The sequence below is a fragment of the Monodelphis domestica genome, chromosome 4, assembly GCF_027887165.1.
Source record: "Monodelphis domestica isolate mMonDom1 chromosome 4, mMonDom1.pri, whole genome shotgun sequence".
Lineage (NCBI taxonomy): Eukaryota > Metazoa > Chordata > Mammalia > Didelphimorphia > Didelphidae > Monodelphis > Monodelphis domestica.
In genome coordinates, this window is record NC_077230.1 from 58,972,628 (window position 1) to 59,116,806 (window position 144,179).

At 37.8% G+C, this 144,179-nt stretch overlaps 2 protein-coding genes, 1 non-coding gene and 1 pseudogene across 5 annotated transcripts; 3 read left to right on the top strand and 1 right to left on the bottom strand.

The window, feature by feature from the left end:
* The first annotated feature begins 15,316 nt into the window (after positions 1–15,316).
* On the top strand, positions 15,317–73,313 carry NXPE3 (neurexophilin and PC-esterase domain family member 3). 2 transcript variants are annotated; one of them, XM_007493537.3, is made up of 8 exons: positions 15,317–16,011; positions 20,540–20,672; positions 22,037–22,244; positions 27,047–27,332; positions 49,118–49,872; positions 51,667–51,740; positions 64,360–64,566; positions 71,493–73,313. In XM_007493537.3, exons 4-8 carry the CDS (start codon positions 27,240–27,242, stop codon positions 72,041–72,043), a joined length of 1,680 nt encoding a protein of 559 aa, XP_007493599.2. In that variant the 5' UTR covers positions 15,317–16,011; positions 20,540–20,672; positions 22,037–22,244; positions 27,047–27,239; the 3' UTR covers positions 72,044–73,313. The 2 variants fall into 2 exon arrangements, with proteins under 2 accessions (XP_007493599.2, XP_001370042.2); XM_001370005.4 differs by lacking the exon at positions 22,037–22,244 and having other exon boundaries at positions 15,603–16,011.
* A 24,117-nt stretch (positions 73,314–97,430) lies between these two features.
* On the bottom strand, positions 97,431–98,421 carry LOC100012575 (glyceraldehyde-3-phosphate dehydrogenase-like; annotated as a pseudogene).
* Positions 98,422–124,477: 26,056 nt separating this feature from the next.
* NFKBIZ (NFKB inhibitor zeta) lies at positions 124,478–134,665 on the top strand. Of its 2 annotated transcripts, XM_001363505.5 has the most exons (12): positions 124,478–125,118; positions 127,118–127,257; positions 127,873–127,903; positions 128,010–128,116; positions 128,216–129,012; positions 129,577–129,682; positions 130,585–130,731; positions 130,950–131,013; positions 131,661–131,830; positions 132,372–132,482; positions 132,617–132,784; positions 133,337–134,665. In XM_001363505.5, exons 1-12 carry the CDS (start codon positions 124,815–124,817, stop codon positions 133,388–133,390), a joined length of 2,199 nt encoding a protein of 732 aa, XP_001363542.2. In that variant the 5' UTR covers positions 124,478–124,814; the 3' UTR covers positions 133,391–134,665. The 2 variants fall into 2 exon arrangements, with proteins under 2 accessions (XP_001363542.2, XP_056649395.1); XM_056793417.1 differs by lacking the exon at positions 133,337–134,665 and having other exon boundaries at positions 124,566–125,118; positions 132,617–132,883.
* On the top strand, positions 126,840–126,974 carry LOC130454195 (small nucleolar RNA SNORA2/SNORA34 family). The gene has a single exon (XR_008911868.1). It is a non-coding gene; the product is annotated as a small nucleolar RNA SNORA2/SNORA34 family (small nucleolar RNA).
* Positions 134,666–144,179: the final 9,514 nt, after the last annotated feature.

The following is a 144,179-nucleotide window of genomic DNA, read 5'->3' on the forward strand; positions in this document are numbered from 1 at the left end:
GAGTGTGATGTGGTAACCAAAAAATTCAATTTAATTTTAGGTTATATGGAGTGGCCTAGTTTTCAGAATGGAAGAAGAAATAATTTCACAGTATATTGCCTTGATTAGATCACCTGAAGTATTGTGTACTTTCTGGATGTTACATTTTAGGGAAGTCCATTGGTAAGGTGGAAACAATAGAGGAATTTTTAAGCATCAGTTTAAGAAGCCAGCTATGATTAGCCTGAAGGAGACAGCATACTGCAGATGAAATAGTTATCTTTTCTATTTGAAAGGCTGTCATGTGGAAGGAAGAGAACATGAGTTTTGTTTAGCCTTTAGAGAGTAGATTAGGAGCAATGGATGGAATTTATGAAAAGTTAAATTTAGACAAGATAAAGAAAACTTAACAATAACCTATATGTAAAATGAACTACTTGAGAAGGTAGTAGGCTCCTCTCTAGCAGTTTTCAGACAACGTCTAAAAGGCCACTTGGTAAGGATTTTATAGAGGCTTTTTTTTTGTTTTTCATTTTTTGGTTTGGACAAAATGGCCCCTGATCTCTTCCACTTCAGTTCCAATTCAAACCTAAGATTCTGTAATAATGCAGGCAAAAATCACTATTAAAATCTGAATATAGTTTTTTAACAGACTAGTGCTCTTTCCCAGGTGGTATTGCTAGCAGGTAATATGTTATAAATAATTAAGATTTTGTCTTTATGATAGAATTTGGTCTAGGAATGTGGGGTATCATGAACCTGTCAAATCTTTGGATTTCCACTTCTTCCACCATCTTTCCCTTCTCTACCACAATCTCTTTTTTACCAGTTACCTAGAATACAATATTCAAGAATCCAATCCAACCCATACCTGACCCTTGTAAAAATAAAAAAAATGAAATGGCAAGCTACATAAATATAGATAGAACAACTGTTCAATATAGGTTCAAAACTGTAATATACCAGGCATGAAAGTATGGTTGATATATTAAATTCTTGATCAGATCAGTTAATGATCAATGTATAGACAGTTCTAAAGGAGAATTCTAAGGAGAAGGAGAATTCCTGAGCCTAAGCCACAAAAGCTTAGCCCTCACCTTGTCAAACCTCATTGCTCTGAAAAACGCATGTCAGGTGAATCCCCACATCCTCTGATCTTGTCATTGTCTATTCAACCAATGTCAAGACCTATGTGCTATGTTACGTATTCATTGATCACTTCTCAATCCACAATAAATGCTGGGGTTGAGGGGCGCTATTCTTCCTCTTGATTCCTGCAACCTTGGAGTTCTCCCTTCTATCTCTCTTTATCTTTCCTAGCGCCACTCTTGGCCATGTGTTTTCTATCTCGGAATTCGTACTTCCACGTGTTCTCTTGTTTCTCATATTTTCCTTTAATTTCCAAAGGAAAATATTATCAGGGCCAGCACTGCTCCTCATATCAATTAAATTGTCTGTGTGTTTTGATTTATCACCCATTTTTCTCAGACTCCTTTCTCCTTCTCAAGTTACAACCCACTAAGGAAAAACTTTATGTAGCAACCACTGGTCGGACTGCAATAAAAACTGTTCGTATGCTTTTGATAGATATAATCAAAAGTATCCTCTGATGAAGTGAAGCTCAAATGTGAACTTCCCTTCAGGGTCAGGCGCAAGGATGCTAAAGAGACTTTTATTATAAAAATAAAAATTTATTGAAATATATAAGGATAAAGAATGATTTCTAATTCTAAGGGATTCTAAATCCACTCAAATAAACTCCCTGGTTCTGCAAGGATCGGCTTCTCCTGTGATTCATAGGCTACACTAATCCTCCCTGATCTGACTAACCCAAATTTATGCTATTTAAATAAAAGTACCATTATTATCCTTATAATTCTTAACTTCACCTTCAAATTATAAAATAGCAACGGCTAGCTGGTTGAGTCTCAACAAGAATCAAGTTAGGACTCTTGAGTCTCCAAACCAAAGACCAGGTTTTTCTTTGGTCTTCTCAGAGTTTAAATCAATCTTTAAAAAACCCGCAATAGATAGTCAATAGTGTTTTCCAAGTTAGAAAAGGAAAACACTGAGCTCCTTCAGATCTTTCCCTCAGACAGAGGCAAAGATGTTACCTCCTCCAGCCCTGAGAGAGTTTCTGAGAGTGTGTCTCTGCCAACTGCCAGAGTCCAAATCCCAACTGCCAGAGTAATTGACACAGAAAAATGATTATACCTGTCAGCAATTGAAATTAACACGCTCTCTCAGCTCTGCTTCAAACTCCAGTTCTTTTCTCAAGTCAGCCTCTTCACTTCTTATCCCTAAATTAATAAAGCAATACTTATTTTCTAATATCATCCTTATACCCTCTACAAAACAGTGAATGGAACCTATTACTTTTTGAAGTAATCCATTTCACTTTAGATAGCTCTATTTACATGGAAGCTTTTTCTTATATTAAACCTATATTTGACTGATTTCCACCCATTACCCTGAGTTTTGAAACCAAAAAACCCCAAGTGATCCATTTTCTAAATGATAGTCCTTCAAATACTTGAATTCCTGTCTTTTCCCCAGGCTAAACATTCCCAGTACCTTCAAGAAATCTATATGACATGGTTTCTAATTATTTCATAATATTTATTGTCCACTTCTGTTTTTTTATTTTTTTATTTTTATTTATTTATTTTTTGAAAATTTATTTAATTAGTCAATTTAGAACACTCTTCCTTGGTTGCAAGAATCATAATCTTTCTTTCCCCTCCCACCACCACTATCCATAGTTGATGCTTAATTCCACTGGGTATCACATGTGTCCTTGATCCGAACTCATTTCCATGTTGTTGATGTTTGCACTAGGATGATCATTTAGTCTACATCCCCAATCATATCCCCATCGACCCATGTGATCAAGCAGTTTTTTTTCTTCTGTGTTTCTACTCCAGTTTTTCCTCTGAATGAATTTCCTCTTTCTCATAAATCCCAAGTTGTTCTGGATCACTGCATTGCCACTAATGAAGAAGTCCATTACATTTGATTGTAACACAATGTATCAGTCTCTGTGTATAATGTTCTCCTGGTTCTGCTCCTCTCACTCTGCTTCAATTCCTGGAGGTTTTTCCAGTTCACATGGAATTCCTCCAGTTCATTCTTCCTTTGAGCAAAATAGTATTCCATCACCAACATATACCACAATTTGTTCAATCGAAGGGCATTCCCTCATTTTCCAATTTTTTGCCACCACAAAGAGTGCAGCTATGAATAGTCTTGTATAAGTCTTTTTCCTTATTATCTCTTTGGGGTACAAACCCAACAGTGCTATGGCTGGATCAAAGGGCAGACAGTCTTTTATCGCCCTTTGAGCATAGTTCCAAATTGCCCTCTAGAATGATTGGATCAGTTCACAGCTCCACCAGCAATGCATTACTGTCCCAACTTTGCCACATCCCCTCCAACACTCATTACTTTCCATAGCTGTCATGTTAGCCAATATGCTAGGTGTGAGGTGGTACCTCAGAGTTGTTTTGATTTGCATCTCGAATTATAAGAGATTTAGAACACTTTATCTGAAAATTGTCTATTCATGTCCCTTGCCCATTTATCAATTGGGGAGTGGCTTGATTTTTTTGTACAATTGATTTAGCTCCTTATAAATTTGAGGAATTAGGGCTTTGTCAAAGGTTTTTGTTATGAATATTTTTTCCCAATTTTTTGTTTCCCTTCTAATTTTGGTGGCATTGGTTTTGTTTGTACAAAAACATTTTAATTTAATGTAATCAAAATTATTGATTTTACATCTTGTGATTTTTTTTCTAGCTCTTGCTTGGTTTTAAAGTCTTTCCTTTCCCAAAGATCTGACAAGTATACTATTTTGTGTTCAGCTAATTTGCTTATAGTTTCCTTCTTTATATTCAAATCATTCACCCATTTTGAGTTTATCTTGGTGTAGGGTGTGAGATGTTGATCCAAACCTAATCTCTCCCATACTGTCTTCCAATTTTCCCAGCAGTTTTTATCAAATAGTGGATTTTGGTCCCAAAATCTGGGATCTTTTGGCTTGTCATAGACTGTCTTGCTAAGGTCACTTACCCCAAGTCTCTTCCACTGATCCTTCTTTCTGTCTCTTAGCCAGTACCTAATTAATTTCCTTTTTTTTTTAAAACATTATTTTATTTGGTCATTTCCAAACATTATTCATTGCCTTTTCTTCTCCCCCTCCCCCCCCCCCCCCCCGCTCCACCTCTCCCATAGCCGACACGTGATTCCACTGGGTATTACATGTGTCCTTGATTCAAATTCATTTCCATGTTATTGGTATTTGCATTAGAGTGTTTATTTAGAGTCTCTCCTCAGTCATATACCCTCAACCCCTGTAGTCAAGCAGTTGCTTTTCATCGATGTTTTTACTCCCACAGTTTATCCTCTGCTTGTGGATAGTGATTTTTAGATCCCTGCAGATTGTTCAGAGACATTGCATTGACACTAATGGAGAAATCCATTACATTCGATTGTACCACAGTCTATCAGTCTTTGTGTACAATGTTCTCCTGGTTCTGCTCCTCTCACTCTGCATCACTTCCTGGAGGTCGTTCCAGTCTCCATGAAATTCCTCCACTTTATTATTCCTTTTAGCACAATAGTATTCCATCACCAACATATACCACAATTTGTTCAGCCATTCCCCAATTGAAGGGCATCCCCTCATTTTCCAATTTTTGGCCACCACAAAGAGTGCAGCTATGAATATTCTTGTACAAGTCTTTTTCCTTATTATCTCTTTGGGGTACAAACCCAGCAGTGCTATGGCTGGATCAAAGGGCAGACAGCCTTTTATTGCCCTTTGGGCATAGTTCCAAATTGCCCTCCAGAATGGTTGGATCAATTCACAACTCCATCAGCAATGTATTAATGTCCCAACTTTGCCACATCCCCTCCAGCATTCATTACTTTCCATAGCTGTCATGTTAGCCAATCTGCTAGGTGTGAGAATGTAAAAAATAGACTCGAATACAGGACTACAATCCCCACAAGCCTTTGCTCCACTTCCCCAAAATGCTTTGTAATCTCACGGGAATTCTGAGGTGGGCCAAGATCGAGGAAGGATTTAAGCTGGTGGCAAAGGTTTTTGGGGCTCTTTTTGGACTTCCGTTTTGGAGCAGAGGCGTCTCTTCCATGATGTGAGGTTATTTTGTCTAGGCCTCTAGCCTAGGCACATGTTCCTTATCCTGTGTTTTCTTTAATCCTTAATCCTTAATAAACCTCTAAAAATATAATACTCCTTGCAGAGAGAAACTAATTTCTACCTGCCTCAGTCTCCCCTAAATTATAATCTTTACAGTTTTTGGTGACCACTAGATTGGATGAGAACTTCTCAAATTTTTTAGCCTAGATAATGATTTTTTTAAAGCCACGTTTCTCCAAGATGCTCTTTAGAAAACCATCTTGATCAGCTCCTGCCTGTGGCCCTCTCCAGCTCCTGCTTCTGCTCCTGGCCTCTCACCTGGTGCCCGAGCTTCTGGCCCTGCTTGTCTGCGTTCGGGCTCCCGGCCCTACCCACCCCGGCGGTCTGTCTCTCGCCCATCTGGCCTCTGACCCAGACGGCTCATCACTCCAGTCCCAGACTCAGGAGCATGACCCCAGCCGGCTCATCACCCAGATCCTTGGAGCAGATCGCTCAGGACTCATTGTGAGCAGCTGGTAACTGTATTGGCCACATGGGCTGAGGGGAGAGACGAGAGGGAAAGGAGAACAGGGTAATTTTCCCTTAGGCTAAGCCTCCGAGTGGACAGGGGTATTGACCACAGGAGGTATCAGAGCAGGGGAGAGAGAAAAAGGGAGAGAGAGAAGAAACAGCTTTTTCAAGCAGGAACCTTAATAGCAATGGGCTGTTTAAAAGGATACCTTTTGACTCTTCTGGTAATAGCATTGACTTCACCTGCCGGTCAGGGAGAAGATTCAGCCCAAAGATTCAACTTCAACTTTGGGGAGGCAAATGGGTGGCTCAGCAAACTGATAGCCAGGCCAAAAGACATGCGGTCCTGAGTTAAAATCTGGCCTCAGATACTTCCCAGCTGTGGGGCCCTGGATGGGTCCCTTAATCCCCATTGCTTAGCCCTAACTACTCTGCCTGCGGACAATAGACATTTAAATGGATAAGAACCCAAGGAACTTAGACTGGAGGTTCTAAGGCATTTCAGACTCCAATGGTTTATAAAAAAAATCTCTGTATTGCATTTTCCTTATTGTTTTGTTTAAGATATAATTTTGTGATTTTAAGTTCATATATTACTGGATTCAATATTCTCTTACACTAAAGGTTGATTGAATTTATTTTGAATGTACTGAGTTTTGAAATTCTGTTGTTTTTCCCCTATAACTGTGCTGAACAAATATTATTGTAATTAAACCCATATGAAAAAAAATACAGCCTTTCTATTTTGACTTTGTAAATTATCACATAGATGGACGTCAGGACTGGTTATAATTGTATAACAACCTTGGAAAATTTTAATGTGCTAAATACCTCAAATGATTTTAAGGGTTTTTTAAATATGATTTTTGGAATTTTTTTTTAAACAATCTCTTGTTATTTTTGCCTGTCCCTACCACGAGGTAAGGCCCATTCTAGTAGCTGAAATGAAATGCATTTTATAAACCCCAACCTTCCCACATGTGAATGGAAGTTGGGCAGTTAATCTCAGGGCATTTGTACTCCTAAAAAGCCTCCAAAAGGAGCAACCTTTATTTATATTCTTCAGCTCACTACTTTACTTGCACTAGAATGATATATAGATTTCTTGATTATGTTCTAAACCCAAGATAAGTTTTACTTTGTTTTAAAAAATATGTTTAAATACCAAGGTTGAAAGATTTGCTATGATTGTAAAACTTGTGACAAATATCCATCAATTCATAGGTTTAAAATGCCAGTGTGTTTGTTTGCTATTGTAATTAATTGGGGTATTGAGAATTTTGGGGATTTCGATACTGATCACTGTGATATTAAGAGGAAATGGATCTCATTTTTGGTGAGAAAACCTTGCATTTTATATTTTCTTAACTGACACAGAGTGTCAATGATTATAAGCTATATTTTTGAATTTTTAAAGCTCTTTTATTATTATGTTTTTCTTGCATGTGCAATATACTATTTGTTTTTTATTTAATTTTTTCTCTCCTTTTTATATTTCAAGCACATGTCACCAATATTAAGATTTTCTTTAACTTTTTGACTTTTCAGTACTATAAGTTTGAAATACATTTGTCAGAGCATGCCCAACAAGCTTGTGACTATAAAAATGATGCCACTAATTATTTAAATAAATTATGGGACTTTGCTTAATGATTCTGTCTGATTCCAGGACAAGATATACACACAAGAGCCATTGCACAGAGCCAAAGAAAGGCCAATCCAGGATGGATTGATGCACTTCTAGGCCAATACAAAGGTCTTGAACCTAGTGTGAAGACTCAAGGTTACTATGTTTAACATGTGTTAAGACATAGGCTTTCCTTGTGTCCACACTCACTCTGAAGATACTCACAGACGAGTATCCCCGAAACCTTGGCTCCTATAATCTGGTCCCCTTTTCTGCCTCTCATAGTGTGGTACCTTTCTGTAGTCCTGGCTACTGACTGGGTAAATGCATCATTGCTTGGATCATTTTAATTGGGCCCTGATTCAAGGACCTGTTATAGATTTATTTTTCTTTTATTTGGAATTTTTACACATAAGACTTTGATAGTCTATATTTTCATTCAGAAATTTTTTTCTTTTCTTTTTGATTTTTCTGATATCTTTTAATTTCTCTTGCCAATTGATTCATATAACTCATACCTTAGCCATGCATCCTTAAGTGATTCTGTATTTGTCAATCACCCTCTTAACGGGGGAAATGTAAAAAAAAAAATCATTATTTAAATTGCAAAGTTTAAATTCCTTTTGAGAAGAATTTTAGGTAAAGAAGATACTACCTCTCTGAATCCAGAACTGAACTATTGGAGAAGCCACCATGAAGAAGCCTCCAGACCACAAGTGCACAAAAATGAACTTTGGGTGTGGTTAATGAACATTTATCTGTATGTAAACTTTTATGCCAAAGGGGACTTCCCCCAACTGGCTTTCTGTCAATGCGTCCAGTAATTATTGGTTTTGTTCTTTTTTTTTCTTATCCTCAAATTATTGTAATCTTTAAATTGATTATGTTTTTATGATCCTTTGGGGAAGGACTTCTTCCCAGAGGATAAAATGGGGGAATGTAAAAAATAGACTCGGATACAGGACTACAATCCCCACAAGCCTTTGCTCCACCTCCCCAAAATGCTTTGTAATCTCACAGGAATTCTGAGGTGGGCCAAGATCGAGGAAGGATTTAAGCTGGTGGCAAAGGTTTTTGGGGCTCTTTTTGGACTTCCGTTTTGGAGCAGAGGCGTCTCTTCCATGATGTGAGGTTATTTTGTCTAGGCCTCTAGCCTAGGCACATGTTCCTTATCCTGTATTTTATTTAATCCTTAATCCTTAACAAACCTCTAAAAAATATAATATTCCTTGCAGAGAGAAACTAATTTCTACCTGCCTCAGTCTCCCCTAAATTTTAATCTTTACAAGGTGATACCTCAGAGTTGTTTTGATTTGCATCTCTCTGGTTATAAGAGATGTAGAACACTTTTTCATGTGCTTATTAATAGTTTTGATTTCTTTGGCTGAGAACTACCTGTTCATGTCCCTTGCCCATTTATCAATTGGAGAATGGCTTGATTTTTTGTACAATTGATTTAGCTCTTTGTAAATTTGAGTAATTAAACCTTTGTCAGAAGTTTTTATGAAGATTGTTTCCCAACTTGTTGTTTCCCTTCTGATTTTAGTTACATTGGTTTTGTTTATACAAAAACTTTTTAATTTGATGTAGTCAAAATTATTTAATTTACATTTTGTAACTCTTTCTAAGTCTAGCTTGGTTTAAAAATTTTTCCCTTCCCAAAGATCGGATGTGTATACTATTCGGTGTTCACCTAATTTACTTATAGTTTCCTTCTTTATGTTCAAGTCATTCACCCATTCTGAATTTATCTTGGTGTAGGGTGTGAGGTGTTGATCCAAGCCTAATCTCTCCTACACTGTTTCCAATTTTCCCAGCAGTTTTTATCAAATAATTGATTTTTGTCCCAAAAGCTGGGGTCTTTGGGTTTGTCATAAACTGTCATGCTGAGATCATTTACGCCAAGTCTAATCCACTGATCCTCCTTTCTGTCTCTTAGCCAGTACCAAATTGTTTTGATAACCACTGCTTTATAGTATAGTTTGAGATCTGGGACTGCAAGTCCTCCTTCCTTTGCATTTTTTTTTCCATGATTTCCCTGGATATTCTTGATCTTTTGTTCTTCCAAATGAACTTAGTTATGTTTTTTTCTAATTCAGTGAAGAAGTTTTTTGGTAGTTCAATGGGTATGGCACTAAATAAGTAAATTAATTTGGGTAGGATTGTCATTTTTATTATGTTAGCTCATCCCACCCATGAGCAATCAATGTTTTTCCAGTTGTTTAGATCTAGTTTTAACTGTGTGGAAAGTGTTTTGTAGTTGTGTTCATATAGTTCCTGCGTTTGTCTCGGCAGATAGATTCCTAAGTATTTTATATTGTCTAGGGTGATTTTAAATGGAATTTCTCTTTCTAATTCTTGATGCTGAAATGGGTTAGAGATATATAGAAATGCTGATGACTTATGCGGGTTTATTTTGTATCCTGCAACTTTGCTAAAGTTGTTGATTATTTTGACTAGCTTTTTGGTTGATTCTTTAGGATTTCTTAAGTAAACCATCATATCATCCGCAAAGAGTAATAGCTTGGTCTCCTCAGTGCCAATTTTAATATCTTCAATTTCTTTTTCTTCTCTAATTGCTACTGCTAGTGTTTTTAGTACAATGTTAAATAATAGAGGTGATAATGGGCATCCTTGTTTTACTCCTGATCTTATTGGGAAGGCTTCTAGTTTATCCCCATTGCAGATGATGTTTGCTGATGGTTTTAGATATATACTGTTCATTATTTTTTTGGTTGGGGTGTATGGGGTGCTCAGGGAGGGGTAGTATCTCTGGTATGGAGGGCTTGTCATGCCATCCTAGGGCAGCTCTCCAGCCTCTGTCTCTGGGGTAAATGAGAAGCAGTTTGGCAGAAATGAAGTATAGACCAGTATCTTCTACCATTTACCAAGAATGGATACACAAACTAGACGTAAAGGGAGATATACATAAATGAGAAAAACATGATACATATAAACTATCAGATTTATGGCTAGGAGAATGAATAAACAGGAGAGAGAATTTTGTGGAATTTAAAATGGATCATTTTGATTACGTTTAATTAAATGAAGAAGACTTTGAACAAAAAAATCTTCATGTAGCCAAGATTAGAAGGAAAGCAGAGATTTGGGGAAAATTTTTTGTAGACATTTTCCAGTTAAAGGCCTTATCTCTCAAATATATAGACAACTGAGTCAAATTTATAAGAATATGAGTCATTCTTCAATCAATAAATGGTCAAAGGATATGAACCGACAGTTTCTTGGAAGAAGAAACAAAAGCTCTCTATAGTTATAATGAAAAAAGGTTCTAAATCATTATTGATTAAAGAAATGTAAGTTAAAAGAACATTGAGGTATCATCTCACACATATTACATTGGGAAAATGGCAAATGTTGAAGAGGATTTGGAAAAAATGAGACACTGATATACTTAAAAACAACAACAACAACAACAAAAAACCCTTACCTTCTATCATGGAATCAATACTGTGATTGGTTCCAAGAGAGAAGAATGGTAAGGGCTAGGATATGAGGATTAAGTAACTTGTCCAGGGTCACACAAGTAGGAATTATTTGAGGTTAAATTTGAACCTAGGACCTCCCATTTCTAGGCCTGGCTCTTAACCCTCTAACTCACCTAGTTTGTCCCCACTAATACATTATTTTGTAGAGCAATCTGGAATTATGCCCAAAGTGTTATAAAATGGCACACCTTTTTGAGTCAGAAATACCACTACTAGATCTGTTTCCTAAAGTTTTTGGAGGAAAAATGAAATGAACCTAAGTGTTTTTTTTTAAACCCTTACCTTCCATTTTCAGATCAATACTATGTATTGGTTCCCAGAATGGGAAGAGTGGTAAGGGCTAGACAATGGGGGTTAAGTGACTTGCCCAGGATCACATAACTAGGAAGTATCTGAGGTCAGATTTGAACCGAGGACCTACCCATCTCTGGATTGGGCTCTCAATTCAGTGAGCCACTCAGCTGCCCCTGAACCTACATGTTTATATATATATATATATATATATATATAAATATTATAAATATTTATAGCTGCTCTTTTTTGTGGTGGCAAAGAATTATAACTCGAGGAGATGGCTATCACCTGGGGGGAATGGTGAATAAGTTGATTATGATGGAATATTTCAGTTCTATAAGAAATGATGAATAAGTTGATTTAAAAAATGGAAAGACTTGCATGGAATAATGCAGGGTGAAATGAGCAGGACTAGGAGAACATTATATACAATAATAATTATATTATTGTTTGCAGAGTAACTGTGAATGATTGAGCTATTCTGAGTGCCATGAATATTTAAATCAATTACTAAGGACTTATGAAGAAAGATGCTGTCTACCTCCAGAAAAAAGAACCAGCATATGGAAATATTTATTGTATGGTTATATATATATATATATATACACACACACACACATATATAATGTTGATATTCTCTAATACAGGGTTGGGAATGAAGGAAGAAGACAACTTAGATATCAAAATGTGATCCAAAAAATATTTTAAAGAAAGCAAGTCATTTAGTTTAGTTCTACTTTTCCTAAAATATCCTTTTGATTTGTTAACAAATCTTTGTGTAATGAATCAACGAATGGATTAAGAATCTACTATGGAAACAAAAATAACCTCAAAAAAGAGTTCTGAGAAGACACTTCTCCAAATTATTTGTTAGAGGGTTCACAGATGTGAAATATTGAATATTATTTTCAGATATTTGGAATGTATTACTTAGTTTTTCTGATAATTTTTCTCTGCTTTCTCTTTTTTTTCTCTTTAAGAATTCTCCATTGCCTGGGATGGTTCTTTGGGGAAGCAAAGAGGAAGCAATACAGGGGGAAATTTAGGTCATACAAAAATAAGAAATATCAGGAAATATATATATATGTATATATATATATACACATATATAAATATTTGTGTGTGTGTGTGTGTGTGTGTGTGTGTCTGTGTCTGTGTACTCCCAGTATAGCACTATTAATGGTGCTATTGGGTAATACAACAGAAAGAGAAGAATAAATTTGCTTTTGGTAAGTAAATTCTTATTGTACTGTATATGCTCCTTGGACTTCATAAAATCAATTAATATTTTAACAAATTTATTGAAATTCATTTTTCTTAAAATATGCTTTATTAATGTTTTTGTTTTTATACTAGTCATTTCTAGATGTTCTCCCTACTCTCCAAGTGAGCTTTCCTATTTAACAAAGAAAATGAGTAAGCAAAAATAAGGGACAAAGTTGACTATGTATGCCATATTCTAGTTTCTACTAAAAGGAAGCACTTGCTTTCTTGTCTTCTCCAGACCAAAACTAGTCCTTGTATTCAGTCATGGACTTTGTTTTAGTGTTGGTTTTGTTTACGTTATTGTAGTCAAGGTGTATACTGCTCTCTTGGTTCTGTTCACTTAAACTTATTGGTTTAGTTTTTACAGCAGGAAGCAGTTATAAAGCACCTTGATACTTCTAAAGATATATGTATCTTAAGTACAAAAGACTAAGAAAGAGCAAATATGGGGGAGCTAGATGGCATAGGAGATAGAGTTAGGCTTCATGTCAAGAAGACTACTTGTCTCAAGTTCAAATCTGGCCTTAGACTTTTATGACTTGTGTGATGTTGGGCAAGTCATTTAACTGTTGTCCTCAGTTTTATAATCTGTAAAATGAGCTGGAGAAGGAAATGGTAAACCACCCCAGTATCTTTGCCAAGAAAACCCCAAATGGTATCATGGAGAGTAGGATATGATTGATATAATTAGGTAATATTGGAGGGGGTATATTTAATGGATACTAGATAACTAATATATCAGGCAGTTATCTTCTTTTTGCCTACCCTCCTCCCTCTATACCTCCCTTCCTCCCTATTCCAGTCTCCCTTCCTCCCCTTTGCTTCCCTTCAGCTTCCCTTCGTCTTCTTCAGCCTCCTTCTAAGTCACTCCGAGTGAGCTATGATGTTTCAAATGATATAGTCTTTATCTTTTTTTATCTCAAGTAAGGGGTTTATTGGGGAAGACAAGAAAAGGTAGAGAATGGAGGTAAGAGGGTTGGAGGTTTCCCTATTATCTACAGTGAGCCTTAGATTGGAGAATATTGAGAGAAAATGGCAATTCAGTCACTACCATGAAACAGAGCAAGTCAGAGAGAGAGATATGGATTATTGTCCTTCTTCTGCCTTCAAATCGGCCAGGTCACCTTCAACTTGTTTATCCCAAGTCCCAGAGACAAACCCAGCTTCTTCCTTCAAAGTCACCACCATCAGCCAAGAAGCCCAGAAATCAATCAGCAGTTGGCTCTTGCCTTCAACTGTTTCCTGGTAACATTCCAAATGGAATCTTCCTTTGATTGACAGTTAGGCCATCGCTTAGCTATTGCTTCTGTCCTTTTGCATGCCTTATAATTTCTCTCTTCCACACTAAACAACAACAAATATATATAAACAAATATATTATGACTTTTTGTGATGAAAAGCAATCCATGTAGCATGCTCAAAGACCTTCTTGGTTCTAGTTGACCACAGTTAAAGCTTTGGGACCCACTTTGGCTATGTAGTGATTTAGCACTGAAAGGATTTGGCATGATGCAGTTCCCTGGCTCCCACTTCACCCTGCCCAGTGGCAGTGGCAGGGATAGGATGCTGTGTCAGTTAAAAGTAAGAAACAGTCTACAAGTAGTGTGCTCTGTCTCTAGACTCCCTATGATGGGGGTGGGAGGAAGGGGTTGAGTTCTTTGCCTTTAATCTGCTATTTTCACTTGGAGCAACTCAATTAGGTGAACTTGGGTCTGGGCCTGGTTGCCTTTTTCTAAATGAATTTTCTTTCCTGAGTACGTGATCAAATCTTCGTTTTCGTTTTCCAAAATTCTTATCTTCCATCTTAGAGTCAATGCTGTGTGTTGGTTCCAAGGCAGAAGAGCAGTAAGGATTAGGCAACAGGGGTTAAGTGACTTGTGCAGACTCACATACCTAAGAAATGTCTGAGGCCATATTTGAACCCAGGACTTCCCATCTTTAGACCTGTCTTTCAATTCACTGAGCTATCTAGCTGCCCTGATCAAATATTCTTCTTGAGGTAGATATGTCTAGATTGGGAAGTGATCTTGAGGATTCAAGAGGTCTAGAAGTCCATTGACTGAAGCTGAGTAATGGAAAGGAAAGTTTCTTTTCCAGAAGAGACGACCATGGACAAGAAGAGAATATAGTCTAAGACTGGCTAGGAGATACTGAAAATTATTTGAACACTGAACAGTCAAAATATAATATTAAAATGCTTAATCGGCAGTAGTAAAAGCTCCTTTTTGTCCTAATGAGGTTTAGATATGAACCTTTCAGTCAATTATAACAGTAATCAACTCATTGAATCTTGCTTTGTCATTTTATTAATGCATGTTACTTGTCTTTTAAGTTCAGCACTTCTTTTGTGTACAGTAATAATATAATGATCCCATACCTGATTCATAGTGTAGACTGAGTACATTTCTGCATTCCTATTTGGGGAAATGCAGTATATGAGCCTACATCTAAATCTTAAATAAGTTGTCCCCAGGGCACCAATGGAAATGTATGATAAAAGGGAACCTAGCTCCCTTCTCTTTGAGAGCAAACTTTCCTAGGACTGAACATACCTGGTTCCATAGCAGAGAGACTCCTTAGAGAAAGGGAGTGGCTGCATTTTCCAGGATTCTGTGAGTCCAGGAGAAGTTTCTCAATGTTAGGTTTTGTTTTAAATTATATTATATAATAATTTAAAGACAAAAAATTTTTGGTTTTTGGAGTGCTAGTTAAAAGTATTAATAAATATTTATTAGTGTTTCTTAGGATTTATTTAGAATGTTTAATTACTTGAGGATTAAAAAAGAGATTTAGATACATTTGGCCAAAAAGTAATCTAAGCCTTACCAAAATAAAGCAAAAATTAGCAAAAAAAAAAAGTGAAGATAAAAGAAGACAGTTACTGAAGAGCACTGGCTTCACATCAAACGAAGATGCAGTTTCCCTATTTGTGAGACAGTGACCTCAAAGTTGCTCTTGGAGCTCTACCGGGTGCTTGTTTGGGGAGGCAGGTGGATGGGAAGTTAAGATTCTACTTCATGCAATAAATAAATAAGCTGTTAGTTCTTAGGGGGACGCATACAGCCAAGAGTTGTGTTTCTTTCCCAAATAAATAACGACCTTCCCGCGTGTCAAGCGCTAGTCGGCTACCCCATCCTGAAGTTTCCCGAGGGTGATGATCGGCACAGGCCGAGAGCCCAGAGAAAGGGAAATAGAAGACTACTGTTTAGGGGAAAGTCAGTGTGGTAGCAGCAGCTGCAGGAGGCAGAAGATCTAGTAGGTGTGGGGAGTTGCTGGTGAAGGAAGTCCCCTGAGGAGGGCAAGATGTTCACGTTCTCGGGTAGCAGCAGCAGCAGCAGGAGCAGCATCAACAGCAGCGAAGCTACTCAGACTTGGGCTCACAGATCCATCCACGACTGTCAGTCATCGTCCCGGGCTCCGCCTCTACCGAACCCGACCAATGCTTGACTGCAGTTTGGTGAAGAGAGACGTATTGGGGTTACATCAGCTGAGTACCGGGAAGTAGAAGGAGGCCCGAAGCTGGGGAGGGTCTAGGTGGACTCTGGCCCCAACCCGGCTGGTTTGGGGGCTCCTGAGCTTTTCCCGCAGTTATGTGAGCGGCTACGGAAGGTATGGTAGTTGGGGCCCCCCCCCTGCTGCAGCGGCGTCTGCAGCAGCTGCTCTCGGTGGTGAGTAGCGGGTCTCCGAGGGAGCGGAAGAGCTTTGCATGCACGGCCTCTTCCCCACCCCACGTTACCCCCATATGCACACTCCCTTAGTTCTCCAGTGCTGTTTCCAGCCCTTGTATGCCTGCCTCCTCGCGGCCGTTAGAGACTCGCGTTTGCCTTCTCCTCCCTCTCAGTTCTGCTTTTGGGTTCGGTTTCCCGGAGCTAGGGGCTTTAGTAGCCCCCTGGGCCCACTTCGGCTGCTGCTGCTGCCGGGCAGGCTGCGGAAGAGGGCTGACGATTAGAGTCTAGCCTCCTGGATGACACCCCAGCTGCGGCTGGCGTGGGTGGTTTCCTTTGGTATTGTAGTACAGTCTAGAGAAAAGGAGAGCTGAAGTGCTGGCTTTATCTCCTCAGCTGGAAGAAAGGAAGGGGATGGGAGCAGGGGTTTGTGGATTGAAGGCAGGCCTAAATATAGAGCATCCTCTGGGAAGCCAGGACTTTGTGACTGCACCTCAGCTGGCTAGGACCCCCTGAGATTGTTTCCTCCCCCTCCCTTTTCTTCTTTGGCAGCGGGACCCCCCTCTGTCTCTGTTTTCTCTAAGGCAAACACACCTGCTCTTACCCACACTTTTTTCTCTCTCTAAAAACAGAATTGTCCCTTGGAGGAAGCAGGGTTAGATTGTTTGTAGAGATACTGTTGATGTCAGAGGTATTTGAGGGACTGAGACTGAGAGCAAGAGTGTGTATGGGAGAACTGTGCCTTACTAGAAGATATGGATTTGGAGTTTCCTTGACACACCTTTGTCACTTTCCACACCTACACTGGTAGGACCAGCCTCTACTACATTTTGTCTTGAGACATTAGGATAAACTTGCTGCTAAAACCAGCCAGGACTCCTAGAACCCTGCCCAAGTTTAATTGCTCTTATTCCAGAAAGTGGAAGTGTATTATATTGTTATACCTACACCCCCCCCTCCCCAAGGTACTATGCGAAGATAGGCTCTAGAACTTGAGGAACCATAGGAATCATTTCATTTCAACTAATCCTTCTATCCCCTCTTAAAAAGAAGAAATTGAGGTCAAGAGAGTAACTTAAGTAATTTGCTATGAGTTACAGCATATTGTATATAATAGAGGCAGAATTGAATACCTAGTGTTATTGAGACTTACATTTCAGACTGTTCCCAGATATCATTATGACATTGTACCTATTTAATTTACTTAGTCTATATCCTCAGTATACCTGTTACTATTATTTTTTAATATTTTTAGGTTGGCTGTTAGGTGTATTCTTTTAGAATCAAAGAATCATGAATCCTCAAGGTTGGAAGGCATCTCAGATATTCTCTAGTCCAGGATTTCTTATTTTGTGTGTGTGTCATGGACTCCTCTGCTAGTTTGGTAAAACCTATGGACCCCTTCTCATAATGGATTTAAATGCATAAAATTCAGAGGAAACTAATATATTGAAATTCAGTTACCAGACTATATTTAAAAGAGAGTTCCCAAAGCCCAGGTTAAGATTGCTTGCTCTGGTACAACCTCTACCTGAAACACAAATCTCTTCAATAATATTCTATTTGCTTGGATACTTCACTGACAAGGAGCTCACTACTCTCTTGCCAGCCCATGTGATTATGAGACCTTCCTTGATTTTTAAAAAGAAATTTGTTTACCTGTAATTTTTATTGATTGGTTTTTGTTTTCTTCTCTGGGCCAACCAGGTTGTCTAATATTTTTTCCATTAAACAACTTATCCAGATTGAAATCCTATTATCCAAAGCAACCATCTGAGAGGGATGGTTTCAAAGGGAACAGCATAATTTCCCTACAGTTTTGTCCAAGCCGGTAATATAATCTCTCATTTCCTCTTTCTCATCATTTAGGGAAAGTCCTAACAAAATATGCTTTCAAATCAGATCCAAAATATAGCAACCAGACACAGAGAAGAAAAGATAAATACTGTCATAGGTCATTGGTTCCTGACTTTAGTATGTACCTAAATTAAGCTCACCAAGGAGCTACATAAAGATCTTTAAGAGTCATTTGTAAAGACTCAAAATGGTAGATGAGGATATTTAGGTATGGGTACTTTCTGGGCCACATATAGGTCAGGTGACCAGTGATTTCCCTTCCTATACCATTAAGGACCTTATCCTGCCTCCCTTAAAGTTTTACAGGGATAGGAAGTATTTTAAGACTCCACTCAGGGGTGACCTCACTGATGTTCACTCATCTTGAAGAGGCAACTTTTTTTTTTTAAACCTTTACTTTCCATCTTAGAATCGATACTGTATTTTGATTCCAAAGCAGAAGAGTGGTAGGGGCTTAGCAATGGAGATTAAGTGACTTGGTCAGGGACACACAACTAGGAAGTATCTTAGTCTACATTTGAACCCAGGACCTCCCATCTCTGGGCCTGGCTCTTGTTCCACTATGCCACCTAGCTGCTGTCATAAAGAGGCAACATCTGGAAGGAAATCTAGTACAGGAGTTCCAAGGACCTGTCTTTGGTCCCATTACATTTAACAGTTTTATCATTAACTTAAAAAACAGATCAATGGCACACAGCAACTTTTCAGATGGTAAGAGATTGGTAGGAATAATTATTATAGTTGATACCAAAATTGTTATTTAAATTTTTGTAGCAGCCTAGAATAAGGGGATTAGCACCATGGCTAGTCATAGTACTGAAATGGGAATAGTGAATTGAGTCATCTCCTTTGGAAGCTCTGGGGCAGATTGTAGTGTGTCAATTTAAGGAAGAAGAGGAAAGTCTCCTGACCATAATTAAAGAATAATTGCTATTGTGAAGCTTTCTGACAATTTTGGTTGTTTTTTTGAGAACAACTTCAGATCTAAGATTTTGGAAGGGAATGGGGAAACCTCTGAGATGAGCAGTTCTTTTTCTCCCTGTGTGTAGTCTTTGGGAATGTGGTCCCCAGAGTCATGTGTGGTGTCATGTTGTATCTTTCTCTGGATATTTAGTATATTGTTGGGGGGGGCGGTTGGGTGGTGTTGGTGATTAGACTTTTTGTCACAGGCAAAGTCCACTCCAGGGTATCCCAACTGGTGGCAAATGATCAGTCAACAAAAATAACAAACGGAAGACAGCTTAATCATAACAGCCATGGGATTGCTTTGCATTTGATAGCTGCTCCGCTTTCCCGATGTCTATCTTTATTTTTATACCCATTCTCTTGGCATGCAGATACACAAAATCAAAGAGAGATAATTGGAAAAGTGATACATTAACTTTTGACAAATCACTTGATTAACATTTTATATTTTTGTATTGTGATTACAGACAGAATAAAGGTTGCACATAAGATAAATGATTTCATCCCAGGTGGCTTAATTTTCTCATTACCCTGTGAGAAGTTTTGAACTTACAAACAATCAAGGAAAATTACGTATTGCTTTTAATAAAATGGAATAATTAATCAGCAGTTCTTAGAAGACAATTCAACAATCATATCATCGAGGCTGAGGGGTCTGGGAACACAATTCAAATTTAGACTGGTGGCTTCTAGGGAGTTCCTGAGTCACTGAGGCATACTGAAGCTTGATGTACTTGTATTTATCTATGATTGATTTGTGTGCTGGCTTCATGAGAAAGTTTTGGGCTTGGCCTGTAGCTGTGGTTTTGTTGGGAATTATGTACCTAAGTAAAAGTTAACTCCTGATAGTCTTTTTGGGATTGGGTTTAGGGGTCTGATCTTTTGGTGATGTTTTAGGGAATTAGGGTACAGATGTTTTGCTCTTGCATTATTTCTTTTGAGACTGGGGGAATAATAATCATGTCAATTCATAGATAAGGGGCATTGATGAAAGAGGTCATGCAAGGGGGATAGAGTGGGCAGTCACATCTTGCCAAGAACCACTCTGTGGTCTCCCCAGCTACCACACGTGACTCTATCAAGGTGTCATGAACTGATGGCCCCCAGCAACTTTTTATATGTAGAAAACCTTGAGAAGCCCAATTATGACTGTCTCAAAAACTCTGCTTTGGCAAAATTGGAATGTATGTGAGAGCTTCATAAAAGATGTTTAGTAATGATGATGACAATATAGTGATCCAAGACAATTCCAGAAACTCACGATGAAAAATGCCATCAGCTTTCAGAGAAAGGACTGTAGTCTGAATGCAGACCAAAACATACATGTCCTTTTTTCTTCCTTCCTTCCTTGCTTCCTTCTTTGCTTCCTTGCTTCCTTCCTTGCTTCCTTCTTTGCTTCCTTGCTTGCTTCCTTCTTTGCTTGCTTGCTTGCTTGCTTGCTTCCTTCCTTCCTTCTCCCTCCTATCTCTTCAACAAAATGACTTGATATAGAAAAATGTTTTACATGATTGCACATATAAAATCTAATATCAGGTTGCTTAAGTTTCTCATGAAGGAGGGAGGGATGGAAGAGAGAGAATTTGGGATTCAAAATTTCCTTAAAAATGAATGTTAAAATTGGGGAAAATAACATATTATTTTAAAGAAAGATAAAAAGGTAAAAAAAAGTAATGATGATGATGACAAGTTCTCTGGACTTTGTCATCAGGTTGCCTCCAGCTGTCTCACTTTGGAACTTCCTGAAGAACATGGGACCTCTTCACTCTGGAACATCCATCCTTTCCTTGAGGCCTTCTCACCCTTGAACATCTGTCTACCACACCAACCCCCTTCTCCCATTGGTGAGTTCCTCCTAGGGCCTCCATTTTGGGGAGGGGCACAGGCCAGCCAATTTTTATACCCTTCCTAGCTATGCCTTTAACTTTTAGGAGTTCAATATCAGGTCCCTGAGCAGGTGCCTACTCATTCCTTTTTCATCTGTGTGTGTGTGTGTGTGTGTGTGTGTGTGTGTGTGTGTGTGTGTGTGTTTCCCCTCATTAGAATGTAAGCTCTTTGTAGGCTATCTTTCTTTCTTTCTATTTGTATCTTCAGTGCTTCTTAGCATGGTGCCTGGCACATAGTAAGTCCTTAATAAATGTTTGTTGCTTTACCTCCTTGAGACTAAAGACTGTTTCATTCTTTGTGTTTGTGTTTACAGAGCCTACCCCATAATAAGTGCTTAAAAATGCCTGTGGATTGATTGAAATATAAAAGCTTACACTTAGTTTAAAAAAACCAGTAACAAATATATGAGAGAAAATGGGTTTTTTTGCTTTAAAAAGTTTTGATGAGTTTTTAGTAAATCAGCAATATGAAATCAATAATGATGTGGTATGCTAAAAATTGAATGTGATTTTATATTTTAATAGTTCAGTGGAATTATGAGCTCATTGATTTGGATAAACCTTTCAATAGTATAGCTCATTAGGATTTATTCTATGCAACATTTTTCCAAGTCATACCATAAATCCTCTAGGAGGGGTTCCCTGCAACATGGGTACCTCTGTCTAGGATTCTTAACATTATTTCAGTTATATGAACTTATCAGTTCAACATTCAGATAATCTCTTATTTCTTATATTGCTACATGATCCACTAACACCCTTTTCTTTCTTTTTTTTAAACCCTTATCTTTCATCTTGGAATCAATACTTTTTATTGGTTCCCAGGCAGAAGAGTGGTAAGGGCTAGGCATTGGGGGTTAAGTGACTTGCCCAGGGTCACACAGTTGGGATGTGACTGCAGTCAGATTTGAACCCAGGACCTCCCATCTCTAGGCCTGGCTCTCAATCCACTGAACTACCCAGCTGCCCCTGACCAACACCTTTTTCTAGTTGTACATCTCTGTGATATCTTTTGTGCTACTAGTTACATGTCATTTATCATTGATAATATACTGTACTAATCATATGCCTCTTTACTGACCTTTACTGATCCACAATTTTGATTCTTCCAAGATTATAGTTTCCTTGATTCACACCCATCTAAATATCACGGCAGAAATTATGGTATTTAAAAAAAGGTTTTCATTTGGGGAAAATCTTGGGATCAGTGAAGGAGCTTTTCAGTTTTTGACTAGTGGGTGGAGTATTGAGATAGGGGTTCCGTTGAGGAAACAGAGGAAATTCAGCATTGCATGTTTTAATCCTCCTATTTCTCCACCCAGCACTACAGCTGCCAAGATATGGTTTTGGCCCATGAGAACTCAAACCTACCTAGATTGAGAAATCAAACACAAAAAATGGATTCTGGGAAGTGTTATCTTCTTATGATTCTGAGAACTGTTATTTTCCTCTGGCAACAAACAGATGGACATCTGGAACAAAGACCTTGGATACCTCAGCCTCTTTATCTCATATGTGCTCTTCTTTGAGGTTGTACCTCTTCCCTGACCTTACTCAAGAATGCTAGAGGGGAGGGGAACATAGCAAAGGAGGATTTAACCCTTTGTGTTCTCTACAGTTTTCCAAATGTAATACAGAGAGGAAATATCATGTGGCGCATAGAGAATGGTCTAAGAGTCAAGAAGACATCCATTCAAGATCCACTGTTGATTGTGTAATCCTGGAAAGTCAATCAACCATTCAGTTCCCCCAAGGAGCACTCTAAGACTATAAATTAGAGCACGTGCCAGTTTTCCTTGGTAGATGGATTTTCCTTACTGGCAGTTCCCTATACCAAAAAAAAGAATCTCCTCTACCTTTCCCTCTCATACAATTCTAGGTCCAGGGGGCTTGTACAAGGCATAGTTATGGATGGATCTACTGAATGAGTTGTCTAAAGTCAAATAAGGGCAAGTCAGAAACCATTTAACCTCCTCCTATGTGCCAGGTACTATGCTAAATGCTGGAGATACAAAGAAAGGCAAAAGCAGTCTCTGTCCTCAAGGAGCTCACATTATAATGGAGGAGACAACATGCAAACAAAATACATACACACTCTCTGTCTCTGTCTCTCTCTTCTCCTCCCCCTTTGCCCCCCCCCACATCTGTCTGTCTCTATATATGTATAAATAAAAAAAAATAAATTGGACACGACCTAATAGGAAAGATATCAGCATTAAAATGGATTGGAAAAGGCTTCTTCCAGAAGGTTAAGACTTTAGTTGAGGCTTGAAGGAAACCAGGGAAGTTAGAAGGTGAAGATGAAGGGGAAGAGAATACAAGGCATAGGAGACAACTGGAGAAAATGTCTCACATCTGGAGATGGAATGTTTTCTGTGAGGAACAGTAAGAGGGTTGGCTGTTACTGTATCAAAGAGTATGTGGAAGGGAGAGTGATCTAAAAGACTGGAAAAATAGAAAGGAATTAGTTCATGAAAGGCTTTAAAAGTCAGAGGATTTTATATTTAATTTTGGAGAGAATAGGGAGCCAGTGGGGTTTTGTGAATGGGGTAGAGTGGGGTGGACAGACCTATTCTTTAGGAAAATCACTTTGATAACTGAGTGGAAGATGGAACAGAGCAGGGAAAGACTTGGGGTAGGGAGAAGACTATTGTAATAGTCCAGGGATAAGGCGATCAGGACTTGTGTTAGAGTGATGGCAGTGTCAGAAGAGAAAAGGAGACTAGCCGAATTCATTGGTAAAACCAATTTACAATTAGGTATGCTTATTTGGGATGGAAGCACACTAATAAGATTTACATTCCTTAGTGCATACAATCAAACTCTATTGACCATTCAACAACATATAGTATCAACTCTTCTAGGAAGAAACTACCAACTTGATTCTGAAAATGTCACTTAAAAATATTTCTTGTCTGCTTAGCCATTGGCTGTGTGTCTCTCAAGAAGGTGGAAAATTTTCATCTTTAGCACTGTTTTCAAGTGAATAGAGGGATGCTCAGACTTCTGAGCCTGGGGAATACAGGAGCCTGTCCTATTGTAGGCCCCAAAACTGACTTATCCCTGGGACCTCTGGTGGGTTTTAATGGTTCTGGCTAATGGTGTTTACAGGCTACTTCCAGGTTGTAATAAGTGGCTAGTTACTTAAACTTAAAATGACAAGAAACTAGCAATCAGAACTTTAGTTTCCTAATATCTTAATTAAATATTTATCCATTACTTATCACATGTAGTAGATGCATATTCATAATCATTTACAAAATTTGAGGGATACACGGTAGTTGTTACCCAGATTTGGGGGATATCCATTTCATTACTTGTTTGTCATATTTATGACACCCATATATCATTAGTAATTATTTACCAAAAGAAGTGTATACAGCATTAGTAGTTTATCAAATTTTCAGGAAAGATTATCAAATTATCCCACTTAAATGCCATTTGTCATCATAAAACTATATTATTCGAGTCCTTATCCTCATTTTATTATAGAAAATCAACTTACATAACAATTATTCAGTCACAAAATGGGAGCTTAAAATGGAGTTGCTCATTCTATGTTAACATACTTATTCCCACTATAGTATATGTAGAAGTTATTTGGAAGGTAGAATTGACAAGTCTTAGCAATAGATTGGTTATAAGAAAAGAGAGTGAAGAGTTGAGAATGGTACCTAGGTTGCAAATCTTGGTGACTATGAGGATTGTTGGAACCTCAACACTAATAGAAAAGTTACAAGGAGAGAAGGGTTTGAGAGGAAAGATAATGAGTTCAATTTTGGGCATATTGAGTTTAAGGTGTCTATAGGACATCCAGTTCAAGATGTCCATTTGGCCATTGGAGACATGAGATTGGATGCCAGGAGAGAGGTTAGGGCTGGAGACATAGATCTAAAAATCACCTGCATATAATATTTAGATAGAAGAGAGCCTAGTGCAGAACCTTCATCAAATGTACATTCAATCAATGTATATATCATAGTCTGGATAATAGTCACTCACTGTTAGTGGGTATGAATTAGATGATGCAACAAAAGAGATTAAGTGGTGATCAGATGGGTAAGAGAGCTAGGAGAAATCTGTGCCACAAAAATCTGGAGAAAAGTGTATCTGAGAGAAGAGAAGGTTCAATAGTGTCAGAGCCTGTGGGTGAATAGGGAAAAGGATTTGGAAAAGTTCATTAGTATGGCAACTAAGAGATCACTGGTAACTTTTGAAAAGAATTGTTTCATTTGAATGATGAGGTTAGAAGCCACATTTCCAAGAATTAAGGAGTGGCTGGATTGGAAGAAGCACCATTGTAGAAGTCCTGCTTAAGGAGGTTAGCCATGAAAAAGAGAGATATAGGGTAAAAAGTAGAAAGGGTAAATAGGTCAAATGAAGACTTTTGTGAGGATGTGGGAGATATGGGCATGTTTGCAGCCTTAAGATTAATGGGAGAGTGGGCTATGTGGAGGAAACAATTCTACTGGAGAAGATGGATGGAATGGAATTACCTCTGCAAGTAGAGGAGTTAGCTTTGTCAAGGAAGAAGGGCCACCTCTCCATGTGAAACACATAGGAAAGCAGAGATAGCGTCTAAGAGATGTGAAATGAAAGGCTTCAGATTTTTTAGTGAAATATTCATCAAGGTTTTGAGGTGAGAGAGTAGAAGGAGGGAGAACAATGGAAGATTTGAAGAGGGATAGAAAGGTTTGGAAAAGCCTCAATGGTGAGTGGGATACTAGATTCCATATTGAATTCTATCCTGAATTCCTTATCTAATTCTATACTGAATATTAAATCAATTAGGGAAGTATAAAAGGATTACCTTGCTACTATGAGGGCTGAAGGGAGATTTGCAACATCAATGTATGGATAATAGGCATTATTCATTTCACTTGATTTTTCCTGTGGAAATTAGGTTAAATTCTTTTGAGTGATTGTTGATATCATTAAGAAGATTATAATTTATTAGGTCTTGAGGCAATCACCACAGTGTCATCCCCTAAGATGATCTTGTGTCAGGATTTTCATTATCTCTGGAGAATCAGTCTTCCTTTTGGAGTCTGTGCTGGACATCCTCAGTGATAATAACAAGCATGTGTAGCCTTGCTTTATGCTTCAGTAGTTACTAATGAGTCATCAAAGTTAGCTCTGTTGTATCTTTCAAGAAATATTATATAATTAACACATTTTTTTGTAGAAGAGCCTTTAAAACTGAATTTTGCTTTACCTAATCAAAGACCTACTTAGCCAATAATGAAAAAAATCACAGAGAAATTTATATTCTCATCAAATTTTAGCCAGTGATGTGATTGGATTTTTTTTACATCCAGAAAAGATGTTTATTAGAGATTTTTTTTTGCTACAGCTTGCCTATTTTCTTATTATACTTTAATGAAGAATCCCCTCAATAGATTATTCTAATGGTTTTGTAGAGGGAGAAGGAGGAAACAGAAACATTTTTAGTACTAAATGCTTTACATATATGTCATTTGAACCTTACAAGAACCCTTGAAGTTAAGTACTGTTACTATCTCCATGTTACTATTGAAGAAACTGAGGCAGAAAAATTCACACAGCTGGTATTTGAGACTACCTTTAATATCCACTTCACCATCTAGCTGCCTGCACTCTCAGAGGACCATAAAATTGCTAAGTGCCCATGGCTACTTACTATCTCTAATTTCTTAATATTTGAGCTATTTAGATCTACATTCAGGCTCTCTCTCTCTCTCTCTCTCTCTCTCTCTCTTTAAACCCTTACCTTCCATCTTGGAGTCAATATTGTGTATTGGCTCCAAGACAGAAGAGTGGTAAGAGCTAGGCAATGGGGATTAAATGACTTGCCCAGGGTCATACAGCTAGGAAGTGTCTGAGGTCAGATTTGGACCTAGGACCTCCCATCTCTGGGCCAGACTCTCAATCCACTGAGCCACCCAGATGCCCCCTCAGGCTGTCTCTTAATGCTTGTCTATTTTAACTTTCATGACTCATCATTCTGTGTGAAATCAACTTTTGCTTATTTATAATGTGAATCTTTAACATTGGCATTTACCCAAGTTTTCATTTTACCTGTTTGCTATGTGTATATATATTTCTCTGTGAAATGTTCATGATTTAATAGCTCTGTAACTACAGAAAAGCCATCATTTCTCCAATTTCTGTGTCTATTGAATATATTCAATTGGTATCTTCACTTCCCATCCACCTGTGCTGCCTTCCTTACAGGAATGTAAAGATCAGATAGGATGATATTTGGGATAGCAATAGGCAAATATAAGGTAATATTGTTAGTATTGCCTCAACTTTAATCTTCTATTGATCTTTCTTTTTCATTTCTCCTTTAGGAGCTCTTTGAATGAAATTTACCATTTAAAACTACTATATTTCCCCTTTAATACAAGGAACTCTAAATGTGCTAACAGAGAGAAGCAACATTACCTGGAAGTTCATTTGTAATCCCCAGTAACTATGACTTTAACCTCTGTGGAGCAAAGGCAGCATGGTATCCACCATGACTGATGGAGACACAAATAGACAATGTGGACGAATTTCTGCAAACCATGGTTTTTCTGCTGTCTCCTGGCAGCATTGACCATTGTGCTTCTAGTCCTCAATGTTAGTCAATTAGAGGTGAGTTCCATTTCATTCCACCAGAACAGAGATAGAAGGGCTCTTGGGATATAGACTGTGGATTGGGTGGGCAGGGATAGAGAGGTAAGGGAGAATGAGAACTTACTTTGGCTGCATTTTTTTCCTCAGGATTTATTTTTATCATATCAGCAGAGGTGTTCTTAGGCACCTCTCTTCATTTAGTACTGTGTTAGGTGTTCTGTGTCATATGATTCTTGGGTCGGTAGGTATTTGGGACCCAAGACTGACAAAATTGTAATATTAAAAATTAATATTATATTAAATGTAATATGCTAAATGTAATATTTACAAATGTGTCTGGAAATATAATATTAGTTTTTAAAAGATTATTGTGTTTGCTGTTTATAAAATCGTTAACCCTTAAGTCACGAGGATGATAGTAGTTTTTAATAGAATAATTTTAATATAAATATGGTCTAAGAAAGAAATAAGGAGGGAAGGAAATAAAAAAGATATTTCCTAGCCTATCACCCTAATCTTACCAGCCCATGAGAGTGTCTTCCACCCTGAGCCACCAACACCGGATCACAGAAAGACCCCTAGCCAAAGATCTCCCAAGAGCCCCCTCCTCCTCCCTGGTCTCATTTTTATAGTTCTTTTTCTCCACATCATTTCCTTTACCTGTGTGCTGGTCTACTGCATCTCAGGAACCAATCAAAATCTCTCTGTTTGGAGTGTGCCAGCTAAGCTAATGGGCTGGTTTGGACAAGCAGAAAGTTTACAACCCTGGGAGAAAGGGGTTCCTTATACACAAAATTGATTTGTACAGTGATGCATACAGAGGTTAGAGGGACATAGCAACACTGAAAGTAGTCCAAATAATTACCGTATCAACATTCTGTAAAAGTGAAATGGTAGTGTGATAAGTGAGGGCTATAGAAATTCCAAGAGTGACAGAAAGTTTTCCCCAGTTGGTGGAGTTAGAGCATTGATCAAGGAACTTTTCTTGGTAGGGTTGGAACTGATTGTTTCCTTCTATTTAATTCCAAACTTTTTGCTTAAAGGTTGGCTTGTGATAAAGCCCATTATCTTCTTTGTAGGATTTTATTTTGTTTTTCAGGAGATTTGTTGTGCTTACATTTGGATATAAGCAGAGTGTAGCCATGTCATCAGGTATACCTTAATAGTGCCTGAATTCTTTGACAGAAAAATAGTTTCAATTTCAGCTGTTCTTACCCAGTTCTAGTTCTTTAGTATGGTTCTTTTCTCATTGCTTCTCCTTTTCTGGAAGATAGTAGCCACTGTAAAAAAAACAAAACCAACCAACATCTGTGCTCTGCATGTTAGTTAGCCAATATCGGTCAGAGAGCAGGTTATTAACATTCAGTCGATTCTGTTTGGAGAGGAATTCCGAAGAGCAGAGTTTGCTGTTAACTGGAATTCTCTTCCCCTTCAGCAATTTCAACTCATTTATAGTGATCCTAAGAAAACAAAGCAACAACAACCACAACAAAACATTCCAAAGCAAAGTGAAAAAAAGGTACATAGTTTTAACTGAATAAAAAATCGCTAGGCAGAACAGTAGCAATATATATTCAGAGTGCATCCTTGGAGAAAATATCTTCCAGAAACCAATCATTCCTTATTTAATCACTCTCCTTTCAGTTTAGTCAAAGGTGAAGAAAGAGGTACTTTTCCTTATTGAATTAACCAAAGTATTTCTAGTCTTTATTTGGTCAATTCAAATTCTTAGTGTCAAGGAATTATCCTTCCCTGGAACTGCTTGTCTTCCTTCAAGAACAATAGATTATGTCTCTGATTCAAGTGAGATGGAAAACTCTATACTAAAACTGCTGCAGCTGGCCTCAGATGAACACGGTGTGACCTCACTTAATGTGTGTTTGCCTGTTTCCTCAATTATGATAGTAATACATTTTTTAATATTTTAAGGAAAGTTGTTACGAGGATTAAACGAGATAATTGTATGTATTTACTCCACTGCGTGGCATGTAGCAGGTGCTATGTAAGTCTTAGCTACTATTATTAACAAAAATAATAAATTTCTTAATATTTTATAATTGATGGCTGTAGGGCTATATGCTTCCATATTTTCAACCTCAGTAATGAGATTGTTAAAGTATTGGACTTAGAGTGAGGAAGACTTAGGTTTCGGTTCTGCCTCATACACTTTCTAACATTTTTATCTTGGATGAATCCCTCTATACTTCAATTTTCTCATCTGTAAAATGGGGATAATAATAGTTGTATTTTTAACTCAAATGAGTCAAGTGCTTTGCAAGTCTTAAATTGCTATAAAAGTGATTATTATTATTATTACAGTCTGCAAGCCTCTCTAATCAAATTAAAGTGGTGTCCTATTTCTCTGTTCATTGTCTCTCACTATTACCACTTGACTCTTCGAACAGAGATGTCAAACATGCAGCCTGCTAGCCTCACACAACCTATGATACTCTTGAGTGAGACTTGAACCAGATTATAATGTAATTCCTATCTGATTATATGTTGTTTTATTAATGAAAAAATAAATATAGAAACATGTGTGGTTTTCCAGATCAATATACAGGCTTCATAATCCTTAGGTGTGGTTTAATGGTCCCTGTTTCTTTTTAAGTGTGGCCCCACTGACTTAGAGCATATTTATCATTCTTATTGGTTTCAGTTCCAGAGTGGGCCACCAGAATTCCAGTGCTAGAGAGGGAAAAGCACTGCACTTAGAATAAGCAATGTATGTGGTCTTGGATAAATTGCTTCAGCTTCTAAATCTCAGTTACTTTATCTGTTAAAAAAAAAATAATATTATTGTTGTTCATTTGCTTTTCAGTTGTGTTCTATTCTTCATGACCCCATTTGGGTTTTGGTGATTTTGTTTGTTTTGTTTTGTTTTTTGGCAAAGGTACTGCATTAGCTTGTCATTTCCTTCTCGGACTCATTTTATGGATGAGGAAATTGAGGCAAAAAGGTTTAAGCGAGTTGTCTAGTGTCATAAAGCTAGTAAGTGTCGGAGACCAGATCTTTATTCAGGAATAAGTCTTCCTGACTCTAGGCCTGACATTCTATCAACTGTGCCCCTCAGCAGCCCCCCCAGAATATCTCATAGCATTATTGTGAAGGTCACTTGAGAAAACTAATACAAATTGCTTATAATTGTCAATATTTACATTTTGACAGATCCATGATCTCATTGATATATGCTGTCCCTCCATTCTGTAAACTTTAGTGTTTATAAAGCATTTTTCCTACTAGCCAATCAACTTACAAAAGACATGGATAAGCATTATTACCCCTATTTTATGGGTGAAGCAAGAATGGAGTGTTAAACAAAAAACAAAAAACTCCAGACAAAACAAATAGAAACATCACAAAAACAACCTCCCTAATTTGTTTTTTTTCAATATGGAAATTTACAAATCCCAAAGTGACTTCTAAAAAGTAAAAATGCAGTCATTTAGGCCCAGCTGTAAATAAATTTCAGAAGAAATGTGAAGAGGCGGGTGAGAAATATGTTAAATATGAATTTGACTTCTATTGTCCATTTTAACATTGACTAATTATGGGAAAGTAACTTCATGAAAATTATGGGAAAGTAAATTCATGAAAATGAGCCTTTTTAACTTCAGTCCTGGCACTCAGTACATTAGCTGCCTCTCAAAATAACAACAGCTTATCTTTATTTTAATTGTTTTCCTGGATGTTACTGTATGTTCTGCTGTGGCTTTAAACTGGTAATTTCCTTTATCATATTGTTTTCAGGATTGCTGAACTGTATCCAATTCCTTATTTTCTCTTGTGTTTTGGGTGGTAGATTTAATTTGTTCCTTTAATTCTTTAGGTGTAGCTTTTATTCACTTTTATGTCTCTTCTTTGTTTTATTTTATTTTTTAATTTATTTAATTAGATGATTTAGAATATTTTTTCCATGGTTATAAGACTCATGTTTTCCCCTCCTCCCCCACTCCCTCCCATATCTGATGTGCAATTCCACTGGGTTTAATATGTGTCATTGATCAAGACTTATTTCCATATTATTATTATTTGCACTAGGATGTTCCTTTAGAGTCTGTATCCACAATCACATCCCCCTCGACCCATGTGATCAAGCAGTTGTTTTTCTTTGGTGTTTCTACTCCCACAGTTTTTCCTCTGAATGTGGATAGTGTTCTTTCTTGTAGATCCCTCTGATTTGTCCTGGATCATTACATTGCTGCTAGTAGAGAAGTCCATTACATTAGATTGTACCACAGTGTATCAGTCTCTGTGTACAATGTTTTCCTGGTTCTGCTCCTCTCACTCTGTATCAATTCCTGGAGGTTGTTCCAGTCCCCGTGGAATTCCTCCAGTTCATTATTCCTTTGAGCACAATAGTATTCCATCACCATCAGACACCACACTTTGTTCAGCCATTCCCCAATTGAAGGGCATCCCCTCATTTTCCAATTTTTTTGCCACCACAAAGAATGCGGCTATGAATATTTTTGTACATGTCTTTTTCCTTATTATCTCTTTGGGGTACAGACCCAGCAGTGCTATGGCTGGATCAAAGGGCAGACAGTCTTTTATCGCCCTTTGGGCATAGTTTCAAATTGCTTTCCAGTATGATTGGATGAATTCACAACTCCACCAGCAATGCATTAATGTCCTGACTTTGCCACATCCCCTCCAGCATTCATTCCTTCCCTTTGCTGGCATGTTAGCCAATCTGCTGGGTGTGAGGTGATACCTTAGAGTTGTTTTGATTTGCATCTCTCTGATTATAAGAGATTTAGAACACTTTTTCATGTGCTTATTAATGGTTTTGATTTCTTTAACTGAAAATTATCTATTCCAGTCCCTTGCCCATTTATCAGTTGGGGAATAGCTTGATTTTTGGTCAAATTGACTTAGCTCCTCATAAATTTGAGAAATGAGACCTTTGTCAGAGGTTTTTATTATAAAGATTGTTTCCCAATTTGTTGCTTCCCTTTATGTCTCTTATTATCTTTTTCCTCAAACTTTTTCTTTCCTTATTATATTACTTAATATTCTTTGATTACCTTAAAGTTCTTTGGTGTGTTCATTGTTTTAGATGGTTTTTAAGTTTATTTGTAGGATTTGGAGTAGTTTTGCTTTGAGGGGGCATTTCTCTGCCTCTTCTGGAGGGCATGTTAAGGAGAGAGATTTCTCATAATCTCTCACTCTGCTATCTTTCTGGAAGTTTCTCCATCTTTATTCTATAGGCACATATGGTGAGGTGCAGAAATTCTTTACCTCTTTTTTTTAGAATGTATGTGGTAAAGTCAAATGGCTCTTAAAGTGCTTTACTATTTAGTTAAAAAGTGCTCTGTTGGGCAGCTGGGTAGCTAAGTGGATTGAGAGCCAAGCCTCGAGACAGGAGGTCCTAGGTTCAAATCTGGCCTCAGACACTTCCCAGCTGTATGAACCTGGGCAAGTCACTTGACCCCCATTGCCTAGCCTTTACCACTCTTCTGTCTTGGAGCCAATACACAGTATTGACTCCAAGATGGAAGGTAAGGGGTTAAAAAAAAAGTGCTCTGTTAATCAAAGATATAGTTATCACTTGGCTTTGTTATTTGGTAATTATATGTCCAAATTTAGAGTTTTCTTGGCAAAGATATTGGAGTAGTTTGCCATTTGCTTCTCTAGCTCATTTTATAGATGAGGAATCTGAGGCCAACAGGCTTAAGTGACTTACACAGGATCACACAGCTTTTAACTCAGGAAGATGAGTCTTACTGAGTCTAGGACCAGTGCTCTATCCACTGTGCCACTAAGCTGCCAATGGGCATTGTGGCATAGCATAATTAAAGTCCTTGCAGACAAGAGACCTAGGTGGTTCAATCTATCTCAGATACTTTAAGAACTTTGACTATGGGCAAGTCCCAACTTTCTGAACCTTTCTTTCCTCACCTCTAAAAAGAAAATAATGATATACTTTACCACTTTTCTCATAGGATTATTGAGAAAAGCTTTTTGTTAAACCAGAAGGAACCTTCCAAATGTGAGTTATAATTGTATTTTGTTTAAATATGATTCAGTGGAGTCCTCAACAGTTTATATGTCAGAATGTGGAGTTGGAATGGAATATGAGGGAACTAGTTAGATTTTTGTAAAAGGTTTTTTAAATTATTCACAATTCTTGACTCCCCCAGCTCTTAGTTTCAGTAAAATTTGGCTAATACTTGGGTAGGCTTTAGAAATGTCTACTAGCCTTCTACATTCTAAATTTGTTTGTGGCTATAAAAATCAGATCCCCTTCCTATTCCTTTCTGACATTTCTCACTGTCCTCATTTGCGGCTTAGCAGATTAATGTATTATTTTTCAAATTAAAATGAGGAAAGAGTTTGGCTATAGGCTCTCATTTTTAGGGAATTTTTTTAAATTTAAAAAAACACACAAAAAAAAACACTTCTTCCTATGTTCTGTTCAATTTTGTTCACAGTTATCTAGTTTAATGTGTGACCCTAACTGAAGATATCTCACATTTCAACTGAATGGAGTTTTTGTTTATTGTGGTCAGAGCAGTTAGTATGGGTACTCTCCTAATTTTTCCTTTCCTCTTCTTCATCCCATAGTGCAGTAGAAAAAGTATTGGATTTGGAATCAGAAGACCTGGTTTCAAATCCCAGTCTTGCTGGGTCCTCTGCCCTTAAAATGAGGAGTTGGGCTAGATGGTCTCTGAGGTCTTTTCCAGTTGTAGCTCCATGATCTTTGTTAACTGGGAAAAAACACAAAACTATTAAATAGAAAAAAAAACCCTACTCTTTAATTAAGGAAAGGGATTCAGTGCTTTCCTCAAAGCCTCCACACAGGGTTGTGCATTATGCATCCACGCAGAGTCTCAAGACCCTGGTTGCTCTGGTCAATTGAGAGAGGTTGATTGACCACTCCTAAGAGCCATTAAAGTTGGGAAGCTTAAATCCCTTTCTAAGTGAACATAGGGACTAAGGATGAGAGGGATAGTTGATTGGCTTTAGTTGTAGTCTCTGGAACCGAGAATGACTATTGTCTTTGTGCATTATCATCTATTGGCCTTACAATGGTAACAAAGGAAAATGAGGAATCCCAGACAGGAATAACAGTATGATTGTCGGTAAAGGACTTTGGCCTAAGAGAAGAAACCATTGGGACAAAAAATGATTCTTAATACTTGATGGGATTAGCCTTCCTCATTTTAACTACTTTAAGGTCTCTTGTTATTCTGAGAGGAGTGAAGTTGGACTTTCCTTCTGGGAGAAACTCCTGTGACAAGGTCAAACTTGAGACTTTCACCTTCAAGCTAACTAAACTGAGGGTCATTGAATCTTACTAGGCTACAAGATTGAGGGCTTCTAGATTCCACGTTGACATCTTCTAGATCAGGAATATCCAATATGCAACTCATGGCCACACCTGGACCACAACACTTCTGAATGAAGCCTTAACTAGATTAAATAAGGAAGTGTTAGATAAAATAAATGAAAATACAATAAAATCTACTGTTAATTATCCTTATGTATGGTTTAGTGACCTCTGTTTTTATTTGAGTTTGATCAAGGGTTCTTCTCCTGTTCTCCCATTAATTTATTTTCAAAAATATCTGTTTAGTGAAGTTTCATGCTTTAACCTTAAAAACTACACTTGCTAGGTTAAAATCGACTGACTGACGCAATGGTGTGTTGTCTGGCACCTCAATCTTGGGACAAGGGTTTGAGTACCAAGAACTTGGACAAAGTCTCTGCATCTGTCACTATTGTTGGGTACCTTTTGGTGTGTACTTCTATATCTCATACTCTTCAAATCCTTATGTGAGCAGTGACAATTTGGAGGATCTTGAAATCAAGATCACTCGATTTAGTCACTTAAACTGAGAGGCTGATAGAATGCAAGTATTGAAGTGGAATCTAGAAACCCCCAAACTTGTAGCATAGTAAGATCTGATTAACCCCAAGTTTAGTCAGCCTGAAAGATGGAGACCCCAAAGCTTGTCCCTGTTCCCATGAAAATACACCCTGAAGGGAATCTCAGACTAGCAGTTTCAGACTGAACAATAGATCTTAAGATTTTGAATGGACTTAGCAGGGTAGAGTTAACAGATTTTAATCAAATGCTAAAATATTCTTTATCCCAGTAGCTTCTCCCATTGTATCAGAGACCCTTTTCCAAGAAGACCCGCACCTGGACAGTGACTTTCTTTTTAGTATCCCTTGTAAATAATCCATTCCCTTACCCCTAGTCTCTAGCTATGATTCCTGTCCCCAAGCTTGATTATATCCTATCTGTAAAGTTTGAACACTTCCATTTCCTTGTAGCTAAGGTAATGTCAATCAATCATCTTTCCCTCCGCTTCCTAAAAGGTATATAAGTTCCCCAAATTCTTTTGTTCCTTGGAGCTGTCATCTAGCTCAGTGGAGTTCAGTGCTGAACCCCTATCCATGATTAAAGAGTGGTTTTCCTGACTATTTAATAGTTCTGTGTTTTTTTCCAGTTTAACACAAGGACAGCTTTATTAGAGAGGTGGTGGGGAAGGGAAAGGACACTACCCTCAAGCTGAGTGCTTGAGACAAAATGCCCCTGTCTGTGTGCAAGAACAGACTTTTTGTAATAATATGGACACAAGATCCCCCCTACCCTCAGTCATCCAACCCCATATGGGGGTGCGGGGGGAGGCAGGAGCTGTGACACAATTTCCAGTGTATGATTTTCAAAATTACATCCCCCCAACCCCCCATCCACCTTATGAAAAATCATGATCTGTCAGGTGGTCTTCAGACTGGGACAAATGAAGATACAAATGAAGGAACAGAGACATGATAGCTGAACTCCCTGTTCCTTCCTCCTGCTTGTCTTTTACTCTTTAGAGCTGGCATCCTTCCTGGATCTTTTGGGGGCTGCCTTTGTCCTCATTCCCAGACTGAAGCATGGTTAAAAAAATAGGTCAAAAAAGAATGGGAGGGGGCAGTTTCATTCAAATATTGGGGTTACAAGCCATATATATATTCCTCTGAGAATTACACACTGTAGGATTTAAATTAATGTTCAATACTCCAAGTGTTGTATTTTATGCAGTTTATTAACAATCATTAGAAGTAAAGGAATAAAAAGGTAATTATCTAACAAAATAAGACCACGTGACCAAGCTCTCCTTGCTTGTTTCAAAGGCTGGCTCCATCAAAACAATGGCAGGAAGAGAAGAGAGCAAGAGGCAGGGCTACACAAAATTTATATCCTCCCTAACTCAGCACATAAAGTGAGAAGAGTGGGGTGCTGGGAATGTAGTTTTTAGGGTAACAGATTCTAATTACACAACACTTAATCTCATCTTCCCCCACAGATATGAGATTTCAAGCTTAATAAATAATCATTATTTATAATATAACATTAATATATAATATAATAAATTAATAATGCTTTAAAATTATACTTAAGACTTTTGGGATACCTTATCTTTTAGTAACTGTTTTTAATATTACAGGTTTCTTTTTAACCCTGTGCATGTTATTTTATGGTAGGTGGCACAGTGGATATAATTTTGAGCCTGGAGTCAGGAATACTGATCTTCCTGAGTTTAAACCCTGACTAAGACACTTACTAACTGTGTGACCTTGGGCAAGTCACTTAACCCTATTTGCTTCAGTTTCCTAATTTGTAAAAATAACTGGAGAAGGAAATGAAAATCCCAAATGGGGACACAAAAGTTGGATGTGACTGAATAGCAACATTTTATTTTATGTATTAAAAAACACTAACAAGGTGTCTAGAGGCGTCACTAGACTGCCATGACCCACCTAAAAGTTTTAAACTCCCTGTTTTAGATCTATGTCCTATGAACTAGAAGCTAATAATTTATAGATATTTTACAAATAAAGCCCTCTTGATTTAATTTACCATCATTGGGGATTTTTCTCTGGCCCCAATGGAACCCAATGGTCAAATGAAACTTCTTATGAGACTTAAGTGGGAAAAAGGATAGTGCCATAGAGAACCTTTAGGACTGATGAGAAGATAACAAGAGTAGGGCAAGCCTCCTCAGTTCCAGGAGGTTTTGGCCTGTGGTTGGCTACTTTGAATAGTCCATTATTTAAAATAAAATGAATGGCCAGTATGGGGAAATCAAGGGACAAGCTTAATGGGATGGGAAAAAAACAACAACCTTTCTCCATAGTGTGCAAGCCCCATGGCTGGAGTCTATCTGCATATAAGGAATGGGAGGAAATTGCCACCTAGGAAGTCCTCAGCCTTTTCCTAGACATGAGGCATCTTCAAACCCATCAGGCTGGACACCAGGGAAAGACTTTGTTACTTAGAATATCACAGGGCTAGAACTGGAGGGGACCTCAGAGATCGTCTACCAATACCCCCCTTTTTTTGGTGAGAAGACTGAAATTCAGTAGGGTCAAGTAGTTATTCAACAGCAAAGCTGAAATTTTAACCCAGGTCCTCTGACCATGAAATAAGTGAGAGAAAAAGAGAAACTGGCAAAAAATTTAGGATTGTGCCTTACGTACTGGCTTTATCAGAGCAAACATAAGCTCCATCCAATCAATATCATTTCTGTTGAAACTCACAATTAGAGCCCTATATTAAACAGGATGGGTCAGGTAGGTGTTGTAGTAAGAGCGCTGGAATGAGGAAAACTCATCTTCATGAGTTCAAATCTGGCCTCAGACACTTACTAGTTGTGTGACCCTGGTTGGGTTACTGAACCCTCTTTGCTTCAGTTTCTTTATCTAAAGAATGAGCTGGAGAAGGAATAGCAAACCACTCTAGTATCTTTGTCGAGAAAACCCCAAGTGAGATTATGAAGAGATAGACAAGACTGAAACAAATTAAACAACAATTACGCCGAATGCCTGCATATAAAATTAAACAGAACATGAGTTATTAAAAAATGACTTAAACCCCTCCCCTCCAAACTCCACTTCCTTAAAAGAAGAGACTATGGTCAAAGCTTGGGAATCCTGCACCACTTTAAGGAAAAACACATTTACCTGCTAAGCCACAAGTGAGGACAATGAGAGATGTAAGAGAAGAAAGATGTAAGGGGTCTGGTTTTTCAGCCATAAACAAACTAATCCAAACTATTGCTAAACTGTTTGAAACAGCAAACACATTCCTCAATTTAATCTTTCATTTGGGAATTCACAGAACAAATTACGAATACTTCCCAATTTATCTACAAGGGGCAGTAGAGGACAGCCTGGTATATGTCCTCATATAGGAGAATAAATATGACTATAACTAGAAATTATGGATGCCTGAGAAAATTCTGGTAGAACTTGGGCAGTTTTGAAGACTTGGCGTACTACTGAGGCCAGACACCTACATTTGTATTAGAATGCCTCTGATTCCCTGCTTAGTACTTTGATAGCCAACCTGTTTCTACCTTGACTTGTTTTTGAATGGAACTCTACCATGAGAGCAACTTGGTACACTAACCTTGAAACCAAGAAATCTAGATAGAATCCCACCTCAGATATTCAGTTAGGAATATACTCATGGGCAGGTCACTTAAGCTGATCTCATATGTAAAAAATATCTTCTCAGATGGAAATAATAACATTTTCACTACTAGCATTTCAAAGTTTTCTTTCTTTCTTTTTTTTTTTAAAGGAAATCACCTTGCAAAACTAAAGTGTTCTCTAGGGGCAGCTAGGTGGTACAATGGATAGAGCACTGGTCTTGGAGTCAGGAAAATTCATCTTCCTGAGTTCAAATCTGATTTCAGACACTTACTGACTATACAACACTAGGCAAATCACTTAACCCTATTGACCTCAGTTTTCTCCTTTGTCAATTGAGCTGGAGAAGGAAATGACAAACCACTCATGAAAACCCCAGTGGAGTTATGAAGAGTCAGACATGACTAAAATGACTAAACAATAATTCCTTCTCTAGATCCAGTCTAGATCTAGTACTCTAAATTACCATGCCATATATACCAGTGTAAGGTTAAATTTAATGGTTGGACTTAAATTATATGAAATTATGTGGTCACCAATATTTATTATATTTTGAGTCAGAAATTTATTCACAAATATTTATAAACAGAGAGTAAATAATAAAGAGAAATGTGAGGGGAATAGCAACCTAAAGCTCTCATCCAGGAAGGCTAGTAGTGAGTAACCATGTGGCCTCCTCCAAGATGGAAGCTAGTCTCTTAGGAAACTAGGAAAGGAGTCAGCCTTTCACTCACCCAGTGAAGTAATCCATGAGTCAGAGTCTAAATTGAAGTCAAGCTCCAACCCCTCTATCCAAGCTTCAGTCTCCCAACCTCCCTTGAAGACTCTCCCCAGTTAAGAAGGCTATCTCCAGAAGACAGTCTCTTCAGACAATATTTTCCAAGACCCTCTTTCCAGACTGAGTTTAGGGCTTGCTTTTATGGTGACTCCTTGTCTCTGCCCCTCTTCACAGGGGCCAATCACAGTTCCCAAAATTGTCTGGCACATCCCAGGGGGTTCACAAGTAACTGAATGATTGAGTTTCTGAGGGTGTGAATTTTTAAAACAACAAGTTTCTGACTGATTGAGTTTTAAAAGGGGGTGGAGCTCTTCCAGGTATCTTGCTGGCTTCTCACCTAGCACTAAGTAGGGTGTGAATTCATTAAATGGTTTGAAAGCTCCTTCACCTAGTTCAAGCTTGTGTTGATTCAATCAAAAGGCAGATAAAAGAGTTAATCCAGTCTTCCCAATCTAGTGAGGTACTTAAGTTATTGTTAACCAAAGTGTTAGCTCCAATTAGGCAAAGAGAATAAAGGATTCCCTTTCACAAGTGTAAACTCAAAGAGAACAAAGAATTCACTTTTACACCAGTACTCTAAAATACCATATGTTATGGTATCCAATTTATATCTAGTACTCTAAGTTACCATACTGTTATTGTAAAACCTCAGTAAAGTAGAATCCTATTATTTTAGAACTTTCAGTTAATCAAATTTGTTCATTTGCATTCACAAATAAAATAAGAAATAAAAACATAAATAACAAGTAAGATAAGGACTTATTCTAAATCTCAGAACATTTTTCCCCCAATTTTCCTATACTTTCATATAGCAATATAATGAAAATTTACACAGAGAATGATGCCTATGAAACATTGTATGGTCCTCAATCAACAACAACAATAAAAGACCAACTAAAATAACCAAGATATGATAAAGATCTCAGGAGGTCACCCTTGGAAAAGGAAAAATATATTCATAGGCAAACCTACTTCCCCAACAATCTGTGATTGTGTCCTGTAACAGGAAGTTGCCCCAATGTATACGGCTTAACCTAGGTCCAGAAGCTCATTTTCAAAACTCTTTTGTCAATTATATTTAAATATAATTGGTTCCCTTCATAATATTATAAATTATTTTATTCATTTAAAAGTAGCATTCTGTATGGAAATGTTTTACATGATAATACATGTATAACCCAGATCAAATTGCTTGTCAGCTTCAGGAGTGGGGGGATGGGAAGGAGGGAGATAATTTGGATCATATAACTTTGGAAAACTTATGTGGAAATCTTTGCAAGTAACAGCAACAACAAATAAAAATACTATTTTTTTGATGGGATCCTTAGGCTTTACCAGATTGCCCAAAAAATTCATAACACACAAAAAGGCTAAGAAGCTTAGAGCTAGGGTTTTGGGAGAGAATGGAACTGCTGGCCAGATTAAGGAGAGATAAGGTGGTTAAGAAAGGCTTTAGTAAATTTTCTTTATAGGAATAAAGCTTATGGTACTGAACAGATGTCCTCATCAGTAGATTCAGATGGCTTGCACCTAAGGGAATTCCATAAGAAGAGCTGAACTGCTTGAAGGACCATTTACAACCCCATAGCTAGATTGTTTTGGAAATGTCCAGAGAAACAGATGTTCCATATGTGCCACATCATTCTTTTTTTTTCTTTTTTGTTTTGTTAAATTCCTCCCTTTTTTTAAAAGCCAGAAAGGAACATGGAAATGTTTTGTTAATCATAATGTCAGTGTTTTCTAAGCCTCTGGAATGAGCATTAAATAAAATCTGTAATCTTCCTAAAAACAATTGAAATGAGCATTGGGTAGGAGGTAGTGGATAAATATAAAAAAAAATAAATCCTGTTTGAAAAATCTGATAAGATAAAAATGGATAGAAAAGATTTTTGATAGGACTTTGGCAGGAGAGTACTTTTACTTTCGAGAATGAGGTTAGCTTGACCCGCATCTGAATGGTGTCATGCAATGATAACTCCTGGGATTTCAATTGTTAAGGCAACTGGTAAATAGAATAGTTCCGCGCCATCTTTTACCTATTCATCCTCCTCACCCCACCCATTTTTCATGCTCAGCCAATAAAGACTCTTTAAAGGAACTTTGTCCAAGTAGATTCTGTAAGCCAGTGTGTTGTTATTGTTGAGTCATTTTTCTTTCAGGCATGTCCAACTCTTTATGTCCCTAATCGGGTTTTTCTTGGCAAGATATTGGAGTAGTTTTCCATTTCTTTCTCTAGCCCAATTTTATAGGTGAGGAAATTGAGGCAGAGTTAAATGACTTGTTCCGGATCACACGTCTTTGTAAATGTCTGAAGTCAGGTTTGAACATAGGAAGATGAGGTCTTCCTGACTCCAGGCCCAGCACTCTACTCTAACTGCCCATCTGTCAATGAATATGACCTAGCAAAACAAAAATCATAGAGTTCTGTTAAAAGAATTAGAGACTATCAGAACGTAAGGAGAACTTGGAGCTCATTTAGCCCCTTATGCAGCTGAAGCACAGATCTACTACACACACATGTGTGTGACATATGATCATTTAATTTCTGCTTAAATACTTCCTATGATCGGGTTACTTACTCTCTTCTCAGACAACCCATTCCATTTTTAGACATTTCTACTGACTGAGACATTGGTCCTTATACCAGTTCCGAGGATGGTTTACATTCTAGTTCATACAGTTAATTAGACTCAAAATGGGGGCATGGGGGCCCAGTTCTTCCTAACTCCAGACCCAGTGCTCAACAAGGTGATAGGGAATGAAATGTTACAACTTGATATATTAACTTGATAGTCCTTAACTATCTACTAGTTCTATTTTGGCTTTTTAGTTTTCCAGGGGACCATCTCAAGTCTGCCCTGAAAGGAAGAAAACCTTTATGGCATCCTTAGTTTGGATTCTCCAGGGAGCCTCTGGGAATCAGGACAGTGTGAGACTGCCCCATTGGACAATAGGCAGTTACTTGATATCTTTGGGATTATACTTGAATTTTAAAACTTTCCAGGCTTTAAGTAGCCAAGACTGCATAGGTCAACAAGTTAGGCTTTCTCCAGGTGTGAGTAACCACCTTGGAGTCATTATTTCAAGAGGAGGAGATGAATATGGCATTCCTGGGTCTCATCATCATCATCATCATCATCATCATCATCATCATCATCATCATCATATCTGATATATGTGTTACTATCCTTAGAACTACTCTGTGGGGTTAGTGCTATCTTGATCTCTGCTTTACAGTTGAGAAAACTGAAATTGAGAGATATTAAGTGATTTGACCAGGGTCACACAGTTAGTAAGGGTCTGAACTCTGATCTTTCTGACTGTTAAGTTCAGGGCTCATCTCTACCACCTACTGACCAGATATAAGGGGAATTTGCTTGTTTTTAGGGAAAGTAGATGGTTGCTTTTGTAGTATATTGAATTGCCAGAGCAAAACTATTTCCTGGGTTATCTGAAACCCATTATATGTCCGTGTTTTTAAACTGGATTATGGTTTCACTTTATTTGGGTTCATATCATATTCACTGGTTAAAACATTAGCAGGAATTATTTTAGTTTGGATGTTTTGAAAAGGGAATTACCTTCCCTTTGTTTTCTTTGATGCAATCAATCAGTGACCTATAATTTAATGAATCAGGGACTTGGAATTCCTCTCCCTTTTAATTTAATCAATCAGGGACCTGGAGGTCCTTTGAGATGTGCAAGGATACACACACCTACAGTGAAAGGAAGTTGAAACCAAAGAGACAGGAAATTGATCCCACAGGCAAATTAAGGAACTATGATTGGTTCCTGAGATGTGACATGGGAGAGCTAGTGGGTGGAGAAAACGGCTTATAAAGGTGTGACCAGAGTTCTGAAGACACATTCTTGAATTCTTGAATTGGTGACACTCTTGCTGGAGACACTACTGAGCTGGTGACTTTTGCTGAAGGGAGACGCTTACTCTGGGGACTCTTGCTGAAGAGACTCTCACGGACTTTTGCCTAGAGATTGGAACCTGAAGGCTCACAAAGCTTAGCTAAACTCCTCCCTACCTCTTTCTTACATTTCCCTCTCTTTACTATCTCTACTTTGATTAAACTAAATTGCTAAAGCTACTAACAGACTCATAATTAAATTTAAATTTGTTACAATTTGGTGACCTTTTAAACTATTAACTGTTAAGTAGGAATATTTTGGTCCCCTTCTCCCCTCCCCCATTCCTTCTCCTCTACTTTCTAGACAGCATGGTACAGATTTGACTTGGCATCAAAAACATCTGGATTGACTCCTGTCAAGTTACTTAATTTCCCAAGTCTCAGTTTCTTCATCTATAAAATGAGGGGATTGAATTTAATGACCTCTGAGTTCCCTCCCAGTTCAAAATCTATGATTAATCCTGTGCCCCATTTCATTCTAGTCCACATGCTCTGTCCTCTCTCTGATCTCTATACCTACTCTTCTTGGCCTTTTCTCCTTTTCAGTCCCATAGATTTAGGCAGCCTCTGTCAGAGAGTTGAATTTGCCCTGTCATAAAAATAAGTATATATTTCAAATTTTGCAAAGCCTTTGATGTTGTTCCCTCCAGACAGTATGACTATAATTCAAGCCATAGACCCTGGAAAATGATTTACATCTAAAAGTGAGCTGAAAACTGAGATCCTTTCCAAAGTTGTAGATTTTATCTTAAAAAGTAGAAGCAAAAGTCAGTGGAAAAATGCCCTTAGACTCAATTCTGTTTTTCCTTTTGAGTTACTTTCAATTGAAATAATAAAGCTAACTATTCCTTCAAGGAGTTAGCCCTATTGCAACTTGCAACTTTCTGTATCATATTTGGAATATAGTTCTTTTCCTTCACATCAAAGAATTCTCTTCCTTAAAAACACCTTCTTGAAAATTTGCCTGATCTCCTCTACTGTGAGTGTCCTTTTGTCTCATGCTAACTTACATTTAAGTATTTTTTTTTTAAACCCTTACCTTCCGACTTGGAGTCAATACTGTGTATTGGCTCCAAGGCAGAAGAGTGGTAAGGGCTAGGCAATGGGGGTCAAGTGACTTGCCCAGGGTCACACAGCTAGGAAGTGGCTGAGGCCAGATTTGAACCTAGGACCTCCCATCTCTAGGCCTGGCTCTCAATCCACTGAGCTACCCAGCTGCTCCCACATTTAAGTATTTTGAATCACTTTTATTTATTCTCTTTACATTTATTTTGAATACACTTATATATTCTAGTCACCCCCATTAGAATGCAATGTTGTTAGGAATTGTTTCAATCATTATGTTAATGTTCTCAGAACCTTCATAGTGCTAGGTAAGTAATAGGTGCTTAATTAATCTTTGTCAGTTAATTGATTTAAGTGAACTAATTGTGCGTACAAAATAAGTAATTAAATAATAGCTTAAGGAATTGTGGAAATCTCTATTGGAATTACCTCTGCTTCTTATGCAATTTGAGAACTATTTTGGCATAAAGACAGCAGGGTATTTGACCAAATGGCCTGACATTTTGAGAAAACCTTGGCCTTTGGGGGAAAGTACATTGACAGCAGAAGGATGAAATTTGGAACTTTCATTCATATCTGGAGCATGATGGGGTTTGTTAGACTGCTTGATGCCTTTTGGAAAACTAAAGAATGATTTATTATGCCCAAAAGACACTCATCATAAATGATCAAAACATCAAAATCTATTGAAAGAATTAAGAGAGAGAAAATTGAGTATGGGATTTAAAGTACTTTGAAAAAAATGTACTAAAAAAAAAGAGAATTTCAAAGGAAGATTACTAATAGCTAATATCTTCAACAAAATCAGGTAACAGTGTTTCCTGGGGCATCAGACCATGGAATTGTAGATTTTTGAATTACAATGTACTTTAGCAGTCATTGAATCTAACTTTCTGTTTATACAGATGAGGATTCTGAGGCAGAGAGTGGTTAAATAACTTTCCCAGAATCACATTAGCTACTAAACAAGTGAGGTAGGTTTTGAACTCAGATCTTTCTGATTCCAAGTCCAATTTCCTATCCATACTGTTTCTCCTTTGACTATGATCACTTAGCTTCTAGATGTATTTATGAAAGATAATTAATGGCAATAATACTCATATTGGAATATAAAGAGCTTGGTATTAGATGGGGCTCTTCCACACTAGTTATGTGATAGGGCAGGGACATCTCACCTAGACTAGACTAGGATTAACTAGTTATTTACTTCTGATATCAGAGATAGGGAAATAGTGGCCAGGGGATGGCTTCCTACTGTTAATCAAAGGACATGGAAGTTTATAATATGGAAGGTTGTAATTAGAGAAGAAATAACTTTTCACAAGAAAAGGATTTTTTTGTTGTTGTTCAACTCTTTGTGACCCATCTGTGGTTTTTTTGGCAAAGATAATGCAATTGTTTGCAATGTCCTTCTCCAGCTCATTTTACAAATGAGGAAACTGAGGCAAAAAGGGTTTGGAGTTGTCTAGTGTCATAAAGCTAGTAAGTGAGGCCAGATCTGAACTCAGGAAGATGACTCCTCCTGACTTCAGACCTGGCACTTTATCCATTTTGCTGCCTACTTGCCCTAGAAAAGTGTAAGGAAAGATACGCCAGGAAAAAAAGAACCAGGGTTACTTCTGGTTTTCACTTGGTCTAAATAAGATCCACATTCCCTTTATGGGACAGAGAAGCCTTAACTAGCTAAAAACTAAAATAGATATCTATAAAACATGAAATTATAGATCACTACTGAAAGTGACCACAGAATGTATAATTACAGAAAGAACACAGGATTTGAATGAGATGAACTGGGTTTAAATACCACTTTTGTTATTTATTACCTGTATGACCTTAAAAAAGTCATTTAACCTCAGCCTCCTTATTTGTCAAATAAGGTTAGGTTAAAGACCTTCCAAGTTCTCTTCCAGCGCCAACATTTTCTTATTCTTCAAATGTCCAATATGAGTGGTAGCAGGCATTCCACAATCTCCTTTTTCCTAAGATTAATTAATAGTAATGCATTAGATATCACCCCCCCCCCAAACAAAACAAAACAAAACAACAAAACAACTGGACCTCTTATAGGCATTTTAGGTGAAAGATTTATATGATTTGAAGAGAAACCAGAGTATTCCTATAGACATTTTAAACCTAGGAACACCAATCCTCTTTGCAAACACAACAATGTTTTCCAAAAAAGTTATTGATATTAATTGCAATAACATTAGAGGTGATTTACTTGATTAAATATAAGGAAGTTTTTCTGGAAAATGAGGGGGTGTCCATCAATTGAGGAATGGCTGAACAAATTGGGGTATCTAATGGTGATGGAATACTATTGTGCCGAAAGGAATAATGAACTGGAGGAATTCCATGGGAACTGGAACAACCTCCAGGAATTGATGCAGATTGAAAGGAGCAGAACTGGAAAACATTATACACAGAGATTACTACATTATGGTACAATTTAATGTAATAGACTTTTTTCTATCAACAATGCAATGATCCAGGACAACTCTTTTTTTTTTATTTTATTTAGTCAATTTAGAACATTATTTTTTGGTTACAAGAATCATATTCTTTCCCTCCCTCCTCTCCCCCCACCCCTTCCCGTAGCCAATGTGCAATTCCACTGGGTTTTACATGTGTCCTTGATCAGAACTTATTTCCATGTTGTTGATGTTTTCACTAAGATGATTATTTACAGTCTACATCCCCAGTCATATCCCCCTTGACCCATGCAATCAAGCAGTTGTTTTTCTTTGGTGTTTCTACTTCCATGGTTTTTCCTCTTATAATAATAAATTGTTGAGTTATAAAATAAAATACTTAGATGGAAAAACTGTTCCAATATAGGTTCAAAACCTTTCAAAACTGTTTAACTTGCCAATCAGGTTCAAACTGTTTGGATACTTTTGATAGAGTTAATCAAAAGTATACTCAGTGATGAAGTGAAGCTCAAATGTGAACTTCCCTTCAGGGCCAGGTGCAAGGATGCTAAAGAGACTCTTATTATAAACATAAAATGTTTATTGAAATATAGATGGATAAATAAAGGATTTCTAATTCTATGGGATTCTAAATCCACCACTTCTCCTGTGTTTCACAGGCTACACTAATCTGCTCTGATCTGACTAACCCAAATTTATACTATCTAAATAAAAATGACCATTAATAGCCTTATAAATCTTAACTTACCCTTCAAATTATAAAATAGCAAAGGCTAGCTGGTTGAGTCTCAATAAGAATCCAGTTAGGACTCTGAGTATTAACAGACTCAGAGTCCAAACCAAAGACCAAAGGTTTTTCTTTGGTCTTCTCAGAGTTAAACAATTTATAAAAACCACTATATATATATATTCCCAAGTTGGAAAAGGAAAACACTGAGCTCCTTCAGATCTTTCCCTCAGAATGAGAGAGAGGCAAAGATGTTACCTCCTCCAGCCCTGAGAGAGAGTCTCTGAGAATGTCTCTGCCAACTGCCAGAGAGCAACTCCCAACTGCCAGAGAATAATTGACACAGAAAAGCAGTTATAACTGTCACATCTGAAATTAACATGCTCTCTCAGCTCTGCTTCAAACTCCAGTTCTTTTCTCAAGCAGCCACTTTACTTCTTATCTCTAAACTAATAAAACAATACTTATTTTCTTTTTTTTTTTTTAACCCTTACCTTCTGTCTTGGAGTCAATACTGTGTATTGGCTCCAAGGCAGAAGAGTGGTAAGGGCTAGGCAATGGGGGTCAAGTGACTTGCCCAGGGTCACACAGCTAGAAAGTGGCTGAGGCCAGATTTGAACCTAGGACCTCCCATCTCTAGGACTGGCTCTCAATCCACTGAGCTACCCAGCTGCCCCCTTATTTTCTAATATCATACTTACACTCTGAATGTGGATAGTGTTCTTTCTCGTAGATCCCTCCAAGTTGTTCAGAATCACTGCATTGCCACTAATGGAGAAGTCATTACATTCGATTGTACCACAGCGTATCAGTCTCTGTGTACAATGTTCTCCTGGTTCCGCTCCTTTTACTCTGTATCAATTCCTGGAGGTTGTTCCAGTTCACATGGAATTCCTCCACTTTATTATTTCTTTGAGCACAATAGTATTCCATCACCATCAGACACCACAATTTCTTCAGCCATTCCCCAATTGAAGGGCATCCCCTCATTTTCCAATTTTTTGATACCACAAAGAGTGCAGCTATGAATATTCTTTTTCTTTATTATCTCTTTGGGGTATAAAACTAGCAGTGCTATGGCCGATTCAGGACAATTCTGAGGAGCTTATGAGAAAGAACGCTATCCACATCCAGAGGAAGAACTGTGGGAGTAGAAACACAGAAGAAAAACAACTACTTGATCACATGGGTTGATGGGGATATGATTGGGGATGTAGATTCTAAACGATCACCCTAGTACAAATATTAATAATATGGAAATAGGTCTTGATCAATGACACATGTAAAACCCAGTGGAACTGCTCTTTGGCTCTTGGAGGGGTGAAGGAGAAGGGGAGGGAAAGAACATGAATCATGAAACCATGGAAAAAACTAAATTAATTCATTAAATGAAAAATGAAAAAAAATATAAGGAAGTTATTGTTTCTTTGTATTCTTCTCCTCAGCACTTGGATCATGAAAGTGTTTCAGCTACCTTCATCGATACCAGCGGGCAGGATATTCCCCTTGAAGCAACAGGAGTTAGCAGAAAGCCTTACTGTGGTTATGAACACCAAATCTTGTCCAAGAGGGAGCGTTTGGAAGAGGCCTCCTTACTGGAAGCCTTGCAGAGTCACGAGTCTTATACTGATTTGGTTCCTTTTGTGAAGAGCACTGACCCCTCCTCTAGTTATTTTGTGATATTAAACTCTGGAGCATTCTTCAAGGTGGGGAGCCAGCTCGAGGTGTTGGTGCAAGTACAAGATTTCCAGGGGAGGCCCAAGAAGTATGGCGGAGATTATTTGCAGGCCAGAATCCACTCACCCAAATTGCAAGCTGGTGCAGTGGGGAGAGTTGTAGACTACCAAAATGGGTTCTACAAAGTTTTTTTTACTTTGCTTTGGCCAGGCAAGGTGACTGTCTCTATAGTTCTGGTTCACCCTAGTGAAGCAATCCAGGTCCTTCAGCATCTACAGGAGGAGAGGCCAGATAGAGTCTATTTTAAAAGTCTCTTCCGGTCAGGGAGGATTTCAGAGATCACCATATGCAATGTATGTCTACCAGGAAACCTGCCTGTGTGTAACTTCACAGACCTCTATACTGGAGAGCCCTGGTTTTGCTTCCAACCCAAAAAACTCCCTTGTAGCAGCAGAATCAACCATTACAAAGGAGGGTACCTCAAGGGCCTTTTAACTACAGCAGAGAGTGCTTTCTTCCAAAGGTATGTGCTCTAAGACGGAGCATTCACTTCTGTTGTGGGCTATTTCTTTACACAAGCTGCCCTTTGTTATGAGTAACAATTATTAGTATATTACTATATTGGTATATTCATATAACATATAATTAATATGAATAATTATCATTAATAGTTTTCCTGCTATGGTTAAATTTTCCTTAAATTTCACCGCATACAGCTGAAAATAATAGGGAAGAAAGGAAGCACATCCAGACTTCTAGCCATGACTTTATATACGTATATGTGTATGTAGGCAGCCACTTCGGGGCATGGAGTCAGGAAGACCTATCTTCCTGAGTTCAAATCTGGCCTCAGACCCTTAATTAGCTGTGTGACCCTGGGCAAGTCACTTACACTCTTTGCCTTGGTTTCTTCATTGGTAAAATGAGTTGGAGAAGGAAATGGCAAAGTATTCTGGGCTCTTTGCCAAGAAAACCCCAAATGGGATCACAAAGATATGACTGAAAAGCTACTGAACAATACTAAATATGTATATATACATACACATATATGCATATCTGTCTATATATAGCTATACAAATATGTACTCTGTATATGTATATCTACCTATTATCTCTCTATTTCCACTTTCATTTGAAGTGGATTCTGGTAAATCCATTTGCTCTCTTTTTGCCCCTATTTATCTACTGATTTACTAAAATAGTTCATCCACAGAGAAGATCAACATTGATTTTTGCTGAGAATAGGTCAATATTCTTTCATATCCCTTAATTGCTTAGTGGTAGGGAGGAAAAGGAATATGACTTTGGTGGTAGTTGGAGAAAGTTAGTCATTAAAATAAAATTATGCTTATTTTTAAAAATTTAGAAAAAAATTAGAAAAGCTTCTGAGCTTCTTTTTTAATTGAAATTTCTTTTCTCCTAATTAGTAAGCATTTATTTTCTTTCCCTTACACTTCACTTTTACTGAAAAAAAAAAGAGAACAAACCTTGTAACATACTCAAAACAAATTTCTGCTAGCTTCTACAATATGTTGTGTTTCATTCTGTGATGCTGTAAAGTTGATAAAGGAGAGCTAGTCATACGATCATGGATTTGAAACCAAATGGGAATTTAGAGTTCATCTAGTTCTTTCCCTCTTCCCATTATGTAGGTGAGAAACTGAGGTCCTGAGAACTTAAGAGGCTTGTTTGAAGTTATACAGATAACAAGTTACAGAGGTGGAATTTGAACCCAAGTCTTCTGATTCTAAAACTTGTTCTTTTGACTGTATCTCTATATTTAAATTCAAAAAACATTTTTGCAATTTGATACTCAAAAATTTACTTAAATATTTTTAAAAGACTGATTGGCCTTATACACTGTGCAGTGGAAAGGCCTGTGGAAAACCTTAGTTTGCTACATTAAAGTAACTACATCATCATAACGGTTATTGCTAGAAACAAATGGACTTAATAACTTAATCTTGGGTTCGAATCCCATGTGTGCAAAGTCCTTTCTCTTTATCTGACTATGGGCAAATTTTCAAAAATAAAAACCTAAAATCTTAAAAAAATAGAAAATATTTTTATTTAGAATTTTAAATAAATTTAAAGTAAAAATCTAAAAATTCTAAAAACTAGGTGATTATTGAGAATAGTGTATTTCTGAGAGCTATGTTTATCATTTCATTTGTAAATAAATTAAATTATGCGAATTCATATCTATTACTTCCTTACCTTTGCAAATGAAGATAACCAACTTGGGGGAAAAAAACCAACCAACTGAGAAACAAGTGTTTGCTACTCTAAGCTTATGTTATTTCTCTTCCTTTTCAAGTGATGTCAACATCAAGATGCCAATTCACTCTAGTGGACCTGATTGGGTGACTGTGATTCCCCATGGAGCAAAAGGTAAAAAGGAATGAATCCAGTGACATTTTTTTAAATGATTGAAACGAACACAGAAAATAGAGTATGCATTTTTATTTAATTTAACTTCAGACTCTTTATTCATTGCTGCTTTATACATATGTATATATATGTGTGTGTGTGTGTGTATATACATATGTTTCTCTTATCTATTAATTTAATGTTTGTTCCCTGGACATAGGTAAAGATACAAGTGGAAATGTTGAAAGAACATTTAGGATTAAACAGAACAAAACAGTTTTCATCTTTTATGCATACTTGTAGGTTTTGTCATCTGTGTTTATATGGAAGGAAACTTAATTTCTTCTCTTCCACATAAACCTCCAAAGGTGCTTATGAAATGTGTAGGAGAATATTTGGAAATTTTTCAAGGAAAAGTGGTATGTAAAATGAGAGTATTACTAATAAAAGAAAGTCAAAATGCACCAACAACTGGAATCTATTAATGCAAAATAATTATTATTAGTTGTAAAGATTTAGAAGAGGAATGTGCGAATATTATCCAGGGAACTTCAATATGTAGAAGAAGTGGAAGACTTCATTTCATGAGAAGACAAATGAGTATCACATGTAACAGGGATCCTCAACCATTTCCTAATGAGCAGCAACTTTTGTATGCTCTGTTGAAAAAAAAAGGAATTATTCAAGTAAAACTTAACATTAATGAGAAAGGCTCAGTACTAGCTTCTTTTGGGAAAGGATCTGGGAAATCAAGATATAATCTGACTTGGATGAGAGTTTAATTAAGATCTTGAAGAGGTTAGTGATTGGCATGTCCTTAATTAGGCTCCGTGATAAAGCAAAATTCTCTCTTCTTACTCTAGGCAGCTTTCCCCAAAGGGTTCAATCTAATCACTCCCCTCATTAAGATGCTTTCTTATTCTTACTTCTTATTATCCTTCTAACATGACCTGATTAATGACAGAGCCTCCAAATGCCTTCTTTAACAGGGTTCTTCTGTGTTCCCCCTAACTAACAGGATCCCTGACTATCCTTTCTGTAATAGGACCTTCCCTGTCTCAGACTCATTCACTAATTGGGTTTCTTATCTTCCTGCTTATAGAACTTCCATCTCTCTCTCTCTCTCTCTCTCTCTCTCTCTCTCTCTCTCTCTCTGTCTGTCTGTCTTTCTCTCTGTCTCTCTGTCTCTGTCTCTGTCTTTCTCTTTCTCTTTCTCATACACACACAGAGTAGGTAATGAAACCCTTTTGCTTTTTACATTGTCTCACTTTTTTTTTTGATAGGAACCATCTCCATCCCCTCTCTTACCACCTCCTCCCAGCCATACCTAGCTTGAAGTGATGTTTGGAAAACTCTACTCCTTTCTACTTCCCAATAAAGCTCCAGAATAAGATGGCCTTGCCTGCCAGTCATGCATACTTACTAGTATCTCCACCATAAACTCCATAGAATAAAAGGGTCAAATTGGATGTTCCCTAATCAGAATTCTTCTTGCTCTGATTTCCTGTTATTATATGAAACAGCTCTCTGCCTTCTTTAGTTTGAAAGAAACTGGTATTTCTTCTCAATGCTGACAGGTGGCTTTGTGAGGAAAGCCCCTGCAAGGAGTCTAAATTTTGGAATAATTTAGTGTTTGAGTCTACCATTGTTGTTTTTGTTGTAGTTGTTCAGGCTCTCAGTCATATTCAACTCTGTGACCCATATTATGTCAGGTCTTTCTATTCTCCATTATCTCCTAAAGTCCATTCAAGATCATGTTCCTTGCTTCCTTGACACCATCTACCCATCTCATCCCTTTTGCCTTCAATCTTTCCCAAGGTCAGGATCTTTTCCAATGTGTCTGGTCTCATTGTGTGGCCAAAGTATTTAAACCTCAGCGTAGGAATTTGATCTTCCAGTGAAGAGTTTGAATAAATTTCTTTAAATATTAAGTCGATCTTCTTGCTCTCCAAGGGACTCTGAAAAATCTCCACCATCACAATTTGAAAGCACCAATTCATATAGTTCTCAGCTTTCCTTACAATTCAACGCTAACAGCCATATATTGCTCCTGGAAAAACTATAGCTTTGACTATATGAACCTTTGTCATCAAGATGATGTCTCTGCTTTTTAGTATGCTGTCCAAATTTGACATAGCTTTCCTTCCAAGGGGTAAGGGGTTTTTAATTTCATGGCTACAGTCACTGTTGGCAGTGTTTTTTGGGCCCAAGAATATAAAATATGATACTGCCTCACTTTTTCCTCCTTCTATATGCCAGGAAATGACGTAACTTAGGTGCCAAGATCTTAATTTTTTTTATGTTAACTTTCAAGTCAACTTTTATACTCTCCTCTTTCACCCTCATTGAGAATCCTTAATTCTTTTTCACTATCTATCATCAGAATAGTATCATCTTAGATTGTGCTGGCAATCTTGATTTCTGCTTTTGACTCATCCAGCCTGGTGTGGCACATGATGTACTCTGCATATAAGTTAAATAAATAAGATGTTAATATACAGTCTTGTTGTACTTCTTTTCTAATCTTAAACTAATCAGTTCCATGTTTGGTTCTAGTTGATATATCTTGATCCACAAACAGATTCCTCAGGAGCCAAGTAAGATGCTCTGGCAGTCCCATCTCTTTTGGTAACTTGTCACATTTTGTTGGGATCCACACAGTTAGTGTAGTCAATGACACAGAGGAAGATGCTTTTCTGGAATTCTTTTGCTTTCACCAAAACCAGAAGTTCTGGCAATTTCTAGATTCTCTGCCCCTTTGAAAACCAGCGTGCTCTTCTGGTAATTCTTGGTTCACAATGACTGAAGCTTAGCTGGCAAAATCTTAAATGTAACCTTGCTGGCATGTGAAATGAGTGTAATTGTGCAGTCATTTGAACATTCTGTAGCATTGCCCCACTTTAGAACTGGGACATAAGCTGATCTTTAAGTGCTCCAGCTGGAACCCTCTCACCTTCACTAGATTTATTGTTAGCAGTTCTTCCCAAGTCCTACTTAACTTCATTCTCCAGGATGTCTGACTCCAGATCAGTAACTATACCATCAGGGTTATTGGGGATGTTAAGATCTTTCTTGTATAGTTCTGCATATTTTTGTCACCTCTTTTAAAACCTTCTACTTCTGTCAAGTTATCATTATTTGTGTATTATAATGTCTGTTTTTACACCAATTTTCTTGAAGAGATCTCTTGTTTTTTCCCATCCTATTGTTTTCTTCTATTTCTTTGCATTGTTCATTTAAGAAAATCCTTTTTATCTCTCCTTGCTATTCTCTGGAATTCTGTATTCAGTTGGGTATATCTTTCCCTTTCTCTTTAACTTTTCCTTTTTCTTCTTTCCTTGGCTATTTGTAAGGCTTCATCAGACATACATTTTGTTTTCTTGTTCTTTTCCTTTGGGATTTTTTTTTGTTATTGTTGTTGCCTCCTGTGAACCCCTGTGCATAGTTTCCTAATTCCTTCTATCTTTTGACACTTTTGCTTTATATTCATAAGAGCTGTTATTTAGGTCACACCTATATAATCTGATGATTTTCCCTACTTTCTTTAACCTGTCTTTGCAATAAGAAGCTCATGATCTGAGCCACAGTCAGATCAGTCTTGTCTTAACTCACTACATCTTTGGCTACAAAGTATACAATTAATCTGATTTTGATCTTGACCATCTGGTGATTGGTCCATATGTGGAGTCTCCTTTTAGGTTGTTGAAAAAGTGTGTTTGCTATGACCAGGAAGTTATCTTCACAAAATTTTGCCCTGCTTCATTTGGTACTCCAAGGCCAAACTTGCCTGTTGTTCCAATTATCTTTTGATCTCCTGCTCCAGCATTCCAATCTCCTTTGATGAATGTGACACCTGTTTTTTGTGTTATTTCTAGAAAATGGTAGAGGTCTTCATAGAACTTATCAACATTGGCCTCTTTGGCATCACTGGTTAGAGCCTAGACTTGTATTACTGTGATGCTGAATGGATTGCCTTCGATTTGAATAGCTCTTATTCTGTCATTTTTGAGATCATGACCCAGAAATGCTTTTTTCACCTTTTTTAATGAGTATGAGGGCTACTCCATTTCTTCTTAGAGATTTTTGCCCACAGAAGTATATTTAACGAACACTGGAATCAAATTCTCTTCTTCCCATCCATTTAAGTCCATTGACATCTGAGATGTCAATATCTGATCTTTCCATCTCTTGTTTGACCCTATCCTGCCTTCCTTGATTCTTAAATACTCTGTATTGGCTCCAAGGCAGAAGAGTGGTAAGGGCTAGGCAATGTGGGTTAAGTGACTTGCCCAGGGTCACATAGCTGGGAAGTGTCTGAGGCTAGATTTGAACCCAGGACCTCCCATCTCTAGGCCTGGCTCTCAATCCACTGAGTTGCCTCCTACCATATATTATTTAATAGGAAGTAGTAAGAAGGACAGACATGACCTCAATAACTAATGACGATGATAGTGGGAGTTTTGATGAAGGAACTGAGCCTGGATGAGCATTAATAGCATAGTTTTGAGAATGAGAAGTTGGTAGTAAATATAAATAGAGTTGGCAGGTAGAAGAAAAGAGCTTGGTTGAGATTAGCTGGATGACATTTATTCGGTAACCACCAGGGAGCACTGTTGCTCAAACTAATATATACTTATGGAAGCCACTACACTATCTAAAATATTGAGCATCGGATAACAGATTTATTTCTAGCTGGATCATTTGCATTGGGGCTTCGTCTTAGGGCACACCTAATGTTCTCCTCAAGGTGGGTCAGGATGACTAGGCACAGTCTAGAATTGTTCCAAGAAGGGTCTCCGAAGAAAGGATCAGAGGATCCTGGAATAGTGTAACTAACTAGAAGAGAGCTGAGAGCGAACCTTTCTGTTCTGTAGCTGGAGAAATTCAGATGTTTCAAGTAGTGGTAGAGTTGGGACTCGCTACCAGCTATGTGGTACAGGGCATAGAATGCCAAGCTTAAAGTCAGGAAGACCTGAGTTAAAAACTGGCCACGAAGACTATCTGAGTGATACTGGACAAGTCATTTAACCATTTTGCCTTGGTTTTCTCATTTGTTAAATGGGTTGGAGAAGGAAGGGGTCAAGTACTACAGTATTTTTGCCAAGAAAACTCCAAATGGGGTTGTGAAAAGTCGGACACAACCAAAATGACTGAACCACAAGTGGGTAGAGTGCTGGGTCCTCCACTCAGAAATCTCTGAGTTCATATCTAGCCTCTGAAAGTACCAGCTATTTGACCCTAGTCTGCCTCAACTTTAAACTGGGCATCATAATAAAACCTATTATTATGAGGGTCAAATGAAAGAATATTTGTAAAGTGCTTACTTAGCCCAGTGCCTGGCACATAGTAGATGCTCATTAATAAATACTTTCCCCCTTCCTGCAAGACCAATACTCTAGCAATGCTGCCATTCAAAGGTCTCTGTGGAGTTCCTGATCTTCAACTTGGGGTGGGGTGGGAGGGCTGCACTTAATTTGATTTAGTTTGAATTTATAAAGCACTTGATATATGCTACGTGCAAGGTATTATGCTAGGCATTAAGGTAGGGATTCCCAAAAGATGTGCCAAAGAAAACCTCTCCTCCTCAGGAGACTTTCATATTCCTTAGCCTCCAGCCCAGCCCACTACAAAGCTGCCAGAGGCTTTTCCTGGCCTGGGGTAGGAATGTTCACAGTTGCAGCTTTATCCCCAGAGGTGCTCCTCTGCCAATTTAATATTAGACATGCCACAATTCTTCAAAGCTGTGCCATGTGCAAAATTTGAGAACCTCTGTGCTAGGGACATAAAGACAAAATGAAAGACAGCCCTTGTCCTCAGGGAGCTTACGTTTGATTGAGAGGATGCAACTTTATAAAATACATTATAATTTGGGGGGAGGGGAGAGGATACTATATCTGTAAGAGAACTCAGAATGGATCAGTACTACAATAACTAGATTTTCACCAGGAAATGATTCAATAATTTGACATCATTTAATATGAACAATTGGCAGTTATATTATCAATAATAATAACTGGGGCCAGAATCATTTGAGTTTGGATCCTCAGGGTCTCTGACAACTGTCTGGGACTACAAGTGGCAAAGAAAGTGTTCTGCATCACTAAAGAGAGTTCCTCTAAACATTCAAATCTATACTTGTTAATTTATTGTTTGATTCAGTGTTTCAGTCTTCTAGGTAGCTTAACACTGAGCAAAGAAAAAGGAGGAATGACAATCATATACTAAATATGTGCCGTACTGCTTTCTAGTTTTCCCAGCCTTCATGGTGAATAGTAAGTCTTTCCAATTAGTCTGTATTCTGGGATTATCAAACTTGAAGTTAATTTTTTTCCCTGGATCTTATCTAGTTTGTTTCACTGATCGACTCTTCAACTTTTTGTTGTTTAAACATTTTTCAGTCATGTCTGACTTTTCACAACCCCATTTGGGGTTTTCTTGGCACTGATACTGAAGTAATTTGCCATTTCCCTCTCTAGCTCATTTTATAGATGAGGGAACCAAAGCAAATAGGGTTAAGTGACTTGCCCAGGTCACCCAATTGTGTTTGTACCACAAAAAAGCAAGTGTTTGAGGCCAGATTTGAACTTAGGAAGTTGAATCTACTTGACTCCATGCTCAGTGACATCCTAATTCTTTTCCATAGGTTTTCTCCCTGCAGTCTTCCTCTGGATTCCAGGATTTTTTCTCTTGAATCCATTGTCTTCCTTTACAATGCTATTCTGTTTTAGTTATTCTGTTCCTTTGAGATATGTTTCTTTCCAGAGCCATATTCCAGGTATGGGTCCAATCTCATTAACTTTCAATGAACTATGAGGTTAAACTTGCCTTTTTGAATTACATCTTAGTTCACCTTTTTACTTTTGTTTATTTGTAGATAGACAACTGAAGTCATTGATTTTAGTTTTAGCTCTTTTCTTGGATTTTATCTTTTGGTATTTGCTGAGTTTCTTAACTGCTATTCTTCTATCAGTGTTATTGCTATTCTCTGATATCTGCCTTGGCAGATAGATAAATAAATAATACATTTTCAACTTAAAGTTCTTTCTCTTAGATGTGTAAAACTATAGGTAAATACATTTTTCACTCGCCTGTTTTAATTATTTGTGTAAAGTGCTTTACAAACCCTTAAAGTATTACATAAATGCTAGTTATTATTTATAAAACCTTCTCATTTTACAGATGAGAAAACAGAAGTTGAGAGAGGGTAAGTTAATTTACCAAAAACCTATTTATACTATGTGTACTGACATGACATGACATGACACGACACGACATGATATGATACGATACAATATGACATAATGTGATATGGTATGATACAATACAATATAATACAATATGATATGATATAATACGATACAATATGATATAATACAATACAATATAATATAATATAACATAACATGACACAATACGATATGATACGATATGATATAATGTGATATGATATGATACAATACAATATGATATGATATAATATAATCCGATACAATATGATACAATACAGTACAATACAACATAACATAACAACATAACATAACATAACATAACACAACACAACATAACATAACATAACATAACACAATACAATACAATATTATATATATGTATATACTAATCCTTTATACCCAAATCCCATTCTCAGACCCTGTCATCTTAGCCAGTCATATACTTTCTAAATCTGTCTTACTCTTAGGAAGTCCTTTGCCTATTAGAAGTGATAAGCATACAACATCAGTGCCCTTTAGGTCTGTAGTTTCCAGCCCAGGGTTCCTAGTTCCTTTTGGCATTATTCTTTCTTCCTCTTGCATCACGAGAAGTGGGTATTGCCCAGCAGGTTTAGCAAGTCTTGGGAGATTCTCTGTCATGTATTAGTTACATGCCCTGCAAAGATAGCTTCCCTCCCTATTATTAGACTCTGTATCCCTCCGTGGGTACCCTCCACCATCCCCATGTATATCTTGCCCTTCTTTTCTGGCTCATCTCTTCCCTGATGTATCTGTGGATCATATCAGGATGGTTTGAATCTTAAGTAACTGTTTCCTCTTTAGAGGACTCAGTTCCTTGCTCTGCCAGAAAAGCCTGATATGACTTACCTGCAAATGGTATTGTCCCTTTTCTCTCCTTCTTCTTTGTTAAATCTTCCACCTCGAATACCTCATGACATAATCAAGATTTCTCTCTGCCTATTCACTTTGTTTTTCTTCTTTGTTTTTACTTTATATATGCCTGTTCTTTCCCAAGGAACTGAGAAGTGGATCTGCTCAACTGTTTTTGATGGGCGATTGGCCACTCTCTGCCCAGGCTCAGTGCAAGGATATTGTCATCCATAGGGCTTAGGAGCTGATGGCATGTGGGCCATCCATGAAAAGGGGTCACAGTTATGATATTCCAGGATCCTTTGATCCTGCCTTCTTGGACCCATCTTGGAATAGCTCTAGACTGTGGGCAGCTAAGTATCCTAACTCGCCTTGAGTTAACTTAAAAGTGCTCTAAGGTTAAGGCCAAGTGTGAATGAGATAGAAGGATGAAGGGAGGAAGGGAAGGGAGGAAGGAGTTCTCTACTAGGAGTGCTTCATTTTGTTCCTGAACTAATAAGTGTATTAATTTAAGTGGGTTAATCAAGAATCTCCAGTGCTTGTTTGTTTGGTTTTTAACACTTACCTTCTGACTTTATTGTTTTCTACTATATTTTATTGCAAATTAAAGTATTTTTGCAAATTACATTATATAAATGTATGTATATATGTCTACATGGACACATGTGTATGTCTATATGTACATACATATGGAAATTCTTAAAGCATACTAAACTTCTCTCTGCTTCAACTCTTTAAAAAATATTAAGAAATTGGAGGTAGCTGGGTGGCTCAGTGGATTGAGAGCCAGGCCCAAAGATTGGAAGTCCTAGGTTCAAATCTGGCCTCAGACACTTCCTAGCTGTGTGACCCTGGGCAAGTCACTTGACCCCATTGCCTAGTCTTTACAGCTCTTCTGCCTTAGAACCAGTATTGGTTGTAAGACAGAAGGAAGGTAGTAAGGGTTTAAAAAATATATTAAGAAGTCACATTTCCTCAGCATTTCTTTAAAATCTTTACTCCCACCATAAGAGACCTTTTTTTCAATACTTAAATCAGTATCTTCATTGGAAGTTCTTTTAACATTCTTTTCAAGCTCCTTTCTAAAAAGAAACTAAGACAGAAATCAGGGAAGAGTTCTATTCTCTTTGAAGACAGAATTAAGGTAGTAATAGCATAAGGACTGGACTAGCCTGATGGCTCAGTGAATAGTGTTGAGCCTGGAATGAAGAAGACCCAAGTTCCAATCCAACCTTAGACATTTAACTAGTTGTATGACCCTGTGTAAGTCATTTAACCTCTGTTTGCTTTAATTTACTGGATGAGGAAATAGCAAATCACTTTAGTACCTTTGCCAAGAAAATCCCAGAAACAGTGTGGTCTATGGGGTCATAAAGAAGTGGAATGCGACTGAACAATAAAACAGCAAGGCCTGGGGCAGCTAGGTGGTTCAGTGGATAGAGTCAGGCCTAGAGAGAGGAGGTACTGGGTTCAAATTTGACTTCAGACACTTCCTAGCTATGATTTTGGGCAAGGCACTTATTAATCCCAATTGCCTGTCCCTTACCTGGAACTAATACTTAGTATAGATTCTAAGTCAGAAGGTAAGGGTTAAAAAGCAAACAAGCACTAGAGAGTCTTGATTAATCAGTTATAACCTTATGAGGGGTGGGACCTGACTTAGGCTCTTACCTTATTAGTTCAGGAACAAAATGGGGCACTCCTAGATCATAGCACTGAAAAGACAGAATAAAAATATTCCCCCATCTGATCAGTGGGGCAGGGTGCTTCTTAGGACATCTCTAAATCTAAAGGACTCCCTTTCATTGCAGTGTAAACGTTTTTATGTTTGTTTTGTTTAAACCCTTACTTTCCATCTTAGAATCAATCCTGTGTATTGGTTCCAGGCAGAAGAGTGGTCAGGGCTAGGCAATGGGGGTTAAGTGACTTGTCCAGGGTCACACAGCTGGGAAGTGTCTGAGGTCAGATTTGAACCCAGGACCTCCCATTTCTAGGCCTGACTCTCAATCCACTGAGCCACCCAGCTGCCCCCTATTTTATGTTTTTAAGTGACTGGTAAACATCTACTTAATCCAGTGGGTACCAAGAAGTTATGTGAAGGGAGCTGTAGCTTGTACCTTGGCCTTTGGGCCAATCAAATTCCAGATTGGAGGGGAGTGGGATAGAAACCAGCTTAACCCATGTTGGCAAGGGAAGTGAGGTGGACCCATGGTAAGCAGTGGTCCCAGCACTACTTGCTTCCCTTTCTCCATGTCTTGCCCAGTTCATAGAGATGATTCTCCAGGTTGCACCTAAAGTTGTCATTCTTGTGACAAAACTGTTGCTTGGATCTTGTCCTCCCGCTTAATCTTGAGGGTGAGATTTATCTTTGTTCTTGCACCCTATAAATGGTAACTCAAAAATGGTCTGGGTAGAGAGCTTTTAAAAATAAACAAAAGAACATTCCAAAGGCAAGTGGTCCTCTGCCCCTTTTGCTTTCTCTCTCTCTAGGAACAGGCACTTAGAATTAATTTCTTAAATTTTATTTTGTATAAAAGTCTGCATTCTCTTCCTCCCCTTGATCTACTGTTGAGAAAGCAAGAAAAGCAAAACTCATTAGAAATATGTATAATTAAGCAAAACAAATTGGTATATTGGCCATGTCCAAAAAAAGTCTCACTCTGCGCTTTGAATTAATTTAGCTAATAAATTTGCCTCTAGGAAATATGTGCTTAGAATTTAGAATACTGTTTTTTTCTTCCACAAAATATTTGTATCTATATTTCAGTTATATCATGTGTTCAATAGGCTTTTGTGGAATAGCTTGGGAACTGAACCATTACTTAAAATATTGCTTTAGGAATTCCCTCCCTGAGTTCCAAAGAGCTGATTTACAAAGGAGCTAATGAATCACAACTTACTTGTAGTTTGCCTGAAATCCTCAATTGCACCCAAAATATGAGTCTTGTGTCAGATGGCCAGAGGGGGGCAGTGTAAGCATATGTTTTCACTTCTCTGGTATTGAGCACACATCCCTCGAGAATGAATGTTATGTATGCACCGAGGAGTTTCCCCTTGGGTAAGATTTAGAACTCTCATGGTTCAACCAAGTTATTTTGTTCCCAGAGAACTCTGTCGCTCTCTGTTGCCTGATTTACATTCTCCTGTTTATACTTACTTCCTCTGATTCAGTTTTGCTACCATTTGAATAAACAAATTTCCTTGATAAAAAAAAAAAACAAACCCAAAACTATAGCTATATCTGTAATGAATGTTATGTACCGTAATGGATTTGACTTGCTTGACGTTTGATAGTAAATAGAATTATCATTGAATTGAAATAGTAATTGTTTCCTACGTGACATGCAGCATTCTTAATAACAATATATCACACAAAAGCAAGCCTCACTCCAGAATAAGGCCAATAGTTGCATGGATGAAACTTTAGAGGACTGATGTGTAAACTTAGATTCTGAGCCCGTGAAAAGTTGTCAGATATCTAAGGAGGCTGTTTAAATATGTACCCTGACCAAAGAAGGAATATTTAACTAAAGTTCTTTGGAAAGAATGAGAAATAGAGGAGTTCTAAGTAGTACAGATGACACCAAAAGCTCTAGATAATAGTTTAGCAATTGTACATTTGTTTCTATGAAAGAAGACATATTTATATTTTATTTGCAGATTCATAAATATTTGGGTTTTAAATACTATAGAGTGGGTGGATATTTAGAGTGTCTTTAAATGTGGAACTCAGATTCTAGAAGGAAGGGATGTAGAAGAGAATTCAAAGTCGTCTCAGACACTTACTAGCTGTGTGACCCCGAGCAAATCATGCAACTCTCTTTGCCTCGGTTTCCTTATCTATAAAATGAGCTGGAGAAGGAAATGGCAAACTACTCCAGGATCTTTGCTAATAGAACCCCAAGTGGAGTCACAAAGAGTCAGACACAATGGAAACAACTAACCAACAATATAGCATAGATTATTTGGAGACAGAATTAGAAGTACAGAGACAAGACAAGAGGCTATTGATTTAATCCAGATGAGAAACTACATATGTATAAAATGTTGGACGATGGATGGACTATAAGAGACATCATTTATGCCTTTGCCACTGATTTGCTATGGATTAGCTGTATCATTTCTCTACGATTCAACTTATCTATTTATGAAATAACTGGATAAGCTGGCATCTGCCTCTGGTGAGAAATCAAGCAATGCCTGTCAAGTGTTTTGAATCTAAAGCTTATATTTCCATAATTGCTTCTTTTGATCTTCCATTTCCTTCAGTCATAATGAGAATGTATGCACTCAGAGGAAAAAGTCAGCTGCTTTTATCTTCCTTTCTCTCAAGTGCATTAACATACTCACTTCTCACCTGTCACTTCTCTTAAGAACAATACTTTTATGCAGCGCAGAGCCTTCTGTGTCACTGGACCAACTAAGAGGAAGTTTTCTTAGGTGTTAACAGTAGGGATAAAAAGTTACATGTATGTTGGAATGTTTATATCATCACACTAGGAATTGTTTTGTTTTTCAAGACTTTTCTTTTGTCTTTCCAGAAACAAATGACCCTGAACCTTCTCAAAGCATGGAAAACTTCCCTTCTGGTTATTATTACAAAAACCAATGGATGTCTAGAAAGTTCAAGATGCACCAGTTTAATGAACCTGAAAACATTACAGAATGCTTACAAGGAAAAATGATTTACTTATTTGGTGATTCTACCATAAGACAATGGTTTGATTATCTGATCACATTTGTTCCAGGTTGGTACCTTGGTTTTTCTGATGAATGCTTCCAAGATATAGGGAATATTTATATATATACCCAAGGACTTGGGGCTGGGTGGGGAGGCTAGAAAGGCAAAGACTTTCTCTCATCACTCAAGAGGTAGTAAACTGTGGGTGCAGAATGCTGTGTATGCTGTCACAAGAGATTAATGTCTTAGTTGGTTTTCCTTAACTGTCTTTGATATAGGAGAGGGTTCTTGGAGTGGGAGGGACAATGCAGGATATTGGGAAATGTGATATTTAAAAAAGTCATTAATAAATTAAAAAAAATTCTTACCTTCTATCTTGAAATAAATACTGTGTGTTGATTTCAAGGCAGAAGAATAGTAAGGGCTAGGCAGTGGGAGTTAAGTGACTTGTCCAGAGTCACACAGCTAGGAAATGTCTGAGGCCAGATTTGAAAACAGGAATTCCCATTTCTAGCCCTGACTATCAATCCACTGAGCCACCTAATAAAAAAATTTTTTTTAACTCAGAAAGTAGTTGGGAGAGCTCTAGTTTCAATCCAAGAAAAATGTTTGGCAGCTGATATTACTAGGAGAAAAAACAGTATTGTGCAGAGAACTGTGAATTATGAGTCAGGGAGACCAGGTTTCTTAATTCTAGCCTGTCATTAGATCTATGACCTTGAAAAAGTCCAGTTTTCTCCTCTTTAAAATAAGGGGTCTGGATGAAGTGATTGTAATAATAATAATAATTCCTCAGTGTTTTTGGTTATCAATCTTATATTAATACTTTACACATGATAACTGTGGTGGGGATGGAGGGAAGGGAAAATGTAGACATTAGTATACTGCTTTTGGTAAAGTGCCCTCAGACCCTGAGCTTTTAAATAGTCTTTTTACTAAAATCATTCCAATACCCTCACGTAGAAGCAATTTTTGAGGTGGCTTTAAAAAAAAAAGTCCAAAGGATAAGAAAAAATAAAAATCATTGGTAAGAAAGTTTTTAAAAAGCAGTCAATAAGGAGGGTCCTTGAGGTCTCTGGAGCTCCTCACCAAACTCCCCCAAGCCCCTTTTATACCCTTTATACCTCTATTGTCCAAAGAGTCCACAGTGGGTGCTAGATCAATCCAGCAGGCAGCCAAACTATAACCAGTTGCCCCAGGTGTGCAGTCACAACTTTCTTGCTTGCAGCATTCCTGTTTGGTATTGTAAGTGTGTGGAAGGATTTTCTGCCCCACAATAACTATCCTGTGTGGTAGCTGGGACATGTATTAATTATTATTACTCTCATTTCTACCAGTGTTGAAACCAAAGCTTAGAAATGTTGCATGATTTGTTCATGGTTATAGCTTGCAAATGGCAGAATTAGGATGTGAGTTCAAACTGTAGGGCTCCACATCCTGTGCACTCTCTTCTGCACTCTACTGCCTCTCAGATGATCTCTGGGTCCAAGTTTCTGTGATTCAATTATGTAAAAATGTTGGCACATTCCTTGGTTTCTCTTAGACCTCTGGTTAGTTCAATTCTTAGTCAGAAAAGCTCTGCTGTTAGATTGTAAGTTTCTTGGGGACAGGAATTCTCTTTTATTAACCTCCAGTGCTTAGCACAGTGCCATTGATAATGATATCAAATAATTGATAATATTTATTGATTTATTGACAGAATTCCATAGTGGCCATGGACAAAGGTGCCATGTTTCCCCTTTTCCCCTGACCTGATGCTTCAGGTCCGCTAGGGAGAGAGCTTGCAACATACTAGAGAAATCTTCCTGCCTTCTTCATTCTCCTAAAGGGATCTAGAGCATCTATTCAGGACCAGGACTAAGACTCCTAACTTTTATCTGCCAGTGACATATCTATTCCTTCTTGCCTCATGGATGAGTAGAAATGATGAGCCTTCCATTAAGTGAGATGATAAATGGATTAGGAGAGTTGAGTGTGTATAGAGAATGAATCTGGGGATAGGTTGGGGGTATTTTTAAAAAGTAATTTCCAAAATTTGTTATAAACCTCTTTTTAGTCTGATATGTTTGGCCATTTCATCTTGCATTAGAATACTTATTGAAAGAGGCATGCTCTCTTTGCGTGGGAAAAACTAGATTGCTATTAAGAATTGATTTAAAATTGATTTAAAATTTATTTTTTAATTTAAAATTTAAAATAAAAAAATTTATTTAAAATTTATTTAAAATGATTAAAATTTATTTAAAATTAAAATTTATTTAAAAATATAAAAAATTATATTAAAAATATATATTTATATAAAAAAGAATTTTTTAAAAGGAGAAGTCGATGCTACCACAAAAGGTGAAAGAAACAGGTTTTCTTTTTTCCCCCTCTTTAAACAGTGATACCGCCTTGTCTAGCTTCTTAGAGCACAACACTGAGAGTTCAGAGCTGGGGAGAACACTTTGCCATGGTGTTGGTCTCCTTCCTCTTCTTCCTCCTCCACTTTCGTTTAATCAATCACTAATCATTTTCCCCCTTCAATTCTCTCTGCAACATTTCTTACACCTGTTTCTCACTCCACTGGTACCACCGTACCTCATTCTCATTTGGGTTGGTTTTGGTTTGGGGGGGTTTTTGAAGCCCTTACTTTCTTAGTAACAACTCTAAGACAAGAAGGGCCAGGGAGAGGCAAATGAGGTGAAGTGACATGCCCAGGGTAGCTGAGAAGTGTCTGAGGCCATATTTGAACCCAGGTCCTCCAGCCTCAAGGACCAGTGCTCCATCTGCTGTGTTATTCAGCTACCCCTCTCACTTGGATTATTGCAAGTCTCCTCACTGGTTTTCCTGTCTCCAGTCTTATCCTTCTCTATTCCATCCTATACCCAGATGCCATATTGCTCTTTCTGGCGCACAAAGGAATGTAGGGGTCAAGGGAATAAGCATTCCTATAGGACATGCTCTATACATTTATTTATGTGCCAGGTATTGTGCCAAGCACTCTGCAAATATCATCTCATTTTCCTCGCAACAACCCTGTGGGGCAGGCACTATTTTTGTCTCCATTATTACAGTTATCAGGATCACATAGCTAGGGTCTTGGGCTAGATTTGAATTCAGGTCTTCTTGTCTCCAGGTCTAGAGCTCAATTTGTGCCACCAGAGTGTACTTGGTGCACAAATTACTGCTTACCAACCTTCAATGGTTCCCCATTTCCCATTGGATATAGAGCAGATTCCTCTGCCTTATATTCTATATCCTTCACAATCTAACTCTGATCTATTTTTTCAGACTTAAGTCTCATGTTCTCTAGGCTCCTGTCCCACTAGAGAACTAGCCATCTTGATAAGACATTTCATGCTTTTCTACATAGAATTCCCTACCTTCTTCCCCATTTCCATCTGTTGGCAGCTTACCCATATGTTAAGGTCCAGCCTGTATGTGTGTGTTCTCTGAAGGCCCTTTGGATTATCCACAATTTTGATTCTTTTATTTTTAATTTTTAATTTTATTTAATTAGATGATTTAGAATATTTTTCCATGGTTCCATGTTCCTTCCCTCCCCTTCTCCCACTCTCCTCCCATATCTGACATACAATTCCACTGGGTTTAACATGTGTCAATGAGGCTTTTCTTGATTTACACATCTTTTCCCTTTCATTTTCTCATATGTCAGATCTTAAGACACTTTATAAAAGCTTTATATTTTAATTCGTTTTAAATTTAACTTGCTACATGTCTCTGCTTTGTGTTATAGATGATCACAGTTATCAGGATGATATGTAGATTATCCTCTGAAGACCCATAAGAGCACAGATCCAAAGCTGGAAGAAATCTTGGACATTAGTCCAACAACTTAATTTTATAGATAAGAAAATAGAGGTCCTGAGAAGTTAAGGGACTTGCCCAAAGAAACACAGCTTTTGAAGTAGCATTGGAATCCAGGTCTCTTGGCTTCAGAGCCAGGGCTTGTTATGCTAACCTATACTACCTCCTTTGGGGACGATATTTCTCTCCAGTACCTCACATAGGTACTTTATAGCATTCTCACCCTCCTCTTAAAACACTTTTTGCCTTAGTAACAACTTAAAGACAGAAGGACACATGGAGTTGTGACTTGCCCAGGGTTGCACAACTGGGAGGTGTTTGAGGCTAGATTTGAACCTGGGACCTCCTACTGCTCTATCCACTGTACACCCAGCTGCCCTGTATGTAGCATATTGTTGAAGAATTGGAAAAGTGAATTAAAACCTTCAAAAAGATTATCTGTATTGTATGTGTGCTTATGGTACAAATGCCAGGCACTATACAAAGAAGATTATCACAGCCTGGGTCCCGTAGGAGGTTATGACTGCTTACCGTTTAGTTTTTTTTTTTTAAACCATTTGCTCTTTTCTTTGATGACTAAAAGGATTCCTAACCATCTTGATTGTTTTCTTGTTCTATTGACACTGATCTTTATGTGTTGTTGTTCAGTCATTTCAGTTATGTCTAACTCTTTGTGACCCCATTTGGGGTTTTCTTGGAAGAGATATTGGAGAGGTTTGCCATTTCCTTCTGCAGTTCATTTTACAGATGAGGAAACTGAGGCAAACAATATTAAGTGACTTGCTTAGGGTCACAAAGTTAGTAAGTGTCTGAGGCCAGATTTGAACTCTGAAAGATGTCTTTCTGACTCCAGTCCTGCAGTCTATCTACTATCTACTATGTCCCCTAACTCTCTCTTGTAATCTTACTAATCAGACATGATCTATTCTGGAGGAAGAATGGGACTTCTTAGTTTTGGAGGACTTTAGCTGTTATTCCATTTAACTGGGGCTGACAATCAAACAGTAATGAATTAAGTTGGAGGATTAAGTGAGGCCAAGGATTTTCCAAGATAACATTTTCCAAACCAATTTGGCCACCCTGTTGGACTTGAAACCAAATTAATGAATGTTGATCCAGGGAGTATGGAAGACTCCACAAATTGAATGGGGCATCTGGGTAATTTTTGTAGCATCACAGAGGAAATCAAGCTTATTTTCAATGCTCCTCCTCCCTGCTACCAAAAAAAAAAAAGATTGTTGTAGATATGTAGATATGAAAGTTTGCTATGGACCCCTTCTCAGAATAAGGTTTTTTAAATGCATAAAATACCCAAGATTACAAAGAAAAATAACTATTAAAATTTATCAATTTTATCAAATTACATTATCAAAATATATTTTGTTATATTATATATATATATAGAGAGAGAGATCCACCAAGTAACAAAAAATAAAAAAGAAATAGAAGAAAAAAGTAGTTCAACAAAACCAATAAGACATTGACTATATCTGTTGATATATGCAATAGTCCATTCTCAAAGTGAAAGAGGTCCATTTTCTCAGCTGTTCTCTAAATTAGTGATTATAGTGATATGATCATCAGTAGTTAGTTTTGTAGTGAAAAGGAGTGATTATGTGATACTCTTTCATTAGTGATTATAGCCATTGCAGTCAGTTTCATTGTTCTTTCCATTTTACGTTGTCCTCATTGTCATTGACATTAGTTTCCTGACTCTTGATTTCACTCTGTATTGATTGATATCTTCCTTTGTTTCTCTGAATTCATTATATCTTATGGCACAGTAATATTCCATTCTTTGGCCATTCTCCATTAGCACTTACTGTGTGCCCAGCACATCCTCTGCCTTTATTTAATACCAATGTTTTCCCTCTGTGGATTATTTCCAATTTGTTCTGAGTCTGTCTTATTTCTCCATAGCTGTGTGCCTATTGTCCTCCCCATTCCCCTGCCAATTAAGTTTTGAGCTCCTTGAAAGCAGGGTCTGTTTTTGGTTTGTTTATTTTTTAGTGCTTAGCACAGGACCTGGCATGTAGGAGATGCTTGATAAATATTTGTTGACTGACTGACTTATAAAATCTTGTATTCTGTTTCTTGGGACAATGAAATGAAAGTACCAAGCTGATTTTATCCTGTGTACAGTGACCACCTAGTATAGCAAGATTTCTTTGTCTGGTGGACAGTGTGCACTGAAATCAGCTCTTTAAAATTTTTCTTTTCTTTTTATTTTCCTTGAAGGAGTTAAGAAGTCAGAAAACCTCAGTGGGTCACATTTCTGGCAAATGAACTTAAAATTCTTTTTAGCAAGTTCAGTCTCAACTAGGCTAGAGTAATAAGGTTAAAAAAAAAGGCTTAAAAGGGGTTTGTAGCATCATAAAATTTAAAGTTGTAAGGGACCTAAGAAGTTTATCAAAGGGGCAACTGGGTGACTCAGTGGATTGAGAGTCAGGCCCAGAGATGGGAGGTCCTGGGTTCAAATTTGGCCTCAGACACTTCCCAACTGTGTGACCCTGGGCAAGTCACTCAACCTCCATTGCCTAGCCCTTACCACTCTTCTGCCTTGGAGCCAATACACAGTATTGATTCCAAGATAGAAGGTAAGGGTTTAAAAAAAAAAAGAAGTTTATCAAGGTCAGCCCTCTAATTTTTTTATGTAAAGAAACTGAGACTTGTGGAAGTCACATGAGTCATCAGAGGTAATACAGGTAGTGAGCACCAGAACTGGTATTGGAAAACAGGCTTTTTCACTTCAAATAAAATGCTCCTTTGACAATACCACCCATTTTCTTCTTCCATTTCCTTTGTGATTGTATACTATATCTTTTCTTTTTTTTAACTCTTACTTTCTGTCTTAGTAACAACTCTAAAACAGAAGGGCAAAGGACTAGGCAATGAAGATTAAGTGACTTGCCCAAGGTCACACAGCTAGGAAACACCTGAGACCAGATTTGAACACAGATCCTCCTAACACCAGATCTAGCTCTCTATACACTGTGCCACCTAGCTGCCCTGATGTATGCTATTTCAGTTACTCTATGAATTAATCAAAGTTCCTTTTGACATTTTAGAGGTTCTTGGCTGATAACTTTTATTTTGCTTTTCTTTGATTCCTTTAGGTAAGTGGAATTAGGGAGAAAAGTATTTGATTTTTGTAGCTGAACTTTGTGCAAATGTATTTTTCAGATTTGGTGGAGTTTAACCTGGGAAGTCCCAAAAATGTTGGCCCCTACCTCGCAGTGGATTTGAAACATAACATCTTGCTACGATACCGCTGTCATGGACCTCCCATCCGATTCACTACTGTCTTAAGCAATGAGCTACATTATGTGGCCAATGAGCTGAACAGGATTGTGGGGGGGAGAAGCACTGTGGTGGCCATTGCCATATGGTCTCACTTCAGCACCTTCCCCTTAGAAGTTTACATCCGGAGGCTAAGGAATATTCGACGTGCAGTTGTGCGCCTCCTAGACCGGAGTCCGAAGACAGTGGTAGTTATTCGAACAGCCAACGTCCAGGAGCTGGGGCCCGAGGTCAGCCTATTCAACAGTGATTGGTTCTCCGTTCAGCTCGACACCATTCTGAGGAAGATGTTCTCGGGAGTTGGTGTGTACTTGGTGGATGCCTGGGAGATGACGCTTTCCCACTACCTGCCACACAAGCTGCATCCAGATGTAGTCATTGTCAAGAACCAGCTTGACATGTTCTTGTCTTTTGTGTGTCCAGTGAAGACTTAGCTTTGCCCCTTGGGGAGTCTTTCTAGGGGAATTGTTGGCATTAAATCGAGTGAGGATTTTCTTTTCATCCATCACTTCATATGGAAGCTATAGTTGGAGAAATGGCTAAAAAGGCTCTATTTTATGTAATAACTTACTATGATACTAAGGAGAGGGCTTTGATAAATTCAGGTTATAATTTATACCTTGTTAGCCATGGGAATACCATCTCACAGTAATGGCAATAATGTCACAAGTATCCATTCATCACATCAACATTGTGACCAAAGAGCAGGGGTTCTTAACTCTGTGTGTGTGTGTGTGAGAGAGAGAGATGGACTCCTATGGGTCCATTCTCAGAATAATATTTTTAAGTGCATAAAATAAAGTACATAAGATTACAAAGGAAAACAATTATACAGAAATAGTCATCAAAATATTTAAAAAATCATTAATCCCAAGTTAAGAACCCCTGGCCAGAGAAGATAATATATTTGTTAAAATGAACTTCTTTGGCAGAGAACTTCTATTCTAAAGACTGTGATACCTAAACTGGTCTAGGTGATGAACAGAAAGTTTTGATTATGAAAGGAATAAGTATTTTAATTTATATATCAGGGATAGTTGAGCACCCCTGAATGAAATGAATGAATGAATGAATGTTCTTCTCCAGCATCTTAGAAGATTGGGCTTAGATATGGTGTTTGTGTCTTCTCTGAGCATGCTGGAGACCATTGGACTACATTGTTGTGGGAGGTCTTTTTCTCGATCTCTTAGTAAAATGCCTTGAAAAAGCCATTATGCTCAGTCAAAGTTTTATTTAGTGATCTTTTAAATAAGAAAAAAAATACATCTACTATTTTCTGCTTTTGTGTTATGCAGGATATGGTATGTATGATCTGAGAACTGAAGCTGAAGAAAGTTAATGATGTGAAGACAGCGATTATAAAACAAATACTCTAAACTGATGCTTGCACTGTGTGATTATGTCTAATTTGATAGATTCATTTAAATTTACCACAAAATTTACTTAACAAATTGCTGCTATTATTAATGTTCTCTAGCTTTAGATTATTTAAAGATTGTCCTTTCCATAAAGAAAATTACCGATTCACATGAAGTTGTAGTGACAGAGTCCATAGATTTCAAATTCTGTTTATTTTAAATGATGACTATTATTTTGGATGCCATATTGAAGTTTAAAACTAAAATCTCTTTTGAGGCAAAAAATTGAATGTGCCTGGCATATACCTTCTGTTGTTTGGCAATAAAAAGCTGCTATTTCAGCTGATTACTAATTGTTTTATTTTTAAATCATTGAATCATATGGATAATACTGACATATACTGACTTTTTAAATTAATGAGATAAACTCATTGGGGACCCATAACCTTCTGGGCTGTATCCTTTAAATACTATGCAAGATAGGTCATCTCTTTAAAATCAGCAAAGTGGTACTTGTGGGGGAAAAACCAACAGGCAAACATACCAAGATACTGATAGTGAAAAGAGAATGATCGTACAGATTAGGAAATAATCTCTGACCTTCATTATAATACAAAGGTTTAACCTTGCATTAAAAGAATATGGAGAAACTAGAGAGAGGGCATAAAATAGGAATAAGAATATATTAATTTGCATAATATTTTAATGTTTGCGAGGGATATATTTTTTCTTCTGAGTAGGTCTTATGAAGAAAGATTGGAGGAATGAGGGTTATTTGAGTAAAAAAAGGTGATTTGATTATTAGGGCATATGAAGAGGGTGCTATTGATCACCCCTACCTGCTGGAAATTAACCAAAAGGAATTAAGATGAATTTAAATGAAAAGAGATTTCCATTAGAATGGACTTATTAGCATTATTTTAAAAAATCAACATATTTTTAAAATGAAAAAATTAATGATATAGTCTATTTTTACAAATATGTTTTCCCCCATCCTCTGCCCAGTATTCTACTCCTTATAAGAATAAAAAAGAAGGAAGGGAAAAAACAGGTTAGCAAAACTAATCAACACAGAACCAATTCTGATAGCATGAGCAGTTCCACACCTCTGTAGGTGGAATAGAGAGGTGCTTTTTCTCACCTCTTCCTTGGGGATAAGCTTGGTCATTATGATTATAGAGCATTTAGTTTCAATTTTTTGGTTTGTTTGTTCTTTCCATACACATTGGAAGCAGCCAATTAATCAGTAAACATTTATTAAACACCTACTATATACTAGGCAGCCAGGTGATGAGGTGGATAGAGTAGGGAGGGTTGGAGTCAGGAAAACTTCTTCCTGAGTTCAAATCTGTCCTTGGACTCTTAGTAGCTCTGTGACCCTGGGCAAGTCACTTAACTCTGTTCACCTCAGTTGCTAGAGAAGGCACTCCAGTACCAATTCTTACCTTCCATCTTAGAGTCAATATTGTGTGTTCGTTCCAAGGTATGGATGGGTATGGGCTAGGCAATGTGACTTGCCACAACTAGGAAGTTTCTGAAACTAGATTTGAACCCAGGACCTCCTGTCTCTAGACTTGGTTCTCAATCCACTGAGCCACCTAGCTACCCCCTACTCCAGTATCTTTGCCAACAAAAGCCCAGATGGATGACAAAGAGTTGGATACAACTAAATAACTGAACAACAATAAATTGTGCTAGATATTGGGTTAAGAACTGAGGATACAAAAAAAAATAGGTAAGACAAACTCTGCTCTCAAGAAGTACCATCTAATGGGAGCTACCACATGGACACCATATTGACAGATAAGCTATCTACTGGATAAATGGAAATAATGAACAGAGGAAAGGCACTAGTATTAATGGGGATTGGAATAGTCTTCATGTAGAAGGTGAGATATTAGAATTGGAAGAAGTCATGTGACAGACACGAGGAGGGAGAGAATCCCAAGAATGGGGAACAGCCAGTGAAAATGCCTAGAATCAGGAGATGGAAGAATGTCTCATGTGAAGAACAGCAAGGAGGCCAGTGCCACTGTGGCATCCCTATGCGTACTGTTCTCTTGGTTCTGCCTACTTCATTCTACATCATTTTATGTAAATCTTCAAAGTGGATGAAACTGGAGAGAGATTCATTTTGACTTAAGAACTTCTTGGTTTAGGTGTCATGTGGAATGGATTTGCATCTTTTCCTCAAGAGACTAAGATGAAAGTAGACTACTATCCTTCTGGGAGATCGGGATCATTTTGATACTCATTCCTCCAGATGCTCCTTCAAGATTCTTTTTAGCTAAGTTCAAATTATGTGATATCAGATACAGATATCATCTAACTACCTCTACATTCCTTTTTAGATACTTCTAATCATTAAATCATGAACCATTTTGAATTCGAAGACCTGAGTTCTTTCTGAGTCTAGTGTTTTTACTCTCTGTGTGACCTTTTTACATTTCTACTTTTTACATGTGGCCATTTACATTTCCTCTCTAGGCTTCAGTTTTTTGTTCTCTTGGATAAAGGAGTTGGTCTTAGATGATTTCTAAAGCCTTTCCATTTCCAACATTTTATATTGCTAATGCTATTTATCTCCAATAAGGAAATTGTGAAAAGAAAAATACCCTACAAAGTCCAAAGGACATTGCTTGAGCTGTTTTCTAAACATTAAAAATATGTTTTTTCAAGTACAGTCTCTTTCTCAAACCATATTTTGAAAAAATCAACCTATTTTTATGTCCTTTAAATCTTGTTATTGAGGTATGGAATGACGAGCTTACAGTAATATAGCCAGGGTGTGACAAAGATAAGATTAGAACTGAGAGAAATACCTGGGCAGATAGACCCCTGTTATCTAGCATCTTTTCTATTGTCTTGTTTTCCATACTTGAAATTCTACCCTAAGGAATTTATTGCCTTGTGTTAAACATTGGTTTCCCTCCTATTTGAAAATAGGTTTACTCTCGACAGGGGTAACACATAGCCATTATCACCTTAGTATGAATCAGTTTGACTTTTCCCCCCCTTGTCAAAAAGGGGAGAACAATTGGAGTGTACAGAACATCCAGAGGGAAGGAGAGAGAAGTGTTATTCAGGAGCAAATAAAAAGATTGTGGGGGACAGCAAAGACAAACTTTACCTACTGACCAGTTTAGCCTGTTGACCAGAAGTGTCACTGAAATATTTTCAAATTTAAACAATGATAAGTCCATTTTTGCTTTACAATTCCTGGGCTAAATAAGAGGAAGCTGGCTCATTTTAAGCATAAAGGAAGCCTCAGTAAGCAGCTGTACAAGGACACAGCATCATTTCCTGTGTGGTAATAAAGTCTGATTGCAACATGAAAAGGACTCTACTTCAATCCTTAAAAAAAAAAAGAGGGAAATGTAATATATATTACAATATCAAGCCCTCACCTCCCTCCCCCCCACCCCCGAAAAAAGGGGAAAAGAGACAGGAGAAAACAAACCTAGCAAGAAATCCCTTCCCAGATCTTCTGTGTTGGCAAAATGAAGCCCCAGTTGGCATTTAATATTACTTTGAAAAACGGATTCTATTGAAGATTGTGATTTTTATTATGTTTATATTGTATTATTTATTTAATTAATTTATATTATATTTTTATTACAGGACTACCGACTTGTGAATGACTTATTTTAAAAGTTCTTGTTCTTTTATTTTTTAGCCCCTCTCAGCCTCAGTTTCCCATCTGTAAAATGGGAACAGTAATAATAGCACCTACTTCATGGTGGTTGTCATGAAGGACAAATGAGTTAAGGGAATGAGAAGGGAATAAATATTTCTGTAGCACTCTATGCCAGATACGAAGCCAAACACTTTTATTACAGATATTATCTCATTTGTCCTCACCACTGTGAAGTAGGTGCTATTCTGATCCTTGTTTTACAGCTGAGGAAACAAAGGCAAATAATGTTAAGTGACTTGCCCCGGGTCACATAGCTACTGAGTATCGGAGACTGCCTTTGAGCTCAATACCCTGAACCACCTACAATATATGTAAAGAACTTTCAAACCTTATATAAGGGCTAGTTATTATTATTGTCAGTTAAAGTATACGAGAAGGTCCCATTTGCTTGTCATTCACCTTTTGTCACGTTCAGATTTTTTTTTTTCCTTCGGTAAAGCTATGCAGAAGGTGGTAGCGTCCCAGAGGCTGCCTCACAATTAGGTCCAGAATAACGAGACTCAAAACGAATGAGAATTCCAGTGAAGTAGTGAGGAACCAACACCATCAGATTTTTGACAGTTAAAAATACCTCTGTCAAGAAATCTCGTTCTTTGACTCCTTCGTAGCCTCGTTCCAGTCCAGGTTTTCTAGCGAGCCCCGCCGGGGAATGTCCAAGACTCATTCAGTACCCTTTCGACTTCGGAGCTTGGGAATTTCCACTTAGCAGAAAAAGTCCAAGAGTTGATGACATCCCCTCCCCCCTCCTTTCCCAGCCCCTTCGGGCTGCCCACGCAGTCACATCTCCATAAGTGGATGCCCCTTGTTTTACAAACTAACCCTTAGCTTCCCCCACCCCCACTCCTTCTTGCAACTTCTGTGAATCAAGATGGTTATATATAATAAAAAGAGAGCTAGAGAGATCGGTTTCTTCTTGACCCAAGGTTAGGCGCCCGAGTGGGCTAACAGAACTAGGCTTCGGCTGCTGCTTAGAAGTCATGTAACGTCAAAAGGAAATTCAGACCATCTTTCTTACGCTGGCACATTTGGGGCTTATTATTGCTGATCGTACTTGGAAACTGTTTCTTTGAGTTGACGTATATGTATGCCTTGACTCTTCAGACATGAAGGTATCGTTTTATTTTTATACGGAGAGAGTTTTTAAAAGCGTCTTCAATGCTAATATTTTCCTACTTTTTCTTATGACGATAATGGTTTCTCCTAGAGAGCAACTCCAGGGTGTGTGTATGTAATTATGGAAAGAAGACTGAAGGAACGCAGACTTGTAGGAAATGCTTAATGAATGATTTGACTTTTTGGATTCTGTTGTGAATCGTGGCTGCTCCTATTGGTTAAGAAAGACTGAGGGGACTGGTGGAAGCCGGCTAAAAGAAGAGGTGATGAATGGACAGTCTCTCTCACATAACAGATTGTTTAGAATCAGTGATCCAGTACTTTTAGACACAGCCACACAGGAAGACATTTGGTTATTGGACAGGCTGTACAATTTGAAAAAGTACAGATTTTTAGAGAAGAAAAAGTAATGAGGGATTCAAAATGCTTTCTTTACAGGCATTACAATTTACAGATTTATTGGATAAATCTGATAACCCTGCTGCGAAGTTAGAGACAAGTGTCCCCATGATCATTTTATTAATGAGGGAGATTGTGACTTATCAGTTCACAGACTTGTGATAATAATCTATAAGAAAATATTCATCATTAAATTATCCTTTGAAAAAGTAATGATAGTATTTATATAGTACTTTAGGATTTGCAAAGCCCTTTACAAATATTATTTCATCCTTATAATAACCTTGGGAGCTAGGTATTTTATTATTTCCATTTTACAGATGAGGAAACTGAGGAAGATAGAGGTTATGTAATCTGTCCCTGGCCACTCAGCCATTAAGTGTCTGAGGCTGGATTTGAATTCAGATCTTCCTATCTCCAAGTCCAGTGGTCTATTCATTGGACTACTTAGCTACTTTAATAAGGATATAAAATAAGGAAGAATTTCCTGAATAGTATTGCTTCTGAAGATTCTTGCTGGAGAAATGAAAGTCCCGGGGAATTAATTTAAAGGACAATAAGGTAGGGGAAGGGGAGGGAACAAGCAATTATTAAGCACCTACTATGTGCTAGGCTCTGTGCTAAACTCTTTGTAAGTATATAAATGTTATCTGATTTGACCCTTATAAGAACCCTGGGAACTAGAGGCTATTATTATCTCCATTTTGCAGTTGAGAAAACTGAGGCAGACAGGGGTTAAGTAATTTGCCCCAAATCACACAATGTCTGAGATAATATTTGAAATCTGGTCTCCAATGTGCCCCCAACAATGCCACCTAGCTGCCACAATAACAACCACAATCTGTGCCACTACCACCACCACCATCAAACACCAACTAATGTTAAAATTGGGATCTGAGGAGAAAAAATTTCCTGACTGGATAAAGTACTATTGCTTCATGAAGGTTTGCAATAAGTGATTTGGGTTCTTAAAGGGGGAAAAATTTCTAAGGCCTTAATTTTTCACATTAATAGAGGAGAGAAATCACAATTGTTGTATATATAAATCTGTAAATTATCCACAAATTATTTACATTTGGATGTAAATAACACTTTTGGGGAGCAGGTTGATCTTTCTAGTAATATTTTGCTTAAATCAATGACTGGATAGAAATAAGTGGCAAAGGAGAATTCTGGTTATAGGACAAGGGACAGAACCATCCTGATAGGAAAAGTTATCTGAATAATCCACAAGGCAGATGAACTTCATGGGAGTTCAAGAGCTGGGTTCCTACTCTTGAAATAGACGACCTTTGAGGGGAGACCCTTCTAGTGCTGAGATGATCTGATTCTCTGGACACGTGATATAATAATTTTTTTTTGCCTCATTCTTTTCAGACTAGATGCTGAGGATCTCTAGGGTAGGTTAGTTGTTTTTTAGTAGAAGATAACTTCATGTTTGAAAACCCTTCTATCTGGATTTATAGAATTTGAGAAACTAAAGGGATAAGGAAAAAAAGGGGAGTATCTGTGGGATTGTAGAGAATTTTTTACTCTAGACTGTTCCTAGACCAAAAGTTGTAAGTTTCCAAAATAAAAAAGTAGAATTATTTTCTTTGGGTTAACTGTTGGCTACTGCTTTCACATGGTGGTTTCTCCTCAGGTTTACAGGAAGCTCATGGTGGGGGTAGGCAGATCTTCATCTTGTGGCTTGATTGGCCTATTGCTGAACTCCTGAGGGTGAAAGCAGAGGAATAGTTTCTGCTCAGACCAGAGTAGACCACTTCCTGGGTAGTTATTAGTCTACTCCTCGCAATGAACATTGGAAGTAGGAGTTTTTAAAATGGATTTTAAAAAAGTACAGTTATAAATTTTACTGTGAATATTTAACAATACTTTCTCCGGAGATGGTTGGTGAACATCTAGAAAAGAAAGTGATGATTATAAGAGGCTGGCATAACATGACTTTTCCATGATAGACCATGCTAGAGTAACCTTATTTTACTCTTCTAATAGGCTTATTAAGCCAAGAGATCAATCAAGGCTAGGCTGTAGATTTTATTTTATTATTATTTTTTCTTAAAAACCTTACCTTCTGTCTTAGAATCAACACTGTGTGTTGGTTCCAAGGCAGAAGAGTGGTAAGGGCTAGGCAATGGGGGTTAAGTGACTTGCACAGGGTCACACAGCTGCCAACTCAGTGCTTACCCAGCTGCCCCTTATATCTGTAGATTTTAGCAAAGCAGTTGATTAAAATACCTCCTAGTACTCTTTTAGGAACAAAGAAGATGGATAGAAAAGACAATAAGGGGAGTATATGATAAACCCAAAGATTCCAGCTTTGGGGACAAAAATCCACTATTCGATAAAAACTGCTGGGAAAATTGGAAGACAGTGTGGGAGAGACTAGGAATAGATCAACACCTCACACCCTACACCAAGATAAATTCAAAATGGGTGAATGACTTAAACATAAAGAAGGAAACCATAAGTAAATTGGGTAAACACAGAATAGTATACATGTCAGACCTTTGGGAGGGGAAAGGCTTTAAAACCAAGCAAGACATAGAAAAAATCACAAAATGTAAAATAAATAATTTTGACTACATCAAATTAAAAAGCTTTTGCACAAACAAAACCAATGTAACTAAAATCAGAAGGGAAACAACAAATTGGGAAAAATTCTTCATAGAAACCTCTGACAAAGGTTTAATTACTCAAATTTATAAAGAGCTAAATCAATTGTACAAAAAACCAAGCCATTCTCCAATTGATAAATGGGCAAGGGACATGGATAGGCAGTTCTCAGATAAAGAAATCAAAACTATTAATAAGCACATGAAGAAGTGTTTTAAATCTCTTATAATCAGAGAGATGCAAATCAAAACAACTCTGAGGTATCACTTCACACCTAGCAGATTGGCTAACATGATAGCAAAGGAAAGTAATGAATGCTGGAGGGGATGTGGCAAAGTAGGGACATTAATTCATTGCTGGTGGAGTTGTGAACTGATCCAACCATTCTGGAGGGCAATTTGGAAGTATGCCCAAAGGGAGACAAAAGAATGTCTACCCTTTGATTCAGCCATAGCACTGCTGGGTTTGTACCCCAAAGAGATAATGGAGAAAAAGACTTACTTGTACAAGAATATTCATAGCTACGCTCTTTGTGGTGGCCAAAAATTGGAAGATATGGGGATGCCCATCAATTGGGGAATGGCTGAACAAATTGTGGTATATGTTGGTGATGGAAAACTATTGTGCTCAAAGGAATAATAAAGTGGAGGAATTCCATGGAGACTGGAACAACCTCCAGGAAGTGATGCAGAGCGAGAGGAGCAGAACCAGGAGAACATTGTACACAGAGACCAATACACTGTGGTACAATCGAACGTAATGGACTTCTCCATTAGTGGCGATGTAATGTCCCTGAACAATCTGCAGGGATCTAGGAGAAAAAACACAATTCATAAGCAGAGGACAAATTGTGGGAGTAGAAACACCGAGGAAAAGCAACTGCCTGACTACAGCAGTTGAGGGGACATGACAGAGAAGAGATTCTAAAGGAACACTCTAATGCAAATATTAACAACATGGCAATGTGTTCGAATCAAGAACACATGTGATACCCAGTGGAATCATGCATTGGCTATGGGGGGTGGGGGGGGAAGAAAAGAAAATGATCTTTGTCTTTAATGAATAATGCTTGGAAATGATCAAATAAAATATTATAAAATAAAAAAAAAGAAAAGACAATAAGGGGGCAGTTAGGTGGTTCAGTGGATTGAGAGCCAGGCCTAGAGATGGGAGGTCCTAGGTTCAAATTTGGTCTCAGACACTTCCTAGCTGTGTGACCCTGGGCAAGTCACTTAACTCCCATTGTCTAGCCCTTACTGCTCTTCTGCCCTAAAACTAATAGGCAATATTGATTCTAAGACAGAAAGTAAGAGTTAAAAAAAAAAAAGAACAGACAATAATAGAAGTGGATGGATTCAGTACTGGTAGAATGGCTTCCATTTAAAGAGCCCTCATTGGTGACTCAATGTCAGCTTGCCAGGAGGTCTCTAGTATTGTTAAAGCAATGGCTTGGATAAAAATCTGGATTGTATATACTCATCCAATTTGTCCGTCACTAGGATGGATAAGTAACCATAGCTGGATCCAAAAACACCTCAACAACTTGGAGTTTTTGACTGAATATAATCAAATGAATTTTAATAGGGATACATGTGTGGAGGGGTTTACAATTAGGTTAAAAAAATCAGCTTTGATATATAGGATGAATGAATGAGAAAGCATTTATTATTATATTAATATATAGCACATATTATAATAAAATGCTTATTAAACTGTGTTATATCCTGAGGCTACAAATACAAAAGCAAGATGGTCCCTGCCTTCAAGGATCTTATAGTCTAATAGGAAAGGCTATACAGAGCAGATGCAAGGTCCAGTGGTATTTAGTATGTATGGTTAGAGTGGATGGCAAAATTCAGCAATTTGAAGGGCATAAGACAAGATCAGGGTTCCAGAAGGTTTTGTAGCAGAATGGATGGTGAAGTCTGGCAGTATGGGGAGCAGAGTAGTACGACATATGTCACAGGTTCAGGGTAGATGGTAAGACCCAAGTGTCTGAAGGGTGATCATTATGAACAAGTCATTATAGTTGGTGGCTCCCACCTCATCAAATGGGTTCTTTGTGGCTAGTTCCTATAGCTTTGTCCACCCAGATATGAAGGGGCTAGAGAGGTCTTGGTTTATGACTGTTGGGAAAGGGAAGAAGGATGGAGGGTCAGAACCTCTTCAGGCTCCTTCCATGAGAGTGGGGATAAGGGCTGACATTGTTATGGTAGAATTTGGGGTGAGGAAAGATCAAGAGGGAAACATATAAATAAATTCTGATTTATTTTTTGGGAAGGGTAGGAAGGAATAAGGGCTTAGGATTAAATTTATACTAATTCTTAATTTAAAAGCTAATATCTATTAACTAACTAAACTATGTTACTAAGCTAAACATTAACTTCCCAATATCCAAGTCTCACACCAGGAGTCCAATCAAATATGGCCAGGATCTCAAGTTGGTAGATGTCCAAGTAGGTCCAGAGATCTTCTCACTGATGCTGCCAGCAGAACAGATCCAGAAAATCTCTTTCCTCTGTTGGTCACAGGAGAAAAACCCTCTTACAGCCTTAATCTCAAATCCTTCAGGAGAGAAGACAGTTGGGCAAATAGAATCTTTTCCCAGATCCCTCAGGCTCCCATGTGACCCTTGATCATATGCTTCTTTCAATCATTCTCTAAGGTTTTCATCTCTCAGTTTTTGCAACAGTTTTTGCAAACCTTTTCATCCTTTATCACAGCATCCAGGTAGAAGGGAGAAAGCTAAAAATGTGTAGGCATCAGGTTGAGTGGTAGTAGAAAGGAGGGGGAAGAAGGAATGTTGAGAGAAGGGGAACTTTCTTGGTTCTACTTCCTACTAGCACCATCTTCCCTTTGCTATCCAAGACCTAGATGCTCCCTTGGTAAGGTAAAGCTTCTCCATCCAGCGAGAAGCCTCAATGCAGGAAGATAGAGGAAGGATAGAAGTTCTGGATGCCATGAGGGGGATGGTGGAGCCAACTTAGAGATATGAGGTGGCAGGAATGAGTTAGAAATCCAGGCCTTATTGATTACAAAGGAGCCACAGCAAAAACTCCGATCAGTGGACTACTCAGAAGGCTTATACCCGTCCAAAGATCCAAATTTAATACCACACAGGTCGGACACATGATAGAGAAAAGAAAGTGCCTGGCCGAAGGCCAGGTCCCAGGTGGGAGAGGTAGATCAGGAAAGGAATCAAAGATGGAGCTTGGCCAGAGGCCAGAAAGGACAGGCATCAGTGAGAGCTGAGATCCAAGTGAGGAAGAGAGAGAAGAAGAGAAGGCGGAGCTTGCTGCGCCCTGTATTTAATCTCTTTGATATGCAAATATACACAATACATAGGGATGATTATCATTGGTTAACGACAAGGTATAGGTGTGGTTTCTCTTAGCCAGGTAAGCACAAAGAAACCTGTTTTCCGGCCTAACCTGGGGGAAGCTGGGGTCAAGGGTCAGAGGCTTTCCCAGCCATGCTCAAGACTGAGCATGCTCTCTTCTAAGCCACTCTGTACATACTAACTGTTTCCCTTGCCCATAGCTAGGGGTGGACTGCTACATAAGGAGATAGGCAAGAAATGGTTAGATAATAATTTGAAAAAAAGAAATAATCCTGGAATTTTAGTGGACTGCAAACTCAGTCTGAATCAGCAGTGTGATATGGTAGCCAAAAAGCTACCTAAAACTAATGTAATTTTGGACTGCATTAAGGGAAGCTTAGCTTTCAAGAATAAAGATATAGTTACTCCTCTGTATTTTACCCTGATCAGACTAGGGGCTGTGTTCAGTTCTGAGAGTCACAGATTAAGATGGATATTAATAAGCTGGGGTACATTAGTTCAAAGAATTGTTGATGAGGGGTTGAGACAAGATGGGGATGATGATAGCTGCCTTCAAATATAAATTAATTGCCTTGTGGAAGAGATATTAAATTTGTTCTGCTTAGCTCTAGAAGATTTAAGCAACTGGTGGTACAATGGGTAGAGCACTGGGTCTATAGTCAGGAAGGCCCGAGTTCAAATCCACCCTCAGACATTTTTGCTAGCTTTATGACCCTGGGCAAGTTACTTCACCTCAGAGTCTTTCCTTGTATAATGGGGATGATAACAATGCCTACCTTGTAGGGTTCTTGTGAGGATCAAATGAGAAACTATGTGTTAAAAAAAAGTGCTTAGTAGTGCCTGGCTGCTTATTCTCTGGGCAAGTTGCTTCACCCTGTTGCCTTGGTTTCATTATCTGTAAAATGAGCTGGAAAAGGAAATGCCCAACCACTCTAGTATCTTTGCTAAGAAGAACCCAAATGGAGTAAAAAAGACATTGACTGATAAACAATAAGAAAACATTTCTAGAGCACTTTAAGGTTGGCAAAGTATGGTGTATGTTAACTTCTTTGGCTTGCATTCTATCCATTGCACCACCTCCCTGAATGGAGTGTCTTGTTCATGGAATAGCTAGGAGAGTAGTCACTGGAGTGAAGAGTGACATATTGTGGGGTAGAAGGTGTGAGAAGACTGGAAAGGCAGGAGGGGGCTACACTATGAAAGGCCAAACAGAGGATTTTATATTGGATCCTGGAGGTGATTGGGAGCTGCTGGAATTTATTCAGTATGGGACAACCTGGTTAAACCTTGAGGAAGGGCATGTTGCTAGCTGAATGGAGAATGGACTGGAGTGGGAAGAGATTTGTAATGGGTAGGCTAGCAGGTTATTGCTCTACTAGTCAAGGTGTGAGGAGATGAAGGCCTGTACCAGGCCAGTTGCAGTGCCAGAAGAGAAAAGGAGGCATTTATTTCTGATCTTGTGAAGGCAGAATCCACAAGGTCTAGCAGCTGATTGTATAGGGAGAGTGGGAAGGCAGGGGTGTGCTGGAGTAGAGCTAATGTTAAAATTTCAGCATAAACATTTTACACAAGGGAAATAGGCAAACGCTACAAATCAAGGCTTGATTTATTGTTCTGTTGATGTCTGGATTTAAAGTGATGGAGAACATGCTAATAATGCAACTTAAAGTTAAAAGTGTATCTTTCAGAGAGCAGGTTGTTAAACATTTACCAGTATATTTTTATGTGAGAGAGAGTGGGATGAAGACTTTTTTGTTTCTTTCAGGACTTGAGAAACATCAATCTTTCTCACTTATCTGGCTTCTGAGGAACTAATTTCCTGTTCTTTAGGGTTGTTATTGTTTGATTGTTGAAACAAAGTTAACAAAAAGTCCAAGAATCAGGGAAGCTCCAGCCAATGGCATGAGTGCCTGTGAAATTCAATTCAGGCCTTTGAATAAACAAAAGTCTTAAGTAGCTACTGTGTCACAAAGTCTGAAACATATAATCAAATAGGAACTTCAAAGAAGAAGAGTAAAAGATGTTATCAGGGGAAAACAGAGATTTCATCAGGAAACTAATAGGAATGGGAAATGGACTGTTCATGTCAAGAATACAGGGTGAAAGTTAGGTAGCCTGAGTGTTCCCTTGGTACTCTTGAAATGTCAGAAGAAAGAAAGACACGCAGCGTATTGGTCAGATAGATCCCTTCTGAAGAAAGTATGGGATAACATAGAAAAGGGTCCTTTGTAACAGGCAGGCAGGGATGGATTGCTGTCTTCAATATTAGAAGGATGTCCTGAATTAATGAGATCACAGATCCAATTGAATCTCTGTGTGTATAAAGAAGGAAGGCATTATGTCAGGTTCTGGAAGGGATGAAAAATTTTGAGAAGTCATAGTTTTTGTAGTTATTGAACTTACAATACTATAACCAAAACTGCCCCTAGGCAAAACTGTGAAGTCAATGTCTACCACCCTTAAAATTTTTTTTTTTTACTATCAGCACTTCTTCTTGGAGGCAGCTATGCACAGAGTTGAGGTTCAGAGTCAGGAAGATCTGAGTTCAAATTTGTCCTCAGAAATTTTCTATGTGACCTCAACAAGTTACTTAACTTGTCTGCCTCAGTTTCTTCAACTGTAAAGTAGGGATAATAATAACAACTTACCTCAGAGAGTCATCATAAGACTCAACTGAAATAATAGTAATATGGTGCTTAGCACAGTGCCTGGCCCCTGGGTACTTAATCAATTTTCCCCTCCATCTTTCCTTCTGATGCTCTTTTATCCCTAGACAATTCCAACCAGTTTGGGTTGTTTCATTCTTATTATCCACTAGCAGGTCATTTTAATATGAGTTACTGACATTTCTGGTGGTTAATTGTCAGGCACTATGCCAAGCTGCAATGGGACACAAATAAAAACTAGGCAATCCCTTCCCTCAAAGACTTTGCATTTCACTGGGTGAAACAACATGTATAGAGTTAAATGAATAATTTCTGGATGTGGGGATACAGAACTAACACTTAGGAGAATCAGGAAAGGTCTTTTAGGAGATGGTTGAGCCAAGCCATGAAGGGATCAAAGGATTCCAAGAAGCAGAGGTGAGGAGGGAAAGCATTCCAGGTATAGAGAATTTGCCTGTGTGAAAGCACAGAGATGAGAGGTCAAATGTCACATGTGTAGAATAACTAGAGGGGGAGTCAGTCAGCCTGGAAAGACAGATTAGAATCAGATTGTAAAGGGTTTTAAATGCCAAACAGAGGAGTTTGTATTTTATCCTAGAGGCAATAGGAATCCCTGAAGCTTCTGGAGCATCTGTGTGGGAGATGGATGAGATAAGTCAGAAGGGGGAGAAGGGAGAGGTTGTTTTTAGGGATATCGATTAGGAAGCTCTTAAGTGTGAGAAGTGATGAGGTCCTAAACTAGGGTCACATGATTCTAGATTATATAGGGTTTTTTAATTGAAAATTTTTGTTTAATTAATTTAGAATATTTTTCCATGGTTCCATGATTCATGTTCTTTCTCTCCCCTCCTCCATTCAATTCCACTGGGTTTTACATGTATCACTGATCAAGACCTATTTCCATATTATCAATATTTGCATCCTGAGTCATATGCCCATCAACTCATAACATATGATTATAGAGAAGGGAACAGACATGAGAAATGTGATTGGGGGAAGTAGAATGGACAAGACTTGGCAATTGATTAGATATGGGGAGGTGAGTGAGAGTGAAGGAAATCATCTTAGATTTGGATTCTGTGTTGCATCTTCCCTATGAGAGTGGCAAAGACTTTTCTTGAATAGGTTTCCTTGCCTTATGCTTCATTTGATATTAACAATCAAAGACAATCAAAGCAACATTATTATCTTTAAAAATCCTTACTTTCTGTCTTACTAATAACTCTAAGACAGAAGGGCAAACTAGGCAAATGGGATTAAGTAACTTGCTCACAACGCTAGATAGTGTCTGACATCAAATTTGAACCCAGGTCTTCCTGACTCCAGGCCTGGCACTCTATCCATTGTGCCATCTAGCTGTCCCAAAACTATTTTTGTTGAAGCTTTTATCAAATTGAAGATGTCTTGTTGGGGAACCTCTAAGGTGGCATTTTTCTCCAATGAATAAAAATTGTTTTTTTTTTTTAATCCTTACCTTCTCTTTTAATCAATACTAAGCACTGGATTCCAAGGGCTAGGCAATTGGGTTTAAATGACTTGTCTGGTGTCACACAGCTGGAACGTGGCTGAAGCCAGATTTGAACCTAGGACAACCCATCTCCAGGTCTGGCTGTGTATCCACTGATCCACTTAGCTGCCCCTACTGAATCAATTTGTAAAATAAAAGTAAACTCCCCAAACAGTGGGATATTGAAGTTTCTTCCTCTTGGTCAATTGTATGACAATAAAGAAGTGATCAACTGTTGAATTTTGTTTACAAAAGGTGGCTTGTTTCCTTTTCATGTCTTCATCAAATATGCCTCTAATATGTATGTTGAATTCCAGAGGTGTCAAACATGCAGTCCATGACTCTGTCTTTCTGGAACCAGATTAAGATGTAATTAGGAAATATATTACCAAAATAAGTACAATAGAATACAGAAATGTTAATATATGGTTTTCTAAGTCATTATCTGCAGGGATCCTATACAGCTTAGTGGCTTCCATTTCTATTTGATACTAACGATGCAAATTTTTATCAGAATGATTTTGTAGAGATAGGAAAGTAAGCATATGATCTGTTATTGATATTTCCTCAGTCACCTTTTATTGGTAGTAATGAAGTCCATGATTTTTTCCAAGTATTTCTTATCATCTTCTTCAGGCACCTTGAGAACCGGTCTTTCAGTTAACTTCAGGTTGTGTCCTCTTTTACAAGGACCTTCTCTGTGTAAACTTTGTCTGGTTTAGTTGTTTCTACTGTTATCTATTGTCTTTGTTGCCATTTATATTTCCTCACACAAAATATTTAGGAATTTGATGTTATAGTACCAATGAGGTATCTTTACTGTCATGGTGAGATAAAACAGACAGAGAAATAGTAAAAGATCTTTTTAATTTTCTATGTTGTCCTTCCAGTCTCATCCTTGAGTGCTTCTGGGATTACCTGTCTTAATTGGTTCCCTTACCAAGTTTTCTGTAAACTCTTTTCCCTCTTTTGCTTCTTACTGTTTTATGAGGCAGTACTACTCGTAGTTTGCCGCCTTTATAAGATTTAAGAAGAGTTCCTATTCTAAACTGTGGTTGCTTTTGGGTCCTGTATCTTTCAGTCTGGCAAATAGATCAAGTGTTTGCTGGCTGTGGTTGTTTCTAGGCTTTTAAAAATCTCCTCACACTGGTTAAACTTCTTTTGGAAGAAGTGAAAGTCTGTATGGGTGCCTGTTCTTTTATCCATTTCCCATTGTTCAGCATCAATACTTTGTTTTTAAAAGTCAGGTTGGAGCTGCTTTAATAACATGTTACAACTTCCCATTTTTAATCCTCTTTTAATTTGGCATTGATTTTAATTTTTCCTCAACAAAAGAGATCACCTACACAGCATGAACAAATGATTCAGGAATTACTCCCTTCTCAATGACTAATAATTACCTGTCTCTTAAAATGTAGCCAATTTCATTTTTTAAGGATGTTATTGGTACTTGCCATGTCTAGCATCTCAATCCTTTTTTTTAAAGAAAGTATTCCTGATATATAAGTATGAGCCTGTTGCATTGAATTTGTTGAAAAGTTCCTGGCCTCTCATTTCCTGAGAATAATACATATTTTCTCACATACTTTTGCTGTCTTTCCCTATGTGCACATTTACATTGAAGTCTCTAAATTAAAATCTATATTGATTTTTTTTTCAAAACTCTTACCTTCTGTTTTGAATCAATACTAAGTTTTGATTCCAAGGTAGAAGTGTGGTAAGGTCTAAGCAATTGGGGAAAGTAACTTTCCCCAAGGTCACATAGCTAGGAATTACCTGAAGCTAGATTTGAACCTAGGACCACCAGTCTCTGGGCCTGACTCTCAATCCACTAAGCCACCTAGCTGCTCCTTATGTTCATTTAATTGTAAGAGTCTTAATAGCTCTTTGCAGCATTACTCTTATCTTTCTCTGCAATTGATGCAAGTGTATAAGTTGAGGTTATTATCATGGTAAGCCTTTTGGAAATGCTCATCATGATCATGGCTCTATGAGATGATTAAATATCTCTTGAAATTATTCTTCTTTTTGGTTTGGATAAACAATACAGCCAATCTTATCAACCCGTTTATTTGTTCCTTCCATTTAGCTGAAACTTCCTTTTATTTTTTAGTTTCATTGATAGTGAAGAGGTCAAGACTTTTTTTTTTATATTTTTTATTATAGTTCTGCTGATAATGTGTTAGTTCACTGGTTCCATGTTATACTTAGAGTACCAACAGTTGAATTAGAGATGGTCTAAACATCATGTGATTCTCAGCAATCCTGTCTCCTTTTTTGCCTCCCTTCCAACAGAAGTGGTAAGGAACTACATAGAACCCAAGACCATTTTGTATTATTGTCTATTTTTTTTAACCCTTACCTTCCATCTTGGAGTCAATACTGTGTATTGGTTCCAAGGCAGAAGAGTGGTAAGGGCTAGGCAATGCGGGTTAAGTGACTTGCCCAGGGTCACACAGCTAGAAGTCTGAGGTCAAATTTGAACCCAAGACCTTCCCTCTCCAGGCCTGGCTCTCAATCCACTGAGCCACCCAGCAACCCATTCATTTTTCACCTGAGGAAACCAAGGCCTAGAGAGTAAAGTTATTTGCCTGAGATCATACAAGTAGTAAATGGATTTGAACCCAGGTCCTCTGACTCCAAAACTCATCTTACTTTCCATTGCACCATCCGCATGGAGACAGACTTTGCAAAGCTACACAAGATACTGAGAAATGGGCAATGGAATCTTGTGTTTGAAGGACAGTTAGTAGATAAGATTGATTAGAACAGAGGGAAGTGATTTGTAATAAGCCTGGACCTGATTATAATAGGTTTTAAATGCCAGAGTGATATTTTTTCCTCACTAGTGAACCACACAATTAACTAGGCATCATTGTTGTTCAGCTACTGTGTCTAACCTCTTTGTGACCCCATTTGGGATTTGTTTGGCAAAGATTCTGCATTGGTTTGCTATTTCCTTCTCCAGCTCATTTTACAGATGAGGAAACTGAGGCCAGAAAGTCTAAGCGACTTACATGTAACTAATAAATGGCAGAGGAAGGGTTTGAGATGATTTTCATCATACCAGTAGTTACTGTGACTGTGAAAATGCGGGTATCAAGACTTTGAATTGCCAAAAACTGTAAAGATAATTTTTAGCATCTTGATTTAAATAAAAAATAAGTGGTCGCCATGGGAAAATTCCCAAATATGAAATACCCAAGTCAGCTGGGTTTTATGGAGATTTTAATTAATACAAATGAAGGAATTAAGGGAAGGGAGAGAGACAGAGTAAGAGGAAATAATAGGAAGGCCAGGGCCTAGGCCTTTCTCTTTAAGAGAGAAACTAAGTCAGTCTTTAATCACTCACCACAAGATCTTTCCAAGTAAAACTCTAGTGTTCAGAGACCCAGCAGCCTCCTCTGACTCCTGACCTCCAATTCAGCTACCAAAGCTGAACTAATCTGAACTACCTTGAACTGGTTCAGACAGCTCCTTTTAAAGAGAAATTTCTCCTATGTCACCTCCCCTAAATTTTCACATCTACCAATCACAGTAGATGCTTTTCCTAGGACTGTCCATTCTTAGTTTTTAGTCCTCACCTTCTCTGGGTAGACTATATCTTCTGAGTACTTCACACCTCTTTGTTAAGCTTGCTCCTTGCAAGTTGCCTGACCTTTTAGTGATTAATTCGACCTTCATAGGTACTTAGCACCCTTTTGTATTAGATCTAAAAATAGACCCAGCTTAAGGACTTTTGCCTCACTATAAGTATGAGTTAAGTACTTTTTCATTGTTCAGTAAGGAGTTTTACAACTTTATCTTCCCCTACAGTATGCCTAAGTATGGGTGGAGTAATGTTAAAGTTCCCAATACATTCCTGACCAAGTACCTCCATTGTTTAAATGGGGAATAACCTTAACCATAACCTTAAGATAATGTTTCAAGGTAGAGTCTGAGAAATTTTAAGATTCACATTACAAACCAAAGTGCTGCAGAACTCTTAGGTACCATAAATACCAAAAATAATTTTTCCCTTTGCTTTCAAAAGGACACTAGTTTTGCATGTAAGAAAGCCTCCATCTGCCCATTGAAACATTTTAAATGTTTGAGCTTGTGCCAGTAATATTGCTGTAGACACTTGGGGCCATGGCTATATATTTTGTCTCAAGAAGGAAGGTGCAAGTAAAATATTTTTAAATGAATTTTAAATGTTTTCCATCAAAAAGTGTGGAGACCATTATCATAGGTATTTATTTAATGCTTTGCTGAGTTTTTCAGAAAACCAAGCATCTCATAATTTTTCAACAGCATTATATGACTTGAAGTATGTAGCAAGTATTATCACCATTATAAAAATGTAGTTATTTAAGTACTGAATAGTTGTAACTCAATGCTATAGATGTGTTATTGGTGAATTGGGAAATAGAAGCTAGATTTGTTAATATACTGTGTTGTATATGTACTCCTCTTCTTTCTCCACAATTACTTGATGCCATGCTATTTTTGAATAACACATCCATCAGCAAAACTATATAGGTTTTTGCATAGATTAAAATGTTTACTTCTCTTCATAAAGGAAGATCCTGTAAAACTATTCCAAATACATCAAATGTTCAATGTGTTCCATAAATAAAGGGAAAATACACACAGATTTTTGTAAGGGGATGGATTTCTATTAAAAAAATAATGTCATGTTCTTTTTTATTTTTTTAAAGAAAGCTGAGGCAAGTAGGGTTAAGTATTTGCCATGGGTCACTGAGCTGGTAAATGATGAGGCCAGATTTGAACTCACAAAGATGAATCTTCCTGAATTCAGGCCCAGTGTTTTACCCACTATGCCACCTAACTATCCCCAGGGACCTGGACACAGGAAGAACTGCATTCAAATTCAGCCTCAGACACTAGCTTTGTGACAGGTCAAGTAATTTAACCCTGATTGCCTCAGTTCCTTCATCTGTAAAATGAGCCAGAAAAGGAAACAGCAAACCAATCTAGTATCTTTGCCAAGAAAACTCCAAATAGGATCTTGAAGAATCAGAAATGACTGAACAACAGCAACAAAAAATATTTCATCCTAGAGACAATAGTAAGGCACTCACTCACTGGTGCTTATTAAGCAGAGAAATGACATGATCAGACCTTTGCTTTAGGAACATCAATCTGATAGCTCTGGAGGATGAACTAGAGAATGTTGGAGCATGAGACAGGGAGTCTAACTAGGATATTATTTCAATAGTCTTGGTGATAAGTGATGAGGGCCTGAATCACAGTGGGACTATATAAGGGAAGAGAAGGGAACAAATATGAGTTGTAGGATGGTGGTAGGAATGGACAAGATTTGATAACTGAGTAATCTGAGGGAAAATAAAAAAAAAAGATGACTCCTTGGTGTAAGGTGGAGTGTCTAGACCAACTGTGTTGCCATGGCCTGAGATTTTTCACTTAGTGGCTTGCCTGTTGATGTTTAACTATTCTGATAACATAAATTAACCAATCCATTAACAAGTCTACTTTATCCAATACCTGCCTTGCAAGGAACTGGGGATACAAATACAGAAACTAAACAGTCCCTGTCTTTAAGGTACTTATAGTATGGGGCAAACCATATATATTTTGTTGTTATTATTGAGTTGTATCCACCAAGAAATTACAGCTGACTGCAAACTATTGTTATTAACTGATTGATAATTCTACATATATATATTTAACAGATTGATGCCTTTATCACTTTTGACGTAGGTAAGCCATTAAGATCCAAATGGTTGAAAGGATGATGATATAATGATAGTAGTGACTTGATGGTTCTGGACTTTCCATCTCCTTTATTATCTATGTCTTCTCTATTAGAAGGTAAGGTCCTCGAGGGGAAGGATTGTTTTTGCCTTTTCTGTGTATCTCTAGCCTGGCAAATGAGAAGAGCTCAATGAATACTTGTGATTGATTAATTAATTGATTGGTTTGATCAAGGACCACCTCTTTTTAAATAGAGGCTTAAATAAATAAATGCTTTCCTCCCCTTTAATAAGTGTTTTTAAACAATATTTACACGTTTATTATTAAAGGGCAATACAGTGAGTGTTCTTGTCTGTGCCTTGGCTGACAATGTCTGTGAGCTTCACTGGCTGCCAGATTTCTGAAGAATTTCATTCCCCAAATTACTTCTTCCTCTTTGGTTCAAGAATGAACCAATCCTGTTTCCCCCTTTCTGCTGAGTCCAGTCTTTTGCCCAAGGGCCTGCTGGGGTTTGTGACAACTTCTAATAAGCAAAACTTCTTCTCTCAAGACGCAGCCCTCACCTGTTCCCATCCCCTGCCACCTCCAATAAGGACTACTGAAGATATCTTTGGCCCCTTCATCTCCTAATCATGTCTACCACAAAGCCTGAAAATCTCTGAGTTGGGGTGAGTATGGCTGGCCAGGAACCTTGTCAAGGCCCTCTGCTGCCAGCTTCCCTGGCTGAATTCACACACAGCCTTCCTCAGTCTCCAGTATAACCACAGCACAAGATGATCTTAGGAGCACAGAGGCCGGCCTGTGGAGTTTGCTATTTTGGAGAGAAGCCACAGGCAACAATGTCTCCATTTTGGAGTTTAACATTAAACATAGTGTTTTAATATTCAAGTTCCCAGGTCTTTATCTACTTCCCCTCCTTCCTCTCCTTCCCACCCTTGAGAAGGCATCAGTAGACACACAAAAAATGTCCATATAAAAATGTGCCTTGCTTGTTCCTATTTATCAGTTCTTTCTCTGGAGGCTTTTTAATTGGAAAAAAAAGTTTCTAAAATGAAGAACAGGTCATGGCAGACTGACTTCATTTCCTTTTAGGCAGGGTTGCTATAATGAATGGTTGTTGAGAGGAATGACATATACATAGAATACTAGGTTTTTAGCAGAGCATTTAGCAAGGCTTGTGGTTTTCTTTGGATGAAAAATATCTTGGTATTTGAATGGACTGCAAGCTCATTATGAATCAACAGTTTGACATAGCAGCCAAAGGCTGACCACACTCAGCTTGTCTGATGTTCAGAATTAGGGAGGTTGTAGTCAGAGGCCATCTGGAATTTTGATTTGTTCTGGGAGTTACCTTTTAGGAAGAATACTGACAATCCTAGGCATGTCCAGAAGCATTTCCCCAGGATGGTGAAGGGATTAGAGGCCATGGAATAGAAAGAGCCAATGAAGGAATTTCAAATGCTTAGCCTGATGAAGAGAAGTCTTGGCAGAGGTTGGGGTGGGGGATTGGAGGGGAATAAGTTTAAAGTATTTGCAAGGTTGAGTTGTGAAATATGCATTGTTAGATTTGTTGTGTTTTGCCCCAGAGGAGCTATGGATGCAAGTTCCAGAGCACTAGATTTAGGTTTAATAAAAGGGAAAAAAATTCTCAACAATCAGAACTCTACATGAGTGGAATGAATTTCCCTGGAAGAGAATTGGTTTTCTTTCATGAGGACTTTTCAAGTAGAGTCTGGATGATGACTTTTCATGCTTTGAGAATGGGTGGAGCTGGATGAAAGGAAAGATTCCTTCCATCTATGATTCTGATTCCCCATAATAAAGGTTGTAAAGAGTAGAAAATTCAAGAGCTGGAAGAGATCATGGATGTCAACTCTTCCAACTTCTCTTTGAAATATGACTCTTTTTCCACATTACTCTTGACTTTTCAGAGATTTTTGGAAATGATACTGGTTCTTGTGTTTGAGCCCTTACCCAAAGATGGAGACATTTATCTCAGATCAGCAGTGTTAAGCAATTGGGAATTGTTTAACAAGAAAAATAAAAACATAATACAACATAGATAATATTAATTTGAGGCTTTCAAAGTTACTCTGCAATTCTCAGGGATCTATTTCTATATGAGTTTGACATCACAGTACTAGATGACTTTTCAGAGACCTTTTCATTCCTATGATTCATTTTAAATACAGAAAGGACTTTATCATTTGCTCTTATTGAAATGCTTTCAACATTAATTTAAATGCTTAAACAATATGTTAATATAAACATATAAGAATATTGGACACTGTTCAAGACCAGAAAGAGTAAGACTATATTCTGGAAAAGGGAAGTAGCACTATATAAAGGTGATGATGATATTAATACTAGTTATTTAAATTATATAGCACTTTATGGTTATAAAGTACTTCTACACATTCTACCATTTCATCTTCATAACTACTTCAGATTAGTGTAAATATTATTATTTTTCTTATAAGAAAGCTGAGACTTAGAGAGGGATAAATGACTTGCCCAGGGTTATACAACTGAGGAAATATTGGAACCAGGATTCATATTCACATCTTCCAATTCCCTGTCCAATATTCTTGTACTACTTAGACCTTGGAGACTGAGGATGGTCAAAGATATTTAGCTTCCTGTTGTTCAGTCATGTCCAACTCTTTGTGACCTCATTCAGGGTTTTTTTTTTTTTTGACAAAGATACTAGTGTTTTGCCATTTTCTTCTCCATATATTTAGTTTACCTCTCTTTTTTGCTTGAGGAAGAATTGATTATAATAGAAAAACTTGGGTATTGATCTTAATTAAGACTAAAACTTGGGAGCAGCTGGAGTGGATTGAGAACCAGGCCTAGAGATAGCCCTGGGCAAGTCAATTTATCCCCACTGCCTAAACCTTACCACTCTTCTGCCTTGGAACCAATACATAATATTGATTCTAAGGAGAAACTTGAGAGTTTTTTTAAAAAAAGAATCAAACTTTTTAAAATAACAGTTTATTAATAAAGCAAAGTTGTTTTTGAGTGAGTCACAAATGTTCCTTAACTGCATTGCAAAATTGTGTGTGTGTGTGTGTGTGTGTACATGTTGGGAAATCAAAAAGAAAAAAAATTGAAATTTATTTTCTGTATATTAAGTATAATCTGAATAGAGAACTTTCTCATTTCAGAGCAGCCATTTCTTTCTTTCTTTCTTTCTTTCTTTTTTTGCATTGAATGTGATGACTTTATTGATGGTACACAGGATAGGACTCTATACTCCTCCCCCCACTACAGGAGTGCTTCTGGGCAGGGATGTGAATGGGGCATGGGATCCCCAGAATAGGGGACATAGGTTATTATGGATGTGGGCTCCCCAGTGGTGGAACTACTTTTTGGCTGGGGATGAAGATTCATGGCTTTCCACTTTACTCCTTGGAGACCATGTACATCATGAGGTCTACTACACGGTGGTTGTAACCGTACTCATTGTCATACCGAGAAATGAGCTTGACAAAATGGTCATTGAGTGCAATGCCAGTGCCAGCATCGAAGGTAGAAGAGTGGGTGTCACTGTTAAAGTCACAGGATACAACCTGATCCTCTGTGTAGCCCAAGATACCCCTTAAGTATCCATCTGCAGCTTGCTTCACTACCTTCTTAATGTCATCGTATTTGGCAGCTTTCTCCAGGCAACAAGTCAAGTCCACCACAGACACATTGGGAGTAGGAACATGGAAGACCATGGCTGTGAGCTTCCCATTCAGCTCAGGTATGACCTTGCCCATAGCCTTGGCAGCACTGGTGGAAGCAGGGATGATATTTTGGGCAGCCCCATGCCCATCACATCACAGCTTGCCAGAAGGGCTATCTACTGTCTTCTGAGTAGCAGTAATGGCATGGACTGTGGTCATGAATGCCGAAGTTGTCATGAATGACCTTGGCCAAAGGGGCCAAGCAGTTGGTAGTTCAGGAGGCATGATTGACGATCTTGAGGGAATGATCATATTTCTCCTGGTTCACCCCCATCATGAACATTGGGGCATTAGCAGAAGGAGCAGAGATAATGATCTGCTTGGCTCCACTCTTCAATTGAGCCCCAGCCTTTTCCATGGTGGGAAAGATACCAGTGGACTCCACAATGTACTTGGCTCCAGCATCTCCCCATTTAATGTTGGCAGGATCTCACTCCTGGAAGATGATAATGGGTTTTCCATTGATCATTAGCTTTCCATTCTCTGCCTTTACAGTGCCCTTGAATTTACCATGGGTGGAATCATATTGGAACATGTAAACCATGTAGCTGAGATCAATGAAGGGGTCATTGATGGCCACAATATCTACTCCACTGGAATTGAATTCTGCCCTGGTCACCAGGCATCCAATACGGTCAAATCCATTTACTCCGACCTTCATCATCTTGTCAGAGGATCCTGGCAGTGAGCTTGGGAGAAGAGCTGAGAGCCCAGAGCAGCCATTTCTTAATTCATAATAGAGGATTAAATGTTTATAATTATTTTTCATTTTCAGAGATTATTTAGTAATCATAAAAGGATATCTAGATTTGATTTGGTTTAGGAATTGAAGTTGAAATGACAAGGAGCCATCTGTGAGCAACTGGATGGACTAGAGCTCTATGAGACTTTGGGATTGCTGTAAGAACACTAAATACGAACATTCTCTAAATGATACTATATGATTCTATCCTGAAAAACAGAATCTTATGAGAATCAAAACTGAGAGTGTCCTAAATGGCAATGAGAAGATGCATGGTGGGGCTATGGTACAGTAGACTAGCAATTGTGACTTGTGGCAAGACATAATAGAGTATAAAAGGTATAATAGAGGACATATATGACCAGAAAAGGAGATCACATGGTAAGAGTGAAAATTTGCTTTGGGACAATCTGAATTTTGCGCTGATAACAAAAAATATTCAAGAATATAATTCTATGAAGCATTCAAAAAACAACTGATTCCAAGGGAAGAAGAAATTCTTCTAAATTCTTCTCTTATGACACAAATAGGATAATGATGCCTAAACTAGGAAGAATTAAAACAGAGAAAGGAAATTATAGGCCAATCTCCCTCATGAATATTGATGCAAAAATTTTAAATAAAACAGTAGCAAGGAGATTGCAGCATTATATGACAAGGACCATACACCATGAGAAGGTGTGTTTTATACCAGGAATGCAAGGATGGTTCAATATTAGGAAAATTATCAGCATAATTGACTATATGAATAAGAAAATCTACAGAAACCATATGATTATCTAAAGAGATGTGGAAAAACTTTTGACAAAATATAACAGCCATTCCTTATAAAAGCATTAGAAAATGTTTGAATAAATGGAGCTTTCATTTAAAAAGGCATCTATCTAAATGGCTCTATCTAAAATCATCAGCAAGCATTATATATAATGGGAATAAACTACAGTCCCTCCCAATGAGACTGGGGCAAAGTAAGGATGCTTAATATCACCTCTGCTCTAATATTGTACCAGAGACAATAGCCATTGCAATAAGAGTAGAAAAAGAAATGGAAGGAATTAGAATAGGCAGTGAGGAAATAAAACCATTGCTCTTTGCAGATGATATGATAGTATACATAGAGAACTCCAGAGAATTAACCAAAAAACTAAAATGCCATGGGCAAGGTCCAGCTTCACTCCCAACTCCAGAGGTTCCTGACAGGTGGTAAATGATCAGTCAAAAAAATAACAAATGGAAGACAGCTTAATTATTACGGCTATAGGACTGCTTTGCATCTGATAGCTGCTCCACCATGCCCAGGCATGATGTTTATTTTTATACTCTTTTTCTTGGCACACAGATACATTACCTAACACACATGTCTAAATGGAGATAATTGGAAAAGTTATACATTAATTTTTAACAAATCAATTGATTAACATTTTATATTCTTGTAAATAAGATTACAGATTCTTGACAGCATAAAGGTTTCACACAAGATAAATGATTTCATAACAGGTGGCTTAATTTTCTCATTACCCTGTGAGGAGTTTTGAGCTTACAAACAATTGAGGAAATTTACTTATTACTTTTAATAAAATGGAATAATTAATCAACAGTTCTTAAAAGACAATTCAACAATCATATCATTGAGGTTGAGGGGTACTGGGAACACAATTTAGATTTAAAATTAGACTGGTCATTTCTCAGGGCTTACTAGGGAGTTTCCCACTGGCGAGTTACTGGTTTGTGAAGTTGAGTCACTGAGGAATGTTGAAGCTTAGTGTACCTGTATGTTTTGTATGGGCCTTTATGATTGATTTGTGTGTTGGCTTCATGAGAATAAGTTTCTGTGAGTGGGAAAGTTCTGGGCTTGGCCTGTAGCTGCAGTTTTACTGGGGATTATATACCTAAGTAGAAGTTAACCCATGATAATCTTTTGGGATTGGGTTTGAGGGCCTGATCTTTTGGTGATGTTTTGGAGAATTACGGTACAGGTATTTTGCTCTTGCATTATTCATTCTGAGACTAGGGGGAATAATAATCATGTCAATTTCTTAGGTAAGGGGCATTGAGATGCCCTAGATGAGATGAGAGAGGTCATGTAAGGGGGACTGAGTGGCCTCCTTAGCTACCACATGACTCTGTCAAGGCATCATGACCTGATGACTCCCAGCACTAAAAGAAACAATTAACCACAGTTAGCAATTTGCAAAATGCAAACTAAGCTCACCTAAATCATCAGCATTTGTATTTACCACCAACAAAATTCAATAGCAAGAGATAGAAAAAGTAAATTCTATTTAAAATAACTGTAGACAATATAAGATGCCTAGGTCTATACTTACTAAAATTAACCCAGTAACTGTATGAAACCAATAAAACACATTTTTTCACAGAAATAAAAGTCATACCTAAATAACTGAAAAATATTAGTTATTCATGGATAGACTGAGAAAATATAATAAAATGACAATCCTACTTAAATTAATTTACCTATTTAGTGCCATACCAATCAAACTACCCAAAAATTATTTCATAGAACTAGAAAAAATAACAAATTTTACCTGGAAGAACAAAAGGTCAAGAATATCAAGGTAATTAATAAAAAAAAAAGGAAGGAGGCCTAACACCAGATCTTGAATCATATTATAAAGCAATAATCATCAGAACAATCTGGTACTGGCTAAGAAATAGAGTAGTGGATCAATGGAATAGTTAGGAAATCAACATGCAGTAGTTAATGAACATAGTAACCTAGTGTTTGATAAGCCCAAAGTTGCGAATTACTGGGAAAAGAACTCACTATTGGACAAAAACTGCAGTGAAAAGTGGAAAACAATAGGGCAGAAACTAATCATAGATCAATATCTCACACCATACATCAAGATAAAGTAAAAATGGATACTGGTTCTAGAAATAAAGGATAATACTATAAACAAATTAAGGGAACATAGAAAAGTTTTATCTATCAGACTTATGGATAAGGGAAGAATTTATGACCAAATAAGACACAGATAAAATTTAATTTTGATCAAATTAAAAAGATTTTGAACCAAGAAAACAATGCAACCAAGATTAAAAGGGAAATGACAGTTTTTATAGCAAGTGTCTCTGACAAAGGCCTCATTTCTCAAATGTATAGACCACTGACGCAAATATATAGGACTACAAAGCATTCCCTAATTGATAAATGGTCAAAGGATATAAACAGATAATTCTCAGATGAAGAAATTAAAACTATAGTCATATGAAAAAGTGCTCCAAATCACTATTGATTAAAAACTTAAACATATCAGATAAGGCAGAATATACTTTAAAAAATAAACCAATGAACAAATAAAAAATAATTGGAAAAAACCCACCTTACTTTGCATCTTAGTATCAATACTGTGTATTGGTTCCAAGGTAGAAAAGTGGTAAAGACTAGGCAATGGGGATTAAGTGATTGGCCCAGAGTCACACCAGGAAGTGTCTGAAGTCATATTTGAACCCAGGACCTTCTATCTCTAAGCCTAGTTCTCAATCCACTGATCTACCTATCTGCTCCCTGCGGGGAAGGTAGGGGGCGGAATACTCTTTAACAGAGATTCATATATAAGTGTAAGTAGACAGGCTGTCCTAGAGATCTTAATGCAATTTTAAGCTTTAATAATTTAGAAGTATAATTGTTGCAAGCTAACAAAAGTAATCTAAATGTTTAATTATTTAAATTTCAATTATACATATTTAATTTTAGAGATTATAGTTGAATTCATGGGAATTTATGAGGTCACTGAGAGAAGCTAGAGAAAGAAAAGAAGAGGGTCCAGGCTAGAGACTTAGAGGATATGTGAAATAAATCTAACTTTATATATATATATATATATATATATATATATATATACATATATATATAACACTTTAAAGTTTGCAAAACTCCTTATAAATATTATCTTATTTTATCCTCACAAGTCTAGCAGCTTGGTGCTGTTATGATCCTCATTCATTTTTTTGGTTAGGAAACTAAGGCAGACAAGTTAGGTGACTTGCCCAGGGTCATACAGATAATAGGTATCTGAGTTTGGATTGAGCTCAGGTTTTCTTTTTCTTTTTTTTAATTTAAATTAAACTAAAATTTTTTTGGTTACAATACTCACTTTATTTCCCTCCCTCCCCTCCACCTATCCTTCCCTCAGCCGACGGGCAATTTCATTGGGTATTACTTGTGTCCTTGATCAGAACCTATTTCAATGATGTTGTTTGCACTAGGATTGAACTCAGGTTTTCTTGACTACAAGTTCAGCCCCATACTGTGTCATTTAGCTATCCAGGTTCAGAAGATGGGACCTCAATGTTGTCCCTGAGACTGAAAAAAGAGTGGGTAAATAGGCAGGAAGATCAGGAGATGGCAACATCATGAAAGCTGAAGAAGCATAAAGTAACCAGAAAGAGTGAATGGTTTATATCAGCAGTACTCAAACCTTTTCAACTTATTGCCTCTTTTATATTCTTAAAAGTTATTGAGGACTCTCTTTCCCAAGAGTTTTTGTTTATGTGGCTTGTATCTATCGATATTTACCTTATTATAAATTAAAATGTTTTAATATTATGAAAATCGTTTTGATTTTGTGGATTCCTTGAAAGGATTGCGAGTATTGCTGGGCCACACTTTGAGAGTTGTTGATCTCGAAGATGGTACTTGGTACACTCTAGAGGAGAGATGAGAATTCTCTGAGGCTGAAATGAGGAGGAAGTACATTCCACACATGGGAGAACAAACAGTGTGCATAGTCATGGAGATGGAAAATGGAGTGAAGAACAGGGAGAAAGCCAGTTTGGCTACATTGCAAAGTGTGGGAGAGGGAGTAATGAAGACTGAGGATGGACAGATAGCTGGGGCCAAGAGGGCAAAGGTTTAAACAACTTAATAGAGGAGAATATATTTTATTCTAGAGCCACTGAAATTGAGTAGGGGAGTCATATGGTTAGCTCTACATTGAAAAATAGTCATCTGGGCAGCAATATGTAGGATGGATTGGAATGGGGAGAACCCTGAGACAAAAGTAGAAGGTTAGGAGGCTGTTGAAACAATTTAGGGGAGAGTTGATGAGATCCAGAAACCCAGGTAAATAGTAAAAAGGGGTTGGATGTGAGGTGTGTGCAAGAAGCAGAAAGAGCAAGATTAAGCAACTGATTAGAGATGTGGGGTGAGGGAGTGTAAGGACAATGCTGACATTAAGAGCTTGAGATTCTGGAAGAATGGTGATACATTTTATAGAAAGAGGAAAGCTTAGATAAGGAATGTTTTTGCAGAGTGAGTTTGGAGGGAAAGATAAAGCCTTGCTGTCTCTTTGTGATCTCTGGTTTTATTCTTTGATCTTTGCTAGCCATTTCTTTAATAATCAGTTTCAGGATTTTTCTAGGAATTGAAATCAAGCTCTATTATCTATAATTTGTGGACTATTCTCACCTTTAAAAAAAATCAGAATATTTGTTCTTCTCTAATCCTGTAGAAACTTTCCCATTCCTCAGGTTCTTTCACAAAATCACCAATGATTGTTTTATAATCATAGCTGTCAGAGGCAGCCAGGTGGCTCATTGATAAGAGTCAGACCTGGAGACAGGAGGTCTTGGGTTCAAATGTGGCCTCAAATTCTTCCTAGCTATGTGACCCTGGGCAAATCCCTTACCACCTCATTGCCTAGTTCTTACTCTGTCTATTTTTCTGCATTGGATCCAATACTTAGCATCGATTCTAAAACAGAAGATAAGGGTTAAAAAAAAATAATCATAACCTTCAGTTATTTCAGTATCCAGATCTAATTACTTAAACTTGGGTTCTTTTGCATTAAGTATCTCTTCCTTTTTTGGGGGGGAGGGTTTCAAGTACCTATTAGTCATACTTATTCTTTCCTTTAAAGTCCAAGAGTCATTTTCTTTGGCAAAGAACACAAGCAAAATAAGCATTTGTGTAGCATTATTTTCTCTTTTGTCAGTTATCATTGTCCCATCCTCTCCAAGCAGAAGTCTTATTTCTTCCTCTTTTCCCCAATATAAATAGCACTTCCCTGTCCAAATGCTCTTTTTGTTGTCATTGCCAATTTGCCTTGCCAGCCTCCCTTAATCCCGAATTTAGATTTCCATAGAGTGTTGCTTGTAGTTTTTTGTATTTCTTCTCATTCAATTTCTTTTTTTTCCTTCTTTTTTTTTCCTTTTTCTCCCAAACCGAGTCTCCTTCTCTCTTCCTGTCTGGAAGTTAGGGGGCTGCTCATGAGTATGATCCTACTCTGATTGCCACAGAAGATTTAATCTGTTCCATTTCAGATGTGATCTGGTTCATCTATCCTTAGGCAACCTGGTAACCCCTCAACTCCTGGGGGATTACAGTATTAATGCCAAACTCAGTAGAGATACCTGATTGTTTTAGCCCTCTTTAGTTTAGAACTCCTAAATTTATGAGATCTACCTACCTCAAATAATCTCAGCAAATCATTCATTCCTTGTGCATCCACTCTTCCTCTGTTTGGCATTATTTCTCTTTAAGTCTTCAAAATTTAATTCTTTAGTGTTTCCTATCACTTCTTGGTTCATGGTATCCTAACTTATCCTTTCTCTGACTCCTTGGAAATCTGTTCTACCCAAATCTAGACTATATATTAGATGATGCTTAGCTTTTCTCTCTTTCCCTTTTACGAAGCACAAGTTCTTCCTACCAAGGTTCCCATCATTTCTCTTTCACCAGAAAGAGAATCAGGAGCTCAGGAATCCTCATTAAATATAGGACTTTGACAATTTAGACAGAAAGTACAGGTTCTCTGTTCCTGTTTCACTTTCAATCCTCTTTATTATTTTCTATAGCCTGGTGGTATTCTATCATATTTATATACAACTTGTTCAACAATTGCCCAACTTATGGATAGCTAAACTTTTAGTTTCTAATTCTTTGACACCACAAAAAGAGCTGCTATAAATATTTTTGTACTTATGGGACCTTTTGCTTTGATCTCTTTAAGGTATAGAATTAGTAGTTTTACTTCTGTGTCAAAGAGTTTAATAGTTTTAAAGTCCTTTTGTCATAATTCCAAATGGTTCTCTAGAATGGTTGGACTAGTTTATGGCTCCATGAAGAGTGCTTTAGTGGGACTATTTTTAAATACTTCCTCCAGCATTTGCCATTTTCCTTTTTTGTAATATTAGCTAATCCGAGAGGTGTGAGATGATACCTCAGAATTGTTTTAATTTGCATTTTTCCTGAGCACTAGGGGGAGATAGCAGATTTATCCAGTAGTATCAGTAGTTTGATTCTTGGCTGTTAAGGCCTGAGCTAAGGAGAGCCACTGGGCATTTAAATTTGTCATGCCTGAGTTTAGTGACCTACTCCCAATGTCTCTGCTTGGTTCATGAATAAGATTGCCCTCCATAAAATTATGCATATTTCCTTGAGTTTCCTGTTTTTCCTCTCCTCCTTGATCTGCCTACTCCTCTCCCCCCTACCCTTGTTCTAGTTTTTATTTTTTAATTTCTTAGGGAATGGTAAGGATTCTGATGTACTCACTGAATGACTCTGGGAAAGTCATTTACTTCTATGGGCCTCTTGTGTTTCTTGTGTTAAATGGAAAGGAAAATGAATTTTTGTTTAAAGTTATTAAAATAGTATTTGTGAAAAGAATAATTTGTATTTCTCTAATTATTAGTGATTTAGAGCATTTTTTCATATGACTGTTGATAGCTCTGATTTATTTTTTTAAAAACTACCTGTTCACATCCTTTGATCATTTATAAATAGAGGAATGTCTCTTTATTTTTATAAATCTGACTCATTTCTCTATATATCTGAGAAGTGAGACCTTTATCAGAAAAGCTTGCTATGGAATTTCCCCAAGTTTCTTTCTTTTCTTCTAAGTTTGTCTTCTAGTTTATCTCCATTTCAGATAATGGTTGGTCTTGGCTTTAGATAGATAGTACTTATCATTTTAAGAAAAGCGACATTAATTCCTATCTTTTAAAAATATTTTTACTAGAGATGGATATTGTATTTTGTCAAAATCTTTTTTTGCATCTGATGACATAATCGTATGATTTTTGTTTTTTATATTGACATAGAAAATTGTAGTTTTCCTAATATTGAACCAGTTCTGCATTCCTGGTATAAATTTGAGTCATGGTGTATGATTTTTGCAAAAAATGGCTTTAATCTTCTTGCTGGTATTTTATTAAAAACTTTTATATCAATATTCATTAAGGAAATTGAACTATAGTTTTCTTCATCTGTTTTTACTCTCCCTGGTTTACATATCAAAATCATATTTGTGCCTAGAAGGAATTTGGTAGGACTCCTTCCTTACATATTTTTTCCAAATGATTCATTTCAAAGAGTTCAGTTAATTGTTCTTTAAATATTTGATAGAATTAACTTGTAATTTGATTCATCTGGTGCCAAGTTGTTTTTTTTTCCCCCTTGGTGACTTGTTCAGTTTTCATTTCTTAAATAGGGTTATTTAAATATTCTATTTCCTCTTCTGTTAATCCAAGGAACTTATATTTTTAGAACTATTCAGTGATTTAGATTGTCAGGTGTTTTTTTTGTGGGGGGGTGGTTAGCAGTTGGACAAAATAGCTCCTGATATATTGATTTAATTTATTCTTTATTCATTGCTACGCACGTCTCCTTTTTGCTACTGGCAATTTGATGTTCTTTTAAAAATAAAATCAGCCAATGGTGTCTCAATTTTATTGCTTTTTTCATAAAACCAACTGCTAGTTTTATTTATTAGCTTAATTTTTTTTTTGTTTTTAACTTTAGTAATCTCCCCTTTGATTTTTCAGGATTTTTTATTTTAGTGTTTAATTGGGAATGTTTAATTTGTTGTTATTCTAGGTTGTTTTTTTTTTTTTAGTTCCATGTGCCATAGGTTGATTTGCTCTTTCTCTTTTATTGAGGCAAGCATTTTAGAGATATAAATTTTCCCCTAAATGCTAATTTGATTGCACCCTACAAATTTTACTATGTTTTCGCATTGTCATTATCTTTAATGAAATTATTCATTGTTTGTATGATTTGTTCTTTGACTCACTCATTCTTTAGGATTAGGATTATAAACACTCATTTAGTGTTCGATAAAATTTTAATTTATGCTTTAAGGTCCCTTGTTGAATGTAATTTTTATTACATTGTGGCCTAAAAAGGATACATTTAACATTTCTACTTTTCTGCCTGTGTGAGGTCATGATGCCTTAATAGGTGGCCAATTTTTTGTAAAAATGTCATACAAAGCTAAGAAAAAGTTATATTCCTTCTATTCTCATTCACAATTCTCTAGATGTCTATAATGTACAACTTTTCTGAATCCTATTCATTTTCTTAAATTCTTTCTTGTTTATTTTATGGTTAGATTTACCTTGGTCTAAGAGGAGGTAAATTGAGTTCTTCCAGTGATCTAGTGTTTCTGTCTATTTGCTCCTGTAACTCATTTACATTTTTTCCAAGAATTTGGATGACAAGCCATTTAATACATCTGTGGTCAGAATATGATACCTTTTATCAGTATGTAGTTTCCCTGATTATCTCTTTTAATTAGGCCTATTTATGCTTTTGCTTTGTTTGAGATCATGATTACTACCCTTACCTTTTTTACTTCAGCTGAGGTCTGATAGGTTCTACTCTAGTCCCTTTTTTTATTCTGAGTATCTTTCTGTTCCAAGTATGTCTCTTGTAAACAACATATTGTGGGATTCTGGTTTCTAATCCATTCTGGTATCCTTTTCCTTTCTATGGATGAGTTAATTCCATTCACATTTAGAGCTATGACTGCTAATTGTGTATTTCCCTCCATCTTATTATCTATTTATCCTACTCTTATTTATTCTGTTCCTTACTCAAAAGTTTGTTTTACTCTTGATCATTGGCTTTCTCAATCTTCTCACTCTTCCCCTTACCCTCCTACTTCTCTGTTGGGTAATATGAATTTCTATACCTAACTCTTTGTGTGTGTGCATATTCCTTTTTTCACTTTTCCATTCTTCTTTTGAGAAATCATCCATGTAATATATGTACATCTGTTTCCTCTAAGTAGACTCTTTCTGACTGCCTTAATGATGATAATGTTCTTATCAACTTCCTATATAGGAATATAAAAAGTTTGACCTTGTTATGTTTTTTTTTTTATAAACTCTTACCTTCTGTCTTAGAATTGATACTCAGTATTGGTTTCAAGGCAGATGTATAGTAAGGTTTAGACAACTGGGATTAAGAAACTTGCCTTGGGTCACACAGTTTAGCTGTGTCTGAGGCCAGATTTGAACCTACAACTTCCCATCTCCAGGTCTGGCTTTCCAGCCATTGAACCACCAAGCTGCCCCCAAGTCTGTTAATTCTTTCTCACTCATGTTTACTATTTTATGCTTTTCTTGAGCCTTGTGTTTGAATGTAAAATTTTCTATTCAACTCTGGTTTTTTCATCAATAATGTTTAAAAGTTCTCTATTTCATTAAATGTTCATTTATAGAATTATTCCTCACCTTTGCTAGTGTAATGATTAATTTGTTAATTACCTAGTAATTAGGTGTTTTGGATAGTTAAGAGTAAGGAACAGGCTAGAAAAATAGTTTTAAATCTTACCTGGACTCCTTTAAGCCAGAGAGAATTTTCAGTAGGTTATGGGTAAATAATTCCCAGCACCCCCTAGGAAAAGACCACTGGGAAAACTGACACACTCTGGAGCTTACTCGTGGAGAGAGGGTGTTTAGGGTCTTGGTTCTGAACAATCTTGGAAGATTTGGTGGTAGGTAGCCTTTGGTACACATCTTCATATCTGGGAAGATTTTGAGAGCATTTCTACAAGAGAGTAGTGAAGCTTGTTTCTCTGTAAGTAGAGGGAAGCAGAGAGCAGCATCTGTGAAAAACTGACAGGCTGGTTGACCTCTGCCTGGAGCACCTGTGAAATTAATATATATTAGGAGATAAAGGTTTATAAATAAGAATAGATTTAGTAAGTTAGATTACTATTATCTTTAGACAGCTAGTATGGTTAAATTAGGCTTGATATCAAGCAAGAAGAAAGTTCCATGAGGGACAGATGAGTTCAGGGTTTCAGTTATAAATCTTTGTTTAGGGTAATATATTTCCTTATCAATTACTATCTCCTTATTCTATTCCTGCTTCTTCATATAGTTACTAATAAATAGGTTTTTTTAGTAACCTGTCTCCGGCCAGTTTCATCTACCACCAAACCAGCTGGGCACTAACAGCTATAGTAGTATCTGATATCAACTGGCCTAATCTATAACAAGATCAATATCTACCATAATGCTAGGTAGATTATTCTTGATTGTCAGTTTCCCAACTTGCCTTTTTAAACCCTTACCTTCTGTCTTGGAACCAATATTGTATTGTTTCTAAAATGGAAGGTAATTTTTTAAAGGGGGGAATGAACTTAAGTTTCAATAGACTTCTAAATACATCTAACTTAAGTCTAGAAACTATAACTCTATTAAGAAAATGTTGCTCAATCTCTGCTGTTTGGGGACAAAAGAATAATATTGGCCAATGACCATATTGAAGAAAGAAAATAGAGTTACGTTCTTTTGGCGTAGAAATAGTTTGTGTATAGAGTGTCAGTTTTGGAGTCAAAAAGATATGTTAAAGTCCCACCTTAGACTCTAGTTATATGACCCTGGACAAATAATTTCTCCCTTCTAAGCCTCAGCATCTGTAAAATGAGGATGACAATATCTCCTACCTTCTTGGAATTGTTGTGAGGATCAAATGAACTACGGTATAGAAAATACTGTGAAAACCTTAAAATATTCTTTAAATGTGACATATTGTTGTATAAAGATCCTCAAAGCTATTTCTCTGAATAGAGGCTTTTTCCTCTATTGAGCATGAAAATCTGTGTAAGTCCGGCTTCCTGGTATGAAATTCAACAACAAGAAAAATGCAGTTCTCATATACAAAGGACCTATGCAGAATCTATAACAAAATCCCCGGTGTTTTTAAAAGAAGTATAAGCTAAAATTAAAGTAACTTACTAATTTTTCTTTCTTTCTGCAGACAAAGGAGTGTTCATATTATCAATGAAGATCATAACCTCAAAAGTTAGGCTAAGGGGTTTGGACTTTTTTCTCCTTTAAAAAAAAAAAACTTCCTTTCTGTCTTAGTAACAACTGTAAGACAGAAAGGCAAGAGCTAGACAACTGGAGATTATAAGTAACTTCCCTGGGTTACACAGCTAGGAAGTGTCTGAAACCAGATTTGAACCCAGGTTCTCCCCATTCTAGGACTGGTGCTCTATCTACTGAGCCACCTAGTTGCCCCTTGGTCTCCCCCCCCCCCCCTTACCTTCCACCTTAGAATCAATACGGAATATTGGTTCCAAAGCAGAAGAGTGGTAAGGGTTAGGCAATGGGGGTTAAGTGACTTGCCTAGGGTCACACAGCTGGGAAGTGTCTGAGGCCAGATTTGAACCTAGAACTTCCCATCTCTATGCCTGGCTCTCAATCCACTGAGCTACCCAGCTGCCCCACCAATTTTAATTTTTAAGAAATTATTTTCTTCAGTGAAGTTTTGTAACTTTTACCATTTGGTCATTTCTGCTTTTTCAGGAATTATTTTCTTAAGTATTTTTGTACCTCTTTTACCAAGTTGTTACTTCTCTTTTCATAATTTTCTTGCATAGGTCTACTCTATTTTACCATTTTTTTCTCTATTATTCTTATATGATTTTTAAAATCATCTTTGTACTCCTTTAAAACAAATTCTTCCTTTAGTTATTCTAGGGATTTTTGCTGGGCTTGTGTCCAAGTTGTATTTTTCTTTGTAGCTTTGCTTGTAGACATTTTCAAGTCTTTGTCTTCTCCTGAGTTTGTTTCTTGAACTTCCAAGTTGCCATAGTAGTATTTTTTTTTGTTTGTTCATTTTTTTAACCTATTTCTTTGGACTTTATGTTGGATTTGGGGTCTGCTTACCTCTGGGCTAGAGAGTGGGGATGACTGGACTGAGTTTTTTAGCCTTTTATGTCCTTCTATTGCTTTCACACCTAGGTCTGGAGGCTTGTAAGAATCTTTCATCCTCCACTAGAACAGTATGCCAAACTCTTACATTGGGAGTAGGAAGTGACACCTCCCAAATTAGGGCAGCACATTTACCAGAACTTTGGCTCTGTTGGGTACAAAGCTCACCCATCCACTCAGAAACCCTAGGGCAAGCTAGAGCAGACCACCTCTTGGCCAGCTGTAAAACAGGTGAAGCCCAGGGGTTTTGTAGGGAGGGGCTGTCTTACTCAGGCTGATTGCTTTTCCATCTCTGATGTCATAAGTTGGGGAGATGCAGGGGAGTGGCCAGGAAATAGCATCTGATTAGCAATCATGGAGTATTGAAGATTTCAGAAAAGCAATGCAGTGTAGCTTCATCAGAGACAGCCTGGTGCAAGAATTTCTTGCATCCCCCTATGCCAAAACAGATTTATTTTCTCCCAGAGAATTACACCAGTTAGCTCTCTTTACCACTGGCCTGACCCAGCATAGTGTCAGAGCTATAGAAAGGGAAGAGACTTCAGAACATATCTAGTTCAGTCTAGTAATGAAACAGATGATCAACTTCTATAGTAATAGCTCAAAACCAAAATAAATGTCTTCATTGCAAAGGATGTAGTTTGGAATGTGACCTTAGAGATTTTCTAAGGTATTGAACGTGAATGAAGAGTGGCTAAATCACAGGATTTGTAATCAGACAGTTGACTTTTAGTTCCAGCTCTGCTACTTAGCTGTTTATGTGCGACCTAGGGCAATTTTCTTTTCCTTTCTGGGCCCCTTTCCTCATTTGAAAAATGAAGGCGTGGGAATAGATAACTTAAAAAATTCCTTCCAGCATTGAATCTATTATCCTAATCCAACTTCCCTTTTTCAGAGATGAGGAAATAGTTTTAGACAGGTAGAGTTCCTTGCTGCCAGTGAGTAAATTGAAGGGATAAAGAAATCCAGCATAATCTTTTAAACATTGTAATTTTATTTTAAAGCCAAATAACCAAACTATTTTATGCTAGCTAACTCAAGATGGGCAGTGATAAAGTGGTGAGGGGCTTCTTATTTAATCTGACAAATCTGACATCTTATTGTTGGGAGTTGGAGGATATGCAAAAAGAAAAAGAGAAGAGAAAGTAATAATGTGGAAATACTTTGAAAAGTATACATTGTTAGGTATAGGTGTATGCATAGTCATATTATCATATTATATATATTATATCTCAACCCATCAAGAAAAACTTAGTAAGTACCTCTGATTTGCCCAGTTCTTATGAACTCAAGCTATTATTAAATGTATTCAACACAAATTAGCTCTACTTTCGAATTTAAAAATTTCTCCTCAGTTAAGAGTACAAACCCCCTGACTGAAGGAGTTTGACATGATATCTAAGAGAAAGAAGAAAGTATTTTTGCATATTTTTTAATCTGAACTATTACACTGCCTAGAGGGTTGACCTTGGAAGTTAGAAAGGCCTAGTTTCAGCTGCAGTCTCTTAACAGATACTGGGTGACTCCAGGGCAATCACCGTCCCAGGTAATTGTCTAAGAACAGATGTAGCAGAGCAGTTGCAGATTTGTATTGACAGAGGGGAAATCCTTGCTGGCAATTAGATCTACCAATGATGGGTCAGAAACAAAATCAGGAATTAAACTTTTCTAACACAAATGCAGGCCAGGGAGTTATATACAGGAAGAGTTTGCTAGGGATGTGTTTCCAAGAACTCTAGGAGATCTTCTTCCCAGTTGCCCCTTTTCCTGATCGCTTGTAGGCACCCTGAAAATTTCCTTAGAAGCCTTACTGGGCTGTACATAGGTTAAGATCAGGGAATCAGCTGTCTGAAAATACAAACACTTCCTTCTTTTTGACAGTTATTAATTTTTTTTTCTTCCCTCCTACCTCTCCCTGCCACTGAATAAAAGTAAAAAAGGAAAGAAACAAAGCTCTAGTAACAAATATGCACACTGAAGCAAATTTCCCATTGTGTCTAAAAATATGGGTCTCTTATTTTCTCTTGGATCCATCATGTCTGTGTCAGAGTGGGGGAAGCATATTTCTTTAGTCCTCTGCGATCTTGGTTGGATGCTCTATTGACAAAGTTTTTAAATCTATCAAAGCTGTTGGTTTTTATAATATTGTTATTATGGGAGAAATTGTTCTATTTTTGCTTAGTTTACTCTGATTCAGTTAATATTACTCTTCTCTGGTTTCTCTTGGAATCATCTGTTTCATGATTTTTTACAGCACAACCGTATTCCATTTCCCAATTGATGGACACCCCCTTAGTTTCCAGTGTTTTTTAGCCCCCCAAAATTGCAAGATAGATATTTTTGTACATAAGTATCCTTTTTATTTGATCCCTTTATCTTTTCCTTCCTTTCTGTGAATAAGCATAGTTAAGCAAAATATCTCTACACATTTGCTAAACTCAGAAATGTATGTCTCATTCTGCAGGAAATGTATGTCTCAGTCCTGTCATGAGGTAGATAGCATATTTTATCATTGGTCCTCTGGAGTTGTGGTTGGTCACTGAATTGGTCAGAGTTCTTAAGTCATTGCAAGTTGGTTTTCTTTATTTGTTATAGCATATATTTTCCTCCTGGTTCTGCTTAATCTACTTTTTATTAGTTACTACAAGTCTTTCCAGGTTCCTCTAAAATAATTCATTTTATTCTTTCTTATAGATATTCACATACCATTTCTCCAGCCATTCCCCACTAGTTCTTTGCTACAACAAAGAGTTGCAATAAATATTTGTATACATGAAATTCTTTAACCCTTCTTTTGAATGTTTATTGGCTATAGGTCCAGTAGTGATTCTGTTAGGCTAAATGATACACATAGTTTAATAATGTTTTGAGCATAGTTCCAAATTACTTTCTAGAATACTTGGACCAATTTATAGTTCTACCAACAATATACCAGTTTGCCTATTTTCCCGCAACTTCTCCAACATTTATTATTTTCCTTTTTTGTTATCTTTACTAATTTGATAGGCATAAGGTAGAACCTCAGAGTTGAGCAGTTTCTTCTTTTTTCTTTTAAAAATATTTTGTTTCCAATTATAAGTAAAAGCAATTTTTAATATAATTAAACAATTTTTTGAGTTTTAAATTCTCTCCCTATTTTATTCCCTTCTCTTATTGAGAAGGAAAGCAATTTGGTATAGGTTATGCAGGTTCAGTCATGTAAAAGATACTTCTATATTAGTTATGTTGTAAAAACGACAACAACAATAACATCAGACCAACCTCTCTCCCCTTCCCCTCCAAAAAAATAAGGTTAAAAACACAGGAGAGTAGTTTTTTCTGTAAGGGCCACACTTGTCCATGGAGGCTGGCATCTCCTAACCATGCTAGCTTCAGCACACCTTAAAAGACTACCTCTTCTTGTCTCCAGGCTGCTCTTTCAGTTTGAACTTCAGCTATGTTACCAGGCAATTAGCCTTCCTTTACTGGTAGCTCCACAGGAAACTCGTAGTTAGGGTCTGCAAAGAGGGAGGATGGAGTTCAGATATCATGAAGGTGTGAGCAGAAGAGACACAAATAATAATAATGTGAGTTTCTAAAGGGCATTTAGAGTTGGAGTCTGAATAGTGGGGACGGGTGAGAAATACCAACGAAGAAATGAGGTGACATAAGGAAAGAACATCAGATTTGGAGGCAGAAAGACTGGAACTGGAATCCTGGCTCAGATCCTTAGCAGGCTCTGTGACTCTGGATTAGTCACCTAATCTTTCTCTATCTTTGTTTCCCCATATGCCAGATGACAAGGTTGGACTCAGTGTTTCTAAGGTTCCTTCTGCCTTGGAAATGACTGTCTACGGCTGGGAGCATTTGCCAAGTCTCAGTCATAATCTGTGAACAGGGGTCATTCCATTCAATGAAGTATGAACCATCGGGAACAAAGTGCCAAGAACATTAGAACAGGAGCCGTAACTAGTTAACCAAGCATGGGGCTAGGAAACAATGAGCAGAGAAGGAAGAACAGCATGGATTCCATGGAACTCCCAAGGGCAAGGTGATACTTTGTTTGTACAAGCTGGATGGAGACATTTGCCCTTCAAGCTTTCTAGGACACATGGAGTTACTGAACATCAGGTAGTGCTAGCAAGGAGTGAGCTTTGCAGTGAGCAGCAACAGAGAGAAGAGGTCCAGGCAGCAAGAAGAGAGGTGTGTGTGTGTGTGTGTGTGTGTGTGTGTGTGTGTGTGTGCACGTGTGTGTGTGTGTGTGTGTGCACGTGTGTGTGTGTGTGTGTGTGTGTGTGTGCACGTGTGTGTGTGTGCTGGTGGAAATGGAGAACTTAAGAAAGATAAGACTCTGAAAACAATTTTAACCTTTATCTTCCCAATACAAGTAGCAAATAATAATAGGAAAGGTTGATTTTTGGTATGATACTTTACAGTTACCAAGTATTTATATATATATGTACATACATATATATATTATCTCATTGATTTTCTTTTCTTTTCTTTTTCACCCTTACATTCTGTTTTATTACTAGTTCTAAGACAGAAGAGTGGCAAAGGTTAGGTAATCAGGTTTAAATGACTTGCCCAGGGTCACATAGCTAGGAAGCATCTGAAGCCAGATTTGAACCCATGTTATCCCAATTTTAGGTCTGGCACTCTATCCACTATGCTGCCTAGCTGCCCCTATCTCACTGATTTTCAAAACAGCTCAGTGAAGAACAGTGCAATTCTTATCCCCATTTTAAAGATAAAGAAATCAAGACTGAAGGAGACTTCTTGACTTCCCTGAGGCCATATAACCTTAATAAATATTGATTTTTATATGGCATCTAAAACCTTTCAAAGGTTTTTGGTATATCATCTCATTGATGATATATCGAATATCAATAGCTATGAGATGATTTTATCTCCATTTTTACAAATAAAGAAAATAAGAGACCATGTCAACATCGTTGGTAAGTGTCAGAGGCAGAATTTGAAACCAGGGCTTTTTGACCCAAGCCCAGTACATTCATTACCCACTGGTACAGTCTCTCTTGTTTCCTGGGGAAGGGCACCAGAAGGAGAATGTAATCTGTATCAATGGAGGGTATACACCTTCAGATGAAATCAGGGCTCTTGGACTATTATTTCTAATGCTCATTTTTGTAAACTAAAGATCAGAAGGCACCAAAATGATGAGTAAAGGGTTTGATACATTGCTTTATATACAGTCTCAGGAAAGATGTAATAGAAAAATCTATTCATAACTCAGAAAGTGTATTTTTGTATTTGGAATGTTTCATAAGAGTACTCGGAACATTAGCTCATCAGACAAAGGCTAATCGTTAACACATTTTCATTTTCAGGATGTGCATCATATGTATGCTCAGTGTATTATTTTCTAATCAAACATAGCCTATTGAGTTTATCTTCACAATATCTCTTGCATATGTCCCCTTCCTCTGGCACTGCCCCCATCCAAGTACAGGTTCCCATCACCCTCACCCCATAACCAAGTTTATTTCAATAGCCTGCTATTTGGTCTCCCTGTCTCAAGTCTCTCCCCACTCCAGTCTATCCTCTACTCAGCCCTTGAAATGATTCTTCCTTAATTGAAGGAAATGGCCATGTTGTTACTTTCCTACTCAGTAAACTCAAATGACTCCCTGTCACTTCCAGGACAAAATAGAAAATCCCCTGTTTGGCCTTCAAAGCTCTTTATTACCTTCAAACCTTCTCCCCCCTCTAACTCCCCTTTCCCCCATATTTTCTTATATCTTACACGCCCATTCCACATACTCTTCAATCTAGTGACACTGGCCTCTTGGCTTTCCCATGAACAAGACAATGCATTTCTTCTCTCTAGGCATTTTCACTGGTTGAATTTTTGCCCTCTTCATTTCCACTTCCTGGTTTCTCTGTCTTTCTTCAAGTGCCAGTTTAAATCTTATCTCTTACAGGAAGCTTTTCCTGATCTTCCTTAATTTTAGTGCTTCCATCTGTTGATTATCTCTAATATATATATATATATGTACATATATATATATATATATCTATATCATTTATACCTTGTTTGCGTATTGTCTCCCCCATTAAATTGTGAGATCCTTGAATGCAGGGACTATCTTTTGCCTTTTCTTGTATCTCTTGAACCTAACAAAGTGCTTGCCAAATAGTAGTTGCTTTATTAACTTATTGACTGACACTGATGAGCAATTCTATAAACAAAGTGATAAGATAAAATAACTATATATTTAATTTTAGGTTCCAACAAATAAGTCACAGTGGCTAGAATTAGGGAGATGACAATATCAATGCATTCTCCCCTATTTGGAACATCTCCGGAGTCTGTGTTCGGATCTAGTCACCATATTTCAGGATGAATGTTAACAAACTGGAGATTGTTCAGAGGAGTGTGACTGAGATGGTAAAGGTCCTTGAGATAATAGGATCCTTGATTTGGAGTTGGAAAGGAATGTGGACATCTAGTCCAACCCCTTCCTTTTATAGATGAAGAAACTGAGATCCTGAGAATTCAGCCACTTGCCTAATAATTTGGTAATAAGTACCATAGCGAAAAAAATGAAGTCATGTTTCCTGACTCTAGATCCAATACCTTTTCTATTGTACTATGCTACAATATGAAGACTGGTTGAATGAATTAAGATGATTATCCTAAATGGCAGAAAATTTAATGTGGATTTGATAGCTTTCTTCTACCATATGAAGAGATTTCACATGTGAGAAGGACTAGACATGTCTTCCTTGGCTCCAGAGGGCATAATTAGGAGCAATGGACACAAAGAGACAAATTTAGGTTTAACGGAAGGAAAATTTTGCTGATGATTAGAACTGTCTACAGTGGAATGGGTTGCCTCTTGGGAGATAAAAGGTCTTTAAAAAGCTAGATGATCCCTTTTAGGGCAAGCTGTAAATAGGATTCATGTTCGAGAATAGTTTAAACTAACTTATCTCTGAGGTCCTCTCTTTCCTGAGATTCTATACTTAATTTATTCATATTAGAAGGATAAAATATTGTGAAACTATCCTCAAGTAAATGTAGCACTCCCTGGGATCCATTTCTACCACATATGTAGTTTCTTTGGATCATGTAACCAAGTGAAGAAAAAGGGAACATCTGGAGCCCTTCATGCATAAATCTTTTCACCTTGGAATTTAATGGATGTTGGAGAGCTGTTTATATTGTGTGAGCATATAGCAGAGTGATCTTCCCTTGTCTGCGTCCTGTTTGTTTCCTCTCCTACAAGGCAGGGCTCTTGAGACATTTCTAGGAATCCTTAAAATGTTAGTATATCATAATTTGGACACAATGAAACCCAAACTCTTACTTTATATAAGTGAACAGTTCTGTAGATCTCTATGTAAAGTGATTTTTCTGTAATGCAAACTCATCCTACACATTCACTTCATTTAACCTCTATAACAAAATAATATCTTTATGCAAGTCACAAGATGTACTAAAATGCAGATATATTAACTATTGTACCTTGATAAGACACCTGGATTATACCCAAATATTGTACCTTGAAAAGGCCAAGTTAATGATAAACTGTGCCCAAGTACTGTACGGAAGGTGTGAAGCATGCTCTCTTTCACTACCCCTAGCCTAGCTTTTATCATTCGTGATTAGCTGCACGCTTTTTAAAAAAAATTTTAAACCCTTACCTTCCATCTTGGTTCCAAGGCAGAAGAGTGCTAAGGGCTAGGCAAGGGGGGTCAAATGACTCACCTAGGGTCACACAGCTGGGAAGTGTCTAAGGCCAGATTTGAACCCAGGACCTCCCATTTCTAGACCTGACTCTCAATCCACTGAGCTACCCAGCTGCCCCCTGCACACTTTGTTATGAAACTACCAAGAGATGTTTGGACAATGGCTCTTTTTTTCCTTACATACTTGATGATAGCAAGCAAAATGACCTCAATAGTCTTGGAACTTTTAAAATCTTGAAGCATTTGGATTCATTCCTTTTTTCAGAATTCTTTATGTAAAGGTGAATTTGTCTAACATGAATTTATATAAAGTGAGAACTGTATTTGAGGTTGTATCTTTATATATCCGAATAGGAATACATCCTTTAATTTTCTAAGGACAACATTAATATATGCCAACCTATTGTTAATTCAACTATATAATGAAGCATGATTAGTGGAGGAAAGAATGAGATTGGAACAATGCACTGGAAAACTGTACTACTAACTCTGGCCACCAGTTGGCATTCATGTTTTGCTGCAAAGAGAATGCAACTAAAGACTTCAAAAGGATTTCCTTCAGTCCTTGTTTGGGCTAATACCTGTTATTAGAGGCAAAGAAACATGATTTAGGAAGCTTTTGCAAGGTACAAGCAGCTTTTGCTAACTATGACATAGACTATAACATCAGATATATAACTGATTAACTTTTCTTTGCTGAATCAGTATCAACTAGCATTCGTTAATAAATACTTAGGGTATCTTCATTAGAATGTTCTGAGTAACCAGAAGTATCTATTCTTATTATGATATATTTGCCCATTTATGCCAAAAAATTCAAGATTTTCTTTTCTTTAAAAAACAAACAAACAACTTTTATCTGGTGTGTTGGAATCAATGCTAAGTTTCCATTCCAAGGCAAAAAAGCTAGGTAATTAGGATTAAGTGATTTGTCCAAGGTCATACAGCTAGGAATTATCTAAGGTCAGATTTAAACCCAGTTCCTTTAGACTCCAGTTTTGGTTCTCTACCCACTGAACTGAACCACCTAGTTGCCCCAATATTTTCTTTGATCATATTCTTTTTTCTTTATTGAATTTCACATATACAACAGTTTTGAGATATTCCCTTTTCTAAAAAAAAAAAATAAGCCGGGGGCAGCTGGGTAGCTCAGTGGATTGAGAACCAGCCCTAGAGACCAGAGGTCCTAGGTTCAAATCTGGCCTTAGACACTTCCCAGCTGTGTGACCCTGGGCAAGTCACTTGACCCCCATTGCCTAGCCCTTACCACTCTTCTGCCTTGGAGCCAATACACAGTATTGACTCCAAGATGGAAGGTAAGGGTTTAAAAAAAAAATAAGCCAACTAGTACTTTGAGAGGGAAATAATTTTTTTTTTTTAGGAAGGAGAAGTTAATTTTGAATATCAAAAAATATCTTTGACTATGATTAAATAGAAGATTTATCAGGGACATGACAGCTTTCTCCCAGTATATGAAAGGATCTTACATGTGAAAAGGAATATCTTCCATGGCCCCAGAGAGCAGAATTGGAACAGTGAATGCAAATAGGCAAATTATAAGGACAAAATTGCCAACGAATAGAACTGTCTAACAGTGGAATGGGCTGCCTCTTGGGATATAATAGGTTCTCCTTCACCAGAGGTTTTTAAGTAGAAGCCAAATGATCTCTTGTAGAGTATGCTATAGAGAAGATTCATGTTCATGAATGGGTTTAACTAAGTCAATTTATTATATTACATGTAATGTGTTAATGAGGAAAACAGTTAAAAATGAAAGTACTAAATGTCTTATTTGGAGTTTTTGTTTTGTTTCCTTGGCAACCAATGTATGAATATAACATATATAGTGTTTAATAGATGCTATTGGAATTAATATTGAAGTCTACTATAGTAGCCTAGTAAAATCATGCAAGACTATATTATTTTAATGTATTTATTTCAGCTTTTTTTTCCAAGATGGTTATGAATTGGGAGTGGGAGGGATGAAAGAATCAGGGAAGCAATATGACACAGAATATGAGAAATGAAGAAATACAGGATGTCCCAAGTCTTAGTACAGTTTTAAGCTATTAAAACTTAAATGTCCGTGTATTCTGCAAAAATTATTTTCTGTTCTTTTAAAGAGATACTTCCCATACAGTTGTATAGAATGACAGTTTAAATGAGGGTATTTCTAGCTCCAAGTTGTACAGCATGGGGCTTTTCTCACAATAATTTTGAGAAATTTATGGTGCAAGGATTCCTCCACCCCCCCCCCCCCCATTTTATAGATAAAGAAATTGAGTTAGGTGAAATGATTTCTTCATGCCTAATACTAATAATAAGCTCATGTCAAAACTAGGACTCAAACCTAGAAATACCTGATTTCAAGTATAGTACTTTTTTCTGGATGCTTCATAGGTTACAAATCATTGCTGTCACTTTATCATTATTCACAGACTTTTTTGATCTCTTGAAGCCTGGCTACTGACCCACCCCTCTATTGAAGCTGCTCTCAGTCACCTCCTAATGGCTAATATGATGGCCTCAGTTTCCCAATCAACATTTTTCCTCCCTCTTTCCTTTCCTTTCTCTTCTTTCCTTGCTTCCTTTTTTGTTTCCTTGCTTCCTTGCTTCCTTGCTTCCTTGCTTCCTTGCTTCCTTGCTTCCTTGCTTGCTTGCTTGCTTCCTTGCTTCCTTGCTTGCTTGCTTGCTTGCTTCCTTCCTTCCTTCCTTCCTTCCTTCCTTCCTTCCTTCCTTCCTTCCTTCCTTCCTTCCTTCCTTCCTTCCTTTTCTAAAGTAAACAAAGATCCCATAAAGCTTAATCTGGGGCTCATGAACTTGTTTTAAAAAATATTTTGCTATTTCAATATAATAAGTTTTTTAATAATAATCTTATCCATTTTATTGTATATAAATGTAATCCAAGTCCCAAAGCCCATTTATAAGGGACCCTCCCCTCACTTGTGAAATTCAGTGCCCTGCACCTGCATAAAGGGTGGGGTAGAAGTAGGAGTTGACATTGTCTATCTTCTTTCCTGAAGCTGGAAGTCAGAAGTTCTTGAAGCAACTGTTAAGCCTGAAGAGAATCAAGAAGAAACTGAAGGGACTCTGCTCTCTCCCACTCTTACCACTTATATATTCACCTTCTCAAACAGGTGGGAGATACTGATTTCCATCAGAGAAGAGAGTCCCATACTAATAGACTTTGGGACTTGGTTTATGCATTTAGAAACATTCTGAGAAGGGTTAAAAAGGCTTCAGCAGAATGCCAAAGGGGTCTCTCTCTCTCTCTCTCTCTCTCTCTCTCTCTCTCTCTCTCTCTCTCTCTCTCTCTCTCTCTCTCTCTCTCTTTCTCTCTCTCTCTCTCTCTTCTCTTTGTGCAACTCCTTTCTACCCGTTCCCCCGCCCCCCAATTTACATGAATTTGTAAAATGCTTAGCACAGTGTCTGGCACATTGTAGGTACCATATAGATGCCCTTCCCTTCATCTGGTTAATTGTTAAATTCTGTTGATTCTGTTTCAACATCTTTCATTTTTCTCTCATTTACTCAAATTACCTGTCTCCCTAGGGCAGTAATGATGAACCTATGGCACAGGTGCCAAAGATGGCACACAGAGTACTAGCTGTGGGCACATCCCCTCCCCAATTCTTTACTAGAAAGGCAGAGGGACTTGGGGAGCTGCTCTCCTTCCCCTTTCCAAGGTGTCTGACAACATTTTTTCACATTCCCTGCGCAACAGCCAGTGAGAGCTCACAGTGGGTAAGGTGGGCAGCTCACAAGCAGCAGACCTGGAGGAAGCAGAGCACTAGTGCCACTCCTCTCCCCCCTCTCTATACTCCCTGAGGACATTCCTTACTTCACCCACCCCTCTGCTCAGCAGCCCAATGGGAGTGCCTCCTCCCTCCCCTGTGTGGGATAAGGGTGGTGGCTGGGAGTGCCCAGTATGTGGGGGGGAGGGGTATGGCAGTCCTCTAAAAAATTCACCATCACTGACTTAGGGTATTGCCTCTGGTTTCCACTATTGTAGGGGACATTGTGACCATGTACTCCTCCCCGACCAAAAAAAAAGTATCAGGGGCTCCTCATTCCTTTTAAGATCAAAGACAAACTTTTTATTCTGCAGGTCTTTTATGGTCCAGCATCAAACTGCCCTTATCTTGAATTACTGTTCCCTTTAATCACTGTATATCAGAGCCAGTTTATACTGGTCTTCATCTCATTCAGTCCTTTTTTTCCTCCATACATTCCTGCAGGCTATTTCGCAAGCCCCAGCTTCACCACCTAGTGCAGACATTTTTTTCTCTTCTTTTAATTGTGGCCCAGTTCTGGGGGCATTTTCTCCATGACAGTATTTGCCGGTCCCTGGGGGACATCTCCCTTGTCATAGTCATAATTGACCTCTACAGAATGGACTTGTGTCTTAATAGATTGTAAACTCCTCAAAAGTAGGGCCATTGTTAATGCCAGTCAATCAGTTGAACAAAAAAGGCATTTATTAAGCTTGTACTAGGCACTAGGCATGAGGGCTAAGAGTTAGAGTCCAAAGAAGGTTAAAAAAAAACAGTCCCTGTGGGGGTGCCCCCCCCCCACTTGCATTCTAATGGAGGAGTCGGCAAGTAAATGATTAGGTAAATACTAGATTTATTGAGCTGATAACATCAGAAAGGAACGCTCAAACCCAGGGCTGGGTTAAGGGGTAGGGCGTCGTGAAGGTAAACTCAAATGAGAAAGGTTCTAGCGCGTGGGGGAGCCTGGGAAAATGAGTCTTGTTGAAGGTGTATTTGAGCTGAGATTTGAGGGAAATCAGTAAAACCAAGAGGTAGGGATGAGAGGGAGAAAGAACCACCCGGGCCTGGGTTTCAGGAGTGCCCTGCATACAGTAGGCGCTTAATGAAAGTTAAACGCAAAGAATGAGCAGTTCTGGCCCGCCTGGCAGAAGGCAGGGTCAAACTCTCGCCCCTGCTCCAGGGTCACGGTGAGGCAAAGCAGGCTACTTCGTGAACTTCCCTTCACTCTACTGGGCTGCCAAGGCAGAAAGAGAGATTGGGTTGCCTGGCTCTCACCCCTCCCTTCTGTAAACTGCCTTTCCCAAACCTTTAGAAGTTCGTGCCAGTTTGGGGACGGGGGAGGGGGGGGTTCTAAGAAAAGGTGGGAAAGGAATAGGAAGGGGGAATGGTGGCACGGGCAGGTCTACCGGAGGCAGGTGGAGGTCAAAACCAAGGTCGGTTTGGAGCTGGAACCCAACCCAGGCCAGGCGGAGCCGGGTTGGGTGGGTCCCGATGGGGCGGAGGAAGGGAGGGATGAGGGCGGAGGGGAACATTGCCTCATCCTGTACATTTTACTGGAAATCTGCTGTGCATCCGGAGGAGGAGTCGCCGGGCTGTATCCCCTCTGCCGTCCAATGAGCTGATTCGTCCTGGAGAACCTGGCGGCCCGTCGCCTACTTCCCTTCCCCCTCCCGCCTATAATTCGCGGGAGTTTTCGGCCGCGCCTAGCAGAGCTAGTCCTAAGTGCGTCCCTGCCACGTTGTCGCGGCTCCTGCGATTGTTCAGAGCAGCCCGAGTTCGTGTCTGCAGTTCCACTGGTGCGGGGGTGGGGGCAGTACGTGGGAGGGGGGCGAATTGGGGGACACACCGGGAGCGACGCGTGGTCTGCCCGCAAGCATGATCGTGGACAAACTGCAGGAGGACAGCCGCGGCGGGGAAGGGCTGCTGGACGGCGCGGCTGGCGAGGGCGGCCTAATGACCAGCCCCCTCAACCTGGCCTATTTCTACGGGGGGTCGCCCCCGGCTGCGGCCTTGGGGGCGAGCGAAGCCTGCTTCTCGTCATCCGGGCACTCCACGCCCGGCTCCCCGGGATCTGACTCCTCCGACTTTTCTTCTTCTTCCTCGGTCTCCACGGCCTCCTCCTGCAGCGCAGTCGGAGAGTCCCGGGCCCGAGGGGGCCCCCGCGCGGACCGTGTGCCAGGTAGTCCCCAGCGCCCAGGGCCTTGGAATGAGGCTCCCTCCCTGCAGGGAGTTTGCGAAGTTGGGGGGCTTGAGAGTCGGAGGTAGAGGAGGGGGGTGGGAGAGGATGTATACTTGGCAAGAACTTGAATAGTTTCACCTTATTAACTTGGGGGAAACAGCCCCGAAGCGGGGAAGTGACTAACCAAATTAAACAGGGATCAGAGTTATCATTTTCGATTTTTTTGGATGTTTCGATGAGAGCAGAAGAGAGAAGAAATTTTAATGGAATGATTTGTGCCTCCAAGGTCTTGTGTTTTTCTAAATTGCCATAAAAGCGAAGTACAAAGTTAGAAAAAACTACAAAGTACAAAATAATAACAATACATTTATGATGCAATTAAGACAAATTTGGAGTATCATTCTAGTTTTTGAAGAATTATGTTCTGGTACAGTTAAATTAATGATGTTTGCCAAGTTACTTAGCAATCGATTGATATACAGAGATATTTAAAGTTTGTTTCTTTTAAATGTGAATTTATAACTAGCATATGTCTTCAAACCGCAGCCCCATAATAAACTCGGTCACCTTTTTGTTTTCTTAGTGAAAAGGGGATTTTATTTTTGGGGATGTGGGGGTCGGGAAGAGATGGCAATTGTATCTTTCAGGAGGATTAAAGATGCCCTATCAGCCTTAATGTTTGTAATCCTTTAAAATTTTTCTAGTCAGTATCTTGCCCCCTACCCCAATTAAAATTTTTGTTTGGCTTCTTTTTATCATTTGTCTGAAAGGGCCAAGTTTTCCACTTGGAAGTCTTGTTTTTTTAGGCCCCTCAGTTGACTTTTGTTTTAATAAATTGTGGTTACTCAGTGCCTGTCAACTGGTAGGAGTTAGATCATGAGAGAATATAGGAAATTAGTGCTCTTGTTTTACAGTTGAGGAAACTGAGATCCACTGTGGAAAGTTGGAAAATTGGGATGGCTTCAAATCCAGTTTCATTATTCAACTAGTGCTATTAATAGGCTTTCACAGGATCTTTGGGTTATGGAATTTAGGGTCTTTTTCTTGGCAATGTCTGTCAGGCTGTTTTGTTAGTTTCCTTTTTCACTTAAAATAGTGTTTTAAAACAAATTTTTTCCTTTCCTTCCAATTTTGGTTACTGCCATGGCTTGGTGTTCTTCCCTAAAACTTCCTTCATATTAGATTTTGTGTGTAACCTGGCATTTCAAAGCCTAACAAAGCAGTTCTTTTCTGTCCTTTCTCCCTTTCCCATCAAATGCCTAAAATGTTCCACTTCCTGACTTTTTCATTGTTTATTTAATGAATAACTCATCTAAGAGGTTATGACACAAGTGGGTCATAATTTTCTAACACTGGCAAGTTTTGACTCTAGTTCTAAAACAACTTATTTCCTTTTTACTAGAAGACCCAACAGATGGTTCTGAAAATCTTTTTAGTAGGGGAAATCCTCGAGTGTTAAAAAAAATTAGTGCATAAATCCAAGGTTTTTATAAGTTGAATTCACAGGAAGAAATTTTTGCTTGTCTTGTAGGGTGGAAAGGCCAGACTTTTTAATCTATATATACGTTCATTTTTCTTTGTAAGAACTCTGTTTGATAACTGTCATTGTCCTCATTTTATGAATGAGGAAACTTCTGCTTAGGAGAAGTTCAGTGAATTTTCCCATGTTGTCTCTGAGACGTCAGGGAACTTTTTTCAGAGACTTGCTTAATGACATTAGGCAGGCCCTGAATCAAGGCCAATGGTTTGCTGTAGCTATTGGTTTCAAACAGGAGCCCAGAAGAATGTCTCCCCATGGTCTGTTGGCCATTCTAGATCCTCATGGGGAATGGCCAATTCAGTTGGAAGAGACAGTAAATGCTGAAAAAAGAAAAAAATGAATACTAGTAGGTCTTGATCTATTGGTTAGGAACCTTAGATAGTTGTGTTTAGGGAGATAATTTAGATGTGTTTTTTGAGTTGGATAAATTAAAATATAGTTTCTTTTTTTCATGAGCAGGCGAGCACCATATGGCTGGTGGAAGGCAACAGAGAGGACCCTTTCAAGGTGTTCGTGTGAGAAATTCTGTGAAGGAACTCTTGTTGCATATAAGAAGTAGTAAGCAGAAGTCTCCTGCTCCGCCTGTGGATGATTTGAAGGTGATGCCTGGGTGGTGGTTGTTTTTGACATAGATTCTGTGCTTGCATTGTGTTCCTCATTGGATTCACCCAGTAAGATGTTAGAGGGAATTTTCGCGGAAGACGAGACAGTGGTACTGGCATGAATGAAATGGCACTTAATTAGCAAAGTTTTAAATTGGAAATAAAAACAATTGAATCGTATTAATTTCATTTTCATTGAAGATGAGTGATGGGGAAATTGTTACAGAAGGAGGTTGAAGGGAAATATTAATGGAATTGATGTTTATACTTTCTGGCCCTGGGTTAATAATTTATACTGAGTGTATTTGAAGGAGCTTCCATCCAAGGGTCCCCTTTGGGTTGTGGAGATGATCCTTGCTTGTTGTAGGCCATGCTAAGGAAATGTAAGCTCTGCTTATCATAACTGGGAAGTAAAGGCTTCTGGAGCTTAAGTTCAGAGAGGCATATTTCCAGGTGGGCCCCAATATGATATATGTTTTGACCATAGAAACTCCTAAAAAGACCAAGTCGTGAATGGAGTTGCAATTTACATTGGTGCTGGAAAATGTCTATGCTAGTATTTCTTAAAATTTTGGACAAAAGAAGTTTATGTGTTTTTCTTTCTCCTTGTAGGCACAAAGTGTGACTACAGAGCAGTTTCCCGGTAAGAGATTTTTGTCATATGGTCTAGAAAGGTCTTTAGAGCAAAAGAATTTAACTACAAAGAAAAAATTTTAAAAGACTTATTTAGAAATTCTTTTTTTTGGCAGAATTAAAGACCATATTGACACATAGTGGGAAAAGGAAGGGAACTGAACCTATCTCCGATGGACCAGTTTGCAAAAGGCCAACTATATCATTGCAGACCCAGATTTTGGTAAGTATTTTGCATTTTCATCTGTGAGACGAGTTACTTATTAGCAGTATTCTTTGAGAAGGGAGCCCATTTCAGATATGGTAATTTTCTCTTTTCCAGACACCACCCCAAACTCCAACTCCTGTGGATAGCATGGAAGATGTTCATATTAATGAACCCAAACAGAACAACAATTCTGATCTGCTTCAGAACATTATGAACATTAAAAATGAATCCAGTCCTGTTTCCCTGAATACTGTCCAGTTTAGCTGGATGAGTCCAGTGGTTATCAATCAGAACTCACCTAGGGAGCAGTATCAGGATTTCCACAGAGGGCAGATTCTTACTCCACCACAGAAATACCAGCCATTCCCAGTCAGCAGTCCCCCACAAGTGATGGAGCAATCACAGATGTATCAGTTTTCTTCTCAGAGCCCAGATTTGCAACAGCCTTATAGCCACGTTTCAGTCCCAGAATGTAGTCCATATTCTGGCAAACCTCAGTCTTCTGCCTTTGAATCAAACTTATTTGATGGGCAAGACCTGCTGTTTTGCCCAACCCAAAGCTTTGCATCTCTTCTAAGTGGTCCTGGAGAACCCGAGAATATTGCTGTCCCCATTCAGACTTCACCTGGTGCTCAGCAGCAACAGCAGCAGCCACAAGCACAGCCAAATGCTCCTATCAACACCCAGAATTTTAACCTGGGGCCAAACAGTGTCTGTGATGTCCTGCGTGGGCAGGATCCAGGGGTAGCACCTTTGAATGTTTCCCTGCCACTCCGGAACACGACTGGAAATTCAATGAACACCACACAGTTAGGAAAGTCTTTCTTTCAGTGGCAGGTAGAGCAGGAAGAAAGCAAACTGGCCAACCTCTCCCAAGACCACTTTCTTTCCAAAGATGCAGATGGGGATACGTGAGTACAGCTTTTTAGTTTAAGCATGTAGTTTTGACAGTGGCTCTTTTTTGCTGTAGGAAACCCAGATCTCCTTAGAACATAAACAAGGCAATAGTTAGTCAACTGTCCCAATATGCTTAGTTTAAAGGCAAACTGCCACTGTAGAGATGGCTGTCCTTAAACATCACATGATTTACTTTAAAATAATTAAAATAGAGGTGTGTTCTGTGGATTATTGTACATTTTGGAAGGCCAGCACAAGCTTTGTCTAAGGGGGAGGGGGGGAGAGGAGAGAGAGAGAAAGAGAGTGGGGGAAGAGAGACAGGCAGACAGAGGAGAGAGAGAGAGAGAGAGAGAGAGAGAGAGAGAGAGAGAGAGAGAGAGAGAGAGAGAGAGAGAGAGAGAGAGAGAGAGAGAGAGAGAGAGGAAGGAAGGAAGGAAGGAAGGAAGGGAGTTCTTTAGTCTGTCTAGGTGTCCTAGCCTATTGGAGGCATTAGTAAAATATTAGTTGAGTTGGTCTCCATTACAAAAGAAAACCTAAACCATTCATTCTTTTCCTTTTTTCTTCCTCCTGTCCTCCAGGTTGCTTCACATTGCAGTTGCCCAGGGACGAAGGGCCCTGTCTTATGTTCTGGCTAGGAAGATGAGTGCTCTTCAGATGTTAGATATTAAAGAACACAATGGGCAGGTGAGATTCTTGTTTGAAATAGAGATTGTGTAACTTAGGTTCCTTCTTAGGTGAGGAGACCCTTGGGTTTATATGCAGAGCATGATCTGTGAGCAGTTTCCCTATGAGCCCAAGACCAAAAGAGGCTATTAGCTGAGGTTTTGAATAATTGCTGCTAACAGTAATCCTGAATTATTTGGCTAAAGAGTAGCTGTGGAGCAGTAAAACTAGCACTTCCTAGTCTTTAAACACATTGCTTCCTAATCAATAATTAAACACCTGCTGAATGAAAATAAAAAGCATTAATTTCTGCCCCCTAGGAGCTTGGTAGCAGAATTTTTGGGAGGTGAGAGGGTGAGGAAGGTCTCTTAGTTCTTTTCCTTTAAAAAAAAATTAAACGGGGGAAGCTGGGTAGCTCAGTGGATTGAGAACCAGTCCTAGAGACAGGAGGTCCTAGGTTCAAATCTGGCTTCAGCCACTTCCCAGCTGTGTGACCCTGGGCAAGTCACTTGACCCCCATTGCCTAGCCCTTACCACTCTTCTGCCTTGGAGCCAATACACAGTATTGACTCTAAGACTCTAAGAAGGTAAGGGTTTAAAAAAAAAAATTAAAAACAAACAAAAGAATTCCTAACCTCTACTTCTAAGGCAGAAGGAGAGGTAAGGGCTAGGCTTTTAGGCCTAAGGTCACAGAAGTAGGAAGTGTCAGATGCCAGATTTCAATTACTCCTGACTCCAGGCTGGCTCTTTATCCACTGAACCACCTTGTTTCCTCATCTTTTTTAAAAACAAAAACAAAAAAACTCGTGCCCTCGATCTTAAATTTTTGTAGAGGCCTCTTTATTTCAAACCATATTTCCTGTTAAACTAATTGCATGAGAAAAACAAACATTGACTTTCCTTTCCTCTCTGAATGACCACAGAGTGCCTTCCAGGTAGCAGTGGCTGCCAATCAACACCTCATTGTGCAAGATCTGGTGAACTTGGGGGCGCAGGTGAACACCACGGACTGCTGGGGAAGAACTCCTCTACATGTCTGTGCTGAAAAGGGCCACTCACAAGTCCTTCAGGTAAGGAGACTCTTTGACTGGATGAAGCACTTCCTCCCTGAAGGGTAGAAGTGTAAGCACTTGGGGAGACCTTTTGATTTGACTAGACTTGGTCGTTTGGTGGACCCAGCGAGCTAGCTTGAGCTGTTCAGCACCCACTTATACTTTTTTTTCACCTTTCAGATTCTACTCGGTCTAAGGAAGCCAGTTATTAAATGCTTATTTTGTTTATTTTGCAGGCAATTCAGAAGGGTGCCATCTGTAGCAATCAGTTTATAGATCTGGAAGCAACCAACTATGATGGTGAGCGGTTAATTGCGAACTTACTTATTATCTGTCTTAGTCTTGAGTGGGTCTCAAGCGTATTAAATATTTTATAACTGAGGATGTGGGAAACTAAAAGCTAGGCTATCCTTTTTCTTAGCATGCCAGGTAAAATAACCACAACTGCAGTTTGTTAGGATTTAAATAAAAAGGCTTACTTAAAAAAATTAATAGAGATTTATGAAGAGGCAGAGCTTTGTAGAAAGAACTTTATAGGCCATCTGGTTGAACTTTCTCATTTTTCAGATGAAGAAAGTGTATATAAACAAGTTTGTAGATTCCTCCTCTGGAAAATGGCAGGGCTGGACTGCATGATTTAAAAAATATGTATATATTTTTTACCCTTACCTTCTGAATTAGACTCTACTAAGTATCGTTCCAAGGCAGAAGAGTGGCAAGGGCACGGCAGGCCGGGGTGAAGTGACTTGCCTGGACATTCTGAGTCCAGTTACCCTTTGTATTCCCTTAAAATCCATGGTTCTTTTGTTAACTACTGTACTGGGTCAGAAAAACAAACCACGGGCCCTTGAGAGTCTCTAAACTCGAGCGTTTGTGTAAGCGTCCTTTTGGCTGTGAAGTCGGATGAGTGAGTGGCTGCTTCAAGATTTTGTGATTTGTCACTTTAGGTCTGACTGCTCTCCACTGTGCTGTGGTGGCCCACAATGCTGTGGTTCATGAGCTCCAGAGGAACCAGCAGCATCACTCACCTGAAGTCCAAGAGCTACTTTTGAAGAACAAGAGTCTGGTTGACACAATCAAGTGCCTGATCCAGATGGGAGCCACTGTAGAAGCTAAGGTGAGTGCAGAGTAGAGGCAGGCAGCATGGGGAGTGGACAGGAACTGGGCCAAATCACTAGACCTCTGGGCCTCAGTTTCCTTGCCTGTAAAATAGAGGCAGGCAATTTGACTCGGTGAGCTTTACATTCTGTCCCTACTCCAATATCTATGATCTGACAGAGATAAAAAAAAGAAGGTGGTTAGTTACAGCATTCAAAACTTCATTTGTGAGTTCCTACAACCTGATGAAATGTTCCATCTAGATGTGTAACCACTGGGGAACTTGTAACATTTTTATTACCATTCTCTTCCTTTTCCCTTTCAAATTGCTTGGCTCTGAACATGACTGTTAGTTGAAAGGAAGAAAAAAAAATCCCACTTTCCCTTGAAATTGAGGTAGAAATTTAATCTCTCTTTGGCATCCACTAGGGAAGGTTCTATTTTTTTTTCCCCCATGAATGATTAGTAAAGTGTTGGGTTGTTGCTTTATGTTTATTTTTTTTTTAAATTGGCTCACGTTGCGTATGTATGTATGGTTTTCCCTTCTCCTCTTTGACCAGGATCGTAAAAGTGGCCGCACTGCTCTTCATTTGGCTGCCGAAGAAGCCAACCTAGAGCTGATTCGCTTCTTTTTGGAGCTGCCCAGTTGCCTGTCTTTTGTGAACGCGAAGGTACTTGTTTAAAGCTTCCTCAACAGAACTGGCAAGTGGGAACAAGCCTGACGTCAAAGGCTTAAAGCATTTGCTTCCGGGGTAAAGTCCCTCTTGCTGACGAGTGGGTGTTATTTCCTCTTTTCTTTGTCCAGGCTTATAATGGTAACACTGCCCTCCATGTGGCTGCCAGCCTGCAGTATCGAGTGACCCAGTTAGATGCCGTCCGTCTGCTGATGAGGAAGGGAGCTGATCCAAGTACTCGGAACCTGGAGAATGAACAGCCAGTTCATTTGGTTCCTGATGGCCCTGTTGGAGAACAGGTAACGGCAGAAAGAGGAGGGAATACATGGAAACCTTTAGTAAGCAATTCTGTGTGCTTGGCATAATGCTAAGGGCTGAGGATACAAAAAGAGGCAAAAGACAATCCCCTCCCTCGAGGAGTTTATCATTTATGGGGGAGACAACATGCAAACATATAATGTACAAAATAAGCTTTTTATCCGAGAAATTAGAATTAATTTAAAGAGGAAAGAATTTAGAGAGATTGGGATGGTGGGATTTTAGTTGGAGCTCAAAGGAAGCCTTGGAGGCTAGCAGTCCAAGTGGAGGGGGGAGAGTGCTCCAGCCAGAGAAAATATCTGGAGTGGAGAGACGAGGGTCTTGTTCATGCGTCAGCCAGGAGGAGAGAGTGCCATGACCTCCTAGTTTCTCTCAATTCCAAATTTATTATTTGAAAGGATAAAAAACAGGCTTGTCCAATGTCCTTATAATCTACAGATTGACCTGGTATATAGGAAGGAATGGCAGCCACTTCCTTGCGTTGCCTCCTGAAAGAGAAATCTAATGCTGTTTATTTATTTATTTATTTCCAGATAAGAAGGATCCTGAAGGGGAAGTCTGTTCAGCAGAGAGCACCGCCATATTAGCTCCATGGGATCTGAAAATCTGTAGTCAACACTCACTGTCAGTTAGGCAGTCCTAATGTATCTGTAAATAGACCATTTGTCTTGTAAATGGCAAATGTAAGTTGTTTCTGTGAAACAAAGATATTTAGTTCACTATTATATAGTGGGTTATGTTAAAAGAGAAAAATTTGTTAAAATTTAATTCCTCTTAACATATTGGAACTTTACATTCCCAGGTGGCTGGGATCTAAACATTTGGACTTATATTTTTTAGGGGTTAAATTGACTGGGTAGGAGAAGATTTTTTTTTTTTGATTTGTTAATAGGAGGCATTTATCCATTTGTGGTGCCACTTTCAAGTCACAATTTTGGGGGGAGGAATCAAAGAATTTAAAAGAAAAAATGAATCTGAAAATAACATTGTGGTTACATTTTGCCTAATGTGGCACTATGTCGTTAAGCATGTAACATGTACATAGGTGTTTAGCCTTATGAATAGATTAAACACAAGGATTATTGACATTTGCAGTGTATGTATTTGCGCTCTCTGTTTCAAAACTAGATTAGGTGTACACGAGGCATTAGACAAATGACTACAAATTTTAGGTTAGTCAAGATTTTTAGGATTATTAATTATCGCTGATGCAGATCTAAAGAAGCTTTTGTTTTTTAGCCACCCAGCAAGTTTCTGTAGAGAAACTGAATGGAGAAATTGGCACATTTTGGAAGACAAAACTTTATTTAGTACATTATGTTGATATTTTCTTTTCATTTTCTGAGTTTCTGATAATTCTTCTTGTAAGAATTACATGTTCTTGAGGATCTTCAGGATTTTTGGGCTATAGGAATAGCATAAAGTCAGCATGAAAGCAACGTTAGCCGCCCAGATTTTTTTCTCTCCTTAAAAAGTGTACTAATGATGATGTATAGTCATTTTATATTTATTGTATAGTGAAAAAATGCTCTATTTTATTTTTTAGTTCTCACAATGATGTTAATATACGATGTTAACACTGCCTGATTGCCAGGGTACTCAATTTAACTTGTACAGCTATGATTGCACACTAATTCCTTTTAAAAAAAAGACAAATTTTCATAAATGATGGGACAGATCTTTGTGACTAACTTAAATTTCTTTAAAAAAAGATAGCTTTTGGTTTGATCACATTGTTTGACCAAGTATGTCTTGTGGACAAAAGTTGTAAACATTTGGCATCGATGAATGTGGTTATGATGTATACAGTTGTTTACTTTGAATAACTTTGTATCAATTTAAATAAAAGTTTAATTCAGTAACGCTACTGTTTTAAAAATGTTTTCTTCTTCCTTTGGAGCCATTAAAATCTTGGAGGGATGGCAAAAATTGCTGCTAGATCAGTTACTGACATTGTTGAAGAAAATAAAACATATTATGTCCACCTCAGGCCTGTGAGTTGCTGAATAACATTATGCCAAATAGTTATCCTCTAGGAGGTTGCATGTTCATGCATCTTCAATCCAGCAAGATTTAAGACCTTAAGGGATCTTGGACCTTTTTAGATTTTGGGTTGGTTTGTAGCAAAAGGATGTTGAGAGTTAGGGATTGGGATAAGCATAGGGCAGATAGGACATGGTTGGATGTACATCCATCAGACCAAGGGGAAAGGACCAACTAGAGGCAGCATAGCATAGTGGATAAAGAGCTGGCTTTGAAACCAGGAAGACCAGCATTCAAATCCTGTCTCTGACATGCTAACCTGGAGCCAGTCACAACCTTCAGTGCTCTGAGGCACCTATATAAGATTAAGTTGAAGAGAGGCTGACTTGCACGGACCGTGGGAATTTTTTACTTGAGCTCCTAACAATGAAATGAAGAGGTCCAGTCCTTATTCTTCAATGAAGCAGTAATCGCTTATTTCCATGTTCATACTCATTACTATTAGTGAGAATTCACAATAGTTTTGGCAATGCTAATTTCTTAGTTTGGAAATCTATTATGAAGACATTGAAGTCTTGTGTATCTATGATCAATGTAGAAGACTAAAACCAGGAACTAAAATGTATCTGTCCAAGGAAAAGGAATATTCTAGAAATATTTCTGTGAATTGATGTGAACACAAAAAATAAAAATAAAAGTATTAGTAACTACCCTCAAGGGAATATGCATGCTTCATATTAAAAGAGAAATGTCATGGAGACAGTGATGATTAGATAAAATGTTGAAGGAGATACACGAGAACTGATATGTTGCAAATATATAGATTTCAATGAATATCATTCAATATATGTAATTGACTGAATTCTCTCAGTGGAAGAATTAGGATGGAAGCCAAGGTTTTTGAAATCCAAGTCAAAACTCTTTCCCCCCTTAAAATGCAACCCAATCTTTGTTTTGTAGAGAAAACGAGTTAAAGGAAAAAAACAAAAACAAGAACTGGAAGTAGAAAGAGTTGTGGAAATGGGAAAAAAAGTCAAAGGGATGTAGATGCTTTAAGTTCAATACTTTTTTATTCTTCCTTGTCTATTCCATTGATCTATTAAAAAACAACAACCCAGTACTGAATAATCTTGATGATTCCTACTTTGTAATATCTGTTGAATTCTAGAACCCCTACTCCCAATCTTCTCTCCTATCTTTTTAATTATTCTTTTGATATTCTAGATCTTTTGTGCCTTCAAATGAATTTTATTATTTTTGCGGTCCAGAGGATAGCTCTCTTCCCTCTGATAATCTGGTTGCTGTAACAAAATCTTTTTGGTTGCATTATTATTTTTTATCATATTTGCATGGTTCAGTCATGAATACTGAAAACATCTTCAATTAGTTGTTTTTTCTAATGCTTTGAATATTTTGCAATTCTATCTGTGTAAGTATTGAGTATGCTTTAGTAGATTGACTTCCATATGCTTTATGCATTTTGAGAATAGTTCAAATGAAATTTTCCTTTCTATTCCTTTCTGGATTTTGTAATTGCTTTATATAAATGCTGCTGATTTTGTCGATTCATTTAGAAACTTGCTACTTTGCTGAAGATAGTTTCTTTAATGATTTCTAAGGATCTAAGTAAACTTGTCACCTGCAAATAGGGACAGTTTTGTCTCCTCTTTACCTATCTTTATGCCTTTCATTTCCCCCCTCTTTCTTGCCATTGCTAGCATTTCTAGAATCATATCAAATAATAGTAGCAAGAGAAGCATTATAGCTTTACTTGATTTTTTGGGGGGGTGGGAGGTAGGTAGGCTTCTGTTTCCACAATGCATATCTTGCAAATGCACTGCAGAGAAATATGATAGCATTTCCTCATGTTCGTTTTTGGCTTTTAGATATATATTTTTTCATCTTAAAAGAGAGCCGTCTATACTTTCCAGGTCTTTTAGCATAAACAAATGACCTACTTGGTCAAAGGCTTTCTCTGTATCTCTTGATTGCTATAACAGCATGCAAGCCACCCTTCTGAAGAAATGTTTCTGGAAGAAGGAGCTTTTATATTTTACTGTAGTTATTGCTACCATGACACCACTTACAAAGTCATTGATATGTTGCTTTCTCCACATCTTTAGAGCATTTTGTCAGCCTCCAGAAGAATCCTTTGATAGGCACTTTCTGCAATTAGTACTGAACTTGTCAAGTAATATTACGCATAGTCTGGTTTCTACTGAAATGAGAGCTATGATCTTTCGTAGAACATCTCCCAATGAAATACTCTGAGGTTCTTTTTCCTCTTTTGAGACGGAAATTCCAGATACATCTAAGTCCATGTTATTAGGTGATTTGATTGGATTTTTATGGCTTTTAGGGTTGAGTTCCAGTAGTCTAATATATGGCTTTCCAAATTTTGTGCCTGATGCTCTGGCAAATCTAGGTATTTATTTCTGTGACAAAATCACTATTTTGGCATATATCTGAAAGTGAAGCAATGGGTAGACCAATCCGTTATTTTAAGATAGAATACTAAAAGTGTCATGGGCTGCAATGAGAGGCGTTGGATTTTCTGTCATGGTTGGTCTTCAAGTAGAACTGGAATGATCACTCATCAGGTATTTTAAACAAGATAGATTAAATGACCTTTCCGTTCCCCTAGAACTTTGAGCTTCTTTGTTACTGTGGTTCCTGTTTGAGGTAGTGATAAGATAAGGGAGAGAAAGGAAGAGAACTAGTTTCCCTTGGACTTTTCCTCAATAGCTCCTTTTCAAAAGCTTAAAGATGACATCCCTTTCTTAAAGCATTCAAATTGTCAAAAAAAGCCCCTCCTTGTTGAAACTCCTCCTTTGCATTCTCTGTTTTCATTTTCTCGTTTTCTTATGACCTTCTAGTATCACTTCCTGTGAGTGCTTCCAAGGCACTTTCCTTGGCCATCTTGTTTCCTTTTTTGTATATTCATTCTCTCAGTGATCTCATTCACTACTATAGCTCCAATGAGCAGTTCTATACAGATGATTTGGATCTCAGTCTTAATCTCTTTAACAGTGCTTCAATCCTACATTTCAAATTACTTCAAACCCACCACAATCAAAGTAGAAATAATAACTTTCCCTTCAAACAGGATTTCTTTCCCAACTTTTTCACTGTCAGTCTTTTAATCTAGAAGCTTTAGATCCATCTTTGCTCAACTCTTTTATTCATCTATTATACCCAATCTGCCCTGTGGTTTTTCCGCCACCATTAAAATATCTGTTGAATTCACTTTTTCTTTCAGGGTCTTGTGATTACTACTCTCATTTGGGAAAATTAGATGACTATATTGATCTCCTTGGTCCAGTCTTATGCCCTCCAGTTTATGTATTGTTGTTCAGTCGTGTCTGATTCTTCATGATCCCATTTGGAGTTTTCTTGGCAATGTCATAGAGGAATGATCCGGAGATTTTGAAGGACAAAGCCTGGAGGACATGCCGAGGTTTGCATCCACAGTGGGGGATGGTGGAGGAGGCTTGGAATCTTTGGGGAAGAGGAGATTCCAGGGGAAGAGAGTTGATCTCTCTCTTGCCTGAGAAAGCCATGGGTGACCGGCTGATCAGAGATTTCTCTCCTGAGCCATACAGAATCCCTCATTGAACCTAATTGTAAATCATGAAATCTCTCATACTTGTGAATATTAAAAATTTCCCCATCAGGGAATTCTTAATTGGAACAAATTCCCTCCTGAGAAACATTCCCCATTTTGATGTGAGAACTTGCTAGGATCAGAAATGGGAGGACCTCTACTCCACCCATACTTAAGACTGCTTTAGGGGAGAAAACTCCTTGCTAAACAATGAAAGTACTTGGACCCATGCTTATAATAAGGCAAGGAGTTCTTTGAGCCAGGCCTGTTTTTAGAATTGATACAATGGGATGCTAGGTACCTAAAAGGGTCGGGCAAGTTTTCTCTTGATGAGATTAGTTGACTCAGCTGTGTTTTCTCTTGTTCAGACTTTCTGAGGAGATTTGTCGACTTAGCAGGAATTTAGATGGGCAGTCCTTTGGAAAGCATCTACAGTGATTGGTAGATGTAGGGACTTAGGGGAGGTGACATGGGAGAAAAACCCCTATATAAGAAAAAGCAGAATCTCTTGAGGAGATATATATCCTTTTGGAGAAATCCTTTTGGAGAATCTCTGATGAGTACCGCTTGGGAAGAATCTCTTGAGAGAGGCTCTGGAGAAAGGAAGCTCTTGGAGGACAATCTCTAAGGAGGTCTCGCTGGAGCTCCTCTAAGGGGACTCTGTCCCTCTGGAGGCTCTGGAGAGAGGCCTTTTGGAACAGTCTCTGGCTGGAAGGCTCTCTGGTGAAGTCAGCTGAGATGGAGCTGGCCTGGTGTCACTAGAATCCTTGTTTAGGCAGACCTTGTGGTGAGTGTTAAAAGACTGACTGACTGATTCTCTCTTAAGACTCAGGTCTAGGCCATATTGGCTTGAGGCCCTTCATACTTATTCCTTTCTTACTCTCTCTCTCTTTCTTTGATTACTCATTGTATTGTTAATTAAAATCTCTATAAAACCCAATTGACTTGGGTATTTGAATAATTGGGAATATTTCCCTGGCGACTACCTTATATTTGATTTAAACCCAAGACACTGTAGTGAAACATATTTCTGTGGTCAAAATTTACTCACCCTCTCTTATATCTATCACAATTTATATCTTCCACCAGTTTAACTCACTACAGTTTAAGACCTCAACCAATTTAAATCTCACATAATCACCATCTCTCCCCAAAGACACCAAGAGTTGTGGTAAATCCTGAGGAGAAGAATAAGAACAGCATCACAAGACCTCACACAGCTCCTGTGACACCCTGGGTCTGGACATGGCTCTGCTGTGATAGACCAGGGGTCACCAAACCCTGAATCTCTCAGAGACCAGGCTGGCAAGCCTGAATCTCTCAACTTAGGAGGGAGGGAAAAAAAGGGATTTTAGACAGACAGGGACTTCCTTTATCCTCTTTCCTATAGACTCCAACCTGCAGACATCTTGTTTATCTCACCCCTAACCACCATTTGTTAGAATAGTGTCAGTTATCTTAAATTGACTTCCTTGTCATATTGAAGGGGAAGAGAGCTGATTTCTCTCTCTTTCCCCAAGGAAAAAGGTTCACCCATTAATCAGTTATTAGAGGGGAGTAAAGGCAGAGCTAGTGGAGAGACATATTTGAAGAAGACTGAATGGGGAATCCATCTCACCCTCCTTCTACTTTCTGGGATGGTCTACTCTTTCTCCATTATGCCCAAACCAACCCTATAATACAGCAAAGAAACTGGAGTGATTTGTCATTTCCTTCTTCAGTTCATTTTATAGATGAGGAAACTGAAACAAATAGAGTTAACTTTCCTAACAGAGGAAACAGTTGTTTCCTGAATGTCAATTACATATTTAAGCTGCCCCCCTTCTCCCCCCCATCGTAGATCTTTTTTGTGTATAGTTGCATATAATGTTCCCCTGGTTGTAAGAAAAGTGCTGCTCCCTACCAAAGAGAAGCATGGATGGCAGCAATATGGTTTTATCTTCTCCTCTTTCTTTGACGCTCATTGAATCACAGATATTTGTTAAACACTCCTACAGATCTAGAACTTCATTGTGAAAGAAAAAAATGACTTTATATTATTGATCATAAACCAAGTGATCACATATAATCCTTTAGATAACTAACTGCAATTATAAATTTTAGACCCAGTTATTATACTGTATATAAGCAATTAATTATAATAATATTATTAATATATAATAATAACAAATTAACCACAGTATTAAAAAGGATATAGTTTGGTATAATAGATTATTATATATTGAGAACTTCTGTTGGAGGAATAAAAACTTCAGGTCTGGGCAGTTATCTAGGGAAGCTGAAACCCATGGAGAAGGAGCTGGGTTGGGGGCCACTTGGGTACCTCAGTGGATTGAGAGCCAGGTCTAGAGATGGGAGGTCCTGGGTTCAAATCCAGCCTCAGACACTTCCCAGCTGTGTGACTCTGGGCAAGTCACTTAACCTCCATTGCCTAGCCCTTACCACTCTTCTGCCTTGGAGCTAATACCCAGTATTGATTCCAATACAGAAGGTAAGGGTTTTAAAAAAAAAAGAAAAAGAAGGAGCTGGGTCATTGGGAGTGGAGAAGGTACATCTGGCCTGCTGAGATCATATGGAAACAACCTTGGCTTGTCTACATGTTGTTAGGTCCTGTGAAGATTTAAGTCAGCTATTCTCTCCCCAGAGTAGTATGGCCAGGAATTCCAAAATGATCATAACACTTTTATAGTACACTTATGAAATGAAATATTTTAGATATTACTTTATTATTTTATCTATTTATTTAGGTATTATTAAATGCCATGGCATTAAGCATTATAGATAATATATATCTTATTTATTATTTTATATAAATATTTATTTAGCTATTATTAGACACCATGGCATCAGACACTTTAGATATTAGATATTATTTCATTTATTATTTATCTAAATATTTAAATATTATTAGATGTCATGATATAAAACATTTTAGATATTATTTTAGTTATTTTATCTAAATATTTTAGATATTATTTTCATTTTATTTGTTATTTTATCTGACTATTTATTTAGATATTATTAGATACCATGGCATCAAACATTTTAGATATTAGTATTATTTTATTTATTCTTTTATCTATCTATTTATTTAGATATTATTAGATACTTTTGCATCAAACATTTTAGCTATTATATAAACATTCGTTTAGATGTTATCAGATAGTATGCTATTAGAGACTTTAGATATTAGAAAATATTTTATTTGTTTTTTATCTATTTATTTAGATATTATTAGATACTGAGGTATCATACATTTCAGATAGTAGATATTATTTTATTTTTTTATCTCCTTATTTAGATATTATTAGATACCATTGCATCAAGCACTTTAGCTGTTAGGATTATTTTATTTATTATTTTATCTATTTATTTAGATATTATTAGATACCTCTGAATTGAGCATTTTAGCTATTATTTTCTATAAACATTTATTTAGATATTATCAGATACTATGGTATGAGAGACTTTAGATATTAGATGTTATTTTCTTTATTATTTTTTTGAAAATATTTTACCTAAAATTATTTAGATAGTAGGGATATTAGGTATTATTTTATCTGATTATTGTTATGTCCAGCATTTGATATTTTATGTTATTAAATGACATATTTAGATATTGTTAGGTGGTGTGATAGTCAGCACTCAAGATATTAGATATTTAGAAGCTAACATTTGAGACCTCCAGTAGACAAGATGTCAGGCAGCTCATTTACATACAATGCTGTCTCCCAGGAGTCACTTTTGAAACTGAGTCTGCGTGGGATGGAGCACTGGGCTTAGAGATAGGGACAGGCAGAAGCTGAAGATGCTGGGTGAGGTCTTCACGAGTTTCATGGGCCTCTATTTTGGGCCAAGCCTCCCTATAAAAAACTGTTAATAATTAGGTGTATGTCAGTGTATATACCCGTGATTCATAGAGAATATTCGCTTCACAAGGCTAAGTGCCTCTTTGTAAGATCAGAGTAAAAAATATCTTCTTTTTCATCTCGAAAATCTAGCAAAGACCATTTGTAAGAGGCCAGTTTGGGTAATTAAGAACGGATTTAGCCTACAGGATTGCCACTCCTTCTATTTTTCCTTTAAAGGTCATTTCTAATGACCGTGATTTTCTCTGTGTACTCTAAAAACGGCATTAGAAATGTTTGAAAAGTCAATGAAATTTTTGCTGGCACAAAAGACTCCATTTGTTCCTCCTTTTTTTTTTGGTTATCCAGTACACTTATAGGAGACACTAATATATGCTGATAAAGCAATGGATCAGGAGTCAGGGGATTTGGATTCTAGTTCTGGATTAGATACTGAACAAGAAGGAATAAGAGGGCAGCTAGGTGGCTCTGTGGATTGAGAACCAGGCCTAGATTGGAATCTGGAGGGCCTGGGTTCAAATCTGGCCTCAGACATTTTCTAGTTGTATGACTCTGGGAAAGTCACTTAACCCCATTGCCTAGCCCTTATTACTCTTCTGCCTTAGAATCAATACTTAAGACAGAAGTTAAAGGTTAAAAAAACAAACAAACCCAAGAAGCAGGTACAGAGAAAAGACCTCTGGCTCTGGAGTCAAGCCATTGGGTCAAAGTGTTGGTTCTATAGCTGTGCAACAGGCTGGCCATCTTGGCTGACCTTGAGGCAAACTTCATTGTAAATTTCCTCATTGTATAAAAAGGTTAGACTAGATGACCACCGAGGTCCCTTCCAGCTCTAGATCCATGATCCTGTGATTTATGTTCAAATCTTGGTTCTGCAACTTATTAAGCATGTGACCTTGGGTAAGCCACTAAATTCTATGGACTTCAGTTCCCTCATATATAAAATGAGGGGGATTTCAGGACAGGATTTCTGAATAATTTTAGATTACTTAATTTCTCTGAGCTTTTTGAAGCCTCAAATCTTGGCCTTAAGCAGCTTGCTATCTCTTAGGGAAGTTATTCTTAAGGAATCACAGACTCTTATTAAAAATTCTAATTTCTGAATATAATTCTCTCTACAATACAGCTGACAAGTAATCAACTTGTGGAATCTAGACATTCTCAGAGTGAGGTCTGGGGACTCCTGGGGTCTGGGGGTACTTTCAGGGCATTCTCAGGTCAAAAATATTTTCATAAAAATACTGATATATTAATTTTAATATGGTAAATGTTGATTGATCAAACACACAGAAAAAAAAAACAACAAACCCCAACCTCTTTGCAAAGTTCCTCAACAATTTAAAAAAATCCCTTTACTTTTCATCTTAGAATCAATACTGTGTATTGGTTCCAAGACAGAAGAGTGTTAAAGGTTAGACAATAAGGGTTAAGTGACTTGTCCAGGATCACAGGGCTGGGAAGTGTCTGAGGTCAGATTTGAACTCAGGATCTCCCGTCTCTAGGCCTGGCTCTCAAACCACTGAACCACCCAGTTGTCCCACTCCACAACAGTTTTTAAGAGTTTAAAGGGTTCTTGAACTTTTGACAAAGAATGCTACCCACCTCTGGAGAAAGAACTATTAGACTTGAAAAGACAGATCACAGCATACTATTTTTTCACATTAGTTCATTTTGGTGTTTTAGTTTTATGAGTATTCTCTTATAGTGATGACCAATATGGAAATATGTATTGCTTACCATCTTGGAAAAGTGAGAAGGAAAGGAAAGGAGGGAAACAATTTGAATCTTATAATTTTGAAAAACATATGTTGAAAATTGTTATTAAATATAATTGGGAAAATAAAATATCTTAAAAAATAAAAACAAACAATCAAAAAAGAGGGGTCCTGAGACCAAAAAGTTTGGGAACTTGTGGTGTTG

Excerpts from the sequence above, each read along its gene's own strand:
- NXPE3 (XM_007493537.3), top strand. The coding sequence starts at position 27,240 with ATGTGGACGAATTTCTGCAAACCATGGTTTTTCTGCTGTCTCCTGGCA. Across the intron at positions 27,333-49,117 it reads TCAATGTTAGTCAATTAGAG|CACTTGGATCATGAAAGTGT; the intron begins GTGAGTTCCATT and ends TCTTCTCCTCAG. Across the intron at positions 49,873-51,666 it reads GAGAGTGCTTTCTTCCAAAG|TGATGTCAACATCAAGATGC; the intron begins GTATGTGCTCTA and ends TTCCTTTTCAAG.
- NFKBIZ (XM_056793417.1), top strand. The coding sequence starts at position 124,815 with ATGATCGTGGACAAACTGCAGGAGGACAGCCGCGGCGGGGAAGGGCTG. Across the intron at positions 127,258-127,872 it reads CGCCTGTGGATGATTTGAAG|GCACAAAGTGTGACTACAGA; the intron begins GTGATGCCTGGG and ends TTCTCCTTGTAG. Across the intron at positions 129,013-129,576 it reads AAAGATGCAGATGGGGATAC|GTTGCTTCACATTGCAGTTG; the intron begins GTGAGTACAGCT and ends CCTGTCCTCCAG.